Here is a 122,083-nt window from a genome sequence, read left to right on the forward strand (position 1 = left end):
AGGACCTTGCCTCAGGACTACCTGGCATGTTGACTCCTTGCTGTCCCCAGTCCACCTGGCCGTGCTGCTGCTCCAGTTTCAACTGTTCTGCCTGTGATTATTATTTGACCATGCTGGTCATTTATGAACATTTGAACATCTTGGCCATGTTCTGTTACAAACAACACCCGGCACAGCCAGAAGAGGACTGGCCAACCCACATAGCCTGGTTCCTCTCTAGGTTTCTTCCTAGGTTTTGGCCTTTCTAGAAAGTTTTTCCTAGCCACCGTGCTTCTACACCTGCATTGCTTGCTGTTTGGGGTTTTAGGCTGGGTTTCTGTACAGCACTTTGAGATATCAGCTGATGTACGAAGGGCTATATAAATAAATTTGATTTGATATGAGTAATGTAAGATATGTAAACATTATTAAAGTGGCATTATTTAAAGTGGCATTGTTTAAAGTGACTAGTGATCCATTTATTAAAGTGGCCAGTGATTGTGTCTCAATGTAGGCAGCAGCCTCTCTGAATTGGTGATTGCTGTTTAGCAGTCTGATGGCCTTGAGATAGAAGCTGTTTTTCAGTCTATTGGTCCCAGCTTTGTTGCACCTATACTGACCTCGCCTTCTGGATGGTGTGAACAGGCAGTGGCTCAGGTGGTTGTTGTCCTTGATGATCCTTTTGGTCTTCCTGTGACATCGGGTGCTGTAGGTGTCATGGAGGGCAGGTAGTTTACCCCCGGTGATGCGTTGTGCAGACCGCAAATATTATAACAAAGTGGTAACAATCCCAATGTTGGGATAAGCACTTGAGGAACAAAACAGATGAACCAGAATTACACTTACCCTCATGGATGGCCAAAAATAACTATCTGAAAGCCATGCCCCTAGTTAGCCACATCTTCAGTATTCAAAGAAAACAACTCATCTATGTGACTCAACTGGCTGGCTCAAAATAACCCAACATGTGTTCTGTCCACTATTTACCCAGCATTGGGTTGTTTTTAACCCAGCATTTTTTAGAGTGCAGGGGCCTTTCTCGCTGTGAAGAATAGCTCTATTTACTATCAGCCTTCTATCTCACTCACTAATAAACACACACACACACACGGCGCCTCAGGACAGGCCACGTGCTTTGCAGGAATTTAAAATGGTAGAATGGAATCGAAGAATGATGCCAAAGTTCTGTGGCTGGAGCTGGGGCCGAGGCTGAAACTGAACAATTTGTTAGGGTAAGGGTTAGTGGATAGTTAGTTGAACATCTATAAACCATCCGTAGGTGATCCTCCAGATAAAGTGTTACCCTGCATGGTGTTAGTGTCAGACGTAGAGGACAGACTAGACCGTCTGTTACTCTAAGTGTTTTAATAAGGGAGTCTGACATCGCTGCAGATTGCTCCTCCAGGATCCCTCCTCCTTCAACACACACCCACACACACAAGCAGAGTGTTTAGTCATTTATATCTGCGCGATTAAGTCCCTCTGAGGAAGAGCCTCAGTGGCAGACAGATTCATTTCACCAAATGAGCCCATATTGTCAGGCATAAGCGACCGCTTAGGGCCCTCGACCTTATTGTTCTGGGCCATCCTGTCGCAGAGCTCTGTGTGTTTATACATGTGTGCATCAAGATCTCATGTTCTCCTTGGTGAAAAAGATCTGGTGTTTTTAGATCAAATTCAAGCTATATTAGATCAAATCCAGACAGGAACTATTATTTTAGCAGGTGAGCTAAATCATACATTAGATAAGGTTGACAGACATAGCAATAAAACATCTTCTGAACCCAAAATGTAAAAATAAAACCTTTAACATTCCCAATGTGTCATGCCCTGACCATAGAGAGCTTTTTATTCTCTATGTTGGTTAGGTCGGGGTGTAACTAGGATGGGTCATCTAGGTAATTATATGTCTATGTTGGCCTGGTATGGTTCCCAATCAGAGGCAGCTGTTTATCGTTGTCTCTGATTGGGGATCATATTTAGGCAGCCATTTACCCTTTGTGGGATCTTGACTATGTATAGTTGCCTGTGAGCGCTATAGCAGCTTCACGTTTCATTTTGCATTTTTGGTTTTCTTTGAGTTTCACTTCAAAATAAAGAGGATGGAACCATATTACGCTGCATCTTGGTCCACTCATTATAACGATCGTGACAAAAAATATAGACATAGAGGATAGAGAAAATCCAACCCCCGATATAAGGCATACATTAGGGGAATGATAATATCATAATCAACAAAAGCTAAATATGATTTCAAAATTAAATAAAAAATTATGTAAACTACTATGTTAGAAAAAGCCCATGAAAAAATATTTACAAGGAAAAGAAGAAAATACACATTTCTGAATTTAAACAGGAATATTATATTTTACTTTTGAAGACAGCCAACAATTACAGGTTGAACTAAATAAAGCATACCTCTTAATGGCAAATAAACCTGGTAAATATCTCACAGCTCACACAAAACAAATACACACTAAACCAGTTCTAAATTTAAAAGATAAAGGTACAAATGAGGTCATTGGAAAAAACAACGTGATTAATTACCATTTTAAAAGTGTCTATGAAAATGTATGAAAATCAGAATTAAACAACAGTTGGACGGATCATATAGCCTTCTTAGATTCAACAACCCTGAAGCAATTCAATATGTACCCATTGTTCAGCAGAAACCAGAGATCACCCAAAAATAAATATTAAATACTGTTAAATTGAGTTATTATTGGAATGGATGGCTTTCCCATAGAAATCTATTCAATTTTTGGGACAAAAAGTGTAGTGGGTGAGGAGTCAAGCTCAGGAAGCAGAGAGTTCAGGTGAGTGCTATTTTAATGCACCGACAAACGGCGAACATAAGCCAACCCTCACGAACACACAGGGCGTAATGAACAAACAAATGCCCCCAAACAGGGGGACTTAAACGGTCCAGGGAAAACCCACAAAATGGGAAAACACAAAACCCATAGACGTGCACACAAGTACACTAAACAGATGGTCACAATAATTTATCCCGCACAAGGAACTCTGCGGGCCGGCTGACAAATAAAGCCTACTACCTAATTCAAAACAGGTGCACTCAATCAACACATAAGGAGGGGGAGGAAATAATCAGTAGCAGCTAGTAGGCCGGCGACGACGACCGCCACCCGAACGGGAAGGGGAGTGTCCTTCAGTCGGAGTCGTGACACCCCTACAAATGACAACATACACTCAATTCAGTACTTCCTAGTTCCATGTATCAAACGGCTATTTCAGTTAGAATAAAACCAGGAAAATCTACATAGTTCCCTACAGATTATAGACCCATACATTTAATAAAGTCTGACAATATAATAACAAAGCTTTTATGCCAATAGAATGGCAAAAGACTTACCAGATGTGATACATATCAATCAAACAGTGTTTATTAAAAATAGACCGTTACAAACAAATACAAGATCATTTTAACACAATACGCAAAAAAACAAGATCTAGATTTGTCAACAACTGCTGTTGATGCTGACAAGGCTTTTGACCAGCTTGAATGGCCTTTTCTATTCAAAACTTTGGAAGCTTTCAACTTTCCAGCTGAAATAATAAATAAAGAACAAATATTATGTAAATGTCCTAAAGCAAAAATATACACAAATAATACATTACCTGATGAAACTGCTTTAGAAAGGGGCACAAGACAGGGATGTCCCCTCTTCCCCCCTCCTGTTTGCACTGGCAATTGAACTGCTTGCAGAAATAATTAGACAGGACCCAAACGTAACAGTATTGGTAAACATTAATATAAATTAAACTTATTTGCAGATGATATCCTGATATACCTGACCAATATTTAAAACTCAATTCCCCCTTTGCTAAAAATATTTTCAGAATACTCTAAAATCTCAGGATATAAAAGGTATGTGGGGGAAAAAATGATGGAAAATAATAATTCTACAGCAATCCATTAAGTGGACCACAAAAAATATGAAACACTTAGGATGCACAATAAATGACAACAAACAACAAATGTATAAAGATATCTGTATTCCATAACTTAACTACAGTATATGAAAGCAGAAGTAATTAAATTGAACAATCTTCACATAAATCTTACAGGAAGAATAAACCTCTTTAGAAAGGCATGGTATTTATTTTCGGTAATACCAAAGACATTCTTCAAAAAAGTCTACTCAGTTATTAGACTTTATATGGGCAAATAAAATTCACAGAATATAAAGGAAAGTGTGATTTTAACCTTCCAGACTTGCTAACCAAGGCTTTGTCCTAAAGAGGAACAATGGGTACATATTGAAGATGTGCCTACTCATCCCCAGAAAAACTTTACATGTCTATTTTCAAAGGATAAAGATAAATACATTAACAACTTCAACATTAACAACTTTGGGATTCATGTCTGACCTCGGCGGTTGAAAGGTCCCAAACAGTCATTCGGATTCCCATGTAAAATAGCCTTTTGAGCGACTAAAAGGTGACTAAAAGGTTGATGTGACTAAAAGGTTGATGAAATCCGAGCAAGGGTAGCATTCCAGAGAGACATCAAAGACTGTAATGTTCTTTGCTTCACGGAAACATGGCTCACTCGAGACACGCTATCAGAGTCGGTACAGCCAGCTGGTTTCTTCACGCAACGCTCCGACAGAAACAAGCATCTTTCTGGTAAGAAGAGGGGCGGGGGGGTATGCCTTATGATTAACGAAACGTGGTGTGATCATAACAACCTACAGGAACTCAAGTCCTTCTGTTCACCAGACTTAGAATTCCTCAATCAAATGTCGACCGCATTATCTACCAAGAGAATTCTCTTCAATTATAATCACAGCCGCATATATTCCCCCCCAAGCAGACACATCGATGGCCCTGAACAAACTTTATTTGACTCTATGTAAACTGGAAACCACATATCCTGAGGCTGCATTCATTGTAGCTGGGGATTTTAACAAGGCTAGTCTGAAAACAAGACTCCCTAAATTCTATCAGCATATCGATTGTGCTACCAGGGCTGGTAAAACCCTGGATCATTGTTATTCTAACTTCCGTGACACATATAAGGCCCTCCCCCGCCCTCCTTTCGGAAAAGCTGACCACGACTCCATTTGTTGCTCCCTGCCTATAGACAGAGACTAAAACAGGAAGCTCCCGTGCTCAGGTCTGTTCAACGCTGATCCGACCAATCTGATTCCACACTTCAAGACTGCTTCGATCACGTGGATTGGGATATGTTCTGCATTGCGTCCAACATCGACGAATAAGCTGATTCAGTGAGCGAGTTCATTAGCAAGTGCATCGGCGATGTCGTACCCACAACAACTATTAAAACATTCCCAAACCAGAAACCATGGATTGAGGGCAGCATTCGCGTGAAACTGAAAGCCGAACCACTGCTTTTAACTTCTTGCGTCGAGCCATCCCGGATCCGGGATAATGACTACAGCCTCAAGCTTATTACCATAACGCAACGTTAACTATTCATGAAAATCGCAAATGAAATTAAATAAATCTGCTAGCTCTCAAGCTTAGCCTTTTGTTAACAACACTGTCATCTCAGATTTTCAAAATATTCTTCTCAACCATAGCAAAACAAGCATTTGTGTAACAGTATTGATAGCTAACGTAGCATTTAGCGTTAGCATTCAGCAGGCAACATTTTCACAAAAACCAGAAAAGCATTCAAATAAAATCATTTACCTTTGAAGAACTTCAGATGTTTTCAATGAGGAGACTCTCAGTTAGATAGCAAATGTTCAGTTTTTCCTGAAAGATGATTTGTTTAGGAGAAATCGCTCCTTTTGTTCATCACGTTTAGCTACGAAAAAACCTGTATCCAGGAGTGTAAATCTATTCGCAAGCTCATTAGCATAACACAACGTTAACTATTCATGAAAATCGCAAATGAAATGAAATTATTCTGCTAGCTCTCAAGCTTAGCCTTTTGTTAACAACACTGTCATCTCAGATTTTCAAAATATGCTTCTCAACCATAGCAAAACAAGCATTTGTGTAACAGTATTGATAGCTAGTGTAGCATTTAGCGTTAGCATTCAGCAGGCAACATTTTCACAAAAACCAGAAAAGCATTAAAATAAAATCATTTAACTTTGAAGAACTTCGGATGTTTTCAATGAGGAGACTCTCAGTTAGATAGCAAATGTTATTTGTATAGGAGAAATCGCTCCGTTTGGTACATCACGTTTGGCTACCAAAAAAACCCGAAAATTCAGTCATCAAAACGCCGAACTTTTTTCCAAATTAACTCCATAATATCGACTGAAACATGGCAAACGTTGTTTAGAATCAATCCTCAAGGTGTTTTTCACATATCTCTTCGATGATATATCGTTCGTGGAAGTGTGCTTTCTCCTCTGAATCCCATGGGAAAATGCCTGCAGCTGAAGATTACGCACCAATTTAGACAAAGGACACCGGGCGGACACCTGGTAAATGTAGTCTCTTATGGCCAATCTTCCAATGATATGCCTACAAATACGTCACAATGCTGCAGACACCTTGGGGAAACGACAGAAAGGGCAGGCTCATTCCTGGCGCATTCACAGCCATATAAGGAGACAATGGAAAACAGAGCCTCAAAAATTCTGCTCATTTCCTGTTTGAAGTTTCATCTTGGTTTCGCCTGTAGCATCAGTTCTGTGGCACTCACAGATAATATCTTTGCAGTTTTGGAAACGTCAGAGTGTTTTCTTTCCAAAGCTGTCAATTATATGCATAGTCGAGCATCTTTTTGTGACAAAATATTGCACTTAAAACGGGCATGTTTTTTTATCCAATAATGATATAGCGCCCCCATAGGTTGAAGAGGTTAACCAGGGCAAGGTGACCGGAAACATGATCGAATACAAACAGTGTAGCTATTCCCTCCGCAATGCAATCAAACAAGCTAAGCGTCAGTACAGAGACAAAGTAGAGTTGCAATTCAACGGCTTAGACACAAGAGGTATGTGGCAGGGTCTACAGTCAATCATGGATTACAAAAAGAAAACCAGCCCCGTCGCGGACCAGGATGTCTTGCTCCCAGACAGACTAAATAACTTCTTTGCTCACTTTGAGGACAATATAGTGCCCTTAACACGGCCCGCTACCAAAACCTGCGGCCTCTCCTTCACTGCAGCCGGCGTGAGTAAAACATTTAAATGTGTTAACCCTCGCAAGGCTGCAGGGCCAGACGGCATCCCCAGCCACGTCCTCAGAGCATGCGCAGACCAGCTGGCTGGTGTGTTTATGGACATATTCAATCAATCTTTATCCCAGTCTGCTGTCCCCACATGCTTCAAGAGGGCCAACATTATTCCTGTTACCAAGAAAGCTAAGGTAACTGAGCTAAACGACTACAGCCCCGTATCACTCACTTCCGTCATCATGAAGTGCTTTGAGAGACTAGTCAAGGACCATATCACCTCCAGCCAACTGATACCATAGACCCACTCCAATTTGCTTACCGCCCCAATAGGTCCACAGACGATGCAATCGTAACCACACTGCACACTGCCCTAACCCATCTGGACAAGAGGAATACCTATGTAAGAATGCTGTTCATCAACTACAGCTCAGCATTTAACACCATAGTACTGTCATTGCGTTGGCCTGGGGGATAGGTTTATGACAGTCATAAATACCTCTTCCCCCCTTTTTCCTCTCTCTACCCTACTGAGGTTACATTTGCAAAACCCTTGGTTAAAATAGAGATTCTGAGAACGTCAGAAGGTGGGGGGAAATTAACTATATTCTGGTAATCTGACCATAGGAACATATGCAGTGGTACTTAATGAATATGATGTCAGTTCGGTTGTCATCTGAGACATTCTCATCAATGATAAGATGACCTAAATTCTACAGTGGAAAGCCTACACATCAGAGTTATCGGATTCACATGGAATTGTTGTTCAATTTAAATGTTTGAATATTGAATATATTTGTGATGGGATGAAATGTGATTTTAGCTTCTAAAAGGTGAGATTTGGGTTTTCATAAGACAGGTCTCTGCTCAATCAGTGGCCCGCCCCTGTGAAGGAACATGGGCTATAAAACATTTCAAACACGCCATCCTCTCCCTTCCTATATAAGCCCTTGACGACAATATAACCTCCTGTTCTGAGGATGTAGGACGACGGTCCTATGTCAGAATGGTTCAGATAATAACTACAGAACGAAGCCAACATCAGCGTGAGCTTTGGTTGCGAATGGTATGAACTTTGAACTCTTATTCACTACAGAAGTGATACATCATAGCCGTTGAGTTAGCAACAGCAGATGCAACGAGGGTTAGGAAGGAACGGACAGAGTATACCGTCTATCACCCAACGACGTTACTACAACGTTTTCAATTTACAACCAGAGACATTCTTCAAAGGACTTGTTTGGGCAACACGGCCTTCCATCTACCACCAACCTACCGAAGCGCAGCTCAGTGTCATAAGGTGAACGCACCAATTTGTAAGTCGCTCTGGATAAGAGCGTCTGCTAAATGACTTAAATGTAAATGTTAAATGTAAATATTTATTGCATAAGATACTGTAATTACGATAGCACAGCTTCTCCCTGTGTCCCTCAGTCTTCCCGCTCCTTCACTCAAACCCAGCCCCTTTTCTTTTGTGTAACAAGCTGTCATATCTGTTCCGCCCGCTAGGGCCATTTTCCTTTATGACGTAATGTGTAATCAAGTTATGATTTTATTATGTGTATGTGTAATTCTGTGTGATTAGTTAGGTATTTAGTAAATCAATAATTAAACCCAATTTTGTATTGCTGACTCAAATTGTTAGCCAGGGTTCGTGCAGATAACCAAGAATTTACAACTTTCAGATGAGACTGAATTAAGGTGACGATTAATATTGACTGCTATTTATGTAAAATATTACTAGGTCTTTAAGAGTTTATTCGGAAGATAACAGCTCTATAAATATTATTTTGTGGTGCCCGACTCTCTTGTTAATTAAATTGACAGGATTAGCTCAATTAGGTGATATTAATTACGGAGAAATTATTTTATAGAATAGCATGTCATATCACTTAATCCGGCATTGCCAAAGACACGACAGTTCCCTCCAAACTTGTCATCAAGCACGAGACCCTGGGTCTCAACCCTGCCCTGTGCAACTGGGTACTGGACTTCCTGACGGGCCTCCCCCATGTGGTGAGGGTAGGTAACAACATTTCCACCCCGCTGATCCTCAACACTGGGGCCTCACAAGGGTGATTTCTGAGCCCTCTCCTGTACTCCCTGTTCACCCACGACTGCATGGCCATGCACGCCTCCAACTCAACTCGCAGACCACACTAAAGTGCTAGGCTTGATTACCAACAACGACGAGACGGCCTACAGTGAGGAGGTGAGGGCCCTCGGAGTGTAGTGTCAGGAAAATAACCTCACACTCAACGTCAACAAAACAAAGGAGATGATCGTGGACTTCAGGAAACAGCAGGGGGAGCACCCCCCTATCCACATCGACAGGACAGTAGTGGAGAGGGTAGTAAGTTTTAAGTTCCTCGTCATACACATCACGGACAAACTCAATTGGTCCACCCACACAGACAGCATGGTGAAGAAGGCGCAGCAGCGCCTCTTCAACCTCAGGAGGCTGAGGAAATTCGGCTTGTCACCAAAAGCACTCACAAACTTTTACAGATGCACAATCGAGAGTATCCTGTCGGGCTGTATCAACACCTGGTACGGCAACTGCTCCGCCCTCAACCGTAAGGCTCTCCAGAGGGTAGTGAGGTCTGCACAACGCATCACCGGGGGCAAACTACCTGCCCTCCAGGACACCTACACCACCCGATGTCACAGGAAGGCCATAAAGATCATCAAGGACAACAACCACCCGGGCCACTGCCTGTTCAGCCCGCTATCATCCAGAAGGCGAGGTCAGTACAGGTGCATCAAAGCTGGGACCGAGAGACTGAAAAACAGCTATCTCAAGGCCATCAGACTGTTAAACAGCCACCACTAACATTGAGTGGCTGCTGCCAACATACTGACTCAATATAATGTTTACATACCCTACATTACTCATCTCATATGTATATACTGTACTCTATACCACCTACTGCATCTTGACATCTTTATGTAATACATGTATCACTAGCCACTTTAAACAATGCCACTTAATATAATGTGTACATACCCTACATTACTCATCTCATATGTATATACTGTACTCGATACCATCTACTGCATCTTGCCTATGCCGTTCTGTACCATCACTCATTCATATATCTTTATGTACATATTCTTTATCCCTTTACACTTGTGTGTATAAGGTAGTTGTTGTGAAATTGTTAGGTTAGATTTCTCGTTGGTTATTACTGCATTGTCGGAACTAGAAGCACAAGCATTTCGCTACACTCGCATTAACATCTGCTAACCATGTGTATGTGACAAATAAAGTTTGATTTGATTTAAAACAAAAATGACGTTTTCTCTCATGTCAAACTACCAGGAAGTCTGAAAAGACAGGCAGAGTGGGCAGGGATCTAGTTGGCTAAGGAGGGAGCTTACCTTGACTAGAGGTTCTTTGAAACCGCCTATGTCAAGCAACATGGACGCAGTGATTAGTGTTACAGTGAGATCATCTTTAAAAACCTCTTTAACTGACAGCCGTTTTGCACTGTTTTGCTATGGCTTTATTCATCAATCTAGAAAAAAGGCAATAGTTTGAATAGTGTAGTAGTGTTTCACCCCTTCGCTCCTCAAAAAGCTATGGCCTTTGGCTTTCACCTGGAATTGTTGATTTTTGTCTGAGAGAGAAAAAATTCAACCTGTATCATCTAGTACATAATAAATGTATAATAGTGAATTCATGACGTGAATGACCAAGCCTTTTCATACTTTATAATATGTCTATATATAGTTAAATCAGTTTTAGGAACATCTACCCAAAATATTTCACCTTTATTAATTTACAAAATATCATGACATTTTTTAATGTCTAAATCAAACATTTTGGCCATTTAATCAGTGTTTCCACCCTATTGATAAGTAAAACAAAATTGGACTTCCACACACAATTATTTGTGTATAGGTCACATTCTTTATCGTACATCTATGAAAGTGATATACTTAGAGCCACTTGCTCGATAGGAATCATGCCTGAGTTACGAGTGAGCCGCACTAAAGAGATGCTTTTCTAAGGACCGCCCCTTTGACCTGACGTGGCGAAGAGCTTACAAAATGGATTGTAATGATGCAGCCAACCTCTGAACAGAGCCAGTGACACGTTTATTCCACAGAGAAGCCTCTGAGTGTTCTACAACTGTCTAGTTGTTTGTGTTCTGACTTACAAAACAGTGGGAAATTAATCAAATCAGCAATGTAAACATATTTTCAGTAATTACGAGTAAATCTAGTGCCCCAAAACCAGGCACTGTGGTCTTTGAATCAAATTTGCTGATACAAAAAGCAACTCAAACAACACTTAAATTGCATGCAATATCCAATCCTGTTGTAAATCACGGTTCCACAAATGATTTGTTTATCCTGTTTTGTTACTGTTACAGCAAAAATATAGACAAAATGTTGGCTATATAATTTAGTAGCGCAAATGGGATTGGCAGCACTGTTTCTCAAGCTAGCTAGCTGCCTAAATATATAGTTATAGGTTTCCGCTTTCATCTGTGTCTGGTGGTAGCTAGTTACTGTCTAACTAGGGCTTCAGCCAGCATGGAACAAAAGCGGGGGAAGGGTTGCCCAAACTCCGACACAGTTGTCATGTCATTAAAGACACATGCCAAACAGGAGATTGTAACAAACTTCTTGACAGTCATGATATAAACATTGTCATACTGTTAATATATAAATATATGTAATGTACTCTGCAAAGTTTCAACTAAAATGGTCTAATATGTACTTGCTAGCTAGCTTGATAAACAGTGCTGACAATTCCATTTGGGCTAGCTTGCTGAATTATATAGCCAACTTTTCTCTATATTGATTCTGTTGCAATAACCAAACAGGATAAACAAATATTTTGTGAATTCATGGTGTCAGATGCTTTGTGTTCCAGCAAATTTGCTTGAGATACTCTCACTGCAACACTGCGTCCATGTTGCTTGACATAGAAGTTTTCAAGGAACTGTCAGTCAAAAGTGAGCTCCCCGCCCACTCAGCCTATTAACTCCCTGGTAGTTTGACATGAGAGAAAAAGTTAGATTTCTCAAAGTTTGAGAATGTATATTGGGGAGAAAATAATGGGTGATGTTTTAGTCACACAAAAGGCTATTTTACACGGGAAACAGAATAACTGTTCAAGTCCTGTAAAGCCTCCAGAAGTGCATATAAAAAACAACATTTGGTCTACACATTTTGCCATGACTTATGACATGTTCATACAATATCTGGGTGAGAGTGACTAACAAAATAAATATGGGCCCCATGGAGGTCATGGCCCAGTGTGCCCGGCCGGTAATTCAGACATGAGCACTACAAGGTTTAGATAGCTGGCTAGACTTACTTACCTAGTAATCTAAATACAGTGGGGCAAAAAAGTATTTAGTCAGCCACCAATTGTGCAAGTTCTCCCACTTAAAAAGATGAGAGGCCTGTAATGTTCATCATAGGTACACTTCAACTATGACAGACAAAATTATTTTTAAAAATCCAGAAAATCACATTGCAGGATTTTTAATGAATTTATTTGCAAATTATGGTGAAAAATAAGTATTTGGTCAATAACAAAAGTATTATCTCAATACTTTGTTATATACCCTTTGTTGACAATGACAGAGGTCAAACGTTTTCTGTAAGTCTTCACAAGGTTTTCACACACTGTTGCTGGTATTTTGGCCCATTCCTCCATGCAGATCTCCTCTAGAGCAGTGATGTTTGGGGGCTGTTGCTGGGCAACACGGACTTTCAACTCCCTCCAAAGATTTTCTATGGGTTGAGATCTGAAGACTGACTAGGCCACTCCAGGACCTTGAAATGCTTCTTACGAAGCCACTCCTTCGTTGCCCGGGCAGTGTGTTTGGGAGCATTGTCATGCTGAAAGACCCAGCCACGTTTAATCTTCAATGCCCTTGCTGATGGAAGGAGGTTTTCACTCAAAATCTCACGATACATGGCCCCATTTACTCTTTCCTTTACACGGATCAGTCGTCCTGGTCCCTTTGCAGAAAAACAGCCCCAAAGCATGATGTTTCCACCCCCATGCTTCACAGTAGGTATGGTGTTCTTTGGATGCAACTCAGCATTCTTTGTCCTCCAAACACGACGAGTTGAGTTTTTACCAAAAAGTTATATTTTGGTTTCATCTTACCATATGACATTCTCCCAATCTTCTTCTGGATCATCCAAATGCTCTCTAGCAAACTTCAGACGGGCCTGGACATGTACTGGCTTAAGCAGGGGGACACGTCTGGCACTTCAGGATCTGAGTCCTTGGCGGCGTAGTGTGTTACTGATGGTAGGCTTTGTTACTTTGGTCCCATCTCTCTGCAGGTCATTCACTAGGTCCCCCCGTGTGGTTCTGGGATTTTTGCTCACCGTTCTTGTGATCATTTTGACCCCACGGGGTGAGATCTTGCATGGAGCCCCAGATCGAGGGAGATAATCAGTGGTCTTGTATATCTTCCATTTCCTAATAATTGCTCCCGCAGTTGATTTCTTCAAAACAAGCTGCTTACCTATTGCAGATTCAGTCTTCCCAGCCTGGTGCAGGTCTACAATTTTGTTTCTGGTGTCCTTTGACAGCTCTTTGGTCTTGGCCATAGTGGAGTTTGGAGTGTGACTGTTTGAGGTTGTGGACAGGTGTCTTTTATACTGATAAGTTCAAACAGGTGCAGGTAACGAGTGGAGGACAGAGGAGCCTCTTAAAGAAGAAGTTACAGGTCTGTGAGAGCCAGAAATTTTGCTTGTTTGTAGGTGACCAATTATTTATTTTCCACCATAATTTGCAAATAAATTCATTAAAAATCCTACAATCCTACAATGTGATTTTTCTTGCCACTTCTTGCCACTCTTCCATAAAGGCCAGATTTGTGCAATATACGACTGATTGTTGTCCTATGGACAGAGTCTCCCACCTCAGCTGTAGATCTCTGCAGTTCATCCAGTGATCATGGGCCTCTTGGCTGCATCTCTGATCAGTCTTCTCCTTGTATGAGCTGAAAGTTTAGAAGGACGGCCAGTTCTTGGTAGATTTGCAGTGGTCTGATACTCCTTCCATTTCAATATTATCGCTTGCACAGTGCTCCTTGGGATGTTTAAAGCTTGGGAAATCTTTTTGTATCCAAATCCGGCTTTAAACTTCTTCACAACAGTATCTCGGACCTGCCTAGTGTGTTCCTTGTTCTTCATGATGCTCTCTGCGCTTTTAACGGACTTCTGAGACTATCACAGTGCAGGTGCATTTATACGGAGACTTGATTACACACAGGTGGATTGTATTTATCATCATTAGTCATTTAGGTCAACATTGGATCATTCAGAGATCCTCACTGAACTTCTGGAGAGAGTTTGCTGCACTGAAAGTAAAGGGGCTGAATAATTTTGCACGCCCAATTTTTCAGTTTTTGATTTGTTAAAAAAGTTTGAAATATCCAATAAATGTCGTTCCACTTCATGATTGTGTCCCACTTGTTGTTGATTCTTCACAAAAAAATACAGTTTTATATCTTTATGTTTAAAGCCTGAAATGTGGCAAAAGGTCGCAAAGTTCAAGGGGGCCGAATACTTTCGCAAGGCACTGTATTTAGCTTATTGGTAGGGCCCTGAATGCATATAAAGAGAACAGAAGCAACAGCTATATCAATTTAATTAATTAATTAAATTGTTTATCTAATGTACTTTATTTATTGTAGCTGTCTCTCAGGCCACTCAAGTGACATCATTTAATGTTGTTTTTTTTCATGGAGATGTGACAATCAGAGGGTACGTCCCAAATGGCAAATGGCAACCTAGTCAAAGTAGTGCACTACATAGGATATAGGGTGCCATTGGGGCATCTGGTTGTTACCTGTACTGTACAACATGATTAATGAGGACATTAACAACATTAATTAGTAGCTTGATTAGAAAACAAGTCTGTTTCATTACTCCAAGTCTGTGTCCAAAATGTTTCCCTATTCTCTACATAGTGCACTAACAGGGTGTATGTGTGTGTGTATGTGTGGTGCTTAGCGTATTTATTTACTTAATTATTTAGTGTTAATTAAGTTGGAAACCTGAAGCATCTGCTGCAGAGGGAACGAGACTGCAGCGAGCAAGGAAAATGTCTGCCTTCCTACCTCTATACACATTCACGCACAAATCAAATTACATTTTATTCATCATATGCTTCGTAAACAACAGATGTGGACTAACAGTGAAAAGCTAACTTACTGACCTTCCCAACAATGCAGAGATAATGAAAATTGAGAAATAATAGAGAAGTAAAACACGTAATAATAAAAATAACAATAGATACACAATGAGTAACGATAACTTGGCTATATTCAAGGGGTACCAGTACTGAGTCGACGTGCAGTGGTATGAGGTAATTGAGGAAGATATAACTAGGAATAAAGTGACAGATAGTCAACAGTAGCAGCAGTGTATGTGAAGAGTCAAAGTTAGTGCAAAAAGGGTCAATGCAGTGCAGTGAAATAGTTAAATATTTAGTCTGGGTAGCTATTTGGTTATCAGTCTTATGGCTTGGGGGTAGAAGCTGTTCAGGGTCCTGTTGGTTCCAGACTTGGCGCATCGGTACCGCTTGCCTTGTAGTAGCAGAGAGAACAGTCTATGACTTGGGTGGCTGGAGTCTTTGACCATTTTTAGAGCCTTCCTCTGACACTGCCTGGTGTAGAGGTCGGCCCAAGTGATGTACTGGGCCCTACTCACTATCCTCTGTAGCGCCTTGCGATCGGATGCCAAGCAGTTGCCATACCAAGCGATGAAGCAGCCAGTCAAATTGCTGTCAATGGTGCAGCTGTAGATTTAAATGAGGATCTGAGGGCCAATTCTGCATATTTTCTGCTTCCATAGGGGGAAGAGGCGTTGTCGGGTCCTCTTCACGACTGTATTTATGTGTTTGGACCATGATAGCTCCTTAGTGATGTGGACACCGAGGAACTTGATGCTCTCGACCCGCTCCACTACAGCCCCGTCAATGTGAATAGAGGCGTGCTCGGCCCTCCACACACACACACACACATACAGTCCCTCCGCACTACACAGACAGGTGAGGTGGCATCCCGAACCAGTTGATTACAAAATAATATAACAGGAGCTGAAGACAGAATACTCCCTGATAAATATTTTAACATCCCAATTAATGAAGTCTACAGGGGACTCAGGAGAGGAGAGAGCAAGCCCAAAGTGACGGTGGCATCTGGCCGTGGCGAGCATTAAAAGCCTATTCCGCTGTTTTAACACCCATAAAAGAGGCGTTAAAAATGGGAGGCCCTGCTTTACACCTCCCTGTTGTGTACTTCCTGTCCCCTCGATGAGAACGCGCACACCACACAAACACACACACCCAAATGTGGTGGATCATAAACGCTTTATGGCGCTAAGGCCACTGGAGAGAGTCCCCCCATCCTGCTCACAGCACACACATTCATACACACAAACACACATTATACACACAAACACATAGATACCATCCTTGTCTCCAAGCCCCATGCCACTAATCGGCCACAATTAAAGTGGAATCAGCCAAAAGTCTGTGTGTGTCTGTGCGTCCGTGCGTGCGTGTGCCAAAATAAACCTCAGGGACCGTACCAACCTCATAAGCCTGTAGAATATTACAAATAGATAGACAGAGACTGACTGATCTCCTTCATTCTCTCTCAACATGTGATACCATTAAATAACGTGCAAACATGTGAGCACATGTGAAAGCCGAAATGTCAAATTTCATTTAGAATACGTAACTTTACATTTACATTAATTCACTTTCATTGTTTCCTGCAGGTTTGATCTAGTTTATGGTTTTGTCCAGGGACAACCCAAGGACATTTTTAGGACTTTCTCAGAACATTGTGTCATGGTGCCCTGGAGTTTCTTGTCAAGTTATGGTGAAAATACAGTAACTCTACAACTAGTTACTGTAATTTCACAGCTAAATCAATGTGTTAACATTTATGGACAGTACGCTGATTACTTTTGGAAGAGTAACCTCTTAACAGTGCAGTTTGTAAATTCTTACAAAGATTGCAGAAATGACAGTGTCAAAATAGGTTCTAAATCCATCAAGCAATAAAATCACTTAAACTGGTAAAACATTTCCACTGATGGGTGGCACAAATACATATTTTAGACCATGCCCCCAAATATGCTAATGAGTCCCCTACAAGCACATTGCCCCACCCACATTTCAAAGTGCAGTAATGATTGTATCTAATCAATCCTGGGTTAGTAACCAAGTGGGAAAAAGAAATGTATCACATACGATTGGGAAAAATCCAATAGAACAGCCCTCAAAAAGTAATTACTTGTGGGAAATGAGGCTATAATCCCTGAGCTCCGTCAGGTATTTATAACTTAAAAACTGATAAATACCCACCTCCCACATAGTTACGAATGTAGCATTATATTGAATATATTGAGTAGAAAAATGTACCATTATACTAGATTGTCTGCACTGGTACCCTAAAAAGTTTTTTGTTTCTGGCCATTTTGAGCCTGTATTCCAACCCACAAATGCTGATGCTCCAAATACTCAACTAGTCTAAAGAAGTTTTATTGCTTCATTAATTAGCACAACAGCTGTGCTAACATAATTGAAAAAGTGTTTTGTAATGATCAACTATCCTTTTAAAATGTCACGTGTGCTCTCTGGCCTCTAGGTCACCAGGCTGCTCATTACACCACCTGCACATCATCAGACTCACCTGGACTCCATCACTTCCCTGATTACCTTACCGATATATGTTACTCCCTTTGGTTCTTTCTCCAGGTGTTATTGTTTCTGGTTTGTGTGCTGTTAGTGTCTCATGTTTTGTATTATGTTTATTTTATTAAAACACTTACTCCCTGAACTTGCTTCCCGACTCTCAACGCACATCATTACATAAAATGATAAACTTGGATTAGCTAACACAACGTGCCATTGGAACACAGGAGTGATGGTTGCTGATAATGGGCCTCTGTACGCCTATGTAGATATTCCATAACATATCTGCCGTTTCCAGCTACAAAAGTCATTTAAAACATTAACAATGTCTACACTGTATATCTGATCAATTTGATGTTATTTTAATGTACAAAAAATGTGCTTTTCTTTCAAAAACAAGGATATTTCTAAGTGACCCCAAAATTTTGAACGGTAGTGTATATAGCAAAACACTATTACTGTAGAAATGTACTGTAAAATGACAAATATTTACCGCAAAATTAACAGCAATGGACAACAGTGTAGTTTTATGTTATCACATGTTAGTTCACAAGTGATTTCACATGAAAACATGGTTTTGGGTGACTTCACATGACATTTGAAATGTGATAACTTGTTAATGGAATACTTCATGTGTCATTTCAGGTGATAATTAACATGTGAAATCATGTGAAAACGTGTTTTTGGAACACTTCACTTAACATTTTCATGTGAAAACGTGTTTTTCAACCACCATACAGTGCATTCGGAAAGTATTCAGACCCCTTTACTTTTTCCACATGTTGTTACGTTACAGCCTCATACGAAAATGTATTAAATTAATGTTTTTCCTCATCAATCTACACACAATATCACATAATGAAAAAGTGAAAATAGGTTTTTATACATTTTTGCAAATTTATAAGAAATAAAAAACAAATTCCTTATTTACATAATTATTCAGACCCTTTGCTATGACACTTGAAATTGAGCTGTTTGCATTGATCATCTTTGAGATGTTTCTGCAACTTGATTGGATTCAATTGATGGGACATGATTTGGAAAGGCACACACCTGTCTATATAAGGTCCCACAGTTGACATTGCATGTCAGAGCAAAAACCAAGCCATGAGGTCGAAGGAATTGTTCGTAGAGCTCCGAGACAGGATTATGTTGAGGCACAGATCTGGGGAAGGGTACCAAAAAATGTCTTCAGCATTGAAGGTCCACAAGAACACAGTGGCCTCCATCATTCTTAAATGGAAGAACTTTGGAATGACAAAGAGTCTTTCTAGAGCTGGCCACCCAGCCAAACTAGAGCTGGCCACCCAGAGCAATCAGGAGAGAAGGGCCTTGGACAGGGAGGTGACCAAGAACCCGATGGTCACTTTGACAGAGCACCAGAGTTCCTCTGTGGAGATGGGAGAAGCTTCCAGATGGACAACCATCTCTGCAGCACCATAAAGGCACCAATCAGGCCTTTATGGTTGAGACGGAAGCCACTCCTCAAAAAAAGGTACATGACAGCCTGCTAGGAGTTTGCCACCTAAAGCACTTTCAGACCATGAGAAACAAGATTCTATGGTCTGATGAAACCAAGATTGAACTCTTCGTCCTGAAGTTCAAGTGTCACGTCTGGAGGAAACCTGGCACCATCCCTACGGTGAAGCATGGTGGTGGAAGCATCATGCTGTGGGGGATGTTTTTCAGTGGCAGGGACTGTGAGACTAGTCGGGATCGAGGAAAAGGTGAACGGAGCACAGTGCAGAGCGATCCTTGATGAACACCTGATCTAGAGCGGACCTCAGACTGGGGCGAAGGTTCACCTACCAACAGGACAACGACCCTAAGCAGTCTCTGAATTTTCTTGAGTGGCCCAGCCAGAACCCGGACTTGAACTCAACCGAACATCTCTGGAGAGACCTTGAGACCCATTGAGACCCAATGTTGTACTGAGTAAAGGGTCTGAATACTTATGTGATAGCCCTGTTTTTTATTTAATACATTTTCAAACATTTCTAAAAAACAATTTTTGCTTTGTCATTATGGGGTATTGTGTGTAGATTGATCAGGGGGAAAAAATGATTTAATACATTTTAGAATAAGGCTGTAACGTAACAAAATGTGGAAAAAGTCAAGGGATATACCTTCCCGAATACACTGTAGGTGACATTTTACATATGAAAACGTGTTTTTGGAACACTTCACATGTGAACACGTTTTTGGAAAACTTCACATGTGAACACGTTTTTGGAACACTTCACATGTGAACACGTTTTTGGAATACTTCACGTGACATTTCACATTTGAAAATATGTGTTTCTGGAAGACTTCATAGGTGACATTTCACTTGTGAAAATATGTGTTTCTGGAAGACTTCATAGGTGACATTTCACTTGTGAAAATTAGTTTTTGTAACACTTCACATTTTACATGTGAACACGTGTTTTTGGAATGCTTCACGTGACATTTAACATGTGGAAATATGTGTTTTTGTAACACTTTATATGTGAAAAGTAGACCCAACCTGGGATTTGAAATCACAACCTTTTCAGTGATGGTACACTGACCTCTCAGCTGCACCAGAAAGTCTGTAGCATTACCAAACAATTCATTACCTATACTCTTTTGCACAGAGTGCCATCTGTACTGCAATAGGTTATTCTGACTATTCTCTCATCATTGATTTAATTGAATTATTTCAGCTATTTTAGGGTTCTGTATAGTTGTCTAATGTTGGTGGGCCATATTATTCTGTTTTAATGAGTGTATGTTTAACAAAGCTGAGATTTACTTTGAAGTCCAAAGTGTAGGAATACAGGTGAAATCAGTTATTGACACAGACATAGTGGCGTAGCAGGAAGATTGGAATGCAGTGAACTAAGCGGTTGTGAGTTCCAATCCTAGGTAAAGACATGTTGAATAATAATTACTGCATTATTAAACATACAATGAAGTCATGTGTGTTAAATATGTAAGTTGAAAACATTGTTTGTTAAAAGCACTGTGTGTATCTTAAAGACTCATTGAGGGCATCATCACATGAAATCTCGTGAGAATTTTCATCCACATGGTTATACGATCACATGTTAGGTGTTCCAAAAATACATGGTTTCACATGTAAAAATCCACATAATCATGTTTTGTATACCAAAAGGCAGGCAGCGAGAGAGAGAGAGGGAGGGAGAGAGAAACGAAGGGATGTGTACCAGGCAGGAAGGCAGGCAGAGGGAGAGAGAGAGGGAGGGAGAGAGAGAGAAACGAAGGGATGTGTACCAGGCAGGAAGGCAGGCAGAGAGAGAGAGAGAGGGAGGGAGAGAGAGAGAAACGAAGGGATGTGTACCAGGCAGGAAGGCAGGCAGAGAGAGAGAGGGAGGGAGGGAGGGAGAGAGAAACGAAGGGATGTGTACCAGGCAGGAAGGCAGGCAGAGAGGGAGAGAGAAACGAAGGGATGTGTACCAGGCAGGAAGGCAGGCAGAGAGAGAGAGGGAGGGAGAGAGAGAGAAACGAAGGGATGTGTATCAGGCAGGAAGGCAGGCAGGCAGAGAGGGAGAGAGAGAGAAACGAAGGGATGTGTACCAGGCAGGAAGGCAGGCAGAGAGAGAGGGAGGGAGGGAGAGAGAAACGAAGGGATGTGTACCAGGCAGGAAGGCAGGCAGAGAGAGGGGGAGGGAGGGAGAGAGAAACGAAGGGATGTGTACCAGGCAGGCAGCGAGAGAGAGAGAGAAAGAAGGCTTTTGACTGGAAGCTCTATGGATGGTAATTGACCAGTGCTGCTATCACCATCAGGGCCCGGAGACACTGTGTCTTACATGGAATGGTGACATACTGAACAAAAGGGGTCAAAGGTGAATCCAGCCTCAGCCAATGGCTATGAAGCTTAAAATCACTGTTTCTGTAACTACATCGCTGGCAACTGGCACATAATCCTGAGGAATATTACAAAAAATAATGACTGATCATATTAAACCTCACCTCTCTCTCTCTCTATCACAAACTCCCAACTCTTTCATTCGTTCATCATCCCAGTAGTCTTGAACACTCTCTCCCTCTCCCTCTCACTCCGCCACTCTCTCTCCTTCCATCTATCCCCTGACTGATGTAGAGACATTAAAGAGAAAGGGAGCGGATCTTTTACCTGCACTGATTACTGTTGCATAATTAACAACAATGCTCACATCTGCAAACGAAGAGTGGAGAACAGCACTGCACTGCACTCTCTCCCTTTCTTTCTTTGTCAACATACCATTTCTACCCCTGATATAAATACACAGATGCACACAAACACTCACACACATGCACGCTCAAACACCTGACAAGCGGCATTGATGTCGTCTAGTGCACACAGGGTGCTTTCCGTGGAGCTGACACAGCTGCCGCTGTCCCTGTATCGATTGACCAGAGAGAGAGATAGGGAGAGAGAAATAGGGTGAGAGAGAGAGATTGGGACTGAAGGAATAGCCCGGTTGGTGTGCGCTGTATTGATTCTGCATTAATATGACTTAAATAGTCACTGTCCCCAGGATTTATATGGGAGCAATGCGGTGACCAACCAGACAACAACTAGACCCGCTGGAACATGACGGACCTTTTTAGTTCTGAACACATCTCTCTCTCTCTCTCTCTCTCTCTCTCTCTCTCTCTCTCTCTCTGTCTCTCTCTCTCTCTCTCTCTGTCTCTCTCTCTCTCTCTCTCTCTCTCTCTCTCTCTGTCTCTCTGTCTCTCTCTCTCTCTCTCTCTCTCTCTCTCTCTCTCTCTCTCTCTTTCTCTCTCTCTCTCTCTCTCTCTCTCTTCCCAAGTATGTGTTGTCTTATGGAATATCACCCTGCAGGTATGGTGAGCAGAGAGTGTCTCTCCAGTAAAGAGTGGTCTTGTCCGGCGAATTGACGTCTCATCTCCATGTGAATCATAGGCAAGCAGGAGTTCAATCTTTAATATAACATAAACCATAATGAAAAATAAACCCACAAGAATATATGTTTAAAAATGCAGGGATACATTGAGGTAGAGCTTCTCACATAAAATATTAATGTTGCGCTGCCTGCCTTGGGAGGTAGATTATTTATTAGGCTATGTCGGCATATGCTAATACATATACTGCGATGTGTGGGTATTCAAAGTGAACTCTGAATTAAAAATGTATATTGCTTGTGGCCCTCATATATATATATACTCCTTCGTATCCAGCTCCTTGATAGCCCCCCGTACTTCACCATCGAACAGAACCCCCCCCTGGGGACCTGTTGTTATGTTCCCCAGTGTGAACGTTTTGATCATAGGTGTGTGTTTGATACATTTTGATCATAGGTGTGTGTGATATATTTTAACTGCCTGGTTGATTTGCACACTAGTAACAATAGGCCTTACCCCATAGAGGCTAGGGATGTGACAAATTGAAAAAAAGGTTTTCCATAAAAACAATAAAGACATTTTATAAAATTCCATGTCAAATCCTATTGCGTGGTACGACCGCTAGGGTGCCAGTTTTACTGCAGTCATACAGTAGGCGGCATCTGGAATCTGCTCGGGTAGGTTACATTTAGCTCTGAACACAACCGTTAAAACGTCTTAAGGTTCCTCCCCTTTTTTTCACATTTTGCCTAAAATGACATACCCAAATTTAACTGCCTGTAGCTCAGGATCTGAAGCAAGGATATGCATATTATTGATACCATTTGAAAGGAAAAACATTGAAGTTTGTGGAAATGTGAAATTAATATTGGTGAATATAACACATTAGATCTGGTAAAAGATAATACAAAGAAAAAAACTTGTTTTTTTTGTACCTTCATCTTTGAAATGTATTATTCCAGCCCACGCGCAATTTAGATTTGGTCCACTAGATGGCAGCAGTGTATGTGCAAAGTTTTAGACTGATCCAATAAATCATTACATTTATGTTCAAAATGTTGACTGCCCAAATGTGTCTCATTGGGTTATTAATAACTTTTCAAGTTCATAACTGTGCACTCTCCTCAAACAATAGCATGATATTCTTTCACTGTAATAGCTACTGTAAATTGGACAGTGCAGTTTTATTAACAAGAATTTAAGCTTTCTGCCAATATCAGATATGTCTATGTCCTGGGAAATGTTCTTGTTACTTAAACCGTCATGCTAATCACATTAGCGCACATTAGCTCAACCGTCCCGAGGGTGGGACACCGATCTGTAGAGATCCTTAAGAGGTTTTAATTAACTTTGACTCCAGTGTTCCTTCCATTTCTTTATGTGCATTAGCGACTCACAACAAAAAATATACCTAGCCAAGTGATCACAGTTCTACCTACATTCTATTTACCCCAGTTATTTGTCTTGCACTCCATTTCGAACCGACTGCTCCCTACACACAGCTCCCATTAGGCCTATAGAAATGACTGCCTATAAAAACATATATAACTGATGGGATACACAAACAAAACAAACAAAACTGCAGACAAGCTACATTCCTTGCCAAATCATGACAGTTTATCACTAATTCAAAATGTACTGGTTGATTAAAGCAGGGAAATATGTGTTCCAACTACGAGCTGCAGCTTTGGAATAATAAATGTGTCTCTTCTATTTTAGGCTTTTTGCTAATGGTCTCCAACAGGTCAATCGCTAGCTACCCGTAGCTTGCAGCACACCTATGAGTAACTCGCCAACCAATTCTGAAAGTACATGCAATTTTCAAGTGTTACAGCGCAAACTGTCAAAAACAAATTTCACAAGTATCAGAGCCAATTAATGCTTGATCCAACAATGTGGTCGGAGGCACCATATGAATGGTGGGATGCAATTGCACATCTCAGAAGGCACGCAGAGGCCAAATTGAGCTCCATACCGCATCACTGTGCACCTCTCAAATGTTTTAACAATGCGGAACACAAACTCACTTCCTTGACAACTTTCTTCACAACAGCTCTGCGCTGCTCGGTGACTTCTGCAGAGGCCATATCACCATAAATGCTGCACGGCTAATGTAGATGTCAGATTGATCATGCAGTGCCTTTCAGACACCTCAAGCTCCAGCTACTATCTAATCAAGGCAAAGTTGACATTATCCCACCCCTGGTTAGCCACTATTGGCTTAAAAATCCAAACCTAACACAATTTCTGCCAATACATTTCCAGCATTATTGCCCCTGTCTGTCTGTGTGGTGCGCGCTTTTGTCTATCACTATGTATGTAGCCAACCAGTTGATGTGATTACCATCTTGTGGGTTGACAGAAATACTAAGTGTTAACTGAGAAGTAGGCTTACAGTTGAAGTCGGAGATTTACATACACTTCGGTTGGAGTTATTAAAACTTGTTTTTCAACCACTCCACAAATGTACTGTTAACAAAGTATAGTTTTGGCAAGTCAGTTAGGACATCTACTGTGTGAATGACACAAGTAATTTTTCCAACAATTGTTTATAGACAGATTATTTCACTTATAATTTACTGTATCACAATTCCAGTGTGTTAGAAGTTTACATAAACTAAGTTGACTGTGCCTTTAAACAGCTTGGAAAATTCCAGAAAACGATGTCATGGCTTTAGAAGCTTCTGATAGGCTAATTGACATAATTTGAGTCAATTGGAGGTGTGCCTGTGGATGTATTTCAAGGCCTACCTTCAAACTCACTGTCTCTTTGCTTGACATCATGGGAAAATCAAAAGAAATCAGCCAAGACCTCAGAAAAAAATTTGTAGCCCTTCAGTAGTCTGGTTCATCCTTGGGAGCAACTTCCAAACGCCTGAAGGTACCACGTTCATCTGTAACAACAATAGTACGCAATTATAAACACCATGGGACCATGCAGCTGTCATACCGCTCAGGAAGGAGACACATTATGTGTCCTAAAGATGAACGTACTTTGATGCGAAAAGTGCAAATCAATCCCATAACAACAGCACAGGACCTTGTGAAGCTGCTGGAGGAAACCGGTACCAAAGTATCTATATCCACAGTAAAACGAGTCCTATATCGACATAACCTGAAAGGCCGCTGAGCAAGGTAGAAGCCACTGCTCCAAAACTGCCATAAAAAAGCCAGACTACGGTTTGCAACTGCACATGGGGACAAAGATTGTACTTTTTGTAGAAATGTCCTCAGGTCTGATGAAACAAAAATAGAACTGTTTGGCCATAATGATCATTGTTATGTTTGGAAGAAAAAGGGGGAGGCTTGCAAGCCGAAGAACACCAACACCATCCTAACCGTGAAGCACAGGGGTGGCAGCATCATGTTGTGGGGGTGCTTTGCTGCAGCAGGGACTGGTGCACTTCACAAAATGGACGGCATCATGAGGGAGGAAAATTATGTGGATATATTGACGCAACATCTCAAGACATCAGTCCGGAAGTTAAAGCTTGGTCGCAAATGGGTCTTCCAAATGGACAATGACTCCAAGCATACTTCCAAAGTTGTGGCAAAATGGCTTAAGGACAACAAAGTCAAGGTATTGGAGTGGCCATCACAAAGCCCTGACCTCTACCATGTAGAAGATTTGTGGGCAGAACTGAAAAAGTGTGTGCGTGCAAGGAGGCCTACAAACCTGACTCAGTTACACCAGCTCTGTCAGGAGGAATGGGCCAAAAATCACCCAACTTATTGTGGAAGGCTACCCGAAACATTTGACCCAAGTTAAACAATTTAAAGGCAATGCTACCAAATACTAATTGAGTGTATGTAAACTTCTGACCCACTGGGAATGTGATGAAAGAAATCAAAGCTGAAATAAATCATTCTCTCTACTATTATTATTATTTCACATTCTTAAAATAAAGTGGTGATCCTAACTGACCTAAAACAGTGAATTATTACTAGGATTAAATGTCAGGACTTGTGAAAAACTGAGTTTAAATGTAGTTGGCTAAGGTGTGTGTAAACTTCCAACTTCAACTGTACCTGGCAGTACAGTATATCGTGAAAATGTATTTAATTTGTACCTACACTGAACAAAAATATAAATTCCCCATGTAAAGTGTTGGTCCCGTGTTTCCTGAGCCCAAATAAAAGATCACAGAAATGTTCCATATGTACAAAAAGCGTATTTCTCTCAAATGTTGAGCTTTTCTTTTTTTGCCAAGATAATCCATCCACCTGACAGCTAATTAAATAGCATGGTCATTACAAAGGTGCACCTTGTGCTGGGGACAATAAAAGGTCACTCTAAAATGTGCAATTTTGTCACACAACACAATGCCACAGATGTCTCAAGTTTTGAGGGAGTGTGCAATTGGCAAGCTGCCTCCAAAGTTGTTGTAGAGAATTGTGTATTGCGTCGTGTGGGCAAGCTATTTGCTGATGTCAACGTTGTGAACAGAGTGTCCCATGGTGGCGGTGGGGTTATGGTATGGGCAGGTATAAGCTACGGACAACAAACACAATTGCATTTTATCGAGGGCAATTTGAATGCACAGAGATACCGTGACGAGATACTGAGGCCCATTGTAGTTCCATTCATCTGCAGCGATCACCTCATGTGTCAGCATGGTAGTGCACAGCCCCATTTCACAAGGACCTGTACACAATTCCTGGAAGCAGAACATTTCCCAGTTCTTCCATGGCCTGCATGCTCAGACATGTCACCCATTGAGCATGTTTGGGATGCTCTGGATCAATGTGCATGACAGCGTGTTCCAGTTCCCGCCAATATCCAGCAAGTCTATGCTAAGGAGATTTGTTGTACTGCATGAGCAAGTAGTGGTCACACCAGATACTGACTAGCTTTCTGATCCATGCCCCTTCTTTTTTTGAATGCATCTGTGACCAACAGATAAACATATCTGTATTCCCAGTCATGTGAAATCCATAGATTAGGGCCTAATGAAGTTATACATTGTTAAAACAAAAATGTTATTTTTGGTCTGAATGGAAAGCTAAGGTGAGCAATGAGGTAAAGGTTAGGGTTAGAATCACATTTCAAGAAAAGGAATTGTAGAAATAGACGGGGTTTATGACTTTGTGACTGAGGTAACTAGTGACGACTAGGCACAACTCCAATATAAAATGTTTTTTCTCCAAGTTACCAGTATGTCACAGGTCCTACTTATATCAGAACACTTGTAACAGCCTAATCATTACGAAACTTCTATTCGATCAAATAAGCTACACTTAGGAAATAAGCCAATTGACTCTCTCATTGACCTCACAGTTACAATATCCCTCTTGCTTCGCCTTTTCCTTTCTGGATCAACGATAATGGGTCATAACGAAAGTGGCTCACCTTTAGACAGGCATATTTCTATGGCAACGAATCCTTCAGAACTACCCTGTTCCAGGGCAGGCTAACTCACGGCTACCTCCACTTACCCTGCATGAAATCACTGAGCCGTGATTTAAGGAACGTGAAGCTGGTTAGAAAACCCTGAATAGATCTAGCTTGTTTCGTAGAATACTCCTCGGCACTGGTACCAGGCTGTATCATCTAGCTACGTTTCTTCTAAGTACATTTAGCTAGCTAGCCAGCTGGCTAACTATCAAGCTAACTATAGATTAACATTAGTGGTTACCACAATTTATTTTAGCTACAACTTGCTAAGAAAATCCAAACTAGCTAGGTGTTTGCAGACAGTAAGATACAGAAATGAATTGTGTAATTATAGAATGCTCATGGATATATATATATATATATTAATAAGCAAAGTGGAAAGCAGCATTGTTGTCACCAACATATTGTTGCATCTGCGGCATTGACCATGCACCTATCACTGCAAGTGGTTGTGACCGGTTGAGTGAAAGGGGGCGGGGCTTGCTGTGTGTGGAAGGAGATAGGAGAGAGATGACTCAAGTAGCAAACAAATAAACTATAAAAACAGACATTACACACGGCAGAGTAGCGTAACACATTTAACAAACCAAACTTTGACACACACTTATACGAGGTGGAGTAAAAACCCAAACTGGTCCGTGCATCAATACCGGTATATAGTCAAATAAGGTATACCACCTGAAGTGAGAGTGTGGTTATGATTATTTAAAAGTCATGGATTTCTCTATATGATAGCTTGAGAGGAGAGGATTACCATAAGGATTGAGGGTCAGGGTTGAACTGGGAGGTGGACATGACGCTAGGGTTGAGGCTTGGGTTTTGGTTGAACACTAACCCTAGCATTTGAAGCTCAGAGAATCTTCCAACCACAACTTCAGCATTTCACCTGTAAGTAAACACAGGACCATTTTACTCCAATAGAAAAAGATTAGAGTAAATTCAGAGAGTTAAAGCTAACAGCTCTACTGGTAGGTAGTACAGAACGTAGACCCCATTGCTAACCACCCCGTACAGACAGTGATATCTCCCTGTGTGAGTGTTGTGGTCAGCTAAAATGGTGTCAGCCATTTTAGCTGCCATCTTTCTCTATGCATTTATGCTGCGCTTGGGAGATTCCCTGGCTCTGGCATCTGCTGATTACCCCTACACACTAATCTATTCTCATAGCTTATTTATACTCGGTTCACTCTACCCCCACGGGTAAAAGCTTTTTAAATCACTTATCTTCATCAAGGGAAGAGAGAAGGAGAGAGTGAGACAAGGAGGAGGGGAGGGAAAAAAAGACTACTGGTGTTTCCTTTTCTTCCAGTTTTTTTATGCTTGTATTTTGCAGCTCATTCTTGCTAGTGGCTAAATGGCTGGAGGCCAGAGATACTGAGGCGAGGGTGTACGGGGTGTGTGTGTATGGGGGGGGGGTAGTGCTGACAGTGTGTTTGTGAAGTGTGTGTGTGTTGAACAGGAGGAGTGCTGGGATTGAGCCAAGACAGGCCAGGATAGGACAGGGATTTGGTCAGGATCAAACACAGAGCTGCTTTACCAATCCAAGCCACAAGAGGGCAGAAGAAGACCTCTGCAAAACCAGGAGCCTATAGAAATGATTCAATGTTCTTACTGTCGCAAAACAGTTATGACATTTCAAAATTGCTCTTATTTCTGTGTGTGTGTGTGTGTGTGTGTGTGTGTGTGTGTGTGTGTGTGTGTGTGTGTGTGTGTGTGTGTGTGTGTGTGTGTGCATGACTACTGCATGCATATGTGCCTATGTGGGCATAGAGAATGAGAGAGAGGGACAGAGAGAGGAAGTAGTAACTAAGAAGACATAATATTTGCTGTCTACAGGTTGGGTCTGGGTTTGGGTTGGTGTGCTTTGTTCTCCCAAGCACATTCCTCTGTGTCCACCGAGAAAGTTTGGCAGGTACACACCATCAAATAGCCAGGAGAAATAGAGACACACCCTATATAATACAGGCACACACACACACACAACTAAACAAGCACCATATATCTCATGCACCCTATCACTCAAACAACAGAACATTATTTATTTGTCTTTTTAATGAATATGGTCCATATACATACTCAACTTGATCGTATCAAAACTACTTTAAAACCATGCATAGTGGCTGAACAGCCTTAGTCAAACAGTAACAACTATAGAAAACATGTATGTCTGCAGGCACTAAAACATTTTCTGGCAATTCTGGTCTCGGCTAAGTATTTCCTGGGATCTAATTCCAGACCAAATTCAATATCTGGCCTTTCTCGCTAGATCATCTTTTCATGTGATGGTTTGGTTTGAAAAGAGGCCCTTCAGAACCATGAGGGACAGTCAACTAAGACCCATGGATCGTTGGTAGAGCATGAAAGCGTTGTGGGTTTGACTCCCATGGTGGACCAGTATGAAAATGTATGCACTCATTAAGTAGCTCTGGATAAGATCGTCTACTAAAATATAAATGTTAAAAATGTGTGAGAGTTTGGTTTGCACAAGGACCGAACTAGGACCCATTGATTGGGTATAAGGGTTTGGTTTGCAACGGGGCCCAACTAGGACATAGGGTGTGAGGGTTTGTTTTGGTTTGGAACAAGGACCATCTAGGACACAGGGATAGGGTGTGGGGGTTTGGTTTGGAATGGGGCCTTGGCAGTTAACAGTGAGCTCTAGGGACGTCAACTCGTATACAAATATAATATTTCCGAAACCACCCTGGACATTTTCAATGACTCAAGGTTTCATGGAAAATGAATACTGGCTTGTGGAAAAATATTTTGTTTAAGATATTCATATTTTGGTAGATATTTCTACACCACTGAGGTCTAACACGTTTTTATTGACAATACATTATATAAAAAAAACTAAAAACATAGTATATATCAAATACTTTGCACAACTCAATAATATATATATTGATTGTTGCTCAAATCTAAACAGCACCATTGAACAGTTAAAGCACCATGTAGTATTATTATTGTATATGTAACTGATTTTGCCCTATGCGATTATCATTTCCATTTTTGCTAAACCGATATTGTATCTTCAGTAAATCTGAGTCTATTGTTGTATTATGGAGACTGGGTTACATCCACACTGGACCAATGTTGTCAATATTGGCGCTGGGTTTTTTATTCAAATAATCAAAGGGCAACCCCACCCTAGTACAATAACTCCACAGACAGGGCTGACTACAGTCTACAAATGTCAGACAGACAACACTGTAGAAATGGAGTGACCTTTTCTAGCTGAATGGAAAGAGGTTTGCTTCCAGGTTTTGAATGTCCACAGTCACTGAACAACCAGAATGCAGCTATGTGAATGAATGTACAGCTATGCCATGCTTTGTCTCATTCACTTCTAGCACCTGTTGCTTTATCTAGTCCAGGTTGTATGAAATGTTTTATGATATATGAAGTATACCTGTGTAGTTCATCCAGTCAGGGAATAAAGCCTGAATAACAAGATATAAAGTGCTCCATCTCCTGTTCACTGTGAATTGGTCCTTTATGGAGGTTTTTCCTGGGTAAGCCCTATCAATACTTGTTTTAGGATATGTTTACAGTGTAATTTAATAGCCATTTTGTGTAACTCAAAAAGATGTTCTATCGCTACATCTGCATTTGAAAGCTATGATGGGTGCTCTTAACCTAACATATGGTTTATCTGAGTGCAAACTTGGTAAGAATTATAATACTTTCCATCACACAAAATACATAATTCATCAAATGGTCTCGATCCCAAATGGCACCCTATTCCCTATTTAGTGCACTAATTTTCATCAGGCTCCATAGGGTTCTGGTCAAAAGTAGTGCAAAATATAGGGAGTAGGGTGCCATTTGGGATGTACACTTAGTGCTGCCAGGGGACATGGAGTACATTTTAAGGTTCACTGGCCAAAGGGACATCAGTACAGCTATGTGATGGCTGCAGATGCAGGACACTACTTCACACCCTCAAGGCACTTTAAACTCAACAACACAACAGTGACAATCTTGAATTCATTTTGTTTGGTTCCTGACAAAACATCCAAAAGATCCTCAATCTTTATTGGACTGTGTGTGCAACATGTTTTTGCTAGATTAAGACTTGGCTTGGTTTACTTCTCAAAATATATATTTTGCTATCTGGATTATGTTATATAAAATACATTTATTAAAAGACACAATAAGAAAATTAAGGAGATATTCTACTATGAACTGTGAACCAATCACTCTTCTGATTGTGTCTCCATCTCGTTTCACACATGTCCATAATATCACACAAGCCCACAACCCTGTCTACATCTCAAATAGCACCCTGTTCTCCCCTATATAGTACACTACTTTTGACCAGGGCCCATATGGCTCTGCTCAAAAGTAGTGCACTATATATGGAAAAGGGTGCCACCTGGGACATAGATGCAACCGTCCCCCTCCTCCTACCCCTCGCTCTTTGGCTTGATGAGGTGTCCATTGAAAGTGACGTAGGTATCAAAGTCATCGCTGAAGATGGCGTTCTCTCTCTCCCCTTTGAACAGCCTGACCCACACCTGGTCCTCTCTCTCCAGCTCTAGCATCAGGCTCTGGCTCTGCATGATACTCCGGTCACTGGGCTGAGCGTACAGGATCACCACCTCCCTCTCGTTATGCATCACGTGCACATACGTCTCCTTCTGGTTCCACGTGTGCACGTTCAGGCTGAAGTAGTAGACCCCCGGCACGTAGCAGTAGAACTTGCCGGTGAACATGTTGAAGTGGCCGTAGAGGTTGACGAGCTCGGTGTCGAACACTAAGGTCTGGTAGTAGTCGTTGGAGTGGATGGCCTTCTTGCGGCCCACGGAGAAAGCAGCGTACTGGGCCTTGCAGGGTTCACCCGGGGTCCCTATGCTCCCTTTGGTGCCCCTGATGCCGTTGGGCCCTCGGGGACCGGATTGGCCAGACTTACCGGATTTACCGTACGGTCCTCGCTGGCCGCTGTCCCCCTTCTCACCTGGAGGAGGAAGAAGTAGAAATGTTAGTAAAACTCCAGTACATGCAACTTTTCAAGGCAATAAGAAGAGAATACCTCAGGTCAGTGATTGCAGTCAAAGGTCATGGTTTAAGGTAAGACTACAGATAAATTATTGTGTTTGTGTCTGACACAGATTTGCCCACTGCTTTGCATAGCTAGTGGTCATTCACCATAACAGTTACAGTACCACATCTGTTTTCACATTCTCAGCATCCAAGATGTACAACGTGGCAGATACAAATACCCACAGCTGTTGTCCCCTCTCCTAACCCACTGGTTCCCAAACATGTTTTCGCCCAAAGCCTTTAATCGCCTCATCATTATCCCCCAAGACACAACTTGAGTCCCAAATTACACCTTATTCCTTATATAGTGTACTAATTTTGACCAGGGCCCATAGGCACTATGTATGCAATAGGGTGCCATTTGGAATGCAGACACACTCCAGTTTTAAAGCTGAGACCCAGTAAAACGTTTCACAGCCCACCAGTGAGTCCTAACCCACTACTTTTCCTAACCCTGGGGAACAATTTACTTACCCACAAACCCAAAGCGTTTGTCCCCTCTCATCTTTGTGGAGAGTCACCAAGCTCATCCTGCTTGCTTAAGACCCTGCATGCCTGTGTGGTTTAGCCCTGAACTGATCTTGGCAGAGACATTATTCTGGTTAGAAAGGTATGAGAGGCTCGCTGACTCTCGAAAGCCTTGTGTGTAGTTGCTAGTTGCGAGCTTCAGTTGCTAACTTCAGACCCATTTGCTATTCGGCCCTTTACCTTTATGACAAATGAACCAATCTGCTTTCTGCTACACTGGACCACTAATTTGATGTTCTTGCAACTCTTTAAATGGAAAGTGCTGTCCCCCAGTGATTCAGGTTCTCCAAACGGTTGAAGTTAAGTTCAAGTTAATTGCGTCCACCAACCATCTCTCCTCAGAAATTGAGCCTGGGAACAAGGTTAAGTTTAAGTACGTAAGTTCACTTAACTTAATGTGGTAGTCAGTAGTAGTGCAGGTGACCAACCTACCTTTGAGGATGGTGATGTTGATATGTGGCACCGCTTGGTACTGTTGTGGGTAGTGGGGGTTGGAATAATGAGGAGGGGGCTGCTCTCCAGGGTCACAACACCGCCGACAGTCTTTACCCCTCACTTCACTACCAGGGGCAATAGAAAACAATGTCAATGGATACATCCCAAATGGCAACCTATTCCCTATTTTGTGCAATACTTTTGGCCCATATAGGGACCCTGGTCAATAGTAGTGCACTATATAGAGAATGGGGTGCCACTCAGAGGAGTAGTATGTAGGAGTAGTATGCAGTAGTACCTGACATCTCTGTGGTAGACCCTGGTGTTTGTCCTGGGGTCTGTCCTAGGGTCTGTCCTGAGGTCTGTTGTCTCACTGTCCCTGTCTCTGTTCTGGTCTTGTTCCTGGTCGTAGGGGGTCCGGTAGGGTTCACCTGAGACCACCAACAGGAGCAGTACCACCCATGCACACAGGGCAGAGGGCGGCTGCCCACCCCGCACTGTCATCTTCGGGAAACAGGAAGTGGCATCAGTCATAATCAGGAAGTGATTGAGCTCATATGGTAATTAACTCCATATCTTCTCCAATGTACTTTGAGAAGGAGAGGAGGAGAGAGGACACAGGAAATCAAGGAGATACAATTGAGATTCATCCATTAAAAACAAAATGGTTGTTCTGCACTTTAGTTTTGCCATGAATAGACCTCTTTCTTTCTTTCTTTAGGACAGTGATTACTACATAATCGGTGAAGTTGGGGACAGACCCAGTGTCTCTGGAGACAGAGTGGTTGGCCTGCTACATAATGTGTTTGTGGGATAAACCAAACTCGTATATTCTCATCTGTTTTCACTTGGATGGCTATGACACCTCAATATGACAAACAACAACAGTGTGCGTCCCAAATGTCACTATATAGTGCATTACGTTTTACAAGGGCTCTGGTCAAAAGTGGTGCACTATATAGGGAATATGGTATCATTTGAGACGGAGACAGACTGTACTCTCAGAGTAAAAAGTAAATAAATAAAAACACACATTTCCACACATTAGCCTAACTCAAGAGAAATTATGCTGGAGAATATGATTGTCTTTGAACTTCTTTAAAGCTAGAATCCTTAGTTACTACATCAATTTTTGGACTAAGAAATGATATATACCCTATAATTCTTGAAGAATATAACTTATAACGTCAATTCCACAGTAAAGTAAAAGCGCTGAGACTCAAAACCATTGATTTCAAAGTTTAACAAACCATACAACTCTATGCACAATAACTACTTTTAACATTTTGCACTGAACATTTTACAAAATAACTGTGCAGATACAAACTTTGGTAACAGAATCTCTGTAAAATCTCACTCAGTTTTTTTATGTGTCCATGTTTTCCAAATAAATATTTGCTCTGAAATATTATTTAATGATGTCTGCAGAAAGAATGGGGTGTCAGCTATGACATGACACATTGACTTTGAAAACATCTATTTTGGATATTGAACTACAGTAAGTGAAGTGGATTTACACCTGGTAAGGGAATTGCAATAAAGGAATTTTGTCATGCGTCCCTGATCTGTTTGACACAGAAATGCATAATTATAGATATCATTTTCTTCATGGTGATGTATCCTAAATAGGTACACAAAGGTATCCAATATCCTCCTTTGCATATGTGGGTATTATTCTACACACTGGCTATTATTTTAATGTCTCTGCACCCAAACAAGACCAAATATGGTTGGTCTGGGCCGGAAACAAATCTGAACCAATCATAGACGTCTATGTTTCACAAGCTTGGACATCAAAGTACACCACAATAAAGCTCAATAGAGCACAGTAGAGTACAGTACAAAACAAAACAGTAGAGTACAGTAAAGTACAGTTGTGGCCAAAATATTTAAGAATGACACAAATATTAATTTTCACAAAGTCTGCTGCCTCATTGTCTTTAGATATTTTTGTCAGATGTTACTATGGAATACTGAAGTATAATTACAAGCATTTCATAAGTGTCAAAGGCTTTTATTGACAATTACATGAAGTTGATGCAAAGAGTCAATATTTGCAGTGTTGACCCTTCTTTTCCAAGACCTCTGCAATCCTGGCATGCTGTCAATTAACTTCTGGGCCTGACTGATGGCAGCCCATTCTTGCATAATCAATTCTTGGAGTTTGTCAGAATTTGTGGGTTTTTGCTTGTCCACCCGCCTCTTGAGGATTGACCACAAATACTCAATGGGATTAAGGTCTGGGGAGTTTCCTGGCCATGGACCCAAAATATCGATGTTTTGTTCCCCGAGCCACTTAGTTTTGCCTTATGGCAAGGTGCTCCATCAGGCTGGAAAAGGCATTGTTCGTCACCAAACTGTTCCTGGATGGTTGGGAGAAGTTGCTCTCGGAGGATGTGTTGATACCATTCTTTATTCATGGCTGTTTTCTTCTGCAAATTTTGAGTGAGCCCACTCCCTTGGCTGAGAAGCAACCCCACACATGAGTGGTCTCAGGATGCTTTACTGTTGGCATGACACAGGACTGATGATAGCGCTCACCTTGTCTTCTCCGGACAAGCTTTTTTCCCGGATGCCCCAAACAATCGGAAAGGGCATTCATCAGAGAAAATGACTTTACCCCAGTCCTCAGCAGTCCAATCCTTGTACCTTTTGCAGAATATCAGTCTGTCCCTGATGTTTTTCCTGGAGAGAAGTGGCTTCTTCTTCTTCTTTGCTGCCCTTCTTGACAACAGGCCATCCTCCAAAAGTCTTCGCCTCACTGTGCGTACAGATGCATTCACACCTGCCTGCTGCCATTCCTGAGCAAGCCCTGTACTGGTGGTGCCCCGATCCCGCAGCTGAATCAACTTTAGGAGATGCTCCTGGCGCTTGCTGGACTTTCTTGGGCGCCCTGAAGCCTTCTTCACAACAGTTGAACCGCTCTCCTTGAAGTTCTTGATGAACCGATAAATGGTTGATTTATGTGCAATTTTCCTGCCAGCAATATCCTTGTCCGTGAAGCCCTTTTTGTGCAAAGCAATGATGACGGCACATGTTTCCTTGCAGGCAACCATGAACAATGATTCCAAGCACAACCCTCCTTTTGAAGCTTCCAGTCTGTTATTCGAACTCAATCAGCATGACAGAGTGATCTCCAGCCTTGTCATCATCAACACTCACACCTGTGTTAAGGAGAAAATCACTGACATGATGTCAGCTGGTCCTTTTGTGGCAGGGCAGAAATGCAGGGGAAATGATTTGGGGGATTCCGTTCATTTGCATGGCAAAGAGGGACCTTTTCAATCCTATAGAAAATTTGTGGGCAGAACTGAAAAAGCGTGTGCAAGCAAGGGGTCCTATAAACCTTAGTTACACCAGCTCTGTCAGGAGGACTATGTCAAAATTCACCCAACTTATTGTGGGAAGCTTGTGGAAGGCTACCCGAAACATTTGACCCAAGTTAAACAATTTAAAAGCAATGTTACCAAATACTAATTGAGTGTATGTGTAACGGTTCTCTTGTGGTGAAGGAGAGTCGGACCAAAATGCAGCGTGTAGATTGCGATCCATGTTTATTCAACAAACGTAACACGAATCTAAATACAAACACTACAAAACAAATAACGTAACAAAAACCGAAACAGCCTATACTTGCGTAAACTACCACAGAGACAGGACCAAAGACACTAAGGACAATCACCCACAAAACCCAACACAAAACAGGCTACCTAAATATGGTTCCCAATCAGAGACAATGACTAACACCTGCCTCTGATTGAGAACCATATCAGGCCAAACATAGAAATAGACAAACCAGACACACAACATAGAATGCCCACCCAGCTCACGTCCTGACCAACACTAAAACAAGGAAAACACATACGAACGATGGTCAGACCGTGACAGTATGTAAACTTCTGACCCACTGGGAATGTGATGAAAGGTGAAATAAATCATTCTCTCTACTATTATTCTGACATTTCACATTCTTAAAATAAAGTGGTGATCCTAACTGGCCTAAGACAGGGATTTTTACTAGGATTAAATGTCAGGAATTGTGAAAAAGTGAGTTTAAATGTATTTGACTAAGGTTTATGTAAACCTCCGACTTCAACTGTATACACCACCGGTCAAAAGTTTTAGAACACCTTCTCATTCAAGGGTTTTTCTTTCATTTTAATATTTTTACATTGTAGAATAATAGGGAAGACGTCAAAACTATGAAATAACACATATGGAATAATGTAGTAACCAAAAAAGTGTTAAACAAATCAAAATAGATTTTATATTTTATATTCTTCAAATAGCCACCCTTTGCCTTGATGACAGCTTTGCACAACATTTGCAATTTACAAATTAGGAAGTGTAAATGTGTGTGTGTGTGTGTGTGTTTGTGTTGCCTCGGTATGCATGTGTGTGCTATCTGTAAGGGTTTTGTGTCAGTGTAGTGTGTGTGAGTGAGTATGTATATAGTGGACTGTATGTAAAGTCTAGTGAGTGTGTGATAGTTTGGGTACTATTAATTTACGTTTTAGCAGACTGGCTATTTAGCAGTCTTATGGGTTAGGGGTAGAAGCTGTCTCGGAGCCTTTTGGTCCAAGAGCCGATGCTCCGGTATCGATTTGCAAAGGGCAGCAGATTGAGCAGTCTATGGTTTCGGTGGCTGGAGTCTTTGGCAGTTTTTTGGGCCTTCCTCTGACACTGCCTGGTGTAAAGGTCCTGGATGGCAGGGAGCTTGGCGCCAGTGATGTACTGGGCTGTCTGCACCACCGTTTGTAGCGCTTTGCAGTCAAGGGCGGTGCAATTGCGGAGATGCATCGAGTTAAAATGCTCTTGATGGTGAAGCTGTATAACTTTTTGAGGATCTGAGGGCCCATGCCAAATCTTTTCAGCCTCCTGAGGGGGAAGAGGCCCTCCCATGTCCTCTTCACAACTGTGTGGGTGTGGGTGGACCATGTTAAGTCTTTAGTGATATAGACGCCAAGGAACTTGAAGCTCTCGACCTACTCCACAAAAGCCCCGTCGATATGGATGGGGTGTTCGCTCCCCTCTTTCTCCAATAGTCCACAATCAGCTCCTTGGTCTTACTGATGTTGAGAGGGAGGTTGTTGTCCTGGTACCACACGGCTAAGTCTCTGACCTTCTCCCTGTAGGCTGACTCATCACAGTTGGTGATCAGGCATACCAATGTCGTATCATCAGAAAACTTGATGGTGTTGGAGTCATGCACAGCCACACAGTCATGGGTGAACAGGGAGTACAGAAGGGGACTAAGTACACACCCCTGAGGGGCCCCTGTGCTGAGGGCCAGCCTTACCACCTGTGGCTGGCCCGTCAGGAAGTCCAGGATCCAGATGCAGAGGGAAGGGTTCAATCCCAGGGGCCCTAGCTTGGTGATGAGCTTGGAGGGGACTATGGTGTTGAACGCTGAGCTGTAGTCTATGAACAGCATTCTCACATAGTTATTTCCCGTCTTGTCCAGGAAGGAGAGGAGAGTGTGAAGTGCAATTGAAATGGCGTATTCTGTGGATCTGTTGGAGCGGTATGTGAATTGGAGTGAGTCTAGGGTGTCTGGGATGATGGCGTAGATGTGTGCCATGATCAGCTTTTCAAAGCACTTCATAATTACAGAAGTGAGTGCTACAGGGCGATAGTCATTTAGGCAAGTTACCTTGGAGCTCTTGGGAACAGGGACAATAGTGGTTAGCTTGAAACATGTTGGGATTACAGACTGGGACAAGGAGAGATTGAAAATGTCTGGGAAGACATCTGCCAGCTGGCCTGTGCATGCTTTGAGAACGTGTCCTCGGATTCCATCTGTGATTCTTAACCTGTTTAAATTATTGTTATCATGCCAGAGTTGGGAAGACTAAATAACACTGGAGAATTTGCTATATATAATCAGAAGGATATAATTATGGTCAGATTTGCCAAACAGGGGGCGGGTGAGAGCTTTGTATGCATCTCTTTGTGTGGAGTAAAGGTGGTCTAGGATTTATTTTTTCTCTGGTAAAACTGAATTAAGTTTGCCTGCATTAAAGTCCCCAGCCACTAGGAGGGCTGCTTCTGGGTGAGCATTTTCTTCTTTGCTTATGGCCTTACAGAGTTGGTTGAGAGGGGTTTTAGTGCCAGCTTCATTCTGTGGTGTTAAATAGATGGCTACAAATAATTTGGATGAGAACTCTCTTGGTAGATAGTGTGGTCTACAGCTTGTCATAAGCTACTCTACCTTAGGCGAAAAATACATTGAGACTTCTTTAATATTAGACATCGCACACCAGCTGTTATTGACAAATAGACACACACCCCCACCCCTGGTCTTACCAGAGGTAGCGTCTCTGTTCTGCCGGTACATGGAAAATCCCGCTACCTCTATATTGTCCGTGTCGTCGTTCAGCCACGTCTCGGTGAAACACAAGATGTTACAGTTTATGATGTCCCATTGGTAGGATAATCTTAATCGTAGGTCATACATTTTATTTTCCAATGATTGCACGTTAGCAAGAAGAATGGATGGCAGTGGGAGTTTACCTGCTCGTCTACGGATTCTCAGAAGGCTGCCCGATCTGCGGCCCCTTTTCCTGTGTCTTTTCTTCACGTAAAAGGCGTGGATCTGGGCCTGTTCCAGTGAAAGCAGGTTATCCTTCTCGTCAGACTCGTTAAATGAAAAAGTTTCTTCCAGTCCGTGATGAGTAATCACTGTTCTGATGTCCAGATGTTATTTTTGGTCATAAGAGACGGTAGCGGCAACATTATGTACACAATAAGTTAAAAAATAAGTTACACAAAATGCAAAAAATTAACAAAATATCACAATTGGTTGGGAGAAAGTAAAAATTCAGCCATGTTCTTCGGCGCCATCTTGACATACATACATACATACATACATACATACATACATACATACATACATACATACATACATACATACATACATACATACATACATACATACATACATACATACATTCTATTTGCCATAGCTTTCAAACTGTGTTCTTTCACAAAAGTTCTTAACCTATATACGTTTTACGGGCACAGTATGTTTTACATTAGTTATCTAGTTGTTATTAGTTATTAGTCCCAACCTTCAGCTCCATTCAACCCCTCCCATCTATCTCTTAACACCATCCATATTGGATTTCTATTTGCCATATATTTTTCAACTTGTGATATTTCACAAAGGTACTGAACCTTTCTATTCTCATAGTTTCTACAGATTGTAAATTGAAAACAAAAGTTTTTGCTAAAAGTATTATAATATTATTGATTGATTGACTGACTTTTGAGCTCACCCAGTAGTGCTATCTGCAAGGTTAGCTCCAGGTAAATATTGCAATTCTTCAGGCTTTCCTGGACCTGTGAACAAAAACAAGCTACAAATGGACAGTACCAAAACAAATTATCTAATGATTCTGCCTATTTGCAGCAAAATCTGCAGAGCTGGGAAGATTGTATCCCCCACATAAATTAGTCTATTGGTTGCAATAATTTTGTATAATAATTTAAATAGAAAAATTCAAAGTTTTGAATCCGGCGTCATTTTGCGTATCAGTTCATAAACCATGTGCCATGGAATCGGCCCATCAAAAATCTCTTCCCAACTATTTTGCAATCTATACGGCACGGCTGTCAAATGTTTTGGTCCTTAAATGAAACTGGTAAACTTTTTTATTTATCACAATTGTCTTTAACCAATTATGGTCTTTAATGCAGTGTCGACAGACAAGTTCCTTACTTTTTCCCCCTGCCACTTTCCTCTTCAATTTTTGCGGTAATGCTGCAATTAGTTGGCTGTAATTTTGGATATTCCAGACATTTCCATGTTTTTGTTGTCTGCATGTGTGACATAACTCCACCAGTCCTATTTATGATATAATTTACAAAAATGATACCTTTTTTAAACATTCTATCATAAAATTAGTATATTTGAGTTTAACCACAATATTTGTTGTATTACTTGTTCTGTCTTTTCTGGTTGTCACGGCTGTTGAAAGGAGAGGACCAAGGTGCAGCGTGGTTAGCGTACATTTTCTTTTATTTAATCAAAATGACGCCGAAGGGAAAAGGGCCTTTCTTGAATATAGGGTGAGACATTCTTACTAATTTGCTAGAGAACCAGTTCCGATTTAAGTATAACTTTTGTATGACTGAAGCCTTTAGTGAGAAGTCTAATGCTTTAATATTTAATCATTTCTGCCCCCCAAATTCATATTCATTATATAAATATGCCCTTTTAATTTTGTTATTTGTGAAACATATTTCCTTTCTCACGAACAAGCATTTTCTGTTTCCCCAACTAGGCATTCTTTTGTATTTCCCAGTAAGAGTAACACTCAGTCTTTCCCTCCACATGTTGAACACAATGTGGTGCTGGTTTTATTGTCTCGTCGAGGAGGGCAGAGCTGGCATCAGAGCTGGAAGCTAGAAACCGCTATACACAGGCAGTTAGAAAAGCCAAGGCTAGCTTTTTCGAGCAGAAATTTGCTTCCTGCAACACTAACTCAAAAAAGTTCTGGGACACTGTAAAGTCCATGGAGAATAAGAACACCTCCTCCCAGCTGCCCACTGCACTGAAGTTAGGAAACACTGTCACCACTGATAAATCCACCATAATTGAGAATTTCAATAAGCATTTTTCTACGGCTGGCCATGCTTTCCACCTGGCTACTCCTACCCCGGTCAACAGCACTGCACCCCCAACAGCAACTCGCCCAAGCCTTCCCCATTTCTCCTTCTCCCAAATCCGTTCAGCTGATGTTCTGAAAGAGCTGAAAAATCTGGACCCCTACAAATCAGCCGGGCTAGACAATCTGGACCCTTTCTTTCTAAAACTATTTGCCGAAATTGTTGCCACCCCTATTACTAGCCTGTTCAACCTCTCTTTCGTGTCGTCTGAGATTCCCAAAGATTGGAAAGCAGCTGTGGTCATCCCCCTCTTCAAAGGGGGGGACACTCTTGACCCAAACTGCTGTAGACCTATATCTATCCTACCATGCCTTTCTAAGGTCTTCGAAAGCCAAGTCAACAAACAGATTACCGACCATTTCGAATCTCACCATACCTTCTCTGCTATGCAATCTGGTTTCAGAGCTGGTCATGGGTGCACCTCAGCCACGCTCAAGGTCCTAAACGATATCTTAACCGCCATCGATAAGAAACATTACTGTGCAGCCGTATTCATTGATCTGGCCAATGCTTTCGACTCTGTCAATCACCACATCCTCATCGGCAGACTCGACAGCCTTGGTTTCTCAAATGATTGCCTCGCCTGGTTCACCAACTACTTCTCTGATAGATTTCAGTGTGTCAAATCGGAGGGTCTGCTGTCCGGACCTCTGGCAGTCTCTATGGGGGTGCCACAGGGTTCAATTCTTGGACCGACTCTCTTCTCTATATACATCAATGAGGTCGCTCTTGCTGCTGGTGAGTCTCTGATCCACCTCTACGCAGACGACACCATTCTGTATACTTCCGGCCCTTCTTTGGACACTGTGTTAACAACCCTCCAGGCAAGCTTCAATGCCATACAACTCTCCTTCCGTGGCCTCCAATTGCTCTTAAATACATGCATTTATTTAGTTTTTAATAAGTAAAACTAAATGCATGCTCTTCAACCGATCGCTACCTGCACCTACCCGCCTGTCCAACATCACTACTCTGGATGGCTCTGACTTAGAATACGTGGACAACTACAAATACTTAGGTGTCTGGTTAGACTGTAAACTCTCCTTCCAGACCCATATCAAACATCTCCAATCCAAAATTAAATCTAGAATTGGCTTCCTATTTCGCAACAAAGCATCCTTCACTCATGCTGCCAAACATACCCTTGTAAAACTGACCATCCTACCAATCCTCGACTTTGGCGATGTCATTTACAAAATAGCCTCTAATACCCTACTCAACAAATTGGATGCAGTCTATCACAGTGCAATCCGTTTTGTCACCAAAGCCCCATATACTACCCACCATTGCGACCTGTACGCTCTCGTTGGCTGGCCCTCGCTTCATACTCGTCGCCAAACCCACTGGCTCCATGTCATCTACAAGACCCTGCTAGGTAAAGTCCCCCCTTATCTCAGCTCGCTGGTCACCATAGCATCTCCCACCTGTAGCACACGCCCCAGCAGGTATATCTCTCTAGTCACCCCCAAAACCAATTCTTTCTTTGGCCGCCTCTCCTTCCAGTTCTCTGCTGCCAATGACTGGAACGAATTACAAAAATCTCTGAAACTGGAAACACTCATCTCCCTCACTAGCTTTAAGCACCAACTGTCAGAGCATCTTACAGATTACTGCACCTGTACATAGCCCACCTATAATTTAGCCCAAACAACTACCTCTTTCCCAACTGTATTTAATTTATTTATTTATTTTGCTCCTTTGCACCCCATTATTTTTATTTCTACTTTGCACATTCTTCCATTGCAAAACTACCATTCCAGTGTTTTACCTGCTATATTGTATTTACTTTGCCACCATGGCCTTCTTTGCCTTTACCTCCCTTCTCTCCTCATTTGCTCACATTGTATATAGACTTGTTTATACTGTATTATTGACTGTATGTTTGTTTTACTCCATGTGTAACTCTGTGTCGTTGTATCTGTCGAACTGCTTTTCTTTATCTTGGCCAGGTCGCAATTGTAAATGAGAACTTGTTCTCAACTTGCCTACCTGGTTAAATAAAGGTGAAATAAAAAATAAATAAATAAAAAATATTTTCCATTTCTTGTCAACACCTGTATCCACTGCATCCATCAGAGATCTGCTGCTCTCACATTGAGATGAAGCTTGGGAAAGCTCCTTTTCACCCAAACATAATTATAAAAGCGCAACCAGAACCATTCAAAACAGAATACTGCAATAAACACTTGTTTATTTTGAACCTGCGCAAATATCTATACACACGAAAGCCTCCTGGTCAAAATGCCCCACAACATCATGTTTGTATACAAAATCTACAGATATTCCACAACACATCAATGTGTCCACCTTTTGAAGTTAGGTTCATGACCATAAATTAGGAAAAGTAATTTAATTTCATGAAGAAAAGGGAGAGGTTAACTAGTATTTTAGACAACTCAAAAGTGGAAATGGGTCAAATTGACCCGCAACATAATAGGAGGGTTGAAAAACTAAAAGAGCATATAAGCAAATAGGTAAACTGGGATATTACTAAAGAGTTAATAAGGGTGATTTTTCCACAGATAGAAAGGTATTTAACCTTTTCATGTTGGCAAGATCTTATTTATTTTTGCCAACTTTCTATTAAAATGTATGAGTGAGATGTATACCAAGTATATCCACATCACCATCAGACCATTTTATTGATAAACTACACGGTAATGTAAAATTTATATTTTTTTGTGATCCAATACGTAAAATAGTACATTTGATACTATATTAATTTGGTTGTAATCCAGAGAGGTTAGAAAAATGATCTAGATCCATATGGAGGGACCCAAGTTGTGGATTTAAAAGAAAACATGAATCATCAGCGTACAATGACATCTTTGTTTTTAAGTCCTGTATTTCTAATCCCTTGATATTACTGTTGGATCTGATTTTAATAGCTAACATTTGATGGCCATAATAAATAGATATGCCGATAGTGGACAACCTTGTTTTACTAGTTTAAAACTTTCTGAGAAGTAGCCATCATTTACTATTTTACACCTAGGGTTATTATACATCATTTTAACCCATTTTAGAAGCGATTCTCCAAAATTGAAATGTTCCAGGCATTTCTATATAAACTCCAGTCGTACTAAAAAGCATTTTCAAAGTCAGCAATAAATAGCAGTCGTGGTTTCCCAGATTTTTCAGTGTTCTATTTTTTCTAGTTTTTGACTTATATTATCACCAACGTATCCTCCATGTAAAAAACCTGTCTGGTTAGCCTGTTAGGGATGATGCGGAATTTGGTCCCTGTACAGGAACCAAAATCAGCGGAAATTTCAGAGCTCCTCCTGTAGTACTCGATAAAACTCAAACTTTCATTAAAACACACATGCAAGGTACTCAATTAAAGCTACACTCGTTGTGAATCTAGCCAACATGTCAGATTTGTAAAATGCTTTTCGGCGAAAGCATGAGAAGCTATTATCTGACAGCATGCACCCCCCGAAATACCTGAACGAGACCTAAACAAAAGATTTAGCGGTAGCCGGCGCTACACAAAACGCAGAAATAAAATATAAAACATTCATTACCTTTGACAAGCTTCTTTGTTGCCGTCATTGTATACCCAAAATGTCCATTTATGAAGGCCGTCTGATCCAGGAAAATTCACTTTTACAAGACGCAACGTCACTTTTTAAAATTAAAAAGTTGCCAATAAACTTTTACAAATCACTTCAAACTACTTTTGTAAACCAACTTTAGGTATTAATAAACGTTAATAATCGATCAAATTGATCACGGGCGATCTGTATTCGATAGCAGCAAGTCTTGAAATCATCGTCCATTTTTTCACTTTCATAACTTCCTCGGTGTACCCCAAGACAGGAAGTGCCTATACGTCATCCCACCAAGGATAAACATGCAATGAAATGCCAGTACTGGCGACATCGTGTGGAAGCTGTAGGCATTGTAAACGGGACCTCATCTATTTTCTATCGCCTTAGACAATACATAGACTGGCAGATGAATATTTTTTTGTGTTTTTGGTGAACAGTTTTCCCTGGGATTTTTACTCCTCAACACGTTCTGTTATAGCCACTGACATGATTTAACCAGTTTTAGAGACTTCAGAGTGTTTTCTATACACACATACTTATCATATGCATATACTATATTCCTGGCATGAGTAGCAGGACGTTGAAATTTTGCGCGATTTTTTACAAAAAGCTGCGAAAATTCGCATCATCCCTAACAGGTTTTAAAATGAATAATGTCCAACAATATACATTTTGCAAGAATTTCTGCATCACGACACTGAAGTGTAACGGGCCTCCAATTTTTTTTTTCACACTTGTATCCTGTTTCAGTAATAATTCATTCCTACGTTCTTGTTGAGTGTCTGATAATCTACCATTTACATAGAAGCTGTTATAACATGCCAATAACGGTCCTCTGAGTATATCAAAAAAGTTTTGGTATACCTCAACTGGTAAGCCATCCAGCCCTTGAGTTTTCCCAGACTTAAAGGCTTTAATTGCGTTGATAAATTCCTCCTCTGTAATTTCACCTTCACATGAGTCTTTCTGTATGGCTGTTAATTTTAGATTATGAATTGAAACAAATCTATATAATTAGCTTCATTTAGAGGAGATGGAGGAGACTGAAATGAAAACATATGCTTAAAGTACTTTGCTTCCTCTTTCAAAATATAATTTGGTGAATCATGGGTAACTCCATCGTTTGTAACAAGTTTCAATAAATAATTTTTGGTAGCATTTCTATGTTGAAGATTAAAAAAGAATTTGGTGCATTTTTCCCCATATTCCATCCAGTTTGCTTTAATATTATAATATATTACCATTTATTTTAGTTTTTCCTCTAACCTATTCTGAGCCTCTATGGTACAGTTTTTATTGCTCTCCATCTGTTCTGTTAGACCTGTTTCCTTTGTTAGTATGGACTCCTTTGACCTACATTGCTTTTGTTTTAGAGATGAATACTGAATTGCATGGCCTCTAAAGGCACATTTAAAAGTGTCCCACACACTAAGGGGATTTGCTGTACCTATGTAATGTCGGAAAAATTAAGTTATAAATTCCTCTGTCCTAGTTAAAAACAAGTTATCCGATAGGCTTTGATTAAATTTCCAATATCATTGGCTTATTGGTTTGACTTGATTTTGTACACCTGGGGCCTGTTCAGGAGAATGGAAATTTACAGAATGTTCAGATAAAAATGTATTGTGTACATCAAATATGATCGTTATTATTACATATATATATTTATGTTTATTTAACTAGGCCAGTCAGTTAAGAACAAATTCCTATGACTGCCTACCAAAAGGCAAAAGGCCTCCTGCGGGGACGGGGGCTGGGATTAAAAATATAGGACAAAACACACATCACGACAAGAGAGACACCACAACACTACATAAAAAGAGACCTATAAGACAGGAATATGTTCCGGGATTCTTCCAATGACATTGAGGAGTACACCACATCAGTCACTGGCTTCATCAATAAGTGCATCGATGACATCATCACCACAGTGATTGTACGTACATACCCCAACCAGAAACCATGGATTACAGGCAACATTTGCACTCAGCTAAAGGGTAGAGCTGCCGCTTTCAAGGAGCGGGACTCTAACCCGAAAGCTTATAAGAAATCCCGCTATGCCCTCCGACGACCCATCAAACAGGCAAAGCATGAATACAGGACTAAGATCGAATCGTACTACACCAGCTCCGATGCTCGTCAGATGTGGCAGGGCTTGCAAACTATTGCAGACTACAAAGGGAAGCACACCCGAGAGCTGCCCAGTAACACAAGCCTACCAGACGAGCTAAATTACTTCTATGCTCGCTTCTTCTGCAAGTAACACTGAAACAAGCATGAGAGGATCCGCTGTTCCGGACGACTGTGTGATTACGCTCGCCGCAGCCGATGTGAGTAAGACCTTTAAGCAGGTCAACATTCACAAGACCGCAAGGCCAGACGGATTACCAGGACGTGTACTCCGAGCATGCGCTGACCAAATGGCAAGTGTCTTCATTGACAATTTCAACCTCTCCCTGTCGGAGTCTGTAATACCAACATGTTTCAAGCAGACCATCATAGCCCCTGTGCCCAAAAACACTAAGATAACCTGCCTAAATGACTACCGACCCGTAGCACTCACGTCTGTAGCCACGAAGTGCTTTGAAAGGCTGGTCATGGCTCAAATCAACACCATTTTCCCAGAAACCCTAGACCCACTCCCATTTGCATACCGCCCCAACAGATCCACAGATAATGCAATCTCTATTTCACTCCACACGGCCCTTTCACACTTGGACAAAAGGAACACCTATGTGAGAATGCTATTCATTGATTACAGCTCTGCGTTCAACACCATAGTGCCTTCAAAGCTCATCACTAAGCTAAGGACCCTTGGACTAAACACCTCCCTCTGCAACTGGATCCTGGACTTCTTGACGGGCCACCCCCAGGTAGTAAGGATATCTGACACGCTGATCCTCAACTCGGGGGCCCCTTAGGGGTGCGTGCTTAGTCCCCTTCTTTACTCCCTGTTCACTCATGACTGCACGGCCAGGCACGACTCCAACACCATCATTAAGTTTGCCGATGACACAACAGTGTAGGCCTGATCACAGACAATGATGATACAGCCTATAGGGAGAAGGTCAGAGACGGGGCCGTGTGGTACCAGGACAACAACCTCTCCCTAAATGTGATCAAGACAAAGGAGATGATCGTGGACTACAGGAAAGCAGGTTGAGAGCTTCAAGTTTCTTGGTGTCCTCATCACCAACAACCTAACATGGTCCAAACACACCAAGACAGTCGTGAAGAGGGCACAACAAAATCTATTCCCCCTCAGGAGACTGAAGAAATGTGTGATGGGTCCTCAGAAGGTTCTACAGCTGCACCATCGAGAGCATCCTGACTGGTTGCATCACTGCCTGGTATGGAAACTGCTCGGCCTCCGACTGCAAGGCACTACAGAGGATAATGTGTACGGCCCAATACATCACTGGGGCCAAGCTTCCTGCCATCCAGCCTCTCTAGTCATAGACTGCTGTCTCTGCTACCGCACGGCAAGCGGTACCAGAGCGCCAAGTCTAGGTCCAAGAGGCTTCTAAATAACTTCTACCCCCAAGCCATAAGGCTCCTGAACATCTAATCAAATGGCTACCCAGACTATTTGCATTGCCCCCCCTCTCTCTCTTTACACTGCTGCTACTCTCTGTTATTATCTATGCATAGTCACTTTAATAACTCTACCTACATGTCCATATTACCTCAATTACCTCGGCTAACCGGTGTCCCCGCACATTAACTCTGTACTGGTAACCCCTGTATATATACTCAATATTGTTATTTTACTGCTGCTCTTTAATTATTTGTTACTTTTATTTAAATATTTGACCAAAGTCTGCAGTGTGTGTGTAAGTGCGTGAGTGCTGGAGGCGAGCAAAAGCTCGGGAGAGAGGAGGGAGTGTGGCGGGGGTACCTGTACCAGACAGGGGAGACAGGCCAGACGGTAAACCGATCGCCAGGTGGAATCCAAGCAGCAGGCAACGGGAGTAGGTGTCACACCCACTTGGGAGAAGCTTTTTTTAGGAGGCAGATTCCTTGTAGAAAACCCCAGCTAGCTAGCCAGACTCTGTCCACCGTTTTTCTTCCACATGAAAAAGGAGGTCGTTAGCTAGCTATATCACTTCAGTTTCGGCGAATGGTCCTTTTAAAACGTCCAAACAAAGTTGTCCTGTGGCTGTTGTATTTTGGAGATTTGCGAGGAGGATATCTTCTGATGTGATCAACGCAACAATATTGTTTCTTATTGAGGGAGCTTACACTTTGAGTCTCCTGGCTGCATGTCAGTTCAAGTTGTAATTGATATGATGATGATTGTAATAAATTAATATAGCCAAAGACTATCATGCTTCGCATCTTTCTCTGATAAATCTACTGTCAGATAGATTGACATATTTATTATAAGACGTGTGTGCTCTATTCATGCTCTATTCAAGTCACGTCCTTTGTAGTTTCTTTCTCAGATCTGTATTCAAAAAGTTTTAACAAGTAGTCACCTGAGATCTGTACTCAAATATATTTCTTTACGTAGTTGCTTTCGCAGAGTTGTATTTAACGTTTTTGGGATCTGCATTCAAATAGTTATAGTCACCTCCAACATAACTAGAATTTCGATATCATGGATGGTCAGTCCTTGCATCCATAGCATTGTCTATGCATTTGACAGTGGTTACATTTCTCCAGGCCCATCCCTCACCTTTTTACCAAAACAGCGGCAGGTTGGCCACTTTGTTTTTGTTTCATTAAGGATTCTAGCTTTAAGGTAGTGATAACCTAACTCCCTCGGACCGCCCTGAAGATCAGATACAGTGTGTTTGAAGATTACCTGAATCCAAATATCAAGTTAAGGGTCACTGCTCTCTTATCCTTGATAGGAATGTGATGTTACTCTTTGGATCAGGACTATGGGATGAGAGAGAGGGTCAGAGTCAGATGACTGCTCAAGTATGTATGGGATGTTGTTTTTCCATACATATCAAGGGGAGTGTGTGTGTACAGGCAGCACATATATTTGGCAACTATTTAAGGCTATTCTGGTGGTCTAAAAGTATATGGCATATTTTTTATGGCTCCTGGCATTGTATTATGGCTCCTGGCATTGTATTTGTTTCTCACAGTATGTGTATTTTTGTCTGCTGCTGTTTTGACATTGAATATAGACATACACTGAGTGTACAAAACATTAAGAATGCCTGCTCTTTCCATGAAATAGACTGACCTGGTGAATCCAGGTGAAAGCTATGATCCCTTATTGATGTCACTTAAATCTACTTCAATCAATGTAGATGAAGGGGAGGAGACAGGTTAAAGAAGGTTTTTTATGCCTTGAGACAGGGATTGGGTATGTGTGCCATTCAGGGGGTGCCAGGCGCACCGGTTTGTGTCAAGAACCGGAACCGGTACCACCCAAATGACATCCAGCCAACTTGACAACTGTGGGAAACATTGGAGTCAACAAGGGCCAGCATCCCTGTGTAATGCTTAGACACCTTGTAGAGTCCACGCCCCCAACGAATTGAGGCTGTCCCGAGGGCAAGGTGGATACAACTCAATATTAGGAAGGTGTTCTTAATGTTTTGTACACTCAGTGTATATTTGATGTAGACATAAGAAGAAATATTGCAGCGTCATAGAATAAGTTGTAATACAATGCAATATGATATTTAGACTGCGTGCATCTACAAATATAATGACGAGAGGACATAACCTTAAAAATCCACTTTAAAACAGCCACTCACTTAAATGGCCACTGATCCTTTTTATCCTCAATCAAATAATGACTTCCTCTGCAATTTGACAGAAAGTTTCACTGCGTTTTACCAGAGTGTGAGTACCAAATGGCACCCTATTCCCTATGTACAGTAGTGGCCCCTGGTCAAAAGTAGTGCTCTATAAATGCAATAGAGTGCCATTTGGGACTGAGAGACTGCCGTCCATTATCAAAGGAAGTGGTCAATTGCCTGTGATCCATTCAGTGAAATACAGGGTAGAGCATTACCTTTCAGTGTAATGGTAGGGCTTGATTGTTTTTCTTATCCAATTAGGAGATCGTATCCCTCTAAAGTCTGGAATTACAACACACACACACACATATGCATGCACGCACACACAAACACACTCTCCTCTCTCCGTAACAAGGTAATTGCTAGCATCACAGCCGCTTTTAAGCTGGGGGTCACTGTTTCAGGGTTTGATTTTGTTTCCTGTGATGCGATGTGGTTGAAATGGTTTTCCAAAACGAAGCCATGCGGTCAGCTTTTAAAGCAACCTCTTTAGAAAACATAGCATCACACACAACCACATCAACACACACAAATATGTGGCACAGACACACGCACACACGTACCCACCCACACACACACACACATACACATACACATACAGTAAGTAGAGCTGTGCTTTTGAAGTCAACAGGCCAGACAGAACACTACTACCAATTAACCATTGAACAAAATATCTGTGAACCACTGTGGTAGTAAATCAGACAGCGGTTGCGTCCCAAATGGTGCTCTATTCCCTATATGGTGAACTACTTTTAACCCCTATGGGCCCTGGTTAAAATAAGTGTACTTAAAAGGGAATAGGGTGCCATTTGGGATGCAACCAGAGAACAGACAATCAACACAAATAGAAGGGACTGTTTGTACTGGCCGAGAAGGTTTATACACGGTCTGATAAGGTACAGGTCTAAGAATGGAGACAAAGAATGGATAAACAGTAGCTACGTTGTTACCAAAGGATGGAAGAAGAAAGAAAAGACACCAGCGAATGAAACAAGACAGAAGATATCAAAAGTATAATCAGTTTGTGTATGTGTGTGTGTGTGTGTGTGTGTGTGTGTGTGTGTGTGTGTGTGTGTGTGTTCATGCATGGGTGTGAGACTGGATCTCCTCAAGAGCACAATAATCTTGCAGGTGCATCTGGAGAAGTTCAAAGCAGCGGCATCATGCACCTATGATTTTAGAGGGGGCACGAGGTATGTGAGGATGGAGGGGGGATGGTCCGGAAGCATTTTTCAAACCCCTTTTTCCTGCAATCTAAAGCCATTATTCATTATGCCTAATTCTATGTAAAAATATGTATAATTTTCTACATAGGTTATCTAAGCATTTCTCTTTACCTGTTCAATTGTCATTTGAATGAATTATGTACATTCTGTAAGAACTTTTACACCTTAGAAGAGTTTATTACAACTGCCACACTGGTATTTAGCAACATAACCCCATAATTAAAGACATTTTGGTGTTTTCTAAAGTCTAGCAACCTTGCAAGCATGCATGCCAGCGAAGATAGTTAAACAAGATACTCTAACTGGTAGCACAGTAGCCTTTAGGCAGCACAGAAGCCAGTAAATTACTGTAGATTTACAGGACCTTTAATGTAACACAAATTTACAACATATTAATGGAACACCTGACTGCTGTATTTCTAGAATTAGTGTAGTGGAATGCCATTGAGCCTGCATAATGCATTGCACTTTACAGTACTGTACTGTAATATATAATTACAGTAGCTATCTGTAAAATAAAATTGTGTAAATCTACAACAATTTGTTACAGTGTGAGGTTGGGAGTTTGGGAACCTCTCTAGCTAGCTAGCTAAAGTCAACTTCATAAAATTGCTATGTGGCTAGTATTACAGTGAAACAACAAAACGTTTTGTTTTTATTTATTCATCATGAAGGAATCAATAGAGATAAATAGTAATGGTGTCTTTTTGTAGGCACTATCTCCACCATTAGGTCTGTGGTAAACACAGGCTTAGGAGATCTTATACGTTTTGTGAGATAATCTTCACCAGCGAATGTAACCTTTTGTTAATTTTGAAGCATTTCTGTAATACAAAAAAACATAAAATTATTCGTATTTCATAAATGTCATGTTAACTGACTGATATTATCTCATAGAGCAAAACGTATAAGATATCCTAAGCCTGTGTTAACCTCAGACCTTATTTTCGGCATTTATCGCAAAACCCTATTCTTTCCCCATTGTTTTTCCTGAACGAACCAGAGGTAACTATTTCCCGTTTCTTTAGGACAACAAGCTGGCGAGCTCTATATGCTACATAAATTGATCAAATTCATTTACAAACACACCTCCTGCGAGTCCTGCCCATCACTGGCAGCTAAAATCAAATCAAAGAATGTGTGTGTCACTTGACACTGTCTGCATGCATTAGATTATCTAGCACGCTGCCTAGCATATCTTTGCTCCATGGTGCACCTTAGAAGGAACCACTTACTGGGAGAACAGGGAGGGGGTACACTTTGCCTGGTCCAGTCAGTGTGCCCCCTTCGCAAAATACAGATGACAAATCTTTATAAATTATAAAAATAATAATTTAGTTTAGTAATTCATTTAACATCTGACTTTTTTTAACAGGACAGATCTAAGGGGGCATGTGCCCTCGTGCGCCTATGGACATGATGCCTATTGTTCAAAGGCATTGTGACCACAGCTGAAACTAATCGCCTAGCTAATCTGATTTGTTCAGTCTATGACCCCTGACCTCTAACACTATAACCTCTGTTTGTTCAGAGCAGTGGCTCTGTCTCAAATGGCACCCTATTCCCTCTGGCTAAAAGTAGTACACTATATAGGGAATATGGTGCCATTTGGGACGCAGTCAGGCCTACCCTCTGCACTCTGATTAGTTCTCCCCTCTCTCTAATCCGGAAGGAGTAGGACGAGGCAATCAATAGAGACAGAGTCTATGTCCCAAATGGCATCCTATTCCCTTCACGGTGCACTACTTTTGACCAGAGCCCTATGGGCCCTGGACAAAAGTAATGCACTATATAGGGAAGTGTGTGCAATTTGGGATGCAGAGGGAGACTTTGAAGAAAAAGAGGGATGGAATTGCCCAATGCTCAAACAACAAAGACTCACATTTCATTCAGCTCACAGGAATATCTGTTCATTTTTGGAATGGTTGTCTTGTTTTGTCATCTATGACCAAACATTCTGGAGCTAAGTGTGTGTTGTGTTGTCTTGATGATTATGTAAAGAGTGGTTATTGGTGATTTATGTGTTTACACAACAGTAAGATGGGCTAAAATAGTCCAAAACTATTTTATCCCATCTTACTCTTGTGTAAACATACATGAATCACCACTAACCACTCTTTACATAATCATCAAGACAACACACACTTGGCTCCAGAATTGGCCCTGTATACTTTTACTTGACCATGTAACTCATTGTTGTTTATTGGAAACAGTGGTTGTGAGTGACTATTTACAGCAAACCAGACATCACTTTATGCCTCTCCTAAATCATGTTAGCAATATAGATCTGTAATATTCAAAGCTGATATCTAACAAAACCAGTGTTCAAATACTAAAGTATGCACTTTCCGAGTTTTCTCATAAGACAGCCATGATTTTGAACAAAGGATGATTCCTCATTTTGTGTTTGAGTTGGTGTTCCTCTTCAAGCCCCTATCATGTTTACAATCCCACTTCCGATATCTTCCTAACCATCCCCCCTCTTTCCTCCGGATCCCCTCCAGAGATGTTTACACTACAGTGGCAGACACACACACATGCTGTATGTATGCACAAACACTGTATATATGCACGCACGCACGCGCACACACACACACACACTGTACATACATACACACACACATGCATACACACACACAGACATTCGCTTTGGACCAGCAAGTTTAGGGAACATGAGAAAAATGGTAAATCTCCAACCACAGTCCTGACCTTACTGTAAACTGTGTTGCATAACCCATAGTGTTATTGCTTCCCATATCTCCAGGGAACTCTTGCACCGGCTGTGTGTGTGTGTGTGTGTGTGTGTGTGTGTGTGTGTGTGTGTGTGTGTGTGTGTGTGTGTGTGTGTGTGTGTGTGTGTGTGTGTGTGTGTGTGTGTGTGTAAAGATGGACTACAGATACATAAACATTTATCTTGTTACTTATATAAGATATTATAATGATAAATGTATCAAACTAAAATATAACATACTTTTTACTTTTACTTGTGTTTAGAAAATACAGATACATACAGGTATTGGTAGCACTTTATAATAGCTCAATGTAATAAAGCATTTATAACGGATTAGTAAATAGTTTGTTTATTTTTTATTAATCCAGTCATAAGATGTTTGATATAGGTCCTTATAAACCATTTATTAAACAGTAGTTAATTATTTTTGGGGGGCCTCATCTAAAGTTTGGGATACTTATACTTTACAAATGTAAAGGCAGCCGAGCGGAAATGGAGGAAAACCCGCCTCCCTGCGGACCTGACATCCTTTCACTCCCTCCTCTCTACATTTTCCTCTTCTCTCTCTGCTGCTAAAGCCACTTTCTACCACTCTAAATTCCAAGCATCTGCCTCTAACCCTAGGAAGCTCTTTGCAACCTTCTCCTCCCTCCTGAATCCTCCTCCCCTCCCCCTCCTCCCTCTCTGCAGATGACTTCGTCAACCATTTTGAAAAGAAGGTCGACGACATCCGATCCTCGTTTGCTAAGTCAAACGACACCGCTGGTTCTGCTCACACTGCCCTACCCTGTGCTCTGACCTCTTTCTCCCCTCTCTCTCCAGATGAAATCTCGCGTCTTGTGACGGCCGGCCGCCCTACAACCTGCCCGCTTGACCCTATCCCCTCCTCTCTTCTCCAGACCATTTCCGGAGACCTCCTCCCTTACCTCACCTCGCTCATCAACTCATCCCTGACCGCTGGCTACGTCCCTTCCGTCTTCAAGAGAGCGAGAGTTGCACCCCTTCTGAAAAAACCTACACTCGATCCCTCCGATGTCAACAACTACAGACCAGTATCCCTTCTTTCTTTTCTCTCCAAAACTCTTGAACGTGCCGTCCTTGGCCAGCTCTCCCGCTATCTCTCTCAGAATGACCTTCTTGATCCAAATCAGTCAGGTTTCAAGACTAGTCATTCAACTGAGACTGCTCTTCTCTGTATCACGGAGGCGCTCCGCACTGCTAAAGCTAACTCTCTCTCCTCTGCTCTCATCCTTCTAGACCTATCGGCTGCCTTCGATACTGTGAACCATCAGATCCTCCTCTCCACCCTCTCCGAGTTGGGCATCTCCGGCGCGGCCCACGCTTGGATTGCGTCCTACCTGACAGGTCGCTCCTACCAGGTGGCGTGGCGAGAATCCGTCTCCACACCACGTGCTCTCACCACTGGTGTCCCCAGGGCTCTGTTCTAGGCCCTCTCCTATTCTCGCTATACACCAAGTCACTTGGCTCTGTCATAACCTCACATGGTCTCTCCTATCATTGCTATGCAGACGACACACAATTAATCTTCTCCTTTCCCCCTTCTGATGACCAGGTGGCGAATCGCATCTCTGCATGTCTGGCAGACATATCCGTGTGGATGACGGATCACCACCTCAAGCTGAACCTCGGCAAGACGGAGCTGCTCTTCCTCCCGGGAAGGACTGCCCGTTCCATGATCTCGCCATCACGGTTGACAACTCCATTGTGTCCTCCTCCCAGAGCGCTAAGAACCTTGGCGTGATCCTGGACAACACCCTGTCGTTCTCAACTAACATCAAGGCGGTGGCCCGTTCCTGTAGGTTCATGCTCTACAACATCCGCAGAGTACGACCCTGCCTCACACAGGAAGCGGCGCAGGTCCTAATCCAGGCACTTGTCATCTCCCGTCTGGATTACTGCAACTCGCTGTTGGCTGGGCTCCCTGCCTGTGCCATTAAACCCCTACAACTCATCCAGAACGCCGCAGCCCGTCTGGTGTTCAACCTTCCCAAGTTCTCTCACGTCACCCCGCTCCTCCGCTCCCTCCACTGGCTTCCAGTTGAAGCTCGCATCCGCTACAAGACCATGGTGCTTGCCTACGGAGCTGTGAGGGGAACGGCACCTCAGTACCTCCAGGCTCTGATCAGGCCCTACACCCAAACAAGGGCACTGCGTTCATCCACCTCTGGCCTGCTCGCCTCCCTACCACTGAGGAAGTACAGTTCCCGCTCAGCACAGTCAAAACTGTTCGCTGCTCTGGCCCCCCAATGGTGGAACAAACTCCCTCACGACGCCAGGACAGCGGAGTCAATCACCACCTTCCGGAGACACCTGAAACCCCACCTCTTTAAGGAATACCTAGGATAGGATAAAGTAATCCCTCTCACCCCCCCTCCCCCTGAAAAGATTTAGATGCACTACTGTTCCACTGGAGGTCATAAGGTGAATGCACCAATTTGTAAGTCGCTCTGGATAAGAGCGTCTGCTAAATGACTTAAATGTAATGTAAATGTTTTGAGTGACCAATGAAATTTCTAACAAAAATGTGGAAAGATTAAATCGTCTGTGACAGTAGAAGAGTCACGTTGTCGTTTTGAGATAGGTTCCCCTGTCTTACTCTCCGTCGTGTTTGGGTGTTGCTTGTTGTCATTACTTCATGTCTTAAAGTAATGATGGACTGTCGTTTCTTTGCTTATTTGAGCTGTTCTTGCCATAATATGGACTTGGTCTTTAACTTCTTGGTGACAGGTGGCAGTATTTTCACGTCCGGATGAAATGCATGCCCAAATTAAACTGCCTGCTACTCATCCCCAGAAGATATGCATATTATTAGATTTGGATAGAAAACACTCTGAAGTTTCTAAAACTGTTTGAATCATGTCTGTGAGTATAACAGAACTTATTTAGCAGACAAAACTCAGAGGACAAACCATTCAGATTTTATTTTTTTGAGGTCACTCTCTTTCAATGGGTTTTCATTGGGAATCGAGATTTCTAAGGGACCTTCTTGCAGTTCCTATTGATTCCACTGGATGTCAACAGTCTTTAGAAATTGGTTGAGGTTATTCCTTTGTGTAATGAAGAAGTATGGCCATCTTGAACGTGGGTCACTTGAAGTGTACTGGTAGATAGAGGCGCGTGATCAGAAAGCATGCTACAGTTTGTTTTCCTCCTGTATTGAACACAGATCATCCCGTCTTAAATTTGATCAATTATTTACGTAAAAAGATACCTGAAGTTGTATTACAAAAGTAGTTTGAAATGTTTTGGCAAAGTTTACAGGTAACTTTTGAGATATTGTAGTCACGTTGCGCAAGTTGGAACCGGTGTTTTTCTGGATCAAACGCGCCAAATAAATGGACATTTTGGAAATATTTCGACGGAATTAATCGAACAAAAGGACCTTTTGTGATGTTTATGGGACATATTGGAGTGCCAACAGAAGAAGCTCGTCAAAGGTAAGGCATGAATTATATTTTTATTTCTACGTTTTGTGTCGCGCCTGCAGGGTTAAAATATGGTTTCTCTCTTTGTTTACAGAGGTGTTATCCTCAGATAATAGTATCGTTTGCTTTCACAGAAGTGTTTTTGAAATGTGACATGTTGGCTGGATTCACAACAAGTGTAGCTTTAATTTGCTGTCTTGCATGTGTGATTTAATGAAAGTTTGATTTTTATAGTAATTTATTTTTGGCTCTTTCTGGATTTTATTTTGGTCCTCTGAATTTGGCGCTCTGCATTTTCCCTGGCTTTTGGCGAGCGTCCCACATATCCCAGAGAGGTTAACGAGCGTCCCACATATCCCAGAGAGGTTAATGAGCGTCCCACATATCCCAGAGAGGTTAACGAGTGTCCCACATATCCCAGAGAGGTTAACGAGCGTCCCACATATCCCAGAGAGGTTAACGAGCGTCCCACATATCCCAGAGAGGTTAACGAAATAGGACTATCTTCTGTATACCACCCCTACATTGTCACAATACAACTGATTGGCTCAAACGCATTAAGAAGGAAAGATATTCCACAAATGTACTTTTAACAAGGCACACCTGTTAATTGAAAAAAGTAACTACCCCAAGAGTGTGCAATGCTGTCATCAAGGCCAAGGGTGGCTACTTTACTTCTAAAATATATTTTGATTTGTTTAACACTTTTTTGGTTCCTACATGATTCCATGTGTTATTTCATAATGTTGATGTCTTCACTATTATTCTACAATGTAGAAAATTGTAAAAATAAAATAAGAACAACCCTTGAATGAGTAGGTGTGTACAACCTTTTGACAGACAGACAGACAGACAGACAGACAGACAGACAGACAGACGAAAACACAGTCATGGTAAGCACAAATCACCCAGATTTTTTATTTATTTTCATCCACAAATGAATCCCCAATCAATACTTTAAAATTGCCTGAACGGCACCAGGCATTTTTTTCAATAATGAGGCCAGTGTCTGAATTAATTTGTTGTTGTAGAGAGGAGGAAGTAGAACCCTTCAGGAATTTGACAGTTTCCCATAATTTAGCTGGGATCCCATTACAATATGGAAGAGCGGTTACATAAATCAGATTTAGCCTTTTTAATTTGTTTTACACAATGATTCCTCAATTGCTTAAAAGCTTGCCAGTGTGGGCCAAAGCATGTGCTCCTGGCCTTTACCCACGCATCATCTCGTTTTACAAATCAAATCAAATTGTATTGGTCATACACGTGTTTAGCAGATGTTATTGTGGGTGTAGCGAAATGCTCGTGTTTCTAGCTCCGACAGTGCAGTAAAATCTAAAAAGTAATATCTAACCATTTCACAACATATACCCAATACACACACATCTAAGTAAAGGAATGGAATTAAGAATATATAAATATATGGATGAGCAATGTAGACTAAGATACAGTAGAATAGTATAGAATACAGTATATGCATATGAGATGGGAAATGCAAGATATGTAAACATTATTTAAGTGACTAGTGTTCCATTAATTAAAGTGGCCAGAGATTTCAAGTCTATGTACATAGTCAGCAGCCTCTAATGTGCTAGTGATGTCTATTTAACAGTCTGATGGCCTTGAGATAGATGCTGTTTTTCAGTCTCTTGGTCCCAGCTTTGATGCACCTTTTGATGCAGGCAGTGGCTCGGGTGGCGGTTGTCCTTGATGATCTTTTTGGCCTTCCTGAGACATCAGTGCTGGAGGTGTCCTAGAGGGTAGGTTGTTTGCCCCCGGTGATGCGTTGGGCTGTAAAAGTTTGTGACAGTTTCAGGTGCCAAGCCAAATTTCTTCAGCCTCCTGAGGTTGAAGAGGCGCTTTTGTGCCTTCTTCACGACACTGTCTGTGTGGGTGGACCATTTCAGTTTGTCAGTGATGTATACACCAACGTACTTGAAGCTTTCCATATTCTCCACTGTGGTCCTGTCAATGTGGATAGGGTGGTGCTCCCTCTGCTGTTTCCTGAAGTCCACAATCATCTCATTTGTTTTGTTGACGTTGAGTGAGAGGCTATTTTCCTGGCACCTCACTCCCAGAGCCCTCAACTCCTCCCTGTAGGCTGTCTCGTCATTGTTGGTAATCAAGCCTACTACTGTTGTGTCGTCTGCAAACTTGATGATTGAGTTGGAGATGTGCTTGGCCACGCAGTCATGTGTGAACAGGGAGTTCAGGAGGGGGCTGAGCACGCACCCTTCTGGGGACCCAGTGTTGAGGATCAGCGAAGTGGAGATGTTGTTTCCTACCTTCACCACCTGGGGGCGGCCCGTCAGGAAGGCCAGGACCCAGTTGCACAGGGCCAGGTTCAGTCCCAGGGCCTCGAGCTTAATGATGAGCTTGGAGGGTACTATGGTGTTCAATGCTGAGCTATAGTCAATGAACTACATTCTTAAGTATTCCCCTTGTCCAGATGGGATAGGGCAGTGTGCAGTGCGATGGTGATTGCATCGTCTGTGGATGTATTGGGGTGGTAAGCAAAGTGAAATGGGTCTAGGGTGATAGAAGTGATATGATCCTTGATTAGTCTCTCAAAGCACTTCATGATGAAAGAATTGTAGTCATTTAGTTCAGTTATCTTTGCTTTCTTGGGAACAGGAACAATGGTGGCCATCTTGAAGCATGTTAGGATAGCAGACTGGGATAGGGAGAGATTGAAAATGTCCATAAACACACCATCAAGGTGGTCTGTGCATGCTCTGAGGACTCCTGGGCCGGCAGCCTTGCGAGGGTTAACACGTTTAAATGTCTTACTCACGTCGGCCACGGTGAAGGATAGCCCACAGTCCTTGGTAGCGGGCCGTGTCGGTGGCACTGTGCTATCCTCCAAGTGGGCAAAGAAGGTGTTTAGCTTGTCCAGATGCAAGACGTCGCTGTCCGCGACGTGGCTGGTCCCGTCCTTAGCACGGGTACTTCCTGTTTTAGTTTCTGCCTATAGGAAGGGAGGAGCAAAATGGAGTCATGGTCAGATTTGCCGAAAGGAGGGCGGGGGAGGGCTTTGTAGGCATCCTGGAAGTTGGAGTAGCAGTGGTCGAGTGTTTTAGCAGCACGAGTACTACAGTCAATGTGTTGATAGAACTTCGGCAGCCTTATCCTCAAATTTTCTTTGTTAAAATCTCCAGCTACATTAACAGCAGCCTCAGGATATGTGGTTTCCAGTTTGCACAAAGTCCAGTGAAGTTCTTTGATGGCCGTCGTGGTATCGGCTTGAGGGGGGATATACACAGCCGTGACTATAACCGAAGAAAATTATCTTGGGAGATAATACGGTTGGCATTTGATTGTGAGGTATTCTAGGTCAGGTGAACAAAACGACTTGAGTTCCTGTTTGTTATCACAAGTACACCATGAGTTGTTAATCATGAAACATACACCCCGCCCTTCTTCCTGGAGAGATATTTATTCCTGTCTACACGATGAACTTAAAATCCAACTTGCTGGACCGACTTAGACAGTAAATCCCGAGAGAGCCTTGTTTCCGTGAAACAGAGTATGTTACAATCCCTGATGTCTCTCTGGAAAGAGACCCTCGCCCTGAGCTCATCAACTTTATTATCCAGAGACTGAACATTAGCTAGTAATATACTCTGAAGCGGTGGGTGGTGTGCGTGCCTGTTGGAGGAAATTATGGTTGAAGTGACTAATTATGTATACATTCCAATCAGAACTGACTAGTCCAAATGCTATAATGTATTGTACATATGAATTTTCTCTCTTGCTCCCATTCCCAATTGTATATAATGTAGTCAGGAGTTTAGTAACAATGGAGGTCTGTTCCTTAGTTCATTCATTTGTACAATCTCCAGGTGACAGGAACGGACTATCTCCAGACTGTCTAGAATGTTGATTTATACTGACTGACCTTGACTTCAGGCGTAGAGCGAAGGCTCGAGAGCTAGAGGGCCTCTACGGGTGAACGTTTAGAAAACGCTGACGTCATTTTCAATTTATAACCTGTGGAAATATGTGTATGTGGCAGTACTCACTGGAATTAAACGCTGTTTACCTGGCTTTTAAGACTGGTCTCGATCTACTTCATGCATAATTAATGAACTTACACCTCATTAATGAACTAGAGCGAGTGCGAATTTGATTTTGGCTATAAAACATATAGGAATTTAGAAATTCCACTAACAGTGCCTCCTAAGTTGGACTAGAAGACCACTCCGAGTACCTCTCCTCCGCGGCGTTGTTTTGGGTTGGCCTCTGGAATCAGTTCAAATGCCCTGGGGGGTGTGAACAAAAGATCCGCTTTGGGAAAGTCATATTCCTGGTTGTAACGCAAGTAGTGCTGGTGAGTTACCACTGCTCTGATCTCCAATAGTTCTTCTTGGCTGTATGTAATAACACAAAAAAAATATCTGGGCTAATAATGTTTCCTAAGCGCTAGAAGCAAGGCAGCCCTCTAATGTCAGCGCCATTTTAGGATCTCTAGGGTTGGGCCGCGTAGGCTTTGTCACCAGCTGGGTTAGTTTTAGATCATTAGACATGTTTTTTAGATTGTCTGAAGCCTGTATTTCCCAATCATAATTTAGGTCACCCTGGATAATAACTGCTGATTTAGTAAAAGAAGACCACAAACTAATTATGTCCTTGAGTGCAAAAAAGGTTAGCCGACCCCACCAGAGATTCTGGGTTCGAGCCCAGGCTCTGCCACAGCCGGCCGTGACCGGGAGGCTCATGGCACGACGCACAATTGGCCCAGCGTCGCCCGGGTTAGGGAGGGTTTGGCCGGCAGGGATATCCTTGTCTCATCACGCACTAGCGACTCCTGTGGCGGGCCAGCCGCAGTGCACGCTGACCAGGTCACTAGGTGTACGGTGTTTCCTTCGACACAGCTGGCTTGCGGGTTGGATGTGCGTTGTGTCAAGAAGCAGTGCGGCTTGGTTGGGTTGTGTTTCAGAGGACGTGTGGCCTTCGCCTCTCCCAGGAGTTGCAGCAATGAGACAAGACAGTAACTACTACTAATTGGATACCACAAAATTGGGGAGAAAAAGGGGGTAAAAAAATAAGAAAAACGGAAATATGAACACAGGGTTCAGGTCCTAGATGGTTTGGGTGGAGCCCATCATCCCTGTAGAGCATATTTTATTTCCAAAAGGTGTCAAAAAATGTAGGGTTGTCATGCCAACAGAGTGGCAGTAGTCTTTACGCCAGATATGAAGTGCTAAGAGCCTGCTGAACCTTTCACAGCCACGACCCAGCAACGGCCCAGAGATACAGTGCATTCGGAAAGTATTCATATCCCTTGACTTTTTCCTCATTTTTTACGTTACAGCCTTATTTTACAGCTTCATCCATCTACACACAATACTTCATAATGACAAAGCTAAAACTGTTTTTTTTAGATATTTTTGCAAATGTATAAAAAAAGAAGAAATGTCCCATTTACATAAGTATTCAGACCCTTTTCAGAGCACTTTGTTGAAGCACCTTTGGTAGCGATTACAGCCTTGAGTCTTCTTGGGTATGACGCCACAAGCTTGGTACACATTTGGGGAGATCCTCTCAAGCTCTGTCTGGTTGGATGGGGAGGGTCGATGCACAGCTATTTTCAGGTCTCTCCAGAGTTGTTCGATTGGGTTCAAGTCCGGGCTCTGGCTGGGCCACTAAAGGACATTCAGAGACTTGTCCCGAAGCCACTCCCACATAGTCTTGGCTGTGTGCTTAAGGATGTTGTCCTCTTGGAAGGTGAACCTTCGCCCCAGTCTGAGGTCCTGAGCGCTCTGGAGCAGGTTTTCATCAAGGATCTCTCTGTACTTTGCTCTGTTCATCTTTCCCTCCATCCTGACTAGTCTCCCAGTCCCTGAAAAACATCCCCACAGCATGATGCTGCCACCACCATGCTTCACTGTAGGGATGGTGCCAGGTTTCCTCCAGACGTGACACTTGGCTTACAGGCCAAAGAGTTCAATCTTAGTTTCATCAGACCAGAGAATCTTGTTTCTCACGGTCTGAGAGTCCTTTAGTTGCTCTTTGCCAAACTCCAGGTGGGCTGTCATGTGGCTTATGCTGATGAGTGGCTTCCATCTGACCACTACCATAAAGGCCTGATTGGTGGAGGGCAGAGATGGTTGTCCTTCTGGAAAGTTCTCCCATCTCCACAGAGGAACTCTGGAGCTCTGTCAGAGTGACCATCTGGTTCTTGGTCACCTCCCTGAACAAAAATCCATTCTCCCCGATTGCTCAGTTTGGCCCGGGCGGCCAGCTCTAGGTAGAGTCTTGGTGGTTCCAAACTTGATGAAACATTCTTTGTAATCTCTGAAGGTGGTTCCTGCCAATCTGGGAAAAACTCAGTTTCCCAGGAAAATGGTAGAAAATGGTAGACAAAATTCTGTTAAACTCCACTCAAATAAAATATGTTGTTGAGGAATCAGCTAAAAGTCAATCACTCCACACAGTGTGATAGTTAGTTAGATTGAATCACACAGTTCGTAGGATCACCACAGTTATAGGCAGCAAGCCAGAACACAACCACAGATTAAACTCCAGCCAGCACTAGGACCCACAATAAACACAACCAAGGCACAAAACTGGCGAAGAAATCAACAGCAGGGATAGAGTGGCAATTAAATGCTGGGTTCCATCAAAGCAGCAATGCAACGGAGGCCATGTTACCAGAATGATAGCCAGGAGAGAAGCACCTTGGAGGGGGATGTATTTTCCAGTACAGGACGGTGGAAAGCCGGGAGGGTGGCAAGCACTGGGCCGAGGAGAGTCCAAAAAGTGTAAATCCAAGTGGATTTCCAGTTTGGAAGTAGTCCAAAAACATTCAAGACACAATGTCAAGTGGAAGGATGGAATATGTCCATATATAGTTATAATCTGTTTTTGGATCATCTACCCAAAATATGTCATCTTCTTTATTACTTTGCCAAACATATCATGACGATAGCGGTGCTCAACATGTGTTACATTTGTGAACAGTTTAAATCAACATTTGGGCCAGTTAACAGCGTTGGTCCCCCGCTATGTAAAGGGCTCAATTATATCATTCTGAGCATATACAATGTGTCTGCATCCAACGTAAAACAAATGTTTGACTTCCACACAAAATTACTTATTTACTTATTTTAGGTTTTAGGAAGTGTGTAGGTTTCATTCTTTATCGTAGAACTATGAAAGTTATATATTTAGATCTGCATGCTTGAGACATTCAGCAATTGCTTTCCCATGTCTGTGCTGTGAAGCAGTCAAGCTGGATAAATATTTTTCTATGGACCGCACCTTTGACATAATGTTGCAGTATATAAATGGATGTAATGATGCAGTCAACCACCAGAGGGAGGCAAATACAAGTTTATTCGATAGAGGACATTTACACAGTCCTAGGAAGGTCTGGACCTAGGATCAAGGGAGACACTCAAGTTTCTGAATATTATATCTCTTGACACATTGATGAAAATAGTAATGGCCTCTAAACCTTCAAGCTGTATACTGGACCCTATTCCAACTAAACTACTGAAAGAGCTGCTTCCTGTGCTTGGCCCTCCTATGTTGAACATAATATACGGCTCCCTATCCACCGGATTTGTACCAAACTCACTAAAAGTGGCAGTAATAAAGCCTCTCTTGATTAAGCCCAACCTTGACCCAGAAAATATAAAAAACTAAATTGGCCTATATCGAATCTCCCAGTCCTCTCAAAAAATGTTGAAAAAGCTGCTTGCGCAGCAACTCACTGCCTTCCTGAAGACAAACAATGTATACAAAACGCTTCACTCTGGTTTTAAACCCCATCATAGGACTGAGACTGCACTTGTGAAGGTGGTAAATGACTTAAATGTAAATGTAAAATGTGGTAAATTACCTTCTAATGGCGTCAGACCGAGGCTCCGAATCTGTCCTCGTGCTCCTAAACCTTAGTGCTGCTTTTGATACCAACGATCACCACATTCTTTTGGAGAGATTGGAAACCTAAATTGGTCAACACGGACAAGTTCTGGCCTGGTTTAGATATTATCTGTCGGAAAGATATCAGTTTGTCTCTGTAGATGGTTTGTCCTCTGACAAATCAACTGTAAATGTTGGTGTTCCTCAAGGCTCCGTTTTCGTACCACTATTGTTTTCACTATATATTTTACCTCTTGGTGATGTCATTCGGAAACTTAATGTTAACTTTCACTGCTATGCGGACAACACACAGCTGTACATTTTGATGAAACATGGTGAAGCCCCAAAATTGCCCTCCCTGGAAACCTGTGTTTCAGACATAAGGAAGTGGATGGCGGCAAATGTTCTACATTTAAACTCGGACAAAACAGAGATGCTAGTTCTAGGTCCCAAAAAAACAAAGAAATCTTCTGTTGACTCTGACAATTAATCTTGATGGTTGTACAGTCATCTCAAATAAAACTAAAGGACCTTGGCGTTACTCTGGACCCTGATCTCTTTTTTTGACGAACTTATAAAGACTGTTTCAAGGACAGCTTTTTCTATCTACATAACACTGCAAAAATTAGAAACTTTCTGTCCAAAATCATGCATAAAAATGTATCTATGCTTTTGTCACTTCTAGATTAGACTACTGCAATTCTCTACTTTCCGGCTACCCGGATAAAGAACTAAATACACTTCAGTTAGTGCTAAACATGGCTGCTAGAATCTTGACTAGAACCAAAACATTTGATCATATTGCTCCAGTGCTAGCCTCTCTACACTGGCTTACTGTTAAGGCTTACTGTTAAGGCTGATTTCAAGGTTTTACTGCTAACCTACAAAGCATTACATGGGCATGCTCCTACCTATCTTTCCGATTTGGTCCTGCCGTACATACCTACACATATGCTACGGTCACAAGACACAGGCCTCCTTACTGTCCCTAGAATTTCTAAGCAAACAGCTGGAAGCAGGGCTTTCTCCTATAGAGCTCAATTTTATAGAATGGTCTGCCTATCCATGTAAGAGATGCAGACTCGGTTTCACCCTTTAAGTCTTTATAGAAGACTCATCTCTTCAGTAGGTCCTATGTTTGAGTGTAGTCTGGCCAAGGAGTGTGAAGGTGAACGGAAAGGCTCTGGAGCAACGAACCGCCCTTGCTGTCTCTGCCTGGCTGGTTCCCCTCTTTCCACTGGGATTCTCTGCCTCTAACCCTATTACAGGGGCTGAGTCACTGGCTTACTGGGGCTCTTTCATACCGTCCCTGGGAGGGGTGCGTCACTTGAGTGGGTTGAGTCACTGATGTGATCCCCCCCCCCCCCTCCTTGGGTTGTGCCGTGGCGGAGATCTTTGTGGGCTATACTCGGCCTGGTCTCAGGATGGTAAGTTGGTGGTTGAAGATATCCCTCTAGTGGTGTGGGGGCTGTGCTTTGGCAAAGTGGGTGGGGTTATATCCTTCCTGTTTGGCCTTGTCCGGGAGTGTCATCGGATGGGGCCACAGTGTCCCCTGACCCCTCCTGTCTCAGCCTCCAGTATTTGTGCTGCAGTAGTTTATGTGTCGGGGGGCTAGGGTCAGTTTGTTATATCTGGAGTACTTCTCCTGTCCTATTCGGTGTCCTGTGTGAATTTAAGTGTGCTCTCTCTAATTCTCTCTTTCTCTCTTTCTTTCTCTCTCTCTCTCGGAGGACCTGAGCCCTAGGACCATGCGTCAGGACTACCTGACATGATGACTCCTTGCTGTCCCCAGTCCACCTGGCCGTGCTGCTGCTCCAGTTTCAACTGTTCTGCCTTATTATTATTGGACCTTGCTGGTCATTTATGAACATTTGAACATCTTGGCCATGTTCTGTTATAATCTCCACCCGGCACAGCCAGAAGAGGACTGGCCACCCCACATAGCCTGGTTCCTCTCTAGGTTTCTTCCTAGGTTTTGGCCTTTCTAGAGACTTTTTCCTAGCCACCGTGCTTCTACACCTGCATTGCTTGCTGTTTGGGGTTTAGGCTGGGTTTCTGTACATCACTTTGTGACATCAGCTGATGTAAGAAGGGCTATATAAATACATTTGATTTGATTTGAGTTACTGACTTGATCTTCCTGCCCGGTTTGGCTCCCCACCTTGGGTTCGTGCCGTGGGGGAGATCTTCGTGGACTATGCTCGGCCTTATCTCCGGATAGTAAGTTGGTGGTTGAAGATATCTCTCTAGTGGTGTGGGGACTGTGCTTTGGCAAAGTGGGTGGGTTATGTCCTGCCTGTTTGGCCCTGCCCGGGGGTATCGTCGGGCCACAGTGTCTCCCGACCCCTCCTCTCTCACCCTCCAGTATTTATGCTGCAATAGTTTATGTGTCGGGGGGCTAGGGTCACTCGGTTATATCTGGAATATTTCTCCTGTCTTATCCGGTGTCCTGTGTGAATGTAAGTATACTCTCTATAATTATCTCTTTTACTCTCTTTTTGCTCTCTTTCTCTCTCTCTCACGCGCTCTCACGGAGGACCTGAGCCCTAGGACCATGCCTCAGGACTACCTGGCCTGATGACTCCTTGCTGTTCCCAGTTCACCTGCTCGTGCTGTTGCTCCAGTTTCAACTGTTCTGCCAGCGGCTATGGAACCCTGACCTGTTCACCAGACTTGCTACCTTGTCCCAGACCTGCTGTTTTAAACTCTCTAGAGACAGCAGGTGCGGTAGAGATACTCTGAATGATCAACTATGAAAAGCCAACTGACATTTACTCCTGAGGTGCTGACCTGTTGCACCCTCTACAACCACTGTGATTATTATTATCTGACCCTGCTGGTCATCTATGAACATTTGAACATCTTGGCCTTGCACTGTTATAATCTCCACCCTGCACAGCCGGAAGAGGACTGGCCACCCCTCATAGCCTGGTTCCTCTCTAGGTTTCTTCCTAGGTTCTGGCCTTTCTAGGGAATTTTTCCTAGCCACTGTTCTACACCTGCATTGCTTGCTGTTTGGGGTTTTAGGCTGGGTTTCTGTACAGCACTTTGAGATATCAGCTGATGTAAGAAGGGCTTTATAAATACATTTGGCTGATTGATTGGATGGCTGTCTTCTGATTTATAAAATGATGGGAAATCAATTAAATAAGTCATATAAACACATAAATCATTTTTAAAGGAATTCTATTGTCTGATTTTGGGGACTGTCAACTTAAGAGTTAAGGAGCATCGGGTACTGCTGGAATGTCTAGCAATGGCATGTCCATCTATTGTGAGAAATTACACTGCTGTCACGCCCTGGCCTTAGTATTCTGTGTTTCCTTTATTATTTTGGTTAGGCCAGGGTGTGACATGGGTGATTGTGTTTGTCTTGTCTAGGGGTTTTGTAGATTGATGGGGTTGTGTTCAGTGTAGTATTCTAGGTAAGTCTATGGTTGCCTAGAGTGGTTCTCAATCAGAGGCAGGTGTTTATCGTTGTCTCTGATTGGGAACCATATTTAGGCAGCCATATTCTTTGAGTATTTGGTGGGTGATTTGTTTCCTGTCTCTGTGTTTTGCACCAGTTAGGACTGTTTCGGTTTTTCCACGGTTTCTTATTTTGTATATGTATATTGTTCACGTTATCATCTTTATTAAAGATGTTCAACCATAACCACGCTGCATTTTGGTCCGCCTCTCCTTCCCAGGAAGAAAATCGTAACAACTGCTCCCTCAAAACATTTATAAAGTATTTATACAATTTTAAAAAGCCCACACTTTAGATGAGGCCAAGCAAAAATACTTAGGACCCATATTAAACATCTTATAAATAATCTTATGAATCATTATAAATACTTTAAAAGTTGTTTATACATGTGTGAATAACTAGGTTACTAACATTTACAAATGTGGGAGTACTTACTAATAAATGATGAACAAACTACTTACTGATCCATTATAAATGATTTATTACGTGGAGTTATTATAAAGTGCTACCCAAATATTTGTATTTACATTTGCAATTACCCACCTTCACTACAACAACATTTTCAGTAACAAAGTGTCACGTCCTGACCATAGAAAGCCTTTATTTTCTATGGTAGAGTAGGTCAGGGCGTGACTAGGGGGGTTAGTCTAGTTCATATTTTCTGTTTTGGGTTCTAGGTTGTTTTTTCTATGCTGGGGTTTTGGTAGGATTCCCAATTAGAGGCAGCTGGGTATTGTTGTCTCTAATTGGGGATCATACTTATTAAGTACCCTTTTTTCCACCTGTGGGTTATGGGATATTGTTTATGTTTAGTTGCCTGTTAGCACTGCATTGTTAGTCACGTTTCGTTTATTCTTTATTGTTGTGTTTTTTCTAAGTTTCACTGTCTAATAAATATGTAGAACTCATATCGCGCTGTGTCTTGGTCCGACCATTATTACGAACTTCGTGACACAAAGAAATACAATTGTACTTGCTATGACTGTGATATGTGGTTTTTTATCTACCTTAGTTGAATTCACTGACTTTAAGAGTGTCACACCGGGTGTGCTTTGCAAGCATTCATTTTTATATTAACACTTTCATAATTTAGCAGACACTCCTATCATACCATAGTGTCATGAGACATCTGACACCAATGCAGGGTGAATGTCGGCCACAAAAATATGAACCCCTGTAAAAACAAATGGTATAGAACAATATTTTGTAATTTACAACAAACAAGTAAAATACAAATTACAGGTCTCAAAAATATCTTGTTACAAAATACATTGGATTGTATTTTGTATTTCACTGCAAGCCAGTGAAATACAAAATGACGGTATACTCAAAAGCAATTGAAATAAGTATTTCAAATACATGTAACAGAAATACTGCCCATCTTTGCACACACATGCACACACACACACACAGTAATGATAACATGCCAGGAGCATTTTCACCTGTAGCATGATAGAAGACCAATTAAACAAAACACCTAGGTTACATTCCAAATGGCATCCTATTCCCTATATAGTGGCTTACTTTGACAAGGGCCCACCTGACCCCTATGTGCCTTGGTTAAAAGTAGTGCACTAAATAGGAAATAGGGTGCCATTTGGGATGCAGGCCTATTAATGATATAGTGAAGGCTAAAAACAACAACATGGAAATAGATATGTACTCACTGGCAGAGTATACAGACCTGTACTCACTGGTAGTGTATACAGACCTGTACTCACTGGTAGATTATACAGACCGGTACTCACTGGTAGTGTATACAGACCGGTACTCACTGGTAGAGTATACAGACCTGTTCTCACTGGTAGTGTATACAGACCTGTTCTCACTGGTAGTGTATACAGACCGGTACTCACTGGTAGTGTATACAGACCGGTACTCACTGGTAGTGTATACAGACCGGTACTCACTGGTAGAGTATACAGACCTGTTCTCACTGGTAGTGTATACAGACGTGTTCTCACTGGTAGTGTATACAGACCTGTACTCACCTTGTAGAGTACACAGACCTGTACTCACCTTGTAGAGTACACAGACCTGTACTCACCTTGAAGAGTACACAGACCTGTACTCACCTGGTAGAGTACACAGACCTGTACTCACTGGTAGAGTACACAGACCTGTACTCACTGGTAGATTATACAGACCTGTACTCACTGGTATAGTATACAGACCTGTACTCACTGGTATAGTATACAGACCTGTACTCACTGGTATAGTATACAGACCTGTACTCACTGGTAGAGTATACAGACCTGTACTCACTGGTAGAGTATACAGACCTGTACTCACTGTAGAGTATACAGACCTGTACTCACTGGTAGGTTATACAGACCTGTACTCACTGGTAGATCATACAGACCTGTACGCACTGGTAGAGTATACAGAACTGTACGCACTGGTAGAGTATACAGACCTGTACTCACTGGTAGAGTATACAGACCTGTACTCACTGGTAGATTATACAGACCTGTACTCACTGGTATAGTATACAGACCTGTACTCACTGGTAGAGTATACAGACCTGTACTCACTGGTAGAGTATACAGACCTGTACTCACTGGTAGATTATACAGACCTGTACTCACTGGTATAGTATACAGACCTGTACTCACTGAACGATTATACAGACCTGTACTCACTGAACGATTATACAGACCTGTACTCACCTTGTAGAGTATACAGACCTGTACTCACTTGTAGAGTATACAGACCTGTACTCACTGGTAGAGTATACAGACCTGTACTCACTGGTATAGTATACAGACCTGTACTCACTGGTATAGTATACAGACCTGTACTCACTGGTATAGTATACAGACCTGTACTCACTGGTAGAGTATACAGACCTGTACTCACTGGTAGAGTATACAGACCTGTACTCACTGGTAGATTATACAGACCTGTACTCACTGAACGATTATACAGACCTGTACTCACCTTGTAGAGTACACAGACCTGTACTCACCATGTAGAGTACACAGACCTGTACTCACATTGTAGAGTATACAGACCTGTACTCACCTTGTAGAGTACACAGACCTGTACTCACATTGTAGAGTACACAGACCTGTACTCACCTTGTAGAGTACACAGACCTGTACTCACATTGTATAGTATACAGACCTGTACTCACCTTGTAGAGTATACAGACCTGTACTCACCTTGTAGAGTATACAGACCTCTACTCACTGGTAGAGTATACAGACCTGTACTCACTGGTAGATTATACAGACCTGTACTCACTGGTAGAGTATACAGACCTGTACTCACTGGTAGAGTATACAGACCTGTACTCACTGGTAGAGTATACAGACATGTACTCACTGGTAGAGTATACAGACCTGTACTCACTGGTAGGTTATACAGACCAGTACTCACTGGTAGATCATACAGACCTGTACGCACTGGTAGAGTATACAGAACTGTACGCACTGGTAGAGTATACAGACCTGTACTCACTGGTAGAGTATACAGACCTGTACTCACTGGTAGAGTATACAGACCTGTACTCACTGGTATAGTATACAGACCTGTACTCACTGGTAGAGTATACAGACCTGTACTCACTGGTAGAGTATACAGACCTGTACTCACTGGTAGAGTATACAGACCTGTATTCACTGGTAGAGTATACAGACCTGTATTCACATTGTAGAGTATACAGATCTGTATTCACATTGTAGATTATACAGACCTGTACTCAAATTGTAGAGTATACAGACCTGTACTCAAATTGTAGAGTATACAGACCTGTACTCACCTTGTAGAGTATACAGACCTGTACTCACATTATAGAGTATACAGACCTGTACTCACCTTGTAGAGTATACAGACCTGTACTCACTGGTAGACTATACAGACCTGTACTCACTGGTAGATTATACAGACCTGTACTCACTGGTAGGTTATACAGACCTGTACTCACAGGTAGATTATACAGACCTGTACTCACTGGTAGATTATACAGACCTGTACTCACTGAACGTTTATACAGACCTGTACTCACCTTGTAGAGTGTACAGACCTGTACTCACTGGTAGAGTATACAGACCTGTACTCACTGGTGGAGTATACAGACCAGTACTCACTGGTAGATTATACAGACTTGTACTCACTGGTAGAGTATACAGAACTGTACTCACTGGTAGAGTATACAGAACTGTACTCACTGGTAGAGTGTACAGAACTGTACTCACTGGTAGAGTATACAGAACTGTACTCACTGGTAGAGTATACAGACCTGTACTCACTGGTAGAGTATACAGACCTGTACTCACACTGTAGAGTATACAGACCTGTACTCACTGGTAGAGTATACAGACCTGTACTCACATTGTAGAGTATTCAGACCTGTACTCACTGGTAGAGTATATAGGACTGTACTCACTGGTAGATTATACAGACCTGTACTCACTGGTAGATTATACAGACCTGTACTCACTGGTATAGTATACAGACCTGTACTCACTGGTATAGTATACAGACCTGTACTCACTGGTAGAGTATACAGACCTGTACTCACTGGTAGAGTATACAGACCTGTACTCACTGGTAGAGTATACAGACCTGTACTCACTGGTAGAGTATACAGAACTGTACGCACTGGTAGAGTATACAGACCTGTACTCACTGGTAGAGTATACAGACCTGTACTCACTGGTAGATTATACAGACCTGTACTCACTGGTATAGTATACAGACCTGTACTCACTGGTATAGTATACAGACCTGTACTCACTGGTATAGTATACAGACCTGTACTCACTGGTAGATTATACAGACCTGTACTCACTGGTAGAGTATACAGACCTGTACTCACTGGTAGAGTATACAGACCTGTACTCACTGGTAGATTATACAGACCTGTACTCACTGAACGATTATACAGACCTGTACTCACCTTGTAGAGTACACAGACCTGTATTCACCTTGTAGAGTACACAGACCTGTACTCACATTGTAGAGTATACAGACCTGTACTCACCTTGTAGAGTACACAGACCTGTACTCACATTGTAGAGTACACAGACCTGTACTCACCTTGTAGAGTACACAGACCTGTACTCACATTGTATAGTATACAGACCTGTACTCACCTTGTAGAGTATACAGACCTGTACTCACCTTGTAGAGTATACAGACCTCTACTCACTGGTAGAGTATACAGACCTCTACTCACTGGTAGAGTATACAGACCTCTACTCACTGGTAGAGTATACAGACCTGTACTCACTGGTAGAGTATACAGACCTGTACTCACTGGTAGAGTATACAGACATGTACTCACTGGTAGAGTATACAGACCTGTACTCACTGGTAGGTTATACAGACCAGTACTCACTGGTAGATCATACAGACCTGTACGCACTGGTAGAGTATACAGAACTGTACGCACTGGTAGAGTATACAGACCTGTACTCACTGGTAGAGTATACAGACCTGTACTCACTGGTAGAGTATACAGACCTGTACTCACTGGTATAGTATACAGACCTGTACTCACTGGTAGAGTATACAGACCTGTACTCACTGGTAGAGTATACAGACCTGTACTCACTGGTAGAGTATACAGACCTGTATTCACTGGTAGAGTATACAGACCTGTATTCACATTGTAGAGTATACAGATCTGTATTCACATTGTAGATTATACAGACCTGTACTCAAATTGTAGAGTATACAGACCTGTACTCAAATTGTAGAGTATACAGACCTGTACTCACCTTGTAGAGTATACAGACCTGTACTCACATTATAGAGTATACAGACCTGTACTCACCTTGTAGAGTATACAGACCTGTACTCACTGGTAGACTATACAGACCTGTACTCACTGGTAGATTATACAGACCTGTACTCACTGGTAGGTTATACAGACCTGTACTCACAGGTAGATTATACAGACCTGTACTCACTGGTAGATTATACAGACCTGTACTCACTGAACGTTTATACAGACCTGTACTCACCTTGTAGAGTGTACAGACCTGTACTCACTGGTAGAGTATACAGACCTGTACTCACTGGTAGAGTATACAGACCTGTACTCACTGGTAGGTTATACAGACCTGTACTCACTGGTAGAGTATACAGACCTGTACTCACTGGTAGAGTATACAGACCTGTACTCACTGGTAGAGTGTACAGAACTGTACTCACTGGTAGAGTATACAGAACTGTACTCACTGGTAGAGTATACAGAACTGTACTCACTGGTAGAGTATACAGACCTGTACTCACTGGTAGAGTATACAGACCTGTACTCACACTGTAGAGTATACAGACCTGTACTCACTGGTAGAGTATACAGACCTGTACTCACATTGTAGAGTATTCAGACCTGTACTCACTGGTAGAGTATATAGGACTGTACTCACTGGTAGATTATACAGACCTGTACTCACTGGTAGATTATACAGACCTGTACTCACTGAACGAGTATACAGACCTATACTCACTGGTAGAGTATACAGACCTGTACTCACTGGTGGAGTATACAGACCAGTACTCACTGGTAGATTATACAGACCTGTACTCACTGGTAGAGTATACAGAACTGTACTCACTGGTAGAGTGTTACCGAACTGTACTCACTGGTAGAGTATACAGAACTGTACTCACTGGTAGAGTATACAGACCTGTACTCACTGGTAGAGTATACAGACCTGTACTCACATTGTAGAGTATTCAGACCTGTACTCACTGGTAGAGTATATAGGACTGTACTCACTGGTAGAGTATACAGACCTGTACTCACTGGTAGAGTATACAGACCTGTACTCACATTGTAGAGTATACAGACCTGTACTCACATTGTAGCGTATACAGACCTGTACTCACTGGTAGAGTCTACCGAACTGTACTCACTGGTAGAGTCTACCGAACTGTACTCACTGGTAGATTATACAGACCTGTACTCACATTGTAGATTATACAGACCTGTACTCACTGGTAGAGTATACTGACCTGTACTCACTGGTAGAGTATACAGACCTGTACTCACTGGTAGGTTATACAGACCTGTACTCACTGGTAGGTTATACAGACCTGTACTCACTGGTAGGTTATACAGACCTGTACTCACTGGTAGAGTATACAGACCTGTACTCACTGGTAGAGTATACAGACCTGTACTCACTGGTAGAGTATACAGAACTGTACTCACTGGTAGAGTATACAGCCCGGGACTCACTGGTAGAGTATACAGACCGGTACTCACTGGTAGAGTATACAGAATTGTACTCACTGGTAGATTATACAGACCTGTACTCACTGGTAGATTATACAGACCTGTACTCACTGGTAGAGTATACAGACCTGTACTCACTGGTAGAGTATACAGACCTGTACTCACTGGTAGAGTATACAGACCTGTACTCACTGGTAGAGTATACAGACCTGTACTCACTGGTAGAGTATACAGACCTGTACTCACTGGTAGAGTATACAGACCTGTACTCACTGGTAGAGTATACAGACCTGTACTCACTGGTAGATTATACAGACCTGTACTCACTGGTAGAGTATACAGACCTGTACTCACTGGTAGAGTATACAGACCTGTACTCACATTGTAGAGTATACAGACCTGTACTCACTGGTAGAGTATACAGACCTGTACTCACTGGTAGAGTATACAGACCTGTACTCACTGGTAGAGTATACAGACCTGTACTCACTGGTAGATTATACAGACCTGTACTCACATTGTAGAGTATACAGACCTGTACTCACTGGTAGAGTATACAGAACTGTACTCACTGGTAGATTATACAGACCTGTACTCACTGATCGATTATACAGACCTGTACTCACCTTGTAGAGTGTACAGACCTGTATTCACTGGTAGAGTATACAGAACTGTACTCACTGGTAGAGTATACAGAACTGTACTCACTGGTAGAGTATACAGAACTGTACTCACTGGTAGAGCATACAGAACTGTACTCACTGGTAGAGTATACAGACCTGTACTCACTGGTAGATTATACAGACCTGTACTCACTGGTAGAGTATACAGACCTGTACTCACTGGTAGAGATTATACAGACCTGTACTCACTGGTAGATTATACAGACCTGTACTCACATTGTAGAGTATACAGACCTTTATTCACTGGTAGAGTATACAGAACTGTACTCACTGGTAGAGTATACAGAACTGTACTCACTGGTAGAGTATACAGACCTGTACTCACATTGTAGAGTATACAGACCTTTATTCACTGGTAGAGTATACAGAACTGTACTCACTGGTAGAGTATATAGAACTGTACTCACTGGTAGAGTATACAGACCTGTACTCACATTGTAGAGTATACAGACCTGTACTCACTGGTAGAGTATACAGACCTGTACTCACATTGTAGAGTATACAGACCTGTACTCACTGGTAGAGTATACAGACCTGTACTCACTGGTAGGTTATAAAGACCTGTACTCACTGGTAGAGTTTACAGACCTGTACTCACTGGTAGAGTATACAGACCTGTACACACTGGTAGAGTATACAGACCTGTACTCACTGGTAGAGTATACAGACCTGTACTCACTGGTAGATTATACAGACCTGTACTCACTGGTAGAGTATACAGACCTGTACTCACTGGTAGAGCATACAGACCTGTACTCACTGTAGAGCATACAGACCTGTACTCACTGGTAGAGCATACAGACCTGTACTCACTGGTAGAGCATACAGACCTGTACTCACTGATAGCGCATACAGACCTGTACTCACTGGTAGAGTATACAGACCTGTACTCACTGGTAGAGTATACAGACCTGTACTCACTGGTAGAGTATACAGACCTGTACTCACTGGTAGAGTATACAGACCTGTACTCACTGGTAGAGTATACAGACCTGTACTCACTGGTAGAGTATACAGACCTGTACTCACATTGTAGAGTATACAGACCTGTACTCACTGGTAGAGTATACTGACCTGTACTCACTGGTAGAGTATACAGACCTGTACTCACTGGTAGAGTATACAGACCTGTACTCACTGGTAGGTTATACAGATCTGTACTCACTGGTAGGTTATACAGAACTGTACTCACTGGTAGAGTATATAGAACTGTACTCACTGGTAGAGTATACAGACCTGTACTCACTGGTAGATTATACAGACCTGTACTCACATTGTAGAGTATACAGACCTTTACTCACTGGTAGAGTATACAGACCTGTACTCACATTGTAGAGTATACAGACCTGTACTCACTGGTTGAGTATACAGACCTGTACTCACATTGTAGAGTATACAGACCTGTACTCACTGGTAGATTATACAGACCTGTACTCACTGATCGATTATACAGACCTGTACTCACTGGTAGGTTATAAAGACCTGTACTCACTGGTAGAGTATACAGACCTGTACTCACTGGTAGAGTATACAGACCTGTACTCACTGGTAGATTATACAGACCTGTACTCACTGGTAGATTATACAGACCTGTACTCACTGGTAGATTATACAGACCATACAGACCTGTACTCACTGGTAGAGCATACAGACCTGTACTCACTGGTAGAGCATACAGACCTGTACTCACTGGTAGAGTATACAGACCTGTACTCACTGGTAGAGTATACAGACCTGTACTCACTGGTAGAGTATACAGACCTGTACTCACTGGTAGATTATACAGACCTGTACTCACTGGTAGAGTATACAGACATGTACTCACTGGTAAAGTATACAGATCTGTACTCACTGGTAAAGTATACAGACCTGTACTCACTGCTACAGTATACAGACCTCTCCTCACTGATAGATTATACAGACCTGTACTCACTGGTAAAGTATACAGACCTGTACTCACTGGTAGAGTATATAGAACTGTACTCAAAGGTAGAGTATACAGACCTGTTCTCACTGGTAGATTATACAGACCTGTACTCACATTGTATATTATACAGACCTGTACACACTGGTAGAGTTTACAGACCTGTACTCACTGGTAGATTATACAGACCTGTACTCACTGGTAGATTATACAGACCTGTACTCACTGGTAGAGTATACAGACCTGTACTCACTGGTAGAGTATACAGACCTGTACTCACTGGTAGAGTATACAGACCTGTACTCACTGGTAGAGTATACAGACCTGTACTCACTGGTAGAGTATACAGACCTGTACTCACTGGTAGAGTATACAGACCTGTACTCACTGGTAGAGTATACAGACCTGTACTCACTGCTACAGTATACAGACCTCTCCTCACTGATAGATTATACAGACCTGTACTCACTGGTAAAGTATACAGACCTGTACTCACTGGTAGAGTATATAGAACTGTACTCACTGGTAGAGTATACAGACCTGTTCTCACTGGTAGATTATACAGACCTGTACTCACATTGTATATTATACAGACCTGTACTCACTGGTAGAGTTTACAGACCTGTACTCACTGGTAGAGTATACAGACCTGTACTCACTGGTAGAGTATACAGACCTGTACTCACTGGTAGAGTATACAGACCTGTACTCACTGGTAGATTATACAGACCTGTACTCACTGGTAGAGTTTACAGACCTGTACTCACTGGTAGAGCATACAGACCTGTACTCACTGGTTGAGCATACAGACCTGTACTCACTGGTAGAGCATACAGACCTGTACTCACTGGTAGAGTATACAGACCTGTACTCACTGGTAGAGTGTACCGAACTGTACTCACTGGTAGAGTATACAGAACTGTACTCACTGGTAGAGTATACAGACCTGTACTCACTGGTAGAGTATACAGACCTGTACTCACTGGTAGAGTATACAGACCTGTACTCACTGGTAGAGTATACAGACCTGTACTCACTGGTAGAGTATACAGACCTGTACTCACTGGTAGATTATACAGACCTGTACTCACTTGTAGAGTATACAGACCTGTACTCACTGGTAGAGTATACAGACCTGTACTCACTGGTAGAGTATACAGACCTGTACTCACTGGTAAAGTATACAGACCTGTACTCACTGGTAAAGTATACAGAACTGTACTCACTGCTACAGTATACAGACCTCTCCTCACTGATAGATTATACAGACCTGTACTCACTGGTAAAGTATACAGACCTGTACTCACTGCTACAGTATACAGACCTCTCCTCACTGATAGATTATACAGACCTGTACTCACTTATAGATTATACAGACCTGTACTCACTGCTACAGTATACAGACCTGTACTCACTGGTAAATTATACAGAACTGTACTCACTGGTAGATTATACAGACCTGTACTCACTGATCGATTATACATTCCTGTACTCACCTTGTAGAGTGTACAGACCTGTACTCACTGGTAGAGTATACAGAACTGTACTCACTGGTAGAGTATACAGAACTGTACTCACTGGTAGAGTATACAGAACTGTACTCACTGGTAGAGCATACAGAACTGTACTCACTGGTAGAGTATACAGACCTGTACTCACTGGTAGATTATACAGACCTGTACTCACATTGTAGAGTATACAGACCTTTATTCACTGGTAGAGTATACAGAACTGTACTCACTGGTAGAGTATACAGAACTGTACTCACTGGTAGAGTATACAGACCTGTACTCACATTGTAGAGTATACAGACCTTTATTCACTGGTAGAGTATACAGAACTGTACTCACAGAACTGTACTCACTGGTAGAGTATACAGACCTGTACTCACATTGTAGAGTATACAGACCTGTACTCACTGGTAGAGTATACAGACCTGTACTCACATTGTAGAGTATACAGACCTTTATTCACTGGTAGAGTATACAGACCTGTACTCACTGGTAGAGTATATAGACCTGTACTCACTGGTAGAGTATACAGACCTGTACTCACTGTTAGAGTATACAGACCTGTACTCACTGGTTGAGTATACAGACCTGTACTCACATTGTAGAGTATACAGACCTGTACTCACTGGTAGATTATACAGACCTGTACTCACTGGTAGATTATACAGACCTGTACTCACTGGTAGAGCATACAGACCTGTACTCACTGGTAGAGCATACAGACCTGTACTCACTGGTAGAGCATACAGACCTGTACTCACTGGTAGCGTATACAGACCTGTACTCACTGGTAGAGCATACAGACCTGTACTCACTGGTAGAGTATACAGACATGTACTCACTGGTAAAGTATACAGACCTGTACTCACTGGTAAAGTATACAGACCTGTACTCACTGCTACAGTATACAGACCTCTCCTCACTGATAGATTATACAGACCTGTACTCACTGGTAAAGTATACAAACCTGTACTCACTGGTAGAGTATATAGAACTGTACTCACTGGTAGAGTATATAGAACTGTACTCACTGGTAGAGTATAAAGACCTGTACTCACTGGTAGAGTATACAGACCTGTACTCACTGGTAGGTTATACAGACCTGTACTCACTGGTAGGTTATACAGACCTGTACTCACTGGTAGGTTATACAGACCTGTACTCACTGGTAGAGTATACAGACCTGTACTCACTGGTAGAGTATACAGACCTGTACTCACTGGTAGAGTATACAGACCTGTACTCACTGGTAGAGTATACACCCCGGGACTCACTGGTAGAGTATACAGACCGGTACTCACTGGTAGAGTATACAGACCTGTACTCACATTGTAGAGTATACAGACCTGTACTCACTGGTAGAGTATACAGAACTGTACTCACATTGTAGAGTATACAGACCTGTACTCACTGGTAGAGTATACAGACCTGTACTCACATTGTAGAGTATACAGACCTGTACTCACTGGTAGAGTATACAGAACTGTACTCACTGGTAGATTATACAGACCTGTACTCGCTGATCGATTATACAGACCTGTACTCACCTTGTAGAGTGTACAGACCTGTACTCACTGGTAGAGTATACAGAACTGTACTCACTGGTAGAGTATACAGAACTGTACTCACTGGTAGAGCATACAGAACTGTACTCACTGGTAGAGCATACAGAACTGTACTCACTGGTAGATTATACAGACCTGTACTCACATTGTAGAGTATACAGACCTTTATTCACTGGTAGAGTATACAGAACTGTACTCACTGGTAGAGTATATAGAACTGTACTCACTGGTAGAGTATACAGACCTGTGCTCACATTGTAGAGTATACAGACCTTTATTCACTGGTAGAGTATACAGAACTGTACTCACTGGTAGAGCATACAGAACTGTACTCACTGGTATAGTATACAGACCTGTACTCACTGGTAGAGTATACAGACCTGTACTCACATTGTAGAGTATACAGACCTTTATTCACTGGTAGAGTATACAGACCTGTACTCACTGGTTGAGTATACAGACCTGTACTCACATTGTAGAGTATACAGACCTGTACTCACTGGTAGATTATACAGACCTGTACTCACTGGTAGATTATACAGACCTGTACTCACTGGTAGATTATACAGACCTGTACTCACTGGTAGAGCATACAGACCTGTACTCACTGGTAGAGCATACAGACCTGTACTCACTGGTAGCGTATACAGACCTGTACTCACTGGTAGAGCATACAGACCTGTACTCACTGGTAGAGTATACAGACATGTACTCACTGGTAAAGTATACAGACCTGTACTCACTGGTAAAGTATACAGACCTGTACTCACTGCTACAGTATACAGACCTCTCCTCACTGATAGATTATACAGACCTGTACTCACTGGTAAAGTATACAAACCTGTACTCACTGGTAGAGTATATAGAACTGTACTCACTGGTAGAGTATAAAGACCTGTACTCACTGGTAGAGTATACAGACCTGTACTCACTGGTAGGTTATACAGACCTGTACTCACTGGTAGGTTATACAGACCTGTACTCACTGGTAGGTTATACAGACCTGTACTCACTGGTAGAGTATACAGACCTGTACTCACTGGTAGAGTATACAGACCTGTACTCACTGGTAGAGTATACAGACCTGTACTCACTGGTAGAGTATACACCCCGGGACTCACTGGTAGAGTATACAGACCGGTACTCACTGGTAGAGTATACAGACCTGTACTCACATTGTAGAGTATACAGACCTGTACTCACTGGTAGAGTATACAGACCTGTACTCACATTGTAGAGTATACAGACCTGTACTCACTGGTAGAGTATACAGACCTGTACTCACATTGTAGAGTATACAGACCTGTACTCACTGGTAGAGTATACAGACCTGTACTCACTGGTAGATTATACAGACCTGTACTCACTGGTAGATTATACAGACCTGTACTCACTTGTAGAGTATACAGACCTGTACTCACTGGTAGAGTATACAGAACTGTACTCACTGGTAGAGTATACAGAACTGTACTCACTGGTAGAGTATACAGAACTGTACTCACTGGTAGAGCATACAGAACTGTACTCACTGGTAGAGTATACAGACCTGTACTCACTTGTAGAGTATACAGACCTGTACTCACTGGTAGAGTATACAGAACTGTACTCACTGGTAGAGTATACAGACCTGTACTCACTGTAGAGTATACAGACCTGTACTCACTGGTAGAGTATACAGACCTGTACTCACTGGTAGAGCATACAGAACTGTACTCACTGGTAGAGCATACAGACTGTACTCACTGGTAGAGTATACAGACCTGTACTCACTGGTAGAGTATACAGACCTGTACTCACTTGTAGAGTATACAGACCTGTACTCACTGGTAGAGTATACAGACCTGTACTCACTGGTAGAGTATACAGACCTGTACTCACTGGTAGAGTATACAGACCTGTACTCACTGGTAGAGTATACAGACCTGTACTCACATTGTAGAGTATACAGACCTGTACTCACTGATCGATTATACAGACCTGTACTCACTGGTAGGTTATAAAGACCTGTACTCACTGGTAGAGTATACAGACCTGTACTCACTGGTAGAGTATACAGACCTGTACTCACTGGTAGATTATACAGACCTGTACTCACTGGTAGAGTATACAGACCTGTACTCACTGGTAGAGTATACAGACCTGTACTCACTGGTAGAGTATACAGACCTGGTAGAGTATACAGACCTGTACTCACTGGTAGAGCATACAGACCTGTACTCACTGGTAGAGTATACAGACCTGTACTCACATTGTAGAGTATACAGACCTGTACTCACTGGTAGAGTATACAGACCTGTACTCACTGGTAAAGTATACAGACCTGTACTCACTGGTAAAGTATACAGACCTGTACTCACTGCTACAGTATACAGACCTCTCCTCACTGATAGATTATACAGACCTGTACTCACTGGTAAAGTATACAGACCTGTACTCACTGCTACAGTATACAGACCTCTCCTCACTGATAGATTATACAGACCTGTACTCACTGCTACAGTATACAGACCTGTACTCACTTATAGATTATACAGACCTGTACTCACTGCTACAGTATACAGACCTGTACTCACTGGTAAAGTATACAGAACTGTACTCACTGGTAGATTATACAGACCTGTACTCACTGATCGATTATACATTCCTGTACTCACCTTGTAGAGTGTACAGACCTGTACTCACTGGTAGAGTATACAGAACTGTACTCACTGGTAGAGTATACAGACCTGTACTCACTGGTAGAGTATACAGACCTGTACTCACTGGTAGAGTATACAGACCTGTACTCATTGGTAGAGTATACATACCTGTACTCACTGGTAGAGTATAAAGACCTGTACTCACTGGTAGAGTATACAGACCTGTACTCACTGGTAGAGTATACAGACCTGTACTCACTGGTAGATTATACAGACCTGTACTCACTGGTAGATTATACAGACCTGTACTCACTGGTAGATTATACAGACCTGTACTCACTGGTAGATTATACAGACCTGTACTCACTGGTAGATTATACAGACCTGTACTCACTGGTAGAGTATACAGAACTGTACTCACTGGTAGAGTATACAGACCTGTACTCACATTGTAGAGTATACAGACCTGTACTCACTGGTAGAGTATACAGAACTGTACTCACATTGTAGAGTATACAGACCTGTACTCACTGGTAGAGTATACAGACCTGTACTCACTGGTAGATTATACAGACCTGTACTCACATTGTAGAGTATACAGACCTGTACTCACATTGTAGAGTATACAGACCTGTACTCACTGGTAGAGTATACAGACCTGTACTCACTGGTAGATTATACAGACCTGTACTCACTGGTAGAGTATATAGACCTGTACTCACTGGTAGATTATACAGACCTGTACTCACTGGTTGAGTATACAGACCTGTACTCACATTGTAGAGTATACAGACCTGTACTCACTGGTAGATTATACAGACCTGTACTCACTGATCGATTATACAGACCTGTACTCACTGGTAGGTTATAAAGACCTGTACTCACTGGTAGAGTATACAGACCTGTACTCACCTTGTAGAGTGTACAGACCTGTACTCACTGGTAGAGTATACAGAACTGTACTCACTGGTAGAGTATACAGAACTGTACTCACTGGTAGAGCATACAGAACTGTACTCACTGGTAGATTATACAGACCTGTACTCACATTGTAGAGTATACAGACCTTTACTCACTGGTAGAGTATACAGAACTGTACTCACTGGTAGAGTATACAGACCTGTACTCACTGGTAGAGTATACAGACCTGTACTCACTGTAGAGTATACAGACCTGTACTCACTGGTAGAGTATACAGAACTGTACTCACTGGTAGAGCATACAGAACTGTACTCACTGGTAGAGCATACAGACCTGTACTCACTGGTATAGTATACAGACCTGTACTCACTGGTAGAGTATACAGACCTGTACTCACTTGTAGAGTATACAGACCTGTACTCACTGGTAGAGTATACAGACCTGTACTCACTGGTAGAGTATACAGACCTGTACTCACATTGTAGAGTACTCACAGACCTGTACTCACTGGTAGAGTATACAGACCTGTACTCACTGGTAGATTATACAGACCTGTACTCACTGGTAGATTATACAGACCTGTACTCACTGGTAGATTATACAGACCTGTACTCACTGGTAGACATACAGACCTGTACTCACTGGTAGAGTATACAGACCTGTACTCACTGGTAGAGTATACAGACCTGTACTCACTGGTAGAGTATACAGACCTGTACTCACTGGTAAAGTATACAGACCTGTACTCACTGGTAAAGTATACAGACCTGTACTCACTGCTACAGTATACAGACCTGTACTCACTGATAGATTATACAGACCTGTACTCACTGGTAAAGTATACAGACCTGTACTCACTGGTAGAGTATACAGACCTGTACTCACTGGTAGAGTATACAGAACTGTACTCACTGGTAGAGTATACAGACCTGTACTCACTGGTAGAGTATACAGACCTGTACTCACTGGTAGAGTTATACAGACCTGTACTCACTGGTAGAGTTATACAGACCTGTACTCACTGGTAGAGTTATACAGACCTGTACTCACTGGTAGAGTATACAGACCTGTACTCACTGGTAGAGTATACAGACCTGTACTCACTGGTAGAGTATACAGACCTGTACTCACTGGTAGAGTATACAGACCTGTACTCACTGGTAGAGTATACAGACCTGTACTCACTGGTAGAGTATACAGACCTGTACTCACTGTAGAGTATACAGACCTGTACTCACTGGTAGAGTATACAGACCTGTACTCACTGGTAGAGTATACAGACCTGTACTCACTGGTAGAGTATACAGACCTGTACTCACTGGTAGATTATACAGACCTGTACTCACTGGTAGATTATACAGACCTGTACTCACTGGTAGAGTATACAGACCTGTACTCACTGGTAGAGTATACAGACCTGTACTCACTTGTAGAGTATACAGACTGTACTCACTGGTAGAGTATACAGACCTGTACTCACTGGTAGATTATACAGACCTGTACTCACTGGTAGATTATACAGACCTGTACTCACTGGTAGAGTATACAGACCTGTACTCACTGGTAGAGTATACAGAACTGTACTCACTGGTAGAGTATACAGACCTGTACTCACTGGTAGAGTATACAGACCTGTACTCACTGGTAGAGTTATACAGACCTGTACTCACTGGTAGGTTATACAGACCTGTACTCACTGGTAGGTTATACAGACCTGTACTCACTGGTAGAGTATACAGACCTGTACTCACTGGTAGAGTATACAGACCTGTACTCACTGGTAGAGTATACAGACCTGTACTCACTGGTAGAGTATACAGACCTGTACTCACTGGTAGAGTATACAGACCTGTACTCACTGGTAGAGTATACAGACCTGTACTCACTGGTAGAGTATACAGACCTGTACTCACTGGTAGAGTATACAGAACTGTACTCACATTGTAGAGTATACAGACCTGTACTCACTGGTAGAGTATACAGACCTGTACTCACATTGTAGAGTATACAGACCTGTACTCACTGGTAGAGTATACAGAACTGTACTCACTGGTAGATTATACAGACCTGTACTCACTGATCGATTATACAGACCTGTACTCACCTTGTAGAGTGTACAGACCTGTACTCACTGGTAGAGTATACAGAACTGTACTCACTGGTAGAGTATACAGAACTGTACTCACTGGTAGAGCATACAGAACTGTACTCACTGGTAGAGCATACAGAACTGTACTCACTGGTAGATTATACAGACCTGTACTCACATTGTAGAGTATACAGACCTTTATTCACTGGTAGAGTATACAGAACTGTACTCACTGGTAGAGTATATAGAACTGTACTCACTGGTAGAGTATACAGACCTGTGCTCACATTGTAGAGTATACAGACCTTTATTCACTGGTAGAGTATACAGAACTGTACTCACTGGTAGAGCATACAGAACTGTACTCACTGGTAGAGCATACAGAACTGTACTCACTGGTATAGTATACAGACCTGTACTCACTGGTAGAGTATACAGACCTGTACTCACATTGTAGAGTATACAGACCTTTATTCACTGGTAGAGTATACAGACCTGTACTCACTGGTAGAGTATATAGACCTGTACTCACTGGTAGAGTATACAGACCTGTACTCACTGGTTGAGTATACAGACCTGTACTCACATTGTAGAGTATACAGACCTGTACTCACTGATCGATTATACAGACCTGTACTCACTGGTAGGTTATAAAGACCTGTACTCACTGGTAGAGTATACAGACCTGTACTCACTGGTAGAGTATACAGACCTGTACTCACTGGTAGATTATACAGACCTGTACTCACTGGTAGATTATACAGACCTGTACTCACTGGTAGATTATACAGACCTGTACTCACTGGTAGAGCATACAGACCTGTACTCACTGGTAGAGCATACAGACCTGTACTCACTGGTAGAGCATACAGACCTGTACTCACATTGTAGAGTATACAGACCTGTACTCACTGGTAGAGCATACAGACCTGTACTCACTGGTAGAGTATACAGACCTGTACTCACATTGTAAAGTATACAGACCTGTACTCACTGGTAAAGTATACAGACCTGTACTCACTGGTAAAGTATACAGACCTGTACTCACTGCTACAGTATACAGACCTCTCCTCACTGATAGATTATACAGACCTGTACTCACTGGTAAAGTATACAGACCTGTACTCACTGCTACAGTATACAGACCTCTCCTCACTGATAGATTATACAGACCTGTACTCACTGCTACAGTATACAGACCTGTACTCACTTATAGATTATACAGACCTGTACTCACTGGTAGAGTATACAGACCTGTACTCACTGGTAGAGTATACAGACCTGTACTCACTGGTAGAGTATACAGACCTGTACTCACTGGTAGATTATACAGACCTGTACTCACTGGTAGATTATACAGACCTGTACTCACTGGTAGAGTATACAGACCTGTACTCACTGGTAGAGTATACAGACCTGTACTCACTGGTAGAGTATACAGACCTGTACTCACTGGTAGAGTATACAGACCTGTACTCACTGGTAGAGTATACAGACCTGTACTCACTGGTAAAGTATACAGACCTGTACTCACTGGTAGAGTATACAGACCTGTACTCACTGGTAGAGTATACAGACCTGTACTCACTGGTAGAGTATACAGACCTGTACTCACTGGTAGAGTATACAGACCTGTACTCACTGGTAGAGTATACAGACCTGTACTCACTGGTAGAGTATACAGACCTGTACTCACTGGTAGATTATACAGACCTGTACTCACTGGTAGATTATACAGACCTGTACTCACTGGTAGAGTATACAGACCTGTACTCACTGGTAGAGTATACAGACCTGTACTCACTGGTAGAGTATACAGACCTGTACTCACTGGTAGGTTATACAGACCTGTACTCACTGGTAGGTTATACAGACCTGTACTCACTGGTAGGTTATACAGACCTGTACTCACTGGTAGAGTATACAGACCTGTACTCACTGGTAGAGTATACAGACCTGTACTCACTGGTAGAGTATACAGACCTGTACTCACTGGTAGAGTATACAGACCTGTACTCACTGGTAGAGTATACAGAACTGTACTCACTGGTAGAGTATACAGACCTGTACTCACTGGTAGAGTATACAGACCTGTACTCACTCACTGGTAGAGTATACAGACCTGTACTCACTGGTAGAGTATACAGACCTGTACTCACTGGTAGAGTATACAGACCTGTACTCACATTGTAGAGTATACAGACCTGTACTCACTGGTAGAGTATACAGAACTGTACTCACTGGTAGATTATACAGACCTGTACTCACTGATCGATTATACAGACCTGTACTCACCTTGTAGAGTGTACAGACCTGTACTCACTGGTAGAGTATACACTGGTAGAGTATACAGACCTGTACTCACTGGTAGAGTATACAGAACTGTACTCACTGGTAGACATACAGACTGTACTCACTGGTAGATTATACAGACCTGTACTCACTGTAGAGTATACAGACCTGTACTCACTGGTAGAGTATACAGACCTGTACTCACTGGTAGAGTATACAGACCTGTACTCACTGGTAGAGTATACAGACCTGTACTCACTGGTAGAGTATACAGACCTGTTATTCACTGGTAGAGTATACAGACCTGTACTCACTGGTAGAGTATACAGAACTGTACTCACTGGTAGAGCATACAGAACTGTACTCACTGGTAGAGTATACAGACCTGTACTCACTGGTAGAGTATACAGACCTGTACTCACTGGTAGAGTATACAGACCTGTACTCACTGGTAGAGTATACAGACCTGTACTCACTGGTAGAGTATACAGACCTGTACTCACTGGTAGAGTATACAGACCTGTACTCACTGGTAGAGTATACAGACCTGTACTCACTGGTAGAGTATACAGACCTGTACTCACTGATAGATTATACAGACCTGTACTCACTGGTAGAGTATACAGACCTGTACTCACTGGTAGAGTATACAGACCTGTACTCACTGGTAGAGTATACAGACCTGTACTCACTGGTAGATTATACAGACCTGTACTCACTGGTAGATTATACAGACCTGTACTCACTGGTATACAGACCTGTACTCACTGGTAGAGTATACAGACCTGTACTCACTGGTAGAGTATACAGACCTGTACTCACTGGTAGAGTATACAGACCTGTACTCACTGGTAGAGCATACAGACCTGTACTCACTGGTAGAGTATACAGACCTGTACACTGTACTCAGACTGTACTCACTGGTAAAGTATACAGACCTGTACTCACTGGTAAAGTATACAGACCTGTACTCACTGCTACAGTATACAGACCTGTACTCACTGATAGATTATACAGACCTGTACTCACTGCTACAGTATACAGACCTCTCCTCACTGATAGAGTATACAGACCTGTACTCACTGCTACAGTATACAGACCTGTATAGTACTCATTATACAGACCTGTACTCACTGGTAGAGTATACAGACCTGTACTCACTGGTAGAGTATACAGACCTGTACTCACTGGTAGAGTATACAGACCTGTACTCACTGGTAGAGTTATACAGACCTGTACTCACTGGTAGAGTTATACAGACCTGTACTCACTGGTAGATTATACAGACCTGTACTCACTGGTAGAGTATACAGACCTGTACTCACTGGTAGAGTATACAGACCTGTACTCACTGGTAGAGTATACAGACCTGTACTCACTGGTAGAGTATACAGACCTGTACTCACTGGTAGAGTATACAGACCTGTACTCACTGGTAGAGTATACAGACCTGTACTCACTGGTAGAGTATACAGACCTGTACTCACTGGTAGAGTATACAGACCTGTACTCACTGGTAGAGTATACAGACCTGTACTCACTGGTAGAGTATACAGACCTGTACTCACTGGTAGAGTATACAGACCTGTACTCACTGGTAGATTATACAGACCTGTACTCACTGGTAGAGTATACAGACCTGTACTCACTGGTAGAGTATACAGACCTGTACTCACTGGTAGAGTATACAGACCTGTACTCACTGGTAGAGTATACAGACCTGTACTCACTGGTAGAGTTATACAGACCTGTACTCACTGGTAGAGTATACAGACCTGTACTCACTGGTAGAGTTATACAGACCTGTACTCACTGGTAGAGTATACAGACCTGTACTCACTGGTAGAGCATACAGACCTGTATCACAGTATACAGACCTGTACTCACTAGAGTATACAGACCTGTACTCACTGGTAGAGTATACAGACCTGTACTCACTGGTAGAGTATACAGACCTGTACTCACTGGTAGAGTATACAGACCTGTACTCACTGGTAGAGTATACAGACCTGTACTCACTGGTAGAGTATACAGACCTGTACTCACTGGTAGAGTATACAGACCTGTACTCACATTGTAGAGTATACAGACCTGTACTCACTGGTAGAGTATACAGACCTGTACTCACTGGTAGATTATACAGACCTGTACTCACTGGTAGATTATACAGACCTGTACTCACTGGTAGAGTATACAGACCTGTACTCACTGGTAGAGTATACAGAACTGTACTCACTGGTAGAGTATACAGAACTGTACTCACTGGTAGAGCATACAGAACTGTACTCACTGGTAGAGCATACAGAACTGTACTCACTGGTAGATTATACAGACCTGTACTCACATTGTAGAGTATACAGACCTTTATTCACTGGTAGAGTATACCTGTACTCACTGGTAGAGTATATACAGACCTGTACTCACTGGTAGAGTATACAGACCTGTACTCACTGGTAGAGTATACAGACCTGTACTCACTGGTAGAGTATACAGACCTGTACTCACTGGTAGAGTAGAACTGTACTCACTGGTTATACAGACCTGTACTCACTGGTAGAGTATACAGACCTGTACTCACTGTATACAGACCTTTATTACTGGTAGAGTATACAGACCTGTACTCACTGGTAGAGTATACAGACCTGTACTCACTGGTAGAGTATACAGACCTGTACTCACTGGTAGAGTATACAGACCTGTACTCACTGTAGAGTATACAGACCTGTACTCACTGGTGATCAGATTATACAGACCTGTACTCACTGGTAGGTTATACAGACCTGTACTCACTGGTAGAGTATACAGACCTGTACTCACTGGTAGAGTATACAGACCTGTACTCACTGGTAGATTATACAGACCTGTACTCACTGGTAGATTATACAGACCTGTACTCACTGGTAGAGTATACAGACCTGTACTCACTGGTAGAGTATACAGACCTGTACTCACTGGTAGAGTATACAGACCTGTACTCACTGGTAAAGTATACAGAGTACCTGTACTCACTGGTAAGAGTATACAGACCTGTACTCACTGTAAAGTACAGACCTGTATACAGACCTGTACTCACTCTACAGTATACAGACCTCTCCTCACTGATAGATTATACAGACCTGTACTCACTGGTAAAGTATACAGACCTGTACTCACTGCTACAGTATACAGACTCTCCTCACTGATAGATTATACAGACCTGTACTCACTGCTACAGTATACAGACCTGTACTCACTTATAGATTATACAGACCTGTACTCACTGTACAGTATACAGACCTGTACTCACTGGTAAAGTATACAGACCTGTACTCACTGGTAGATTATACAGACCTGTACTCACTGGTAGATTATACAGACCTGTACTCACTGGTAGAGTATACAGACCTGTACTCACTGGTAGAGTATACAGACCTGTACTCACTGGTAGAGTATACAGACCTGTACTCACTGGTAGAGTATACAGACCTGTACTCACTGGTAGAGTATACAGACCTGTACTCACTGGTAGAGTATACAGACCTGTACTCACTGGTAGAGTATACAGACCTGTACTCACTGGTAGAGTATACAGACCTGTACTCACTGGTAGAGTATACAGACCTGTACTCACTGGTAGAGTATACAGACCTGTACTCACTGGTAGATTATACAGACCTGTACTCACTGGTAGAGTATACAGACCTGTACTCACTGGTAGAGTATACAGACCTGTACTCACTGGTAGAGTATACAGACCTGTACTCACTGGTAGAGTATACAGACCTGTACTCACTGGTAGAGTATACAGACCTGTACTCACTGGTAGAGTATACAGACTGTACTCACTGGTAGAGTATACAGACCTGTACTCACTGGTAGAGTATACAGACCTGTACTCACATTGTAGAGTATACAGACCTGTACTCACTGGTAGAGTATACAGACCTGTACTCACTGGTAGAGTATACAGACCTGTACTCATTATACAGACCTGTACTCAGAGTATACAGACCTGTACTCACTTGTAGAGTATACAGACCTGTACTCACTGGTAGAGTATACCGAACTGTACTCACTGGTAGAGTCTACCGAACTGTACTCACTGGTAGAGTATACAGACCTGTACTCACTGGTAGATTATACAGACCTGTACTCACTGGTAGAGTATACAGACCTGTACTCACTGGTAGAGTATACAGACCTGTACTCACTGGTAGATTATACAGACCTGTACTCACTGGTAGAGTATACAGACCTGTACTCACTGGTAGAGTATACAGACCTGTACTCACTGGTAGAGTATACAGACCTGTACTCACTGGTACAGAGTATACAGACCTGTACTCACTGGTAGAGTATACAGACCTGTACTCACTGGTAGAGTATACAGACCTGTACTCACTGGTAGAGTATACAGACCTGTACTCACTGGTAGAGTATACAGACCTGTACTCACTGGTAGAGTATACAGACCTGTACTCACTGGTAGAGTATACAGACCTGTACTCACTGGTAGATTATACAGACCTGTACTCACTGGTAGAGTATACAGACCTGTACTCACTGGTAGAGTATACAGACCTGTACTCACTGGTAGATTATACAGACCTGTACTCACTGGTAGAGTATACAGACCTGTACTCACTGGTAGAGTATACAGACCTGTACTCACTGGTAGAGTATACAGACCTGTACTCACTGGTAGAGTATACAGACCTGTACTCACTGGTAGATTATACAGACCTGTACTCACTGGTAGAGTATACAGACCTGTACTCACTGGTAGAGTATACAGACCTGTACTCACTGGTAGATTATACAGACCTGTACTCACCTAGAGTATACAGACCTGTACTCACTGGTAGAGTATACAGACCTGTACTCACTGGTAGAGTATACAGACCTGTACTCACTGGTAGAGTATACAGACCTGTACTCACTGGTAGAGTATACAGACCTGTACTCACTCCTCACTGGTAGAGTATACAGACCTGTACTCACTGTACTCAGACTGTACTCACTGGTAGAGTATACAGACCTGTACTCACTGTAGAGTATACAGACCTATACAGACCTGTACTCACTGGTAGATTATACAGACCTGTACTCACTGGTAGAGTATACAGACCTGTACTCACTGTAGAGTATACAGACCTGTACTCACTGGTAGAGTATACAGACCTGTACTCACTGGTAGATTATACAGACCTGTACTCACTTGTAGAGTATACAGACCTGTACTCACTGGTAGACATACAGACCTGTACTCACTGGTAGAGTATACAGACCTGTACTCACTGGTAGAGTATACAGACCTGTACTCACTGGTAGAGTATACAGACCTGTACTCACTGGTAGATTATACAGACCTGTACTCACTGGTAGAGTATACAGACCTGTACTCACTGGTAGAGTATACAGACACTGTACTCACTGGTGTTATACAGACCTGTACTCACTGGTAGAGTATACAGACCTGTACTCACTGGTAGAGTATACAGACCTGTACTCACTGGTAGAGTATACAGACCTGTACTCACTGGTAGAGTATACAGACCTGTACTCACTGGTAGAGTATACAGACCTGTACTCACTGGTAGAGTATACAGACCTGTACTCACTGGTAGAGTATACAGACCTGTACTCACTGGTAGAGTATACAGACCTGTACTCACATTGTAGAGTATACAGACCTGTACTCACTGGTAGAGTATACAGACCTGTACTCACATTGTAGAGTATACAGACCTGTACTCACTGGTAGAGTATACAGACCTGTACTCACTGGTAGAGTATACAGACCTGTACTCACTGGTAGAGTATACAGACCTGTACTCACTGGTAGATTATACAGACCTGTACTCACTGGTAGAGTATACAGACCTGTACTCACTGGTAGAGTATACAGACTGTACTCACTGGTAGATTATACAGACCTGTACTCACTGGTAGAGTATACAGACCTGTACTCACTTGTAGAGTATACAGACCTGTACTCACTGGTAGAGTATACAGACCTGTACTCACTGGTAGAGTATACAGACCTGTACTCACTGGTAGAGTATACAGACCTGTACTCACATTGTAGAGTATACAGACCTTATTCACTGGTAGAGTATACAGAACTGTACTCACTGGTAGAGTATACAGAACTGTACTCACTGGTAGAGTATACAGAACTGTACTCACTGGTAGAGTATACAGACCTGTACTCACTGGTAGAGTATACAGACCTGTACTCACTTGTAGAGTATACAGACCTGTACTCACTGGTAGAGTATACAGACCTGTACTCACTGGTAGAGTATACAGACCTGTACTCACTGGTAGAGTATACAGACCTGTACTCATACAGACCTGTACTCACTGGTAGAGTATACCGAACTGTACTCACTGGTAGAGTCTACCGAACTGTACTCACTGGTAGAGTCTACCGAACTGTACTCACTGGTAGATTATACAGACCTGTACACACTGATCGATTATACAGACCTGTACTCACTGGTAGGTTATAAAGACCTGTACTCACTGGTAGAGTATACAGACCTGTACTCACTGGTAGAGTATACAGACCTGTACTCACTGGTAGAGTATACAGACCTGTACTCACTGGTAGAGTATACAGACCTGTACTCACTGGTAAAGTATACAGACCTGTACTCACTGGTAAAGTATACAGACCTGTACTCACTGGTAAAGTATACAGACCTGTACTCACTAAAGTATACAGACCTGACTATACAGACCTCTCCTCACTGATAGATTATACAGACCTGTACTCACTGGTAAAGTATACAGACCTGTCACTCACTGTACTCACTGGTAGATTATACAGACCTGTACTCACTACAGACCTGTACTCACTTGTAGATTATACAGACCTGTACTCACTGGTAGAGTATACAGACCTGTACTCACTGGTAGAGTATACAGACCTGTACTCACTGGTAGAGTATACAGACCTGTACTCACTGGTAGAGTATACAGACCTGTACTCACTACAGACCTGTACTCACTGGTAGATTATACAGACCTGTACTCACTGGTAGAGTATACAGACCTGTACTCACGGTAGTAGAGTATACAGACCTGTACTCACTGGTAGAGTATACAGACCTGTACTCACTGGTAGAGTATACAGAACTGTACTCACATTGTAGAGTATACAGACCTGTACTCACTGGTAGAGTATACAGACCTGTACTCACTGGTAGATTATACAGACCTGTACTCACTGGTAGAGTATACAGAACTGTACTCACTGGTAGAGTATACAGACCTGTACTCACTTGTAGAGTATACAGACCTGTCACTCACTGGTAGAGTATACAGACCTGTACTCACTGGTAGAGTATACAGACCTGTACTCACTTGTAGAGTATACAGACCTGTACTCACTGGTAGAGTATACAGACCTGTACTCACTGGTAGATTATACAGACCTGTACTCACTGGTAGATTATACAGACCTGTACTCACTGGTAGAGTATACAGACCTGTACTCACTGGTAGAGTATACAGACCTGTACTCACATTGTAGATTTATACAGACCTGTACTCACTGGTAGAGTATACAGACCTGTACTCACTGGTAGATTATACAGACCTGTACTCACTGGTAGATTATACAGACCTGTACTCACTGGTAGATTATACAGACCTGTACTCACTGGTAGAGCATACAGACCTGTACTCACTGGTAGAGTATACAGACCTGTACTCACTGGTAGAGTATACAGACCTGTACTCACTGGTAGAGCATACAGACCTGTACTCACTGGTAGAGTATACAGACCTGTACTCACTGGTAGAGTATACAGACCTGTACTCACTGGTAGAGTATACAGACCTGTACTCACTGGTAGAGTATACAGACCTGTACTCACTGGTACAGTATACAGACCTGTACTCACTACAGTATACAGACCTCTCCTCACTGATAGATTATACAGACCTGTACTCACTACAGACCTGTACTCACTGGTAGAGTATACAGACCTGTACTCACTGGTAGATTATACAGACCTGTACTCACTGGTAGAGTATACAGACCTGTACTCACTGGTAGATTATACAGACCTGTACTCACTGGTAGAGTATACAGACCTGTACTCACTGGTAGAGTATACAGACCTGTACTCACTGGTAGAGTATACAGACCTGTACTCACTGGTAGAGTATACAGACCTGTACTCACTGGTAGATTATACAGACCTGTACTCACTGGTAGATTATACAGACCTGTACTCACTGGTAGAGTATACAGACCTGTACTCACTGGTAGAGTATACAGACCTGTACTCACTTGTAGAGTATACAGACCTGTACTCACTGGTAGAGTATACAGACCTGTACTCACTGGTAGAGTATACAGACCTGTACTCACTGGTAGAGTATACAGACCTGTACTCACAGACCTGTACTCACTACAGAACTGTACTCACTGGTAGAGTATACAGACCTGTACTCACATTGTAGAGTATACAGACCTGTACTCACTGGTAGAGTATACAGAACTGTACTCACTGGTAGTATACAGACCTGTACTCACTGGTAGAGTATACAGACTCACTGGTAGATTATACAGACCTGTACTCACTGGTAGAGTATACAGACCTGTACTCACATTGTAGAGTATACAGACCTGTACTCACTGGTAGAGTATACAGACCTGTACTCACTGGTAGAGTATACAGACCTGTACTCACTGGTAGAGTATACAGACCTGTACTCACTGAGTATACAGACCTGTATCACAGACCTGTACTCACTGGTAGATTATACAGACCTGTACTCACTGGTAGATTATACAGACCTGTACTCACTGTAGAGTATACAGACCTGTACTCACTGGTAGAGTATACAGACCTGTACTCACTGGTAGATTATACAGACCTGTACTCACAGATTATACAGACCTGTACTCACTGGTAGAGTATACAGACCTGTACTCACTGGTAGAGTATACAGAACTAGATTATACAGACCTGTACTCACTGGTAGATTATACAGACCTGTACTCACTGGTAGAGTATACAGACCTGTACTCACTGGTAGAGTATACAGACCTGTACTCACTGGTAGATTATACAGACCTGTACTCACTGGTAGAGTATACAGACCTGTACTCACTGGTAGAGTATACAGACCTGTACTCACTGGTAGAGTATACAGACCTGTACTCACTGGTAGAGTATACAGACCTGTACTCACTGGTAGAGTATACAGACCTGTACTCACTGGTAGAGTATACAGACCTGTACTCACAGTATACAGACCTGTACTCACTACTGGTAGTATACAGACCTGTACTCACTGGTAGAGTATACAGACCTGTACTCACTGGTAGTATACAGACCTGTACTCACTGTATACAGACCTGTACTCACTGGTAGATTATACAGACCTGTACTCACATTGTAGATTATACAGACCTGTACTCACTGGTAGAGTATACTGACCTGTACTCACTGGTAGAGTATACAGACCTGTACTCACTGGTAGGTTATACAGACCTGTACTCACTGGTAGGTTATACAGACCTGTACTCACTGGTAGAGTATACAGACCTGTACTCACTGGTAGAGTATACAGACCTGTACTCACTGGTAGAGTATACAGACCTGTACTCACTGGTAGAGTATACAGACCTGTACTCACTGGTAGAGTATACAGACCTGTACTCACTGGTAGAGTATACAGACCTGTACTCACTGGTAGAGTATACAGCCCTGTACTCACTGGTAGAGTATACAGAACTGTACTCACATTGTAGAGTATACAGACCTGTACTCACTGGTAGAGTATACAGACCTGTACTCACTGGTAGATTATACAGACCTGTACTCACTGGTAGATTATACAGACCTGTACTCACATTGTAGAGTATACAGACCTGTACTCACTGGTAGAGTATACAGAACTGTACTCACTGGTAGATTATACAGACCTGTACTCACTGATCGATTATACAGACCTGTACTCACCTTGTAGAGTGTACAGACCTGTACTCACTGGTAGAGTATACAGACCTGTACTCACTGGTAGAGTATACAGAACTGTACTCACTGGTAGAGTATACAGACTGTACTCACTGGTAGAGCATACAGAACTGGTAGAGCATACAGAACTGTACTCACTGGTAGATTATACAGACCTGTACTCACATTGTAGAGTATACAGACCTTTATTCACTGGTAGAGTATACAGAACTGTACTCACTGGTAGAGTATAAAGAACTGTACTCACTGGTAGAGTATACAGACCTGTGCTCACATTGTAGAGTATACAGACCTTTATTCACTGGTAGAGTATACAGAACTGTACCTGTATATAGAACTGTACTCACTGGTAGAGTATACAGACCTGTATCACATTGTAGAGTATACAGACCTGTACTCACTGGTAGAGTATACAGACCTGTACTCACATTGTAGAGTATACAGACCTGTACTCACTGGTAGAGTATACAGACCTGTACTCACTGGTAGAGTATACAGACCTGTACTCACTGGTAGAGTATACAGACCTGTACTCACTGGTAGAGTATACAGACCTGTACTCACTGGTAGAGTATACAGACCTGTACTCACTGGTAGAGTATACAGACCTGTACTCACTGGTAGAGTATACAGACCTGTACTCACTAGAGTATACAGAGTATACAGACCTGTACTCACTGGTAAAGTATACAGACCTGTACTCACTGGTAGAGTCTACCGAACTGTACTCACTGGTAGATTATACAGACCTGTACTCACATTGTAGATTATACAGACCTGTACTCACATTGTAGATTATACAGACCTGTACTCACTGGTAGAGTATACAGACCTGTACTCACTGGTAGATTATACAGACCTGTACTCACTGGTAGGTTATACAGACCTGTACTCACTGGTAGATTATACAGACCTGTACTCACTGGTAGGTTATACAGACCTGTACTCACTGGTAGAGTATACAGACCTGTACTCACTGGTAGAGTATACAGACCTGTACTCACTGGTAGATTATACAGACCGGGACTCACTGGTAGATTATACAGACCTGTACTCACTGGTAGATTATACAGACCTGTACTCACTGGTAGATTATACAGACCTGTACTCACTGGTAGATTATACAGACCTGTACTCACTGGTAGAGTATACAGACCTGTACTCACTGGTAGAGTATACAGAACTGTACTCACTGGTAGAGTATACAGACCTGTACTCACTGGTAGAGTATACAGACCTGTACTCACATTGTAGAGTATACAGACCTGTACTCACTGGTAGAGTATACAGAACTGTACTCACTGGTAGAGTATACAGACCTGTACTCACATTGTAGAGTATACACAGTACTCACCTACAGACCTGTACTCACTGGTAGAGTATACAGACCTGTACTCACTGGTAGAGTATACAGACCTGTACTCACTGGTAGAGTATACAGAACTGTACTCACTGGTAGAGTATACAGAACTGTACTCACTGGTAGAGTATACAGAACTGTACTCACTGGTAGAGTATACAGACCTGTACTCACTGGTAGATTATACAGACCTGTACTCACATTGTAGAGTATACAGACCTGTACTCACTGGTAGAGTATACAGACCTGTACTCACTGGTAGATTATATAGACCTGTACTCACTGGTAGAGTATACAGACCTGTACTCACATTGTAGAGTATACAGACCTGTACTCACTGGTAGAGTATACAGACCTGTACTCACTGGTAGATTATACAGACCTGTACTCACTGGTAGATTATACAGACCTGTACTCACTGGTAGAGTATACAGACCTGTACTCACTGGTAGAGCATACAGACCTGTACTCACTGGTAGAGCATACAGACCTGTACTCACTGGTAGAGCATACAGACCTGTACTCACTGGTAGAGTATACAGACCTGTACTCACTGGTAGAGTATACAGACCTGTACTCACTGGTAGAGTATACAGACCTGTACTCACTGGTAGAGTATACAGACCTGTACTCACTGGTAGAGTATACAGACCTGTACTCACTGGTAAAGTATACAGACCTGTATACAGACCTGTACTCACTGGTAGAGTATACAGACCTGTACTCACTGGTAGAGTATACAGAGTACTCACCTGTACAGACTCACTCACTGTAGATTATACAGACCTGTACTCACTATAGATTATACAGACCTGTACTCACTTGTAGAGTATACAGACCTGTACTCACTGGTAGAGTATACAGACCTGTACTCACTGGTAGAGTATACAGACCTGTACTCACTGAGTATACAGACCTGTACTCACAGACCTGTACTCACTGGTAGAGTATACAGACCTGTACTCACTGGTAGATTATACAGACCTGTACTCACTGGTAGATTATACAGACCTGTACTCACTGGTAGAGTATACAGACCTGTACTCACTGGTAGAGCATACAGACCTGTACTCACTGGTAGAGTATACAGACCTGTACTCACTGGTAGAGTATACAGACCTGTACTCACTGGTAGAGTATACAGACCTGTACTCACTGGTAGAGTATACAGACCTGTACTCACTGGTAGAGTATACAGACCTGTACTCACTGGTAGAGTATACAGACCTGTACTCACTGGTAGAGTATACAGACCTGTACTCACTGGTAAAGTATACAGACCTGTACTCACTGGTAAAGTATACAGACCTGTACTCACTGGTAGAGTATACAGACCTGTACTCACTGGTAAAGTATACAGACCTGTACTCACTGCTACAGTATACAGACCTCTCCTCACTGATAGATTATACAGACCTGTACTCACTGCTACAGTATACAGACCTGTACTCACTTATAGATTATACAGACCTGTACTCACTGCTACAGTATACAGACCTGTACTCACTGGTAAAGTATACAGACCTGTACTCACTGGTAGACTATACAGACCTGTACTCACGGGTAGAGTATACAGACCTGTACTCACTGGTAAAGTATACAGATCTGTACTCACTGATAGATTATACAGACCTGTACTCACTGGTAAAGTATACAGACCTGTACTCACTGGTAGAGTATACATACCTGTACTCACTGGTAGAGTATAAAGACCTGTACTCACTGGTAGAGTATACAGACCTGTACTCACTGGTAAAGTATACAGACCTGTACTCACTGGTAAAGTATACAGACCTGTACTCACTGGTAAAGTATACAGACCTGTACTCACTGGTAAAGTATACAGACCTGTACTCACTGCTACAGTATACAGACCTCTCCTCACTGATAGATTATACAGACCTGTACTCACTGGTAAAGTATACAGACCTGTACTCACTGATACAGTATACAGACCTCTCCTCACTGATAGATTATACAGACCTGTACTCACTGGTAAAGTATACAGACCCGTACTCACTGCTACAGTATACAGACCTGTACTCACTTATAGATTATACAGACCTGTACTCACTGCTACAGTATACAGACCTGTACTCACTGGTAAAGTATACAGACCTGTACTCACTGGTAGACTATACAGACCTGTACTCACTGGTAGAGTATACAGACCTGTACTCACTGGTAAAGTATACAGACCTGTACTCACTGGTAGAGCATACAGACCTGTACTCACTGGTAGAGCATACAGACCTGTACTCACTGGTAGAGCATACAGACCTGTACTCACATTGTAGAGTATACAGACCTGTACTCACTGGTAGAGCATACAGACCTGTACTCACTGGTAGAGTATACAGACCTGTACTCACATTGTAGAGTATTCAGACCTGTACTCACTGGTAGAGTATACAGACCTGTACTCACATTGTAGAGTATACAGACCTGTACTCACATTGTAGAGTATACAGACCTGTACTCACTGGTAGAGTATACAGAACTGTACTCACTGGTAGAGTCTACCGAACTGTACTCACTGGTAGAGTCTACCGAACTGTACTCACTGGTAGATTATACAGACCTGTACTCACATTGTAGATTATACAGACCTGTACTCACATTGTAGATTATACAGACCTGTACTCACATTGTAGAGTATACAGACCTGTACTCACTGGTAGGTATACAGACCTGTACTCACTGGTAGGTTATACAGACCTGTACTCACTGGTAGGTTATACAGACCTGTACTCACTGGTAGGTTATACAGACCTGTACTCACTGGTAGAGTATACAGACCTGTACTCACTGGTAGAGTATACAGACCTGTACTCACTGGTAGATTATACAGACCTGTACTCACTGGTAGATTATACAGACCTGTACTCACTGGTAGATTATACAGACCTGTACTCACTGGTAGAGTATACAGACCTGTACTCACTGGTAGAGTATACAGAACTGTACTCACTGGTAGAGTATACAGAGACTCACTGGTAGTACAGACTGTACTCACTGGTAGATTATACAGACCTGTACTCACTGGTAGACCTGTATACAGACCTGTACTCACTGGTAGAGTATACAGACCTGTACTCACTGGTAGAGTATACAGACCTGTACTCACTGGTAGAGTATACAGACCTGTACTCACTGGTAGAGTATACAGACCTGTACTCACTGGTAGAGTATACAGACCTGTACTCACTGGTAGAGTATACAGACCTGTACTCACTGGTAGAGTATACAGACCTGTACTCACTGGTAGAGTATACAGACCTGTACTCACTGGTAGATTATACAGACCTGTACTCACATTGTATACAGACCTGTATTCATAGACAGACCTGTACTCACTGGTAGAGTATACAGACCTGTACTCACTGGTAGAGTATACAGACCTGTACTCACTGGTAGAGTATACAGACCTGTACTCACTGGTAGAGTATACAGACCTGTACTCACTGTATACAGAACTGTACTCACTGGTAGAGTATACAGACCTGTACTCACTGGTAGAGTATACAGACCTGTACTCACTGGTAGAGTATACAGAACTGTACTCACTGGTAGAGTATACAGACCTGTACTCACTGGTAGATTATACAGACCTGTACTCACATTGTAGAGTATACAGACCTTTATTCACTGGTAGAGTATACAGAACTGTACTCACTGGTAGGGTATATAGAACTGTACTCACTGGTAGAGTATACAGACCTGTACTCACATTGTAGAGTATACAGACCTGTACTCACATTGTAGAGAATACAGACCTTTATTCACTGGTAGTGTATACAGACCTGTACTCACTACAGACCTGTACTCACTGGTAGATTATACAGACCTGTACTCACTGTTAGAGTATACAGACCTGTACTCACTGGTTGAGTATACAGACCTGTACTCACATGGTAGAGTATACAGACCTGTACTCACTGGTAGATTATACAGACCTGTACACACTGATCGATTATACAGACCTGTACTCACTGGTAGAGTATACAGACCTGTACTCACTGGTAGAGTATACAGACCTGTACTCACTGGTAGATTATACAGACCTGTACTCACTGGTAGAGTATACAGACCTGTACTCACTGGTAGAGTATACAGACCTGTACTCACTGGTAGAGTATACAGACCTGTACTCACTGGTAGAGTATACAGACCTGTACTCACTGGTAGAGTAGACCTGTACTCACAGACCTGTACTCACTGGTAGAGTATACAGACCTGTACTCACTACTACAGTATACAGACCTCTCACTCACTGATAGATTATACAGACCTGTACTCACTGGTAAAGTATACAGAGACTCACTGTATACAGACTCACTGGTAGATTATACAGACCTGTACTCACTGTAGAGTATACAGACCTGTAGATTATACAGACCTGTACTCACTGGTAGAGTATACAGACCTGTACTCACAGACAGACCTGTACTCACTGGTAGATTATACAGACCTGTACTCACTGGTAGTTATACAGAGTATACAGACCTGTACTCACTGGTAGAGTATACAGACCTGTACTCACTGGTAGAGTATACAGACCTGTACTCACTGGTAGATTATACAGACCTGTACTCACTGGTAGAGTATACAGACCTGTACTCACTGGTAGATTATACAGACCTGTACTCACTGGTAGAGTATACAGACCTGTACTCACATTGTAGAGTATACAGACCTGTACTCACTGGTAGAGTATACAGACCTGTACTCACTGGTAGAGTATACAGACCTGTACTCACTGGTAGAGTATACAGACCTGTACTCACTGGTAGAGTATACAGACCTGTACTCACTGGTAGATTATACAGACCTGTACTCACTCAGACCTGTACTCACTGGTAGAGTATACAGACCTGTACTCACTGGTAGAGTATACAGACCTGTACTCACTGGTAGATTATACAGACCTGTACTCACTGGTAGAGTATACAGACCTGTACTCACTGGTAGAGTATACAGAACTGTACTCACTGGTAGAGTATACAGAACTGTACTCACTGGTAGAGTATACAGAACTGTACTCACTGGTAGAGTATACAGAACTGTACTCACTGGTAGAGTATACAGAACTGTACTCACTGGTAGAGCATACAGAACTGTACTCACTGGTAGAGTATACAGACCTGTACTCACTGGTAGATTATACAGACCTGTACTCACATTGTAGAGTATACAGACCTTTATTCACTGGTAGAGTATACAGAACTGTACTCACTGGTAGGGTATATAGAACTGTACTCACTGGTAGAGTATACAGACCTGTACTCACATTGTAGAGTATACAGACCTGTACTCACATTGTAGAGAATACAGACCTTTATTCACTGGTAGTGTATACAGACCTGTACTCACTGGTAGACTATATAGACCTGTACTCACTGGTAGATTATACAGACCTGTACTCACTGTTAGAGTATACAGACCTGTACTCACTGGTTGAGTATACAGACCTGTACTCACATTGTAGAGTATACAGACCTGTACTCACTGGTAGATTATACAGACCTGTACACACTGATCGATTATACAGACCTGTACTCACTGGTAGGTTATAAAGACCTGTACTCACTGGTAGAGTATACAGACCTGTACTCACTGGTAGAGTATACAGACCTGTACTCACTGGTAGATTATACAGACCTGTACTCACTGGTAGATTATACAGACCTGTACTCACTGGTAGAGTATACAGACCTGTACTCACTGGTAGAGTATACAGACCTGTACTCACTGGTAGAGTATACAGACCTGTACTCACTGGTAGAGTATACAGACCTGTACTCACTGGTAAAGTATACAGACCTGTATACAGACCTGTACTCACTGCTACAGTATACAGACCTCTCCTCACTGATAGATTATACAGACCTGTACTCACTGCTAAAGTATACAGACCTGTACTCACTACAGTATACAGACCTCTCCTCACTGATAGATTATACAGACCTGTACTCACTGCTACAGTATACAGACCTGTACTCACTTATAGATTATACAGACCTGACTCACTGTACTACAGACCACTCACTGGTAGAGTATACAGACCTGTACTCACTGGTAGACTATACAGACCTGTACTCACTGGTAGATTATACAGACCTGTACTCACTGGTAGAGTATACAGACCTGTACTCACTGGTAGAGTATACAGACCTGTACTCACTGATAGATTATACAGACCTGTACTCACTGGTAGATTATACAGACCTGTACTCACTGGTAGAGTATACAGACCTGTACTCACTGGTAGAGTATACAGACCTGTACTCACTGGTAGAGTATACAGACCTGTACTCACTGGTAGAGTATACAGACCTGTACTCACTGGTAGAGTATACAGACCTGTACTCACTGGTAGAGTATACAGAACTGTACTCACATTGTAGAGTATACAGACCTGTACTCACTGGTAGAGTATACAGACCTGTACTCACTGGTAGATTATACAGACCTGTACTCACTGGTAGAGTATACAGACCTGTACTCACTGGTAGAGTATACAGAACTGTACACACTGGTAGATTATACAGACCTGTACTCGCTGATCGATTATACAGACCTGTACTCACTGGTAGAGTATATAGAACTGTACTCACTGGTAGAGTATAAAGACCTGTACTCACTGGTAGAGTATACAGACCTGTACTCACTAGAGTATACAGACCTGTACTCATAGAGTATACAGACCTGTACTCACTGGTAGAGTATACAGACACTGTACTCACTCACTGGTAGAGTATACAGACCTGTACTCACTGGTAGATTATACAGACCTGTACTCACTGGTAGATTATACAGAGTATCACAGTATACAGACCTGTACTCACTGGTAGAGTATACAGACCTGTACTCACTGGTAGAGTATACAGACCTGTACTCACTGGTAGAGTATACAGACCTGTACTCACTGTAGTATACAGACCTGTACTCACTGGTAGAGTATACAGACCTGTACTCACTGGTAGAGTATACAGACCTGTACTCACTGGTAGAGTATACAGACCTGTACTCACTGGTAGAGTATACAGACCTGTACTCACTGGTAGAGTATACAGACCTGTACTCACATTGTAGAGTATACAGACCTGTACTCACTGGTAGAGTATACAGACCTGTACTCACTGGTAGAGTATACAGACCTGTACTCACTGGTACAGACCTGTACTCACTGGTAGAGTATACAGACCTGTACTCACAGTATACAGACCTGTACTCACTAGAGTATACAGACCTGTACTCACTGGTAGAGTATACAGACCTGTACTCACTGGTAGAGTATACAGACCTGTACTCACTGGTAGAGTATACAGACCTGTACTCACTGGTAGAGTATACAGACCTGTACTCACTGGTAGATTATACAGACCTGTAGACTCAGACCTGTACTCACTGGTAGAGTATACAGACCTGTACTCACTGGTAGATTATACAGACCTGTACACACTGATCGATTATACAGACCTGTACTCACTGGTAGGTTATAAAGACCTGTACTCACTGGTAGAGTATACAGACCTGTACTCACTGGTAGAGTATACAGACCTGTACTCACTGGTAGATTATACAGACCTGTACTCACTGGTAGAGTATACAGACCTGTACTCACTGGTAGAGTATACAGACCTGTACTCACTGGTAGAGTATACAGACCTGTACTCACTGGTAGAGTATACAGACCTGTACTCACTGGTAGAGTATACAGACCTGTACTCACTGGTAAAGTATACAGACCTGTACTCACTGGTAAAGTATACAGACCTGTACTCACTGGTAAAGTATACAGACCTGTACTCACTGCTACAGTATACAGACCTCTCCTCACTGATAGATTATACAGACCTGTACTCACTGCTAAAGTATACAGACCTGTACTCACTGCTACAGTATACAGACCTGTACTCACTGATAGATTATACAGACCTGTACTCACTGCTACAGTATACAGACCTGTACTCACTTATAGATTATACAGACCTGTACTCACTGCTACAGTATACAGACCTGTACTCACTGGTAAAGTATACAGACCTGTACTCACTGGTAGACTATACAGACCTGTACTCACGGGTAGAGTATACAGACCTGTACTCACTGGTAAAGTATACAGACCTGTACTCACTGGTAGATTATACAGACCTGTACTCACTGGTAGAGTATACAGACCTGTACTCACTGGTAGAGTATACAGACCTGTACTCACTGGTAGAGTATACAGACCTGTACTCACTGGTAGAGTATACAGACCTGTACTCACTGGTAGAGTATACAGACCTGTACTCACTGGTAGAGTATACAGACCTGTACTCACTGGTAAAGTATACAGACCTGTACTCACTGCTACAGTATACAGACCTGTACTCACTGATAGATTATACAGACCTGTACTCACTGGTAAAGTATACAGACCTGTACTCACTGTACAGTATACAGACCTCTCCTCACTGATAGATTATACAGACCTGTACTCACTGGTAAAGTATACAGACCTGTACTCACTGGTAGAGTATACAGACCTGTACTCACTGCTACAGTATACAGACCTGTACTCACTGGTAAAGTATACAGACCTGTACTCACTGGTAGACTATACAGACCTGTACTCACTGGTAGAGTATACAGACCTGTACTCACTGGTAAAGTATACAGACCTGTACTCACTGGTAGAGCATACAGACCTGTACTCACTGGTAGGTTATACAGACCTGTACTCACTGGTAGGTTATACAGACCTGTACTCACATTGTAGAGTATACAGACCTGTACTCACTGGTAGAGCATACAGACCTGTACTCACTGGTAGAGTATACAGACCTGTACTCACATTGTAGAGTATTCAGACCTGTACTCACATTGTAGAGTATACAGACCTGTACTCACATTGTAGAGTATACAGACCTGTACTCACATTGTAGAGTATACAGACCTGACTCACTGTAGAGTATACAGACCTGTACTCACTGGTAGAGTATACAGACCTGTACTCACTGGTAGAGTATACAGACCTGTACTCACTGGTAGAGTATACAGACCTGTACTCACTGGTAGAGTATACAGACCTGTACTCACTGGTAGAGTATACAGACCTGTACTCACTGGTACAGTATACAGACCTGTACTCACTGGTAGATTATACAGACCTGTACTCACTGGTAGAGTATACAGACCTGTACTCACTGACCTGTACTCACTGGTAGAGTATACAGACCTGTATCACAGACCTGTACTCACTGGTAGATTATACAGACCTGTACTCACTGGTAGAGTATACAGAGACACTGGTAGAGTATACAGACCTGTACTCACTGGTAGAGTATACAGACCTGTACTCACTGGTAGAGTATACAGACCTGTACTCACTGGTAGATTATACAGACCGGGACTCACTGGTAGATTATACAGACCTGTACTCACTGGTAGATTATACAGACCTGTACTCACTGGTAGATTATACAGACCTGTACTCACTGGTAGAGTATACAGACCTGTACTCACTGGTAGAGTATACAGAACTGTACTCACATTGTAGAGTATACAGACCTGTACTCACTGGTAGAGTATACAGACCTGTACTCACTGGTAGATTATACAGACCTGTACTCACATTGTAGAGTATACAGACCTGTACTCACTGGTAGAGTATACAGAACTGTACTCACTGGTAGATTATACAGACCTGTACTCACTGATCGATTATACAGACCTGTACTCACTGGTAGAGTATACAGAACTGTACTCACTGGTAGAGTATACAGAACTGTACTCACTGGTAGAGCATACAGAACTGTACTCACTGGTAGATTATACAGACCTGTACTCACATGGTAGAGTATACAGACCTGTACTACTCACAGACCTGTAGAGTATACAGACCTGTACTCACTGGTAGATTATACAGACCTGTACTCACATTGTAGAGTATACAGACCTTTATTCACTGGTAGAGTATACAGAACTGTACTCACTGGTAGAGTATATAGAACTGTACTCACTGGTAGAGTATACAGACCTGTACTCACTGGTAGATTATACAGACCTGTACTCACATTGTAGAGTATACAGACCTTTATTCACTGGTAGAGTATACAGACCTGTACTCACTGGTAGACTATATAGACCTGTACTCACTGGTAGATTATACAGACCTGTACTCACTGTTAGAGTATACAGACCTGTACTCACTGGTAGAGTATACAGACCTGTACTCACTGGTAGAGTATACAGACCTGTACTCACTGGTAGATTATACAGACCTGTACTCACTCGATTATACAGACCTGTACTCACAGACCTGTACTCACTGGTAGAGTATACAGACCTGTACTCACTGGTAGAGTATACAGACCTGTACTCACTGGTAGATTATACAGACCTGTACTCACTGGTAAAGTATACAGACCTGTACTCACTGGTAGACTATACAGACCTGTACTCACTGGTAGGTTATACAGACCTGTACTCACTGGTAGAGTATACAGACCTGTACTCACTGGTAGAGTATACAGACCTGTACTCACTGTAGATTATAGAGACTCATACAGACCTGGACTCACTGGTAGATTATACAGACCTGTACTCACTGGTAGATTATACAGACCTGTACTCACTGGTAGATTATACAGACCTGTACTCACTGGTAGAGTATACAGACCTGTACTCACTGGTAGAGTATACAGAACTGTACTCACTGGTAGAGTATACAGAACTGTACTCACATTGTAGAGTATACAGAACTGTACTCACATTGTAGAGTATACAGACCTGTACTCACTGGTAGAGTATACAGACCTGTACTCACTGGTAGATTATACAGACCTGTACTCACTGGTAGAGTATACAGACCTGTACTCACTGGTAGAGTATACAGAACTGTACTCACTGGTAGATTATACAGACCTGTACTCACTGGTACAGACCTGTACTCACATTGTAGAGTATACAGACCTGTACTCACTGGTAGAGTATACAGACCTGTACTCACTGGTAGAGTATACAGAACTGTACTCACTGGTAGAGTATACAGACCTGTACTCACTGGTAGAGTATACAGACCTGTACTCACTGGTAGAGTATACAGACCTGTACTCACTGGTAGAGTATACAGACCTGTACTCACTGGTAGATTATACAGACCTGTACTCACATTGTAGAGTATACAGACCTGTACTCACTGGTAGAGTATACAGACCTGTACTCACTGGTAAACTGTATACAGACCTGTACTCACTGCTAGAGTATACAGACCTGTACTCACTTGTAGATTATACAGACCTGTACTCACTGTAGAGTATACAGACCTGTACTCACTGGTAGAGTATATAGACCTGTACTCACTGGTAGATTATACAGACCTGTACTCACTGTTAGAGTATACAGACCTGTACTCACTGGTTGAGTATACAGACCTGTACTCACATTGTAGAGTATACAGACCTGTACTCACTGGTAGATTATACAGACCTGTACACACTGATCGATTATACAGACCTGTACTCACTGGTAGGTTATAAAGACCTGTACTCACTGGTAGAGTATACAGACCTGTACTCACTGGTAGAGTATACAGACCTGTACTCACTGGTAGAGTATACAGACCTGTACTCACTGGTAGAGTATACAGACCTGTACTCACTGGTAGAGTATACAGACCTGTACTCACTGGTAGAGTATACAGACCTGTACTCACTGGTAAAGTATACAGACCTGTACTCACTGGTAAAGTATACAGACCTGTACTCACTGGTAAAGTATACAGACCTGTACTCACTGCTACAGTATACAGACCTCTCCTCACTGATAGATTATACAGACCTCTACTCACTGCTAAAGTATACAGACCTGTACTCACTGCTACAGTATACAGACCTCTCCTCACTGATAGATTATACAGACCTGTACTCACTGCTACAGTATACAGACCTGTACTCACTTATAGATTATACAGACCTGTACTCACTGCTACAGTATACAGACCTGTACTCACTGGTAAAGTATACAGACCTGTACTCACTGGTAGACTATACAGACCTGTACTCACGGGTAGAGTATACAGACCTGTACTCACTGGTAAAGTATACAGATCTGTACTCACTGATAGATTATACAGACCTGTACTCACTGGTAAAGTATACAGACCTGTACTCACTGGTAGAGTATACATACCTGTACTCACTGGTAGAGTATACAGACCTGTACTCACTGGTAGAGTATACAGACCTGTACTCACTGGTAGAGTATACAGACCTGTACTCACTGGTAAAGTATACAGACCTGTACTCACTGTAAAGTATACAGACCTGTACTCACTGCTACAGTATACAGACCTCTCCTCACTGATAGATTATACAGACCTGTACTCACTGGTAAAGTATACAGACCCGTACTCACTGGTAAAGTATACAGACCTGTACTCACTTATAGATTATACAGACCTGTACTCACTGCTACAGTATACAGACCTGTACTCACTGGTAAAGTATACAGACCTGTACTCACTGGTAGACTATACAGACCTGTACTCACTGGTAGAGTATACAGACCTGTACTCACTGGTAGAGTATACAGACCTGTACTCACTGGTAGAGTATACAGACCTGTACTCACTGGTAGAGTTATACAGACCTGTACTCACTGGTAGAGTATACAGACCTGTACTCACTGTAGATTATAGAGTATACAGACCTGTACTCACTGGTAGATTATACAGACCTGTACTCACTGTATACAGACCTGTACTCACTGGTAGAGTATACAGACCTGTACTCACTGGTAGATTATACAGACCTGTACTCACTGGTAGAGTATACAGACCTGTACTCACTGGTAGAGTATACAGACCTGTACTCACTGGTAGAGTATACAGACCTGTACTCACTGGTAGAGTATACAGACCTGTACTCACTGGTAAAGTATACAGACCTGTACTCACTGGTAGAGTATACAGACCTGTACTCACTGGTAGAGTATACAGACCTGTACTCACTGTACAGTATACAGACCTCCTCACTGATAGATTATACAGACCTGTACTCACTGTAGAGTATACAGACCTGTACTCACTGCTACAGACCTGTAGTATACAGACCTGTACTCACTGGTAGATTATACAGACCTGTACTCACTGGTAGAGTATACAGACCTGTACTCACTGGTAGAGTATACAGACCTGTACTCACTGGTAGATTATACAGACCTGTACTCACTGGTAGAGTATACAGACCTGTACTCACTGGTAGAGTATACAGACCTGTACTCACTGATAGATTATACAGACCTGTACTCACTGGTAAAGTATACAGACCTGTACTCACTGGTAGAGTATACAGACCTGTACTCACTGGTAGAGTATACAGACCTGTACTCACTGGTAGAGTATACAGACCTGTACTCACTGGTAGAGTATACAGACCTGTACTCAACCTGGTAGAGTATACAGACCTGTACTCACTGGTAGAGTATACAGACCTGTACTCACTGGTAAAGTATACAGACCTGTACTCACTGCTAGAGTATACAGACCTGTACTCACTGATAGATTATACAGACCTGTACTCACTGGTAGAGTATACAGACCTGTACTCACTGGTAGAGTATACAGACCTGTACTCACTCACACTGTACTCACTGGTAGAGTATACAGACCTGTACTCACTGGTAAGAGTATACAGACCTGTCACTCAGACCTGTACTCACTGGTAGAGTATACAGACCTGTACTCACTGGTAGATTATACAGACCTGTACTCACTGGTAGAGTATACAGACCTGTACTCACTGGTAGAGTATACAGACCTGTACTCACTGGTAGAGTATACAGACCTGTACTCACTGATAGATTATACAGACCTGTACTCACTGGTAGAGTATACAGACCTGTACTCACTGGTAGATTATACAGACCTGTACTCACTGATAGATTATACAGACCTGTACTCACTGGTAGATTATACAGACCTGTACTCACTGGTAGAGTATACAGACCTGTACTCACTGGTAGAGTATACAGACCTGTACTCACTGGTAGAGTATACAGACCTGTACTCACTGGTAGATTATACAGACCTGTACTCACTGGTAGATTATACAGAGACTCACTGTAGTATACAGACCTGTACTCACTGGTAGAGTATACAGACCTGTACTCACTGGTAGAGTATACAGACCTGTACTCACTGGTAGAGTATACAGACCTGTACTCACTGGTAGAGTATACAGACCTGTACTCACTGTAGAGTATACAGACCTGTACTCACTGGTAGAGTATACAGACCTGTACTCACTGGTAGAGTATACAGACCTGTACTCACTGGTAGATTATACAGACCTGTACTCACTGGTAGATTATACAGACCTGTACTCACTGAGTATACAGACCTGTACTCACTGGTAGAGATACAGACCTGTACTCACTGGTAGAGTATACAGACCTGTACTCACATACAGACCTGTACTCACTGGTAGAGTATACAGACCTGTACTCACTGGTAGAGTATACAGACCTGTACTCACTGGTAGATTAGAACCTGTACTCACTGGTAGATTATACAGACCTGTACTCACTGATAGATTATACAGACCTGTACTCACTGGTAGAGTATACAGACCTGTACTCACTGGTAGAGTATACAGAACTGTACTCACTGGTAGAGTATACAGACCTGTACTCACTGGTAGAGTATACAGACCTGTACTCACTGTAGTAGACCTGTATCACAGAGTATACAGACCTGTACTCACTGGTAGAGTATACAGACCTGTACTCACTGGTAGAGTATACAGACCTGTACTCACTGGTAGAGTATACAGACCTGTACTCACTGGTAGATTATACAGACCTGTACTCACTGGTAGATTATACAGACCTGTAGCTAAAGTATACAGACCTGTAGAGTATACAGACCTGTACTCACTGGTAGAGTATACAGAACTGTACTCACTGGTAGGGTATATAGAACTGTACTCACTGGTAGAGTATACAGACCTGTACTCACATTGTAGAGTATACAGACCTGTACTCACTGGTAGAGTATACAGACCTGTACTCACATTGTAGAGTATACAGACCTTTATTCACTGGTAGAGTATACAGACCTGTACTCACTGGTAGACTATATAGACCTGTACTCACTGGTAGATTATACAGACCTGTACTCACTGTTAAGAGTATACAGACCTGTACTCACTGGTTGAGTATACAGACCTGTACTCACATTGTAGAGTATACAGACCTGTACTCACTGGTAGATTATACAGACCTGTACACACTGATCGATTATACAGACCTGTACTCACTGGTAGAGTATACAGACCTGTACTCACTGGTAGAGTATACAGACCTGTACTCACTGGTAGAGTATACATACCTGTACTCACTGGTAGAGTATACAGACCTGTACTCACTGGTAGAGTTTACAGACCTGTACTCACTGGTAGACTATACAGACCTGTACTCACTGGTAAAGTATACAGACCTGTACTCACTGGTAGAGTATACATACCTGTACTCACTGGTAGAGTATACAGACCTGTACTCACTGGTAGAGTATACATACCTGTACTCACTGGTAGAGTATACAGACATGCATTGCTGTAAAATACTTCCGAATTGAACGAGAGTTGCGGTGCACAGTGCGCTGTTCAGATGCTGGAATTGTTTTTGGATGAATGTGCGAAGGTATCCTACTTTTTTAAATGATTGGTTTGGTTCATTAAAAGGCAATACCTTTTTCCTGGCCTCTGCCTGCAGCCTCTAAATCACTAAGTCCGACCCTGAACCTCGTCAAACTTCACTGGCTCCCTATCCAATTCCATATAAACTTCAAGACCCCTCAAAACACCTCTTTCAGAAAGTCTATGGTCTTTGATTGACTTATCATTTACATGAAATGTTTGGCCATTTTACAGTGCAAAACAGATTAAATGGACATGGGTAAATTGTGAAGCATTAAAAGTTTTAACACCCACTACCACTATAGTGATGTTACATTTGATACCGCCGCTCTGAGGCATGCGTCAGAATCGCTTAATTTATTTCGTAGCAGTGTGCTGATGCCTGTCTCGCTTTATCAGAAGCACGTGATCAATGACGTTCAAAGCTTTTTTCGTCGAACAACCACCTGATTGGTTTGGCATTGGTTTCCGTGGAAGACGGAGGCTACACTGCCCATGCGCTGCAACATGTGTGACATTATCTCTAATAATTTGACTATTCTAAATTCTAAATGACCAGCAGGTGCCACTAGTGTACACTGTGTTGATCAATGCCTCAAGTAATTAACCTATTTTTGACACAATTGGCTGGAAAGCCTCAACTGTTAAGGAAGCTTTGTTTCTCCATCACTAGAGACCTATTTCTTGTACACAATATATTTAGGGAACTACTACCACATATCACTTAAATTGGTACAGGCCACGCAGTAACGGATGCAACAAATACAGCCACTTACAAGGCAATCCTTAAAATGTGTTAATGAGTCAATATCTTCCCAAAGCACATGAAACCCTACCTCTTCAAAGAGTATCTTAAATAATCCTCCACCTCACCTTGACACCCCCCCATTTGTATTTAAAAAATAATCATGAACCAGCACTTGACTCCCCCCCCTTGCTAGCTCTGACTTTGCTGATAGTTACTGTATTGAGGAACGTGTAGTTACTATGCAGTGACGTGCTTGTCCCACCTAGCTATCGTACGATGAATGCACTAACTGTAAATCACTCTAGATAAGAGCATCTGCTAAATTATTCAAATGTAATACCATGCACCCACTAGTGGTGAAAAAAAATTGGTCTCTCATAGTATGCTAATGTATTCTAAATTTCAGTAAATTACTAGCAGCAATTAGCCAATAGATGATAGAGTATCATAACAAAGTGTGTAAAATGACTAAAGTGCACTATATTACCATATTGTGTGTGGGTACAGCATTTTTACTCATGGGTGCAACTAATATAGCCTCTTACAAGGCTCGCCTTAAAATATGTTAATGAGCCAGAGACTTTCCCCGCCCACAACATTTCCCCACAATGTACCTTAATGAATACTGTAAAACACATTTACAGTATTTTACAGTGCATTCTACTGTGTATTGCCGTTGAAATTACAGAAAGGTTGTACAGTGTGCTGTAAAACAAATGTGCATTATTTTACTGTGCATTCTACAGTAATTTAGTTTATACAGTATCGTACTGTTGACTAATACAGTAGGTTACTGATAAAATTACAGAAACGGTGGAGAGTATGCGGACAAGGATTGAACAAGTGCAGTGCCTTTTTGACGGCAGCAATATTTTTGGTTAGGGAACTACTGTAGAAGAACATTATTGTGTTTTGTTATGTAAGGTATGATGTTTAGACATTGCTTCCTGTATTCTCTGACACTCCCTCTCTCTCAAGGCAGGACATGACCAGTGCAGAAGCAGTAAATTCAGCTGCAGCCTACAGGCTTTGTGATGGTATGCCCAAAGAATTCCTGTCCCACATTCATTTCACTTTGCCTCTTCGGGACACCCAGATGCCTATCCCTCTCCAACCAGCTCTACTTCTGCTCTCTGATTATATCTCAGTCTTTATACTATCACCATTGTTACTGTCAAACAGAGACACAAGGATAGAGTCCCAAATGGCACCCTATTCCCTATAGTGCACTACTTTTGACCAGGGCCTGCACTACAATATAAATAGGATGTTATTTAGGGCCAATTCAAGTATTTACGTATCTGACTACACTGTCACAGGAGACAGGGTGAGGCAAAAACCATGCAGTCATCTCAGAACAAAACAAACACAGAAATGATCGACATGTATCCAACGACAACAGAAAATAAAAGTTTAAAACGTGTCAGCCACTTGCTGTCAGCTAGCATAGTTCAGTGAGGTGCTGAATATAGGCCAGATGACACCACTACAGTACTTACTCAGTTCATGGTGACAGTTTTTGCTTTCCAAACAAAAAATTCAACACTTTGCTTAGTGAAAACACTTTGCTGAGTGTTAGAGTGGTTAACTCTTACCACTGACCCTGCAGCCGCTGTAAAGCCTCAGAGAGATGTATTCCTGTATTCTGGGGTAAAGGGCATTTTAGTACGACATCTGGGAACGGTTTGTCACAACTCCACAGAAGCTGTGTGTGTGTCTGTTTGGACAGGCTTTGTTAACACATTTCATAAGGAATAGTGTCCAGTGGCAAAGACTATAGAAACTGGATCTGAGAAGAATGTGTTTTTTCAAGTTTAATAGATATCTACACGTTATTTCTGACATTTAGATTTAATTCAACAAAATGAGCATTCTAGATAATATGACAACACTTACTGCTTCTATGCTTTTGGATCCACAAGGCTATATGGAAAAGATCCTGCTTGCTTCTTTGACTTAGCCTGGTTTAGCCCACGTTTATCACACAGTCAGCCTTAGTTTGTCCTGGTTTTCTCCAGGTTAGTCTTCCTCAGATCCCTGCAGTCAGTCAGTGTGTGAGTGTCATCCTCCTCCAACTCTCCCCCTAACACTGAACACTGCTGCCTGCCTGCTGTCTGCAGAGAGACTAGGTCTTCAAAACAAGTGGAGTGGAGAGAGGGAGGGAGGGTTGGAGAAATAAAGGGAGGAGCACAGATTGTGACCTATAGGGATGAAAGAAAAATAACAAAACGAGAGAGAAAGGGCAGATACAAGGAGAGAGAGAGCAACTTGAGGGGACTAGAGGGGAGAGCGGGGCGAGAGAGAAAAGAGACACACAGAGATAAGGAGAGAGCAATGAAGGGACCCAGAGGACAGAGAGAAATAGAAAGAGAAAGGGGGGTAAAGTAGCTGAAACAAGATTTAACAGTTTGTCTGGACAAATTAAACAAATTATGTATGGTTAAACTACAGTATGGTACTGTATAAACTGAATACAGTAGATTCAAATCAAATTTTATTTGTCACATACACATGGTTAGCAGATGTTAATGCGAGTGTAGCGAAATGCTTGTGCTTCTAGTTCCGACAATGCAGTGATAACCAACAAGTAATCTAACTAACAATTCCAAAACTACTGTCTTATACACAGTGTAAGGGGATAAGGAATATGTACATAAGGATATATGAATGAGTGATGGTACAGAGCAGCATACAGTAGATGGTATCGAGTACAGTATATACATATGAGATGAGT

The 122,083-nt window shown here is 42.2% G+C and overlaps 1 protein-coding gene across 3 annotated transcripts; it reads right to left on the bottom strand.

Moving 5' to 3' along the window:
* Positions 1 to 30,054: 30,054 nt before the first annotated feature.
* c1qtnf1 (C1q and TNF related 1) lies at positions 30,055 to 121,473 on the bottom strand. Of its 3 annotated transcripts, none has more exons than XM_065012695.1 (5): positions 121,246 to 121,473; positions 51,061 to 51,137; positions 34,328 to 34,533; positions 34,027 to 34,154; positions 30,055 to 32,980 (listed from the first exon to the last, which is right to left on the bottom strand). In XM_065012695.1, exons 3-5 carry the CDS (start codon positions 34,531 to 34,533, stop codon positions 32,430 to 32,432), a joined length of 885 nt encoding a protein of 294 aa, XP_064868767.1. In that variant the 5' UTR covers positions 51,061 to 51,137; positions 121,246 to 121,473; the 3' UTR covers positions 30,055 to 32,429. The 3 variants fall into 3 exon arrangements, with proteins under 3 accessions (XP_064868767.1, XP_029502367.1, XP_064868766.1); XM_029646507.2 differs by lacking the exons at positions 51,061 to 51,137; positions 121,246 to 121,473 and adding exons at positions 40,336 to 40,414; positions 40,543 to 40,644; XM_065012694.1 differs by lacking the exon at positions 51,061 to 51,137.
* Positions 121,474 to 122,083: the final 610 nt, after the last annotated feature.

The sequence above is a fragment of the Oncorhynchus nerka genome, linkage group LG28, assembly GCF_034236695.1.
Source record: "Oncorhynchus nerka isolate Pitt River linkage group LG28, Oner_Uvic_2.0, whole genome shotgun sequence".
In the NCBI taxonomy this organism is placed as follows: Eukaryota; Metazoa; Chordata; class Actinopteri; order Salmoniformes; family Salmonidae; genus Oncorhynchus; species Oncorhynchus nerka.

Excerpts from the sequence above, each read along its gene's own strand:
- c1qtnf1 (XM_065012694.1), bottom strand. The coding sequence starts at position 34,533 with ATGACAGTGCGGGGTGGGCAGCCGCCCTCTGCCCTGTGTGCATGGGTG. Across the intron at positions 34,155-34,327 it reads GTCTACCACAGAGATGTCAG|TGAAGTGAGGGGTAAAGACT; the intron begins GTACTACTGCAT and ends TGCCCCTGGTAG. Across the intron at positions 32,981-34,026 it reads CAACATCACCATCCTCAAAG|GTGAGAAGGGGGACAGCGGC; the intron begins GTAGGTTGGTCA and ends TTCCTCCTCCAG.